This window comes from Rissa tridactyla, chromosome 19 (genome assembly GCF_028500815.1).
Source record: "Rissa tridactyla isolate bRisTri1 chromosome 19, bRisTri1.patW.cur.20221130, whole genome shotgun sequence".
Taxonomy (NCBI): Eukaryota; Metazoa; Chordata; class Aves; order Charadriiformes; family Laridae; genus Rissa; species Rissa tridactyla.
Genome location: NC_071484.1, coordinates 6,461,224 through 6,594,831, shown reverse-complemented (window position 1 = coordinate 6,594,831; position 133,608 = coordinate 6,461,224). Strand labels below are relative to the sequence as shown.

The 133,608-nt window shown below is 57.2% G+C and overlaps 12 protein-coding genes across 24 annotated transcripts; 8 read left to right on the top strand and 4 right to left on the bottom strand.

Annotated features, from left to right (window-relative positions):
• Positions 1–1,487: 1,487 nt before the first annotated feature.
• Positions 1,488–6,679, top strand: PPP1R1B (protein phosphatase 1 regulatory inhibitor subunit 1B). Of its 3 annotated transcripts, none has more exons than XM_054224521.1 (9): positions 1,488–1,788; positions 2,302–2,407; positions 3,451–3,511; positions 4,059–4,081; positions 4,582–4,657; positions 4,834–4,962; positions 5,842–5,910; positions 6,179–6,328; positions 6,427–6,679. In XM_054224521.1, exons 2-9 carry the CDS (start codon positions 2,327–2,329, stop codon positions 6,513–6,515), a joined length of 678 nt encoding a protein of 225 aa, XP_054080496.1. In that variant the 5' UTR covers positions 1,488–1,788; positions 2,302–2,326; the 3' UTR covers positions 6,516–6,679. The 3 variants fall into 3 exon arrangements, with proteins under 3 accessions (XP_054080496.1, XP_054080495.1, XP_054080497.1); XM_054224520.1 differs by having other exon boundaries at positions 5,839–5,910; XM_054224522.1 differs by lacking the exon at positions 1,488–1,788 and having other exon boundaries at positions 2,309–2,407; positions 3,357–3,511; positions 5,839–5,910.
• Positions 6,680–7,470: 791 nt separating this feature from the next.
• Positions 7,471–27,978, top strand: STARD3 (StAR related lipid transfer domain containing 3). Of its 2 annotated transcripts, XM_054224593.1 has the most exons (16): positions 9,344–9,648; positions 9,997–10,167; positions 12,979–13,258; positions 16,106–16,183; positions 16,470–16,547; positions 16,638–16,691; positions 16,794–16,911; positions 18,036–18,134; positions 18,886–18,941; positions 19,737–19,829; positions 21,245–21,307; positions 22,353–22,448; positions 23,012–23,091; positions 23,520–23,624; positions 24,975–25,068; positions 26,913–27,978. In XM_054224593.1, the coding sequence occupies exons 3-16, from the start codon at positions 13,043–13,045 to the stop codon at positions 27,015–27,017; spliced, it is 1,335 nt and encodes a 444-aa protein (XP_054080568.1). In that variant the 5' UTR covers positions 9,344–9,648; positions 9,997–10,167; positions 12,979–13,042; the 3' UTR covers positions 27,018–27,978. The 2 variants fall into 2 exon arrangements, with proteins under 2 accessions (XP_054080570.1, XP_054080568.1); XM_054224595.1 differs by lacking the exons at positions 9,344–9,648; positions 9,997–10,167 and adding an exon at positions 7,471–7,567.
• An 899-nt stretch (positions 27,979–28,877) lies between these two features.
• On the top strand, positions 28,878–30,398 carry TCAP (titin-cap). Its single transcript, XM_054224559.1, has 2 exons — positions 28,878–29,051; positions 29,708–30,398. Exons 1-2 carry the CDS (start codon positions 28,903–28,905, stop codon positions 29,961–29,963), a joined length of 405 nt encoding a protein of 134 aa, XP_054080534.1. The 5' UTR covers positions 28,878–28,902; the 3' UTR covers positions 29,964–30,398.
• A 1,079-nt stretch (positions 30,399–31,477) lies between these two features.
• Positions 31,478–34,419, top strand: PNMT (phenylethanolamine N-methyltransferase). The gene is made up of 3 exons (XM_054224526.1): positions 31,478–31,638; positions 31,933–32,140; positions 33,984–34,419. The coding sequence occupies exons 1-3, from the start codon at positions 31,485–31,487 to the stop codon at positions 34,417–34,419; spliced, it is 798 nt and encodes a 265-aa protein (XP_054080501.1). The 5' UTR covers positions 31,478–31,484.
• A 908-nt stretch (positions 34,420–35,327) lies between these two features.
• PGAP3 (post-GPI attachment to proteins phospholipase 3) lies at positions 35,328–39,214 on the bottom strand. 4 transcript variants are annotated; one of them, XM_054224694.1, is made up of 8 exons: positions 39,006–39,214; positions 38,018–38,115; positions 37,792–37,944; positions 37,288–37,350; positions 37,061–37,122; positions 36,822–36,916; positions 36,493–36,697; positions 35,330–35,793 (listed from the first exon to the last, which is right to left on the bottom strand). In XM_054224694.1, the coding sequence occupies exons 1-8, from the start codon at positions 39,202–39,204 to the stop codon at positions 35,730–35,732; spliced, it is 939 nt and encodes a 312-aa protein (XP_054080669.1). In that variant the 5' UTR covers positions 39,205–39,214; the 3' UTR covers positions 35,330–35,729. The 4 variants fall into 4 exon arrangements, with proteins under 4 accessions (XP_054080672.1, XP_054080669.1, XP_054080668.1 ...); XM_054224693.1 differs by having other exon boundaries at positions 35,332–35,793; positions 36,822–36,958; XM_054224696.1 differs by lacking the exon at positions 39,006–39,214 and adding an exon at positions 38,225–38,868 and having other exon boundaries at positions 35,332–35,793; positions 36,822–36,958.
• Positions 39,215–40,882: 1,668 nt separating this feature from the next.
• On the top strand, positions 40,883–51,661 carry ERBB2 (erb-b2 receptor tyrosine kinase 2). Its single transcript, XM_054224596.1, has 27 exons — positions 40,883–41,079; positions 43,841–43,992; positions 44,083–44,269; positions 44,687–44,824; positions 44,945–45,013; positions 45,557–45,669; positions 45,761–45,902; positions 45,996–46,112; positions 46,285–46,411; positions 46,497–46,570; positions 46,659–46,749; positions 46,873–47,072; positions 47,172–47,304; positions 47,444–47,534; positions 47,624–47,784; positions 47,890–47,937; positions 48,061–48,199; positions 48,301–48,423; positions 48,504–48,602; positions 48,689–48,874; positions 48,954–49,109; positions 49,219–49,294; positions 49,389–49,535; positions 49,635–49,732; positions 49,809–49,979; positions 50,385–50,658; positions 50,764–51,661. The coding sequence occupies exons 1-27, from the start codon at positions 40,992–40,994 to the stop codon at positions 51,105–51,107; spliced, it is 3,744 nt and encodes a 1,247-aa protein (XP_054080571.1). The 5' UTR covers positions 40,883–40,991; the 3' UTR covers positions 51,108–51,661.
• A 60-nt stretch (positions 51,662–51,721) lies between these two features.
• Positions 51,722–54,743, bottom strand: MIEN1 (migration and invasion enhancer 1). The gene is made up of 4 exons (XM_054224599.1): positions 54,609–54,743; positions 53,892–53,989; positions 53,327–53,403; positions 51,722–52,888 (listed from the first exon to the last, which is right to left on the bottom strand). Exons 1-4 carry the CDS (start codon positions 54,689–54,691, stop codon positions 52,805–52,807), a joined length of 342 nt encoding a protein of 113 aa, XP_054080574.1. The 5' UTR covers positions 54,692–54,743; the 3' UTR covers positions 51,722–52,804.
• A 4,423-nt stretch (positions 54,744–59,166) lies between these two features.
• On the top strand, positions 59,167–63,347 carry GRB7 (growth factor receptor bound protein 7). The gene is made up of 14 exons (XM_054224597.1): positions 59,167–59,312; positions 59,454–59,598; positions 59,717–59,873; positions 59,968–60,089; positions 60,203–60,280; positions 60,617–60,754; positions 60,832–60,942; positions 61,061–61,159; positions 61,910–61,990; positions 62,077–62,193; positions 62,300–62,360; positions 62,498–62,585; positions 62,991–63,084; positions 63,162–63,347. The coding sequence occupies exons 1-14, from the start codon at positions 59,167–59,169 to the stop codon at positions 63,306–63,308; spliced, it is 1,584 nt and encodes a 527-aa protein (XP_054080572.1). The 3' UTR covers positions 63,309–63,347.
• A 791-nt stretch (positions 63,348–64,138) lies between these two features.
• LOC128919323 (retinol dehydrogenase 8-like) lies at positions 64,139–66,820 on the top strand. Its single transcript, XM_054224577.1, has 6 exons — positions 64,139–64,235; positions 64,348–64,509; positions 65,133–65,312; positions 65,409–65,502; positions 65,608–65,791; positions 66,581–66,820. The coding sequence occupies exons 1-6, from the start codon at positions 64,139–64,141 to the stop codon at positions 66,818–66,820; spliced, it is 957 nt and encodes a 318-aa protein (XP_054080552.1).
• Positions 66,821–71,972: 5,152 nt separating this feature from the next.
• On the bottom strand, positions 71,973–123,923 carry IKZF3 (IKAROS family zinc finger 3). Of its 7 annotated transcripts, none has more exons than XM_054224587.1 (8): positions 123,807–123,923; positions 103,697–103,750; positions 102,344–102,454; positions 89,299–89,559; positions 88,431–88,598; positions 86,602–86,718; positions 80,198–80,314; positions 71,973–75,091 (listed from the first exon to the last, which is right to left on the bottom strand). In XM_054224587.1, exons 2-8 carry the CDS (start codon positions 103,734–103,736, stop codon positions 74,388–74,390), a joined length of 1,518 nt encoding a protein of 505 aa, XP_054080562.1. In that variant the 5' UTR covers positions 103,737–103,750; positions 123,807–123,923; the 3' UTR covers positions 71,973–74,387. The 7 variants fall into 7 exon arrangements, with proteins under 7 accessions (XP_054080562.1, XP_054080561.1, XP_054080560.1 ...); XM_054224586.1 differs by lacking the exon at positions 123,807–123,923 and adding an exon at positions 108,915–109,029; XM_054224585.1 differs by lacking the exon at positions 123,807–123,923 and adding an exon at positions 106,913–107,442.
• ZPBP2 (zona pellucida binding protein 2) lies at positions 114,917–121,381 on the top strand. Its single transcript, XM_054224592.1, has 8 exons — positions 114,917–115,019; positions 115,735–115,815; positions 116,316–116,441; positions 116,999–117,160; positions 118,033–118,251; positions 119,436–119,521; positions 120,082–120,259; positions 120,800–121,381. The coding sequence occupies exons 1-8, from the start codon at positions 114,917–114,919 to the stop codon at positions 120,895–120,897; spliced, it is 1,053 nt and encodes a 350-aa protein (XP_054080567.1). The 3' UTR covers positions 120,898–121,381.
• A 4,211-nt stretch (positions 123,924–128,134) lies between the features above and the next one.
• On the bottom strand, positions 128,135–132,691 carry LRRC3C (leucine rich repeat containing 3C). Its single transcript, XM_054224755.1, has 2 exons — positions 132,608–132,691; positions 128,135–130,606 (listed from the first exon to the last, which is right to left on the bottom strand). The coding sequence occupies exon 2, from the start codon at positions 130,526–130,528 to the stop codon at positions 129,746–129,748; it is 783 nt and encodes a 260-aa protein (XP_054080730.1). The 5' UTR covers positions 130,529–130,606; positions 132,608–132,691; the 3' UTR covers positions 128,135–129,745.
• Positions 132,692–133,608: the final 917 nt, after the last annotated feature.

The following is a 133,608-nucleotide window of genomic DNA, read 5'->3' as shown; positions in this document are numbered from 1 at the left end:
CTGTCCCCACTATGTCCCCTCCCCAAGGTGCCCCAGCCGCGGAGCCCCCGTCCCCCCATTGCAGCCCCATCCACCTCGACGCCCCAGCCCCACGGCACCCTGTCTCTCCGGCCCCGTGTCCGGCCCGGTGTCCCCGCCGTCGCTCTGCCAGCGGGCAAAGGCTCCTGCTCCTCGCCGGTGCCCGCTGGCGGGGGACGAGGAGGCGAGTGCTGCTTCCCCGAAACCAGCTGCTATATTTACTCTCTCTGCAGGAGGATTCACTGCTGCGCAGAGCTGCAGCCCCCGCCACACGGCACGGCACGGCACGGCACGGCATGGCATGGCATGGCACAAGCATCGGTGGCTCTGCCCTTGCCCGCCACGGCACATCCTGAGTGCCCACAGTGCCAGGATGGGGCTGGCACGGTGAGGAGAGGGGCCATGTGGGGCACACATGCCCGGAGCCACGTGGCACGGAGGGGGCTCGGGCACCGTGTCCCCTCCCCAGCACGGTGCTGAGTGCTGGGCCTGGTGCGGTACCCCCCTGCGCTGAGTTGCGGGTGCCACCGGCGGGCGCAGGCTGCGTGGGTGCGGGCGCGGGCGGCGCGTGCCAATCCCGGGGGGCTGCGGGTGCTGCCGCTGCCGCAGCGCGGGGAGGGGAGGGGACCCGGCCACCCCCTCGCACGGCGCCTTCGCGGGTGGGAGGAACAGGAACGGCAGCGGGAAGGAGCCCGGGAACCTGTTGCCATAACGACGGGGGTCCTGGGCTGGGATGGGGATGCTCAGAGCCCGCCATGGGCACCCCCAGCACGGGGCCAGCCTGGGGTGACCGAGGGACCCCTCGGCCCCTTCCAGTCCCCTCTGTGGGGACGCAGGCTCTGCTGGTGGCCGTCCCTGGGCTGTTCCCACTGTGGGCAGTGCCACGTGGGGCTGCGCTGTGCCACCGGGCCAAGCTTGCCCACCCAGAGCCCGGCTTTGCCAGGCTTTGCCACATTTTGCCAGGCTTTGCCACGCTTTGTCGCGCAGAGCCGGGCTTCGCCGTGCTTTGCCGCGCGGGGCCGGGCGGGCGGGAGGCTGGTCCATGGCACGGTGCCACTCGGGTAAATATTTTGCTGGAGCGATGGCTGCTGGCCCGCGGCCACCCGCAGCCGTTGGAGCACCGGGAGATCCGGGGGCCGGAGCCAGCTCCCGGCTCCCCCTTCCTCAGTTCTCCTCAGAGGCGGCTTCCTCAGCGCCAACGCCACCGCCCCGGCCCTGTCCCCCGGCCAGGACACCCCGTGAGGGGACGGGTGCCACTGTGGGGGCTATCGGTGACACCGCCGCCCCCCTGAACAGGGACCCCCCCGTCTGTCCCCCTCCGGAGAGGTGCCCTCCGTGCCCGGGTCCCTCCTGGCAGGGCCACGGCAGAGCCTGGCATGTGCAGCGCCAGGCACCGGTGCCAAGCAGTGCCCAGGCAGAAGGTTGCACCCCGGGGGAGGGGGGCGAGCTCCCACTTTCCCTGGGGGAAACTTTGGATTTGGTGGAATTTTCCAGCAGGAAATCCACCGAGAGCTGGGGCAGAGCCAGGGCAGCCGGGCACGGTCCCCGGCGAGGGCACAGTCCCCTGCCTCTGGCACACCCTGGTGTCCCCAGGGCTGCGGCTGGTGGCCGTGCGGGAGCCCTGGCACACGGGCGATGGGACATTTTGGGGGGTCCTGTGTCCCCTGGATGCCACCCCTGCAGGAGCAGTGTCCCTGTCCCCTGGGGTGGGAGCAGGGCATCCGTGGGGCACGGAGCAGCTGAGGGGATTTTCCTGCTGCCCCTCTGAGGGTGAGTGCCCCTGTCCCTGTCCCTGTCCCTGTCCCTGTCCCTGCCTGCGGCTCTGCAGGGAAACTGAGGCACGAGGGATGGGGACTCCCGTGGAGGCACCCTTTCCCTTCTCGTCCCCGTCCCGTCCCACCTGGCCACTGCAATCAGGGGACACCCTCCCCACCCCCCCCGGCAGGGAAGGGGTTAAGGGCCCCCCCACGGCTTGGCTGAACCCCCTCGGGGGCTCCCCAAGGGCTCATTACCGCGGCCTCAGCCCCCCTGCCCGTGGGGGGGGGGGGGGGGGGGGGGGGGGGATGAATAATTCAGCGCCTGGTAGGAGACGTGTCCTCCCTCCCTCTCCTTCCTCCTCCTCCTCCTCCTCCTCACCGGCTCTGCCTTCCCCACCTCCCGCCGCTCTCAGTCCTCACCGTACCGAGCCCCGGGTGCTACCGAACTCCGCTCGGCACCGGTGGCAGGGACCCCCCACGACCCCCCCAACAGCCCCCACCCCCCACCCGTCTCCGTCTCCGGCAGCGGCGGTGACAGCGCGGTCAAGGCCATGGACCCCAAGGACCGCAAGAAGATCCAGTTCTCGGTGCCGGCCCCCCCCAGCCAGCTGGACCCCCGCGCCGTCGAGATGGTGAGGGTGGACATCGGGGTACGGAGGTCACGTCGGGGGGGGGTCCCTCGGGGCGACGAGGGACCCCCCCGGCGTGACCTGGAGGGATAGAGGGGGACGGGAGAGCCCCAAAGGTGCCGGTGTGAGCTGTGTCCTGCGGGAGGGACGGGGACAGATGGGACGGGATGGGGACAGAGTGGGACGGGAGGGATGGGATGGGAGCGGGAGAGCAGGACGAGGGGGATCGGAGGGGACAGGAGGGAGGGGATGGGACAGAGGGGATGGGACAAGGGGGATCAGAGGGGACAGAAGGGATAGGAGGGAGGGGGTGGGAGCGGGAGAGCAGGGCAAGGGGGATCGGAGGGGACAGAGGGGACAGGGAGTGGGACGGGAGGGACAGAGGGGACAGGACTGGATGGGGGACGCAGGATGGGACAGGGGAGAGACGGGGACGGGACGAGAGAGCTCCAAAGTCCCTGCGTGAGCCGCGGTCCCGTGGAGGAGGGTCGTACAGGGGGCAGGACAGTGACAGGGACGGGACAGGAGGGATCAGGGATGGGACAGAAGGGAAGGGATGGGACAGAGGGGACAGGATGAGGACAGGGATGGGACAGAGGGGACAGGACACGCTGGGGGACGGCGCAGCCACCCCCAGCGCGTTGTCCCCAGCCTGAGTGGATGTCCCCAGTGCACATCGGACCCAGAGTCCCCGCAGAGGGGCTCTCGTGGGGCTGGGAGAGACTGGGGACACCGTGGGGACCCCAGGATGGGGCTGTGATCCCTCTGTGGGGCACTGTGCCATTCAGTGGGGCTGGCTCAGCAGGGACCCCTGCCCCGGCCGGAGCCGGGTGCCCCCGTCCCCTGCTCCCCGCTGGCAGCCCTGGGCTGGGTGCCCCCCGCTCCGTGCCGGGTGGGTGCACGGCCCTGCACCCGCGCTCACACACACACACGCGCGCTCACACGTGTGCAGGCATGTGCATGGGGTCTCGGTCCTGGGGCGCAGGGCAGGGGACAGGGGACCCCGGGTGTCCCCAGCTGGCCGGTGACACCCCGCTGTGCCCCAGATCCGCCGGCGGAGGCCCACGCCGGCCATGCTCTTCCAGCTCTCCGAGCACTCCTCCCCAGGTGAGCGGGGCAGGGATGGGCACCCGCCGGGGGTGGGACACGGGGCAGGGATGGACGTGGTGGCAGGGGACATCTGGTCCAGGGACGGGAGGTGGTGGCAGGGATGGGACGTGGTGTCACCGATAGGATGGGGTGGCAGGGAGGGGACGTCGTGGCAGGGATGGGATGTGGCGGCAGGGATGGGGTGTGGGGTCATGCATGGCATGGGATGTCTGGGATGGGACATGGTGGCGGGGAGGGGACATAATGGTGGGAAGGGGACATGGTGGCGGGATGGGATGCGGTGTCACTTATGGTATGGGATGTCAGGGAGGGGACATGGTGGCAGGGAGGGGATGGGGTGTGACATAAGGGATGGGGTGGCAGGATGGGATGCGATGGCAGGGACGGGACACGGTGGCAGGATGGGACGCAGCGGTAGGTCCCTGGTGGGCAGGGTAACCCCCTGGAGCGGGGGTCCGGGGGTGGGCAGGGACCTGCCCGGCTCCGCTGGGGGCCAGCAGCCCCTGTCCCGCTCACCCCTCTCTCCCTGGCGCTGCCGACCCAGAGGACGAGTCCCTGCCCTACCAGGTGAGTGGGCGCCAGGGCCCCCGGGGTGGCGCTGGGACCCCCAGGGTGGCGCTGGGACCCCCGGGGCAGCCCCGCTCCCCCGTCCCGCGGGCACCGGGGGGTTATCGGGGCCCAGCCCTGGCACCTGCCGCCCCGTCCCGACCTGGCCCCGGCGCTTATCGGTCCCGGGGACGCCACGGGCACACGGCGCCAGCGCTGCGGGGACAGGGACACAGAGCCAAGCCAGGCTGTGGCGCTTGGCCGTGGTGCAAACCGTCTCGTGACCATCACGGGGACGCCACCCCAGGGTCCCCAACGCCACATCCCCACGACGGGGTCCCCAGCGTGATGTCCCCAATGCAGGATCCCCATTGCAGGGTCCTCATCCCTGGGAGGTCGAGGGCGGGGGGGGGGTCAGCCTTGGGTCCCCTTTGCGAGACCCCTGTCACAGCACCCGGGGGGGGTGCCAGGCTCCCCTGGGGACATCGGGACCCTGGCCCCAACTCTGCTCCCTCCCACAGCGCGCCTCAGGCGAGGGCTGCCTGCTAAAACCAAAGAGGACCAACCCGTGTGCCTACACACCGCCCTCGCTCAAAGGTACCGGCTGAACGGGGAAACTGAGGCACGGGGGCTGTGCGGGGTGGGCTGGGGGCACCCGGGTACGCTGGACCACCCCACGCCTCTCCCGGTGCCACGTGGCTCCACGGGGAGACCCCAGTGCTCCCAGTGCTCCCAGTGCCCGCAGTGGGGTCCTGACGCCGGTGCCTCCCCAGCGGTGCAGCGCATCGTGCAGTCCCACCTGGAGAGTGGCCTGGGCGGGGGCGATAGCTCCGACGGGGAACCCGATGACGGGGAGCACGAGCTGGCCCGCGCCTGCGACCCCGACAGTGCCCTGGAGCCTGGTGAGGGGGACACAGGACGGGGGACGGGGCTGCTGGAGCCCGGGGGGGAGCATGGGGACAGGGATGCAGGAGCCCAGGGGACATGGGGAGGGGGCTGCTGGAGCCTGGGGGACATCAGGACACAGGGATGGGGCTGCTGGAGCCCGGGGGGGACATGGGGACGGGGTTGCAGGAGCTCAGGGGACATGGGGACAGGGCTACTGGAGCCAGAGGGGGAGATAGGGATGGGGATGCTGGAACCTGGGGGACATGAGGAAGGGGCTGCCAGAGCCTGGAGGATGTGGGGACATGGGGACGGGGCTGCCGGAGCTCGGGAGACATGGGGACAGGATTGTTGGAGCCTGGGGGACACAGGGACAGGGCTGCTGGAGCCAGGGGGGGGACACGAGGATGGGGCTGCTTGGGCCTGGGGGATGTGGGGACATGGAGATGGGGCTGCTGGAGCCCAGGGGAGACGGGGACAGGGCTGCCGGAGGCCAAGGGACATGGGGACAGGATTGCTGGAGCCTGGGATACACGGGGAGACGGGGACGGGGTTGCTGGAGCCCAGGGGACATGGGGACAAGGCTGCCGGAGCCATGGGGATGGGGCTGCCAGAGCCCTGGCGCGCCACCGTCCCCTGCCACCCTCGGGGACAGGGCGGGTGCCCGGGGGGACACAGGCTGCTGCTGCCCAGACCTGCTACACGCTCGCCCCGAGCTAAGCGGGTCCCGCGGGGCCCACCACGTCCCCCCGCCGAGGAAGCGTCACCGTCCCCCGCCGGGGCGGCGCTGACACCAGCCGGACCCCCGGCCGCTGGGCTGCCATGGCGGTGGCCGGCTCCGGCGGTGCCACGCGTGCCGTCCCCTGCCCTCGGCTCATCGCCGCCCGCCCCAGCAGCCCCAGGGAGCCAGGCCAGAGCCGAGCGGAGCTACTTCCCCGCCGGCCCCAAGGCGCACAAGCGGAAAGGTAACAGGATGGGGATGGCGGGGGGGGACAGGGGACGGCGAGGGGATGGGGATGGCGAGTGGATGGGGACGGCGAGTGGATGGGGACAGCGGGGGGACATGGCTGCCCACCCGCCCGCCGCAGCCCCCCATCCCGGGGATGCTGGGTGATGCCGGGGCTCAGGGTGCCGTGCCCCCCCCCCCCCCGGCGCTGCCCGGACCTGGGCGGTGGCAGCGGGGTCACCCCGGAGCTGGGGGTCCCCGGGGGCCACCGTCCTCGTTGCCCGCAGGCGGGCAGAAGGTGTCCTTCGCCGGCGGCATAGAGGAGCGCGGGGAGGACCTGAAGTCACTGACGGTGTCGGAGATCCCCGAGGACCCCGAGGGAGCGGAGGGTGACGAGGAGGAGCCGGGACGGGAGCAGGAGGACGGCGGCACCGGGGGTACGCGGGGTGTCACCCTCCGCCCCCCACCCCATCCCTGGTGGCCCCGGTGCCGGTGGCCCCCGCGCCTGACCCCGTTGCCGCCTTTCCCTCCCCAGAGCGGCGACACGTCGGCTTCGCCGAGGTGCCCTCGCGCCCCATCGGCACCGAGCGCCATTCGCCCACCTTCCCGCTGGGCAACAGTTAGCCACCACCGGGCCACCGGGCCCCCGGCCCGCAGCAGCTTCGCCCGCGCCCCCCGCCTCGCCCCGGCTGCCCCCCATGGCTGCTGCCTGCCCTGCCTGCGCTTCCTCCGCCATGCCCGGCCACCCAGGCCACGCTTGGGTGCCGGGGGTCCCGGCGAGGCCTCGCGTCCCCCCCCCCCACCCGCAACCCCGGCTGCCGGGACCCCCGGGGGCGGCGGGGCCTGGGCCCCCCCCCGGCTGCTGCCCCCCGGCCCCCGTGGAGCTGAGCCCCCCCCCTGCCCGCAATAAACGGCTGTACAGAGAGGCTGGAGGCTGCTTTTTGGGGGGGCGCTGGGCCCCGTGTTGTTGGGGGGGGACAGCCGGGGGTGTGGGGCAGCGGATGGGGGGTGGGGGGGGGAGAGAAGGGAGCTATGGGGCAGAGCTATGGGGTCGGGCCCGTGCCCCGCGGACCCCCCCCCCCCCACCACCACCACGGGGAATGGGCTCTCACTGCCCCACTGACCCCCCCTCCCGTGGGGAATGGGCCCTCCCAGACCCACCGACCCCCCCCCCCCCCCCCTCCCGCCATGGGGAATGGGCTCTCCCAGCCCCACTGACCAACCCCCCCCCGGCTGGGAATGGACCCTCCCAGCCCCACTGACGCCCCCTCCCGTAGGGAATGGGCTCTTCCAGCCCCACTGACGTTCCCCCCTCCCCCCCCCGAGGAATGGTCCCTCCCTCACCCCACTGACCTCCCCCCCTGTGGGGAATGGGCTCTCCCAGCCCCACTGACCACCCCCCCCCGGCGGGGAATGGACCCTCCCTCACGCCACTGACCCGCCCCCCCTCCCGTGGGGAATGGTCCCTCCCAGCCCCACTGATTCCCCCGCCGGTGGGGAATGGTCTCTCCCGCCCCCTCCCCAAGTCGGGACTGCCCCCCCCGCAGCCGGCGATGGTCGGCGCCGGCGCAGCCTCGCTCTGGCTTTTCCCTTCCGGGGTCAGAGGTGGCGGCGGTGCCGGAAGCGGCTCGCGCCGGGGTCTGCTTCCGGCGGGGACCGGCACCGGGCGGCGGCAGGTACCGCGGGCGGCGGCAGCAGGGGGGGCTCGGCCCTGCGCGGCCCCGGCCGGCCCCGGTCGCTCGGCCCGGGCGGGGTGCGGCGTTCCGGAGGGGACAGGGCCGGCGGGGGCCTCGGTACCGTCCCCAGGAGTGCGGCCGCCGGGGAGGGGGCTGTCCCTGGCGGGACGCGGTGTTCAGTCCTGGGGGTCTCGTCAGCGGCTCCCCGCAGGCTTTGGGCCCGGGGAGCGCCGGGCGGCCCGCGATGCGGCTCCCCCGAGGCCACCTTCCCCAGGGGAGCCCCGGCTGGGCCGGGGTCCCCGTTGTGCCTTTTGTATCCCCCGCCCCGGCTTCACCCTCGGGTCCGAGGCACCGGCTGCCCCCGGGAGCCCTCCCCGCAGCTGCGGCCTCGCCCCGAATCTCGCTCGGGCTCGTTGGGAGGTCGGAGGGGCTGCCAGGGGGGCGGCAGAGGCGCTGTTGGAGGGACTGTCGGGGCAGCGGAGGGGCTTGACGGGGGCCGGAGGAGCTGCCGGGGGGGAGCAAAGGGGCCTGTTGGGGGTCGGGGGGGCTGTCGGAGGGGCTTGGGCGTTCGGAGGAGCTTGTCGAGGAGTCGGAGGGGCTGCCGGGGGGACAGAGGGGCTGCCGGGGGTGCTGGCACTACCCTCACAGTCCCCTGGCAAATGCCAACCTGGACGACTCCATCCGGAATACCCTGCGGTGATCCCGGTGCTCCCGAACCGGGGTAATTTGCATCCCAGGATGGCTCGAGGGCTGCCAGGCTGCTCTGGGAGGTCTATGCCAGTGGTTGGCTCATGCCGTTAATCACAGATAGGTCTGGGGGCTCCACAGAGACACCCCCCCCCCAGCTTTATGCCTCCCCTGTGAGGGACCCATTGCCTGGCACGCTGGAGCTGAGCCGTGGGGAAGGCCGGTGCTCTGTGGGGCTGGTGGCCATCCCTGCCCTCCACCAGCCCTCGGAGCCCCTTCTCTCCCCGCTCTGCTCCGCAGCATGTCACGAAACCGGCTGTGCAGGACCGGGCAAGACGTGGCAGGGGTTTTGGTCACAGCACAGGGACACCAGATGCTGCTGTGGGGTCCTGGGGGAGGAGCCCCCCTGAACGTTCAGGCAGGCTGTGCCTCTCGCTGCCTTCTCGAGCTGGACCCCCCCCCCAGCTCGAGAAGGCAGCTGGTGCCAGCTGGGGGTTCAGGCAACCATGTTGCCACCAAAGCCTTCTGACAATTAAGTGTGATGGTGCGAAGCGCTAACGAGGAGGGTGCGCGGGGTGGAGGGGATGTGGACTGTGGGGGGGCTGCGGCCCCACGTTGGGTGTAGAGGGAACTATGGGCCAGCAACGGGGAGCCACGGGCCAGTGGCTGGCATGTCTTTGCCTGTGCGGAGAGGCAGTTCCTGGCCCCGGGGCTGGCTCAGCCCTCGGCGGGCAGCGGCTCAACTGAACGGACACGCAGAGCTGGGGGAAATACGGGTCACTGTGGGGTTTCACGGTGCTTCCCGAGGTGGTTGTGGGCTGTTTCCCTGACACGTGGTGCAGGAGCAAGAGAGCGGCTCGGAGAAGCGATGGCTGAACACTGCCTGCCCCCCTGGGCTGAGCCGCTCTGGCCCTTGGCACAGCAGGCACCGAGGGGCTGCCACGCCAGGAGCCCCCTTCCTCGTGCTCCCCAGGTCCGGGCTCACAGGGGAGGGGACTGGGGCAAGGGGATTGCAAGCGAAAACAGCTGAGGGCTGCGCTGGCTCTGGGGAAACACACTTTTCACGCAGCCCTCCGAGTTTCTCTGTTTCTGCCTGCCGTGCCAGGGAGGGGACGGGCTCCCCAGGGGTCTCTGAGCCCGCACCTCGTGCCTGCTCGGACGCTGAACTCGGGTAGCGGAAGTTCCCGGCCTTTTACAGGAGCGGCTGTTTGCAGACAGACCGAAGCACGGCCCCGATCCCCCTCGTCGCTCTGCTTTACCGCGGCCGTTGCCTGTCAGTCTGCTGCTCTGCTCGCTGTCACTTGTGCCACTGGTGCTGCTGGGAGCCGGCACGTTAACGTGCCCGCCGGGTGACCTTTCTGAGCGCAGGCACAGGCTCGGATTAGCCCTGGAAGGTACTTTAGGGAAAGCGACAAACTGGTGCAGGGACAACACGCTGCGGAGTTCCGCGCTGTGCCCTTGCTGCGGGATCTCGGCGGCATCTGGGGGTGCTCAAAAGCAAACGGCCTTGGCCCCGCAGGGTCCTGGCCGTGAACATGATGGGGCCTGTCCAGTGGCTTGCTGAAGACATTGGATCACTCCATGGTTTTTTTGGAGTGAGTTTGGGTGTCTGATTTACTTTAATATTGACCTTTTTGTTTTAAAGGCATCTCTCCCTGCTAGGAAGCTCGGACGCCTGTTAGCGTCTGGTAAAACACCCGCAGTTGGTGTCTCTAAAAGGCCCCGTCCCTCTCGTTCTCCAGGAATTTTCTCTCCTGGCGCAGCGTTTGGTGCAAAGGCTGTAACTCTCAGAAGAGGTGACATGGGAATTAGCTGTTGAAGTCGTCATGTGAGCTGAGAAGACACATTAATAGGAAGTCGGGGGCGCAGGAGGAAAGGAGAAGCAATGTCACAAGATGGAAAGGCTTCTTACTGTAAGACATGTCATTAACATGCAAACGTGTGCTAATGAGAAGCTTGTGATTTGAATCTAATAGATTAAAAAGCTAAAGAGTGGAAAGGAGTGACACTAGGGAGGGGGTGACAGTGAGGAGGGGTGACGCTGGGGCTTCGCAGGGGTGGCTCTGGCCTTTGCCAAGGGTGGAACACATCTCTCGGCACTTGTTTTGGTGCCCGGCGTCCCGTTGGCGCTGGGCTGGGATGCTGGTGTTTGGCACACAGACCTCTGTGGCAGCGCTCGCTGGGTATGGACGTTGTCCCAGGATTTCACCGGCCGCCTGCCCTCCTGCACGTTTGCTTCCCACTGGGATTTATGGGGCTCGCTGCTGGTGGTGGCATCACCTTTTGTCCCTGCAGCCCCTCTCGCCTCCCGCTTTGTCCTCAAAACAGGAGAGCTCACCAGCAAAAAGACACCAAATCTTTCCACAGAGTCTCCAGAGTCCTTTTTTTTTTTTTTTTTTTTTTTAATCAGAAAAGCCCTGAGGGGTCCCTGGTGCAGGTGCCCCTTCGCGCTCTGTTACTGTCACCCGGGGTGTCCCGCTGGGCAGCGTGTGCCACTCACACTTCCCCGGCCTGTCGTGTCGGCTCTCGGAGCTGCGCTGCTCGAGAGCCCCCGAAAGCGGCTCGGCAGCCGGCGCGGGCTGCGGAGGATGTCTGAATGCATAATACAACACCGGGGCGCTCAATAATTTATCTGTCACCCAGAAAAAGGCACGTTTATACACGCTCACATCCAGCCCCTGCTCTTTCTGCTCTGAGCTTTCTCCTGCCTGAGGGAGCAGTCCCAGCTGGGGGAGGGGGGGGGGCTCATCTGGGCTTAAAATATTTCTGCCAAACCCTGCTTTATCCCATGTTGCTCTGAAGGTAAAGCGCTTGTCGCCGGTTCTTCCCCAGAAGTCGGTTGTTGCCGGTAGGTTTGGGATGCAGGCGCTTCTGAAGCGGTGTTAAACCTCCCCGGGCAGGCGGGGATTTAGTGACCGGTGGCTTTAGGTTGGCTGAGCTGCACGAGGGCTCTGCCGTGTCCCCGGGCTCTGCCGTGTCCCGGCACCGCGGCGTGGCCTCGGCTCTGCCTCGTCGTCAGGGGAGTGGGGCCGGCGAGTCTCGGCGGGTGATTTTAAAGCGCTGTGAAAGTTGCGGGGGGCTGCCTAAGTGCAAAGTGGTGTTTGAGGGAAGGAGGCGGCGACACCCTGCCGTAGAGGAGGAGGCAGCCCGTGCATGAGGTGATGTATTATTTAGCGCTCACAGATGTCTTTAACTTTTCTCAGTTTGAGATGGGCCCCTCGCTCGGAGCAGCGAAGGGCCGTGATCGTTGCGGCTGATCCAAAGTGACAAGTCTTCCAGCTCCTTCCGAATCGCCTCCGAGAGAGACTAACGGGGACTTGACAGGAGTCCAGCTTTGTTCCCTTTCCAGCCCCAGCTCTCCCCAGGGGCTGGGATGCAGAAGCCGCTGGTGCAAAGACCCAAAATTGCCCCAAATCAGGCTGTGCTCAGCTCTCGGAGTTGCTCCATCATAAGGTGGGGCTCGGCAGCACTTGGGCTTTGTGTGCCCCATGGATTGCCCCTTCCCACAGGTCTGGGCACAATCCCGGGGCTTTTTTCCTCAGACGTTGCGTGGCTGCAGCCGCCTGGTTGTTGCGAGCGAGATCTGTTGTAAACAAACAAACCTCGCTCAGATCCCGGAGGATGCAGGACTGCTGGGGCAGCGGCGAGCGCAGCAAAGATTCTGGTATATTTGGAGGCGAACCGTCCTTGAGCAGGAGTATTTTGCGGAGGAGGAGTTTGTCGCGGTGCCTTTACCGTGGGTGACTCGGAGGTGGCAGAGCCAGGGACTGACAGATCCCTGGCCTGACCTGTTTTGGCATCCTCATTCCTTGTTTGTCTCCAGCGTGTGCTTAGTTGCGCGGTCCATTAACATAGTGGCCTCCTTGTGCCGTGCTGACGGAGAGGAAAAATTTTAATACAATGGTTGGCACGGGCTGCGTGAAAACAGCCTCCAGACCTTAACACCTCGCTCGCGCCGGGGTTGTGTGCCCGGCACTGCCAGCCGCCGGGCCGGCACAGAGGCCGGCGCTTTACCCTGCTGCCTTCCTGCCGCTCCGCTGGGATGGAGTTGGGCATGAAACTCAGCGTCCCGTTCCCGAAGCGAGCGAGCTCCTTTCTGGGCCATGCGGGGATGGGATCCAACGGGATGACCAGCTCCCGAGGCTTTGCGGTTTGCCCTCGAGCGAAAGCATTGAGCCCCTGGGAGCTTCGCATCCCTCCCTGCGGAGGTGGCTCCGGGATCCTGGGGACTGCTCCCTTTTGGATCACGGGCCTCCACGGAAACACCCTGCGGCCCCTTTTCCTGCTGCCGCGGCATCTCCACGGGGTTTGCCATCTGCTGTTCTGGCCGCTGGCGGTGGCCGCCAGCTTGGCTCGCCGTGCCGCGAGCCTGTTCTGGGTGGCTGCCTCTGGGTCCCAGTGACACTTGCTGGTGACTCCGCGGACTCCCTGCGCCTCTGAGCCTTTCGCAGCCAATTCCTCCTTCCCTGCGGTGAGCGAGAGGGAAGGAAGGTCCCTGCTTGAGCTGCTGAATGTGGGGTGCCGGGGTGAGATGGGGCAGCCCTGGGTGTCATTGCTTTGGAGAGGGAAGCTCTTTGGCAGCCCAAAAAGCCAATATTAGCCTTTTCCCTCGGGAACTGTATAAAACAGGATCTGATTTCCTAATAGGAATATTTGCCCCTAGAAGCGGGAAGAGGAGAAGGGGTATCCAGAGACCTGAGGGTCCCCATTGTGTCTCCCCACAGGTGACGCGCTGGCTTGGCAGATGTTGCCCTGATTGATGTAGGACCCAAGTTGCTTGGGCCGAGGATGAGCAAGCCCACAGACCTGCAGCACGACCTGGAACGAAGCCTCCCAGCCATAGCGTCCATCAGCACCTCGTTCTCCCAGAGCCAGGGCTTCTCCCCGTATTGCTACTTCTCTCCGGAGAAGAGGAAAGCCATCTCAGATGTGAGGAGGACCTTCTGCCTCTTCGTCACCTTCGACCTGCTCTTCATCTCTTTGTTGTGGATAATTGAATTGAATGTGAGTTGGGGGAAGCAAATCCATGGAGTCTTTACCCTGTTGAGTTGTGCTTTTTAAATTCAGTTCCCTCCACCTTAATTGCTGTGTTTCAGAAGTCTTGGGCCAAGTCTTTGTTTGTTCTTCCCAGCGCTCTGATTTGTGCTGGCTGAGGAACCGCTGTGCAGTTAGTGTAAGCTAAAGTCCAGCTCGTTTCCTGCGGCCGGGCTCTGTTGTGGCTGTCCAGGGTCGTTAACACCGCGGCGTGTAGCGCTCTGGGTTGCAGTGTAACAAGATCTGGGGCGCGTGGAATCGCCAGGTTGAGCGGTTGGCCAAATTTCTCTCCTGCCCCCCTTGCCTTACGTGAAGCTGCTCGCTGTGTTTGCCAAGCAGCTGCCAGCTCTGCTGCAGCGTCTCGGAGGAGGATGTGCAGACCCTCCTCTCGCCCGCCCAGCTGTTGGGCAGAGACAAAAGGGGCTTTGAGCTTTGGTCCCACCACGCTGCTCGCAATCTCAAGCTTCTGAGCCACCGCACAAGGGACTGGCGAAGGGGAACATGAGGGTTTCGGTCCCCTCAGAAGCGGCTGCACTGTTGCAATGACCAGGGAAATGCAGTTTATTTACCTCTAGTCCCATCAGGTCGAAGTTACTCCCTGAGCTGTATTTTGTTTATTTTTCCTGAACTGGTCCCAACTGGTTTCAGCCGTGCCGGGGGTGGGTTTCAGGTACTACATGTCCTCCTGCGGAACAACCTGAGCAGAGAGGCAAGATGAACAGATAGACCCCAGCGCTTCTGCGTGCGGCCCTGCCCGTGTCTGGCCTTTATTTATCAGCGCTGGATCCTGCGCTCACTTAACGACTCTTATCTTTGCCCTGTTTATCTCCTGGGTGTCTGCACTTAACAGATTGTCTCGGCCAGCAGCTCCCTCACCCTGCCCACTGCAGCCGGCCGTGCGGTGTCGAGAGCCTGAAGAGACCCTTGCTCCCCCCCTGACTAGGAAAAAGCATCTCTCGGCCAGCATTCCAGCGATGCCGATGGTGTCCTGGACGCCCGGCTTGGACCCCGGCCTCCTGCTCTTGTCCCTGTTCTCTGGGTTCTCTGGAGAAGTGCTGTCCACAAATCAAAACATCCAGCCTCGGGGAGTTAATCTGCCAGCGCGGTCACCAGGGTGATTCTGAGCATAGGTCTTGCAGGTAGCCATTAATGAGTGACTAACTGCTGATATTTGGGCCCTGAGCTGAGATGCTGCATATTTAAAGCTATTAGGACAGCTTATTTTCCTAGTTATGAAGAGCAATGATTTTATATCATGACTAATGCTTTTTTTATCAAACGGTTTCCTTCGCTGCAAGATAAGCAGAGCAAATTGGCCCTCGTTAAATGTCTGTTGCCTGCAAACTGTAATTCTGCAGGCTTGCCGCTCCCAGAGACAGAGAGGTGCCTCAGACGGTTCTTCTTCCTTGTTCATGGCAGTGGCCTGTATTTAAACTGAAAACACCTCCCAGAAATCATAATCCAAAGCTTTCCTTGCGTCTCCTTCCTCCGGTGGCATCTCGTAGCGGAGTCCCGGTGTGGGGAAGAGGCTTTCAGAGGCAGCTCAGCAAAAGCTGGCTGGCAGGAGTCCTGTAGCCGCAGATCAGATAAAGCAATAGTGCAGAACCGCTTTGCCTCCCCCCTCCCTGAATATTAAGCACCAGCTCTGACCTAGAGGGACCGCTTCCCGATGGCTGCCTCTTCTGTCCTTGGACTGTCTGACAAGAGGGTGCCAGGACATCGGGCTGCCAAGAACTGGCCTGAGATCCACCAACTTGTTTCTCACAGATCATCAAACAGCTGTCAGCCTATACCAGCTTCCAGGCCAGCTGGGCTGCGTTCAAACCAATAGCCTAAAGGTGAAGCATTTGTTCCAGTTACCTGAGCCATCCGCTTTCTCATAAACAGCGATTCCAGGCTCCCGAGAACAGGATTTATGGTGTCAAAAGTACGAGGGCTGTCGGACCCCAGATTGTCTCGGGGTGAGGCAAGAGAGCTCTTCTGTGAGCTTTTTCCATACAATATCCCAGAGAGCGGTGTTGCCTTTTCCAAATTTCCTTGCAGTCTCTCCGTGTCTGCGTGTCCCTCGTCCTCCTCTCCTCCCTCTTCCCCTTTGCCAGTAGGTTTGAACCTGCTGGTTGCCTTCCTCTGTCGGATTTCCTGGAGGGCAGCTCAGCACCGCTGCGAGCCGCGGGAAGCCAGCTGGCCTGGAAGAAAGGAGAGGGGACCCCTCGGTGCTTTGCGCGGCGAGAACGATCGCAGCTTAAATTCCACCAGGTTGCTGCGTGACCCCCGAGAGCCCCTTTTGATTGCCCGGCTGTGGGAGGCGCTTTGCTCAGTGTGTTGCTGAAGGTGCTAAAGGAGCAGTTTCCTGTGGTTTTTTAATTTTTTTTCCGCGTCTCCTCCTGTACAGCTGAAGTCTGTCACCTGAAGCCACACGTCTAAGCGGTGGGCACGAGTGGGAGGTGGTGTCCGACCGAGGGCTTTAGGCTGTCAGGCTCGTGGTCGGTAGCGCTGGATGTGCTGAGCCGAAGGAGCGTCTTTTCAGCGTTAGAAAACCTCCGCGTAGAAGTGTTTAATGTACCCACGCGCTGCTCCAGCTCTGGCTGCCCGACTCGCGCTCCTCGGTGTGAAACCGAGGGTGAAATGGGCTGTTGGATCCTCCCGTGGTCCTGCCTTGGCAGATGAGCTGGCGTCGTGCATGCGGCAGGCGTTTGTATGCCTGATGCATAACCTGACCTGGCGGTAACCTCTGGTCACCGCTTGGCCGGGTTATTTCTGCCATTAGTTTCTTATCAGTGCACTTAATAGCTCTCTGCTTTCCTGTCTCCCCTTCAGACCAAGGATGGCATTCAGAAGAACCTGAAGAATGAAATCATCAAGTACAATTTTAAGACCTCTTTCTTTGATATATTTGTGAGTATCGCAGAGCGCTGCAGGTGAGGAAAAGGCTTTGGAGCTCAGGGTGGTGCGGCCGAAGGCTACGCAGGGAGGGGCTGCGTGCCGGGGGGCTGGGGGCTCCCCGCAGCCTTGCCCCTCGCCCGGCTCAGCGAAATTGGGCAGGTCGCAGCCCGTCCTGTTGCCTTGACCCCATCTGTCTAGGTGGCAAGGTCCTCGGGAGCTGGCGCGCGTCTGTGTCCTCCCAGCACCTGGCAGAGGGACAAGGGCAGTGATTAGTGTCGATGGCTTTTTGTTTTTAAAGGTCTTGGCTTTCTTTCGGTTTTTTGTGTTGCTGCTGGCCTATGCAATCGTAAAGCTGCGCCACTGGTGGGTCATAGCGGTAAGAAGGCAATTTTTGCTTTCCTGTTTTTAGTTTTCTCTCTCCGCCTGGAGTTTGCAGGGATCTGAGCTACGTAAATTTATTTTTCAGGTCACTACATTGGTATCCAGTGCCTTCCTGATTGTGAAGGTCATCCTCTCCGAGGTTGGTTTCCTTGGGCTCACAGGGGATTGCTTTGCGATTACTCGATGCTGCCGTTTTCCCGTTTGTGTAAACTCCCTGTGGTTTCTCCTTTCTTCCACGCAGCTTCTGACCAAAGGGGCTTTCGGCTATTTACTTCCTATCGTCTCGTTCGTCATTGCTTGGCTAGAGACTTGGTTCCTGGATTTTAAAGTCCTAACTCAGGAAGCAGAAGAGGAACGATGTGAGTATTTTGCTCCTCTCTGGTAGGAGTTGGCAAATTCGACTACCAGGCCTGGGGTTTCTGCTGCTTTGGCAGCACCTTGACAGATATGACATTTATGGAGAAGTGGTCTCCAGGCTGGCTGTGACGGCAAGTGCCTGACTCAATTCTGTTATAGTATATAAGTCCCTTCAGGGGAAGAAAATACCAGATTATAAAAAGCATCTTTTAATTGAGTGGAGAAAAACGTGCCAAATTCCCCAATGTCTGGATCCTGGAAGCCAGACACGTTGGAAACGGAGCTCACCTCCGCATCGGAGGAAATGTTTTGAAACAGTGGGACAGCTGCCAGGCGGACTGTTGGACTCTCCGTCTCTGGATATCTGTCTTTGGATCTGGGCTGGGGACCTTTCGGAGAGGATTGCTTCAGTCGCAAACACGTCGCAGGGGCGCAGCGTGGGTTACGGTGTGTGAAATCTTACAGCCTCTGGTGGCTGAGGTCAGACTAAATGGAGATCGGGCCTGACCTAATGCTTTACGAATTCCCCTGCGGTGCTGGGCACCTCTAACTTCCAGGGGTCCTGCCAGGGAGCGGGTGCTCAGCCTTGACTGGTGTCCCCCCCCGCTTCCTAAAGCAGCAAAAGGAGTTTGTCGCTCTCCCAGGCTTCGCTGACGTAAGAGGACTTGGGAAATGGCATGTCGATGAAGGAGCATTTGTCAAGCGGGGCTCGATCAGAAACGCGCTGACTGACTGGAAAACACCAGAGGATGTTTTGGGTCTTGCAAGGAGGCTTTAAGATGAAAAATGATCAAGTGTTTAATGCCTCTATTGGATTAGGCTCAGGTTCCAAATTGCTTCCAGGGGAAGCTCTTATTTAATTAGATGCTTAATCGCCTTTGGATTTGACAGGCAAAAGAGCCCATTGATCTCCATGCAGATAAAATGTCTCAAACAAAAGATGAGGCAATAGGAGCTGAAAAGCTTGTGGGCTGGCTGGTGTCAGTGCGAAAAGACCGGCTGCGTCTGGAAGAAAGTGGCTGGGAGGGTGGTTGAGTCGGGGTGGACGTGGTGGAGGGGCCCCAGCACCCCTCGGTGTTGAAGCGTTGGACTCCGTGTGTGTAAAACCTCCTGCTTTGGTTCGCAGGGTACCTGGCAGCCCAGGCTGCAGCCTCTCGCGGCCCCCTGCTCTACCCCAGAGCCCTTTCCGAGGGGCAGTTCTACTCCCCGCCGGAGTCCTTCGCAGGTAAGACGTGCTCTCCTCCTCTTCTGCCGTCGTCACCTTGCTGGCAGCCGGGCCGCCTCATTTCCCGACCTCGTTCCCTTCGCAGAATTCCTCCTGGGTCTCCTCACCTCTATAATCGCCTCCTCCTCGAGCTCTTGTCTCGTTATCCCGGCCCTTGGCAGCAGCGGGTGGCGGGGCCTCCAAGAACTGACACTGCAAAACGGGCTCCCTTCTCCTCGCGCTGCGCCTGGGCTGGGGGGGGACACGGCCATGCTGTCTCCGTGCCATCTGCAGAGCGGAGTCGGGCTCGGCCCCGCGTGCCTGGCTTCAGCCCTGTGGGAAACTGGAGCCTTTTGTGGTCTTGGGATTAAATGCTGTGGCTAAAGTACTTGAAAAATGCTGCCCTCGGCATGAGGGCACAGGGGCGAGTTGCCACAAGCAGGTGAGGATAAGAGCTGGCAGCGCGCCACTGCCCTGTGACACCGCTTCGTGCCGGCTCCGGAGACCTCCCCTGCTCGGGAGCAAGGAGATGTCAGCCGGAGCAGTTGTTGTCTCGGTGTAGCTGACACCCAGTTCGTGCTCAGCCTTCGGGAGAGCAGGGCAGCGCCTGCCAGCTGGCTGCGGAGCGGGGACTGGGGCTGTGTCGGGGTCGTCCCCGCTGGCAGCCCTTCCCGTCGGATAGGGCGCGGGCATCGGACGCTGTCTGTCGGAGGGAGATTGTACAAGTGGGGTCTTCATCAACTGTGTGTTAATTGTGTGCTTCCACCCCTAGGGTCGGACAACGAGTCGGACGAGGAAGGTGCGGGGAGGAAGGCGTTGACAGCTCAGGTAAACAGAGGCAGCGTGGCCTGAGGCCGGCCGTCCCTGTGTCTGCGTCAGGCTGATCCGGGCTTGTGGGAGGCTCTGACAATCCTGCGGCCCCATCAGAGCACCAGAGGCTGCTGCGCCTCGTTTCGCAGCCGTCTGTTCTGGGGGCGTTTGGCTGAGGAGCTCTGCCTGCCCCTCGGCACCAGGCTGCTCCTCGTATGCCCTGGGGCCGCTGGCATCGTGGCCGCCGCAGGAGGAGCTCCTCGGGGTAACACCCGACGTGAACCCACTTCCCCGCAGGGATGGGATCCTGGCTCCGCCACCTGCCTGTCCCTCTCTCCCCTTCCCTCTTCGGTCCCTGGTTACATGGTCACGTACCGAGAGGGCCATCGCCTCCACCATCCCCACTGAACTGTGGCTCGCGGGGCGGCCCTTCGCCTCCCCGAAGCCTGGCTGGGCACAGGCTGCCTTCTGCTCTTTTCCGAGTGGTTCTGCTGCCGTTCAGCCCCGGTTCTGGCACCTCCGCAGAAGGAAGGTCTGGGCATCTCGTAGCCCTTTGCCTGCTGGAAACCTTTACGTTAAGGCGGGAGGCTCGCTGGTAGACGCAGCTGGTGTGTGGATACGAGCCAGGGTGGGGAGCGTGACTTTGAGCTCCAAAATGAGGCCTCTGTAACTCAAATTAAGAGATTTCTGCGGTGCGGTGATGGGAGATACCCCCTTTCCCTCTGCCAGCCCTAGGAGGGGGGTAGCAAGCCTCGCACGCGCTCTTCAGGCTTTCTGCACACCCGGCTGATGAAATGCTCCCTTCTCTCCTAGGAAAAAGAGTATGTCCGACAAGGCAAAGATGCGATGGAGGTTGTGGACCAAATCCTCGCCCAGGAGGAGAACTGGAAGTTCGAGAAAAACAATGCAAGTGTCGTGTCCCCCCCACCCCACCTGCCGGGCAGCGCTGCCGGCAGAAAGCACGGATGGCTTAGCAAAAACGGGAGGACAAATGAGGCTTTTGAAACCTCCTTGCGACATGAAAAATTAACAAGCGTTACAATTACCTGATTGAATTAGGAATCTATTCCAGTTCAGTTAAATGTAAAATCCCCCTCTTATTTAATTAGACGTTTAATTGCCTTCCCGTTTGACAGGAGAGAGCCCATCACTCCTCCCTCTAGACGCAGGCGGGCAGGGGCTGACAGCTCACCTTTGGTGGGCGTTGGGTTGCGGAGCCCGGTGCGGGAAGGAGTTGGGGACGTGCCGGCCCCACGGTGCTGCCGGAGGGCCCCGTGGCGGCAGGTTCTGCCCTTGCTCCGCCACAAGGTGCCTTTGAGCATCCCGGGGAGAGCCAGCCAAGCTGGGGGCTGGCCTTTCTGCCCGGCTTTGGCCCAGGAGAGTGTGGGGCACAGACTGCGCCTCCCACCCCCCAAGCTGTTTGTGTCCCCACTTCCCCAGGATGGGGACCTTGTGGGTGCTGGAGTGTAAATCGGGGATGTGTCATCTTTCCACTGTGGCTTTGCCAAAGGGATCTGCAAGTCGCGCCTCTTGCTTTTTGGCACACAAAGCAACGCGGGCCCTGTCCTGCCTCTCTCCTCACTGCGCTGGTTCATTCCCTGAGCTACAGCAGAGTTTCCGGGGGTACCCAGAGCTCCCCAAAGGGTGGAGAGAAAGGGGCAGTGCCTCTGCCCCCTAAACCCAGCCTTGCTTTCCGCTTGTGGGTTCGCAACACGGTTGAGGTGAGAGTCTCGCGAACTGCAGTCTCATCTGGTGTTTAAAATTCCCCTGTCAAGTGATCCATTGTCTGATGCCAAACTAGCTGGGCAGATTGTTTTCTTTATCCAAAGGGGGATGGATTTAAATAGACTAATCGGAGTTTAACACAGGGCTAATGATGAAAGGTTATCATCTGTCCATCCCTAACCCCTCCAGGGAGTCTCTTCTCAGATGTAGGTAACAACAGCGGTGTTGGCAAACTAACCCCTTTCCCTTACCCTGGCGTTGGTAGCTCGCTACAAAGAGAATTTGACCTTGACGTGGAGTTTGCAGGCTGGCGTGGGGCGGATTCTTTTTCTGTCTCACCGCTGCCGCCGCTCTGGATATTGTTTTGTTTATGGAAATTCATGCACGTGCGTCTGAAATGTGCTCGGTGCGGTTCCCATGCTGGGGTCGCTGCCTGCGGGGGGGACAGACAGGGGCCAGTTGAGGGCTGGAGAGGGTCCCTCAGAACGTCACGCGAGGCGGGACGGCTCCTGCAGCCCCGGCGTTTGCAGCCTTTACCCCAGATGGAAGCGATTTATTTTGCTAACGTAAATGTAACTTTCCTGTTTCTTGCACAGGACTTTGGTGATGTTGTTTACACTTTTGAAATACCGTTCCATGGCAAGACCTTTATTTTAAAGGTAAGAACCTTCCTGGATCACTTTCTTAGTTCTGTGTGGTACAGGCAAAGAGCGACTGCTCTGCTCAGGGCCACGGCTCCGCTTTCACGCTCTCTCCTGGCCCTGGCAGGACAGGTCAGGCTGCAGAGCGCTCTCTCTTTGCTTGAGACAGATGAACCGCGCTGCACGCTCTAGGGAATCTCTCCAGGAAAGCCCCTTGGCCGGCAGACAAACTCCCCAGCAAATATGCTGGGCCCCGGTCTCTGCTGGTAGAAGTGGGAGCAGGTGACTGCAAGACTCGCTTCCAACCCCAGCGTCTAGGACTAATCTGACCAAGGAGGCTAATTGCAACTAATTGCCAGCAAGACCAGGGCTGAGCGTGCGTCTGCTGCTGCCTGGCATTGGGAAGAGCTGCTCGGAAGTGCCTTGCTCTGTGCCCTCTCGCTGGAGTGGCTTGGCTGTAAACCACGCTTTAATGAAGCATTGGTGCTGCGGTGGCTTTTCTTTGTTCCAGTGCATATGTTGCCTCGCTGGCAGGAGCTGCCAATGGAGCAGCTCTGTATTCGCGAGGAAAAAGCTTGGATGGTCCCACTTTACTGCATTAACCGTTTGCCTCCAAAGATCCCCTGTCCCCCGGGGAAGCGGAGAAATGAACGTTGTCTGTGCTGGAGCTCAGAATAGCTTTTTCAGCGACTTCCCGCAGCAGAACTGCTGAGAAAGTGGGGTGAGGGGGGGGAGAGGAGCCAGCCCCAAGGTCCCTCCGTCTGGCCATGTCACGGACTGACACTTGCCCTCTCTTACAGCAGCAGGGACCTTGGCAGGCAGCAGTTCAACAGCCGAGGTCTGCTCTGTCCTCCCTGGCTCCACGTGTCCTTCCAGGCCCCTGGGGACGAGAGCGCTGTGGCAGAGGGGTGACAGCCTTGGCTTCGCGTGTGCCTGAGCCAGGCCAACCTCGCCGCTCCCCTCCTGTGTTATCCCAGTTGTTCTTTGTGATCTGCCTCGCGTTCCTTAAAAATGATCTTACTAACTAACTGCTAATGGCTAACTGCTCTGGCTCTGTCCTCAGGCTTTCCTGCAGTGCTCTGCTGAAACAGTTTACCAGGAGGTTATTCTCCAGCCTGAGAAGATGATCCTGTGGAACAGAACAGTGGCAGCTTGCCAGGTGAGCGTGCCGGACAAAGATGGCTTAATCACAGGAGCTCCTTGGAGCGGAGAGTTGGAGCTTCCCAATCCAACACCGGCTGTCGGCGGTGCCCAGGCCCTACTGGAGCTTAGCTGGATCCGAGTCACTGAGGCGTTAAATCTCCGTCGCTCATCCGTACGATCCGAATGCTCTGCGGTAGCCAGCTGCATGCGTGTGCCCATCCAAAAGCCCATGAGGTGGGCAGGGAGACGGGCCAGCGGCGGAGCCGAGCCTGCTTTTGCTTGGTAGGGTTTGGGCGTTTTGCGCCGTTGGTGTGGCGGGGGTCCGGAGGCAACGCCTGTGTGTCCCCCCCCACCCCAAAAAAGGTGGAGGGACCAGTCCCAGGGCAGGAGACAAACCTGTGCACACACTGCCAAAGAGCTCATCCCCCTCGGCCTCAGATCAGCTGCTAAAGACACTCCAGTTGCTGTGAATCCTGCTGCTGTTTTAGGGGGGCGTCCGTATCAGCCAGCTGTTGGCACCTGCAGGCACAGTCTTGAGGAAATCTCTCTTCTTTTTTTCTCTCCCCCCCCCCACCCCAGATCTTGCAACGAGTTGAAGACAACACGATTGTCTCATATGATGTGGCAGCTGGGGCCGCAGGCGGTGTCGTTTCCCCAAGGTCAGTTTATTCCACTGTCTGTTTTGTACTGAGCCCCTAAACACCCTCCAAAAATATGGAGAGAAGCGTCTGACGGTAGTGAGAGGGCTCTGCCCCGGCTCTGCCGCTCTTCGCTGGCCGGGAGCTCCCGGTGTCACCGAGGCAGGGCTGGCTGGCTCTGCGGCTAACGCTCCCAAAGGCAAAGAGCCCCTGAATTCTCCTCCAGACGTTCCTGGCAGGAGTCTCGGAGCTCAAAATCTGTCTCGGTCGGTCGGTCGGTCTCCCTGATAACGGTGCAGCGCTGTGCTTTGTCCGTGTGTTGACATACCTCTGCCACAGCTTTTCCCAGCAATCCGGAGAGCAGGATCTGCTCCTTCAAAGTCCCGTTGCACATTTTTAAAGCCGTCCGTGCCCTTTGTGGGTTTTTGTTGTTTGTTTTTTTTGCTTAGGGATTTTGTGAACGTGCGCCGGATCGAGAGAAGAAGAGACAGGTACATTTCCTCAGGGATGTCGACCACGCACAACCTGAAGCCTCCGCTCTCCAAGTATGTCAGGTAAGAGGCAGGTTCTATTTTTTTTATTTTTTTTATTTTTTTTTTCCCCCCCCCGCTGGTATCTGACACGCGCGCTTTGCTTAAGCTTAGGGCGAGGAGCCACTTAAATGAAAACCCTGCTGTCTTTCTGGCAGCGCTTGCAGGAAACTAATCTATTTGTGGAACTAAACCTCGCTTCCCTTGTTCTTCTTCCTTTGTTGAAGAAACTCGCCGTGCTGTTCGGTGTTGCTCGGGCGTTTCCCACCTCTCTGCTCAGGGGAGTGGAGGTGCCGACCAGGAACAGCACAAACCCCAACCCAGTCCGCATCCTGTTTGTGTGACAGTTAATTCCCAAACAGGGCCGGCTGCCATTTCTGAGGGGCAGTAAACAGCTGACCGTGGCTCGCTTTGAGCCTCTCGGATGCCTTTTGCTTCTCGTAAGCCAGTCACTTACTGACTTTAAAGGCTGCGGACGCTGAGAGATGGTCCCGTGGGTGAAACGAGCTGCGTCAGGATGGACTGGCTCCCAAAGCGGTGGCAGGTCTCTGGCCTCTCCCCTTCCAAAGGGACAGCTTTGCCCGGCTGGTGATGGATCTCGGCGGGGTTAGTCTCATCAAACAAGGACTCCTTGTTACTGTCTGCTCCGGTGCCTGGGGCCCAGCTGTGCCACTTCGCGCACTGACTTTGTTTTTCCTAATAATCTGGTTAAAGTAATTGACATTTTAACTCAGAGCCGTTATAGCTGCCTCAGTCTATTTAAGAGCTGGGGATTTCAGGGCCTAGAAAAATCTTTTTACAAATGTATGCAGCAAAAATAGCGTGTTTCTGAACAGAGGAGTGAAATCTGTATTTGGGCTGCGTGTGTGAGCACAGCTCTTGTCTCTGAGACGGATCAGATGGTGCGAGGATGGATCTGGGGGCTGTAGTGACAAGGCTCCCCGCACCGAGCCTGTCCTGACCGCGCAGGGCTTCCCTGGGACCTGCTTGTTTGCACCCATTTCCGCAGGATTATGCCTCAGAAACCTCCCGGCGGCGAAGGGCCGGCGTCGGCTGGGCTGGCGGAGTTCGGAGGCAGAGGCTGCTTCTCAGCTCGCGGCCCTGCGGCAGCCCTGGCACCGCCGCTGCCAAGGCACCTGTGGGAAACCTGCCTTGCCGTGCTCGCTCGTGTGCCTGCAGCCAAAGCAGACGCCTTCCCGGGCACTCTGCGCATCTGCTCTTACCCCCCTGGGCTCTAATCCTGGCTGCCAGGCAGAGGGGGTGGCTGCTGCTGCAGGAGCTGGCGCAGCGTTGGCGTCGGTGCACCCCAGAGCGTTAGAAAATGGCTTTTCAACCGGCCCCGGCTCTGACTGTGTGCTCTTGGTTCCCCCGCAGGGGCGAGAACGGGCCGGGAGGATTCATCGTACTGAAGTGTCCCAGCAACCCCAGGGTGTGCACGTTCATCTGGATTCTCAACACGGACCTGAAGGTAAAGGCAGGTCTTGGCTGATGCGGGAGCGCTGCGGCCGCATCCCGTCTCCAGCAGAGATCGCCAGCAGGCTCCGGCATCGCCTGCGTTGTGTCACCGCGTGCTGGGGACCCGCTCTCCGTTCCCGGTGGCTGCCGTCCTGCCAGCCGCTTCCGAAAGCGGCTCAGTATCAAAGGCTCCCTAAAGGGACTCGAGTTTTGCTGGTGGAGGTTAAACACTACCTGAAAATCGCCCTCTTTCCCCCTGGAGTTGCCCCAGGGTGAAGGGGGGAAGCTCTCCCTTACCTGGCAGAGATCTTGCTTTAGGGGTTTCACATCTCTGCGTGCAGGACTGGGGGGAGAGGAGATTTTTATCCTCTTGGGGGACCAAAAATAGTTGGGGGTGTGAAGTGTTGTCTGGCTGCTCGCTGCTCCCAGGGACCCGCTGCAGGGGGGTCTCACTTGCCCCTGCTCCCGGCCACCCCGGGACAAACACGGTCATCCCGGGCTGTGTCCGCACCCGGGGCAAGGCGCTTTGGCCGCGCGAGATGCCCCAGGTCTGGAGCTGTTTCCCTGGGTCCAGTCCTTGCTGGTGGCCCAGACAAAAGGCAGCCGGGGTCGGGCGGATGGCGGGGAGCGGAGCTGGCCCGTTTTCTTCCTCCGCTGAAGGTTGACGTGGTAACGGCGCTGCAGCAGCGAGCACAAAGGCTCCATTCATCAGCGCTTTGCTGCAAAGCTGCGCGGCCCCCTCCCCTCCCACGTCCCTCCCTCCCCACAAAGTACATCAGCTCCGGCTTGGGAAACGCTTTGGAAAGGGATTGCAGCGGCTCTTGCCTGGGCAGGGTGAGCAGGGGCAGAGCAGAGCGCGGCCTCCTGCCCTTTTTGCTCTGGATCCGTGTTTTCTTTCCATCGCGGATCTGGCTCCGCTGCCTCCTCCGCCCCTCCGTAACGCGTGGGTTTGGAAGGATAACGAACCCACTCGCTTGTGCAAGATGGGGCTCAGAAAGGAAAGACGTTCCTTGTGTTTCCCAGGCCGGAGAGCGCTCGCCCACTGCCTGCCTCCGCTGCTGGAAGAAATGCCGGAGCGGCCGAGCTATTAATAACCCTCCTGTCAACTGCTTCCACCATCTTCCTGAAGGGCCCTGCTGGTGCCCAGACCCCTCTTCTCTGCTGCCTTGCTATTTCCTTTGGCCCTGGAGAAGTATTTATAGCACATGGCTCATCCCTTCCTGCGTCGAAGGGTGAGAATTACACACACGTGTGTGTGTGTTTGTGCCTGTGACGGAGCTTCTCCCCGGAGCTCCTTTCAGGGAGGTGGCTGAAACGGTCCCTGGACCAACGGTCCCACAATCTCCTGCCCCCGTGGGGCAGAGAAAACCCGCTCCGGGGAAAAGCCTGTGCCTCCTGCCCTGCTGAAACACCTCAATCCGCGGTGGGGGGGGGTTCTCCCCTGCCTACCTGAACCCCCAGGGCAGCCAGCCAGCCCTCCCTGCCTGCACTCGCGACCCTGCGCGAGCCCCCGCCGCTGCTCCCAGCTCCCTTCCCCCGCAGAGCCAAGGATTTTATATATATATATATATTTTTTTTTTTTTTTTTTATGCCTCTCACATAATAGAGCGCGGGCCGAGGCGGTTGGGGTTGAGTCGTGCAGGGCTTTTTTAGAGAAATCAAAACGCGTTTCAGTTCCTCCCCCGGAGCAAACTCCTTGAAAGCGGCAGCTCCCCGCTGCGGCGCTCCTGCGTCCCTCAGCCCGGCCTGGCACCCCCGGGTGGGGACAGGGGGGCAGCCCCGGGGTGTCGCCGGGTAGGGGGGGCTGCCCCCCCCTCCCCGTGAGCAGAGGCTCACGGCTCCTCTGCTTTCCCCCAGGGTCGCCTGCCCCGCTACCTGATCCACCAGAGCCTGGCTGCCACCATGTTCGAGTTCGCCTTCCACCTCCGCCAGCGGGTCAGCGAGCTTTCCGGCAAGCCCTGAGCAGCGGGGGACGTCCCCTCGCCGGACATTCCTCTGCCCTCTCCCCTCTGTGGCCGGGGGGACAGCCGGGAGAGGCCCCTGCAGCCCCCCAGGAGAGGATGCCCCGTACTAACAGCGCTGAGATGAGGCCGGGGGGTGCTCAGCCCCCCTCCCACCACGGTTCCCACCACGGTTCCCCCTAACCGGGGCCCTGAAACCACTGACTGTTGCGTGCCAAACCCCTGCCCTGCCCTCCTCTGGGTCCCCCCCCGCCCCTGCCCCTCACCCAGGGCTTGGGGGCTCATCTGTGACCCCCCAGACTCCCGTTCTTCTGCCCCAGTTCCATCAGAAAGAAGGACCGGGGGAGAAGGCCACGTTCGGGTGAGGACAGGGGTCCGTCCCCTCTCGCTGTCTCTCCGGCCGAAGCCCGGTGCCAGGCTCTGCCCCTCCGCACGTGGGGGCGAAGGCGCAGCTCGTGTCCGGTTCCTGGCCCTTGTCCCAAGGGCTGTGCCCCCGACCTGGCTCCCTGCAGGAGGGGAGGGGGGGGGGGGGGGTCTGTCCAGGGGACCCCTCCGGGGCTGTGCCCTGGTGCTCCGGGCTGCCCAGACCTCCCCACGCTGCCCCGGTGGGGCTCGGCTGAGCTCCTGTCCCGTCCCCCCCACACCTCGGCGCAGGCAGAGCGTGATTTGCCTTAACCAGAGACTTTTATCCTTTTTGGGGGGTTGTGGGGGCGACTGCGGTTTCTTTCTACCTGCGAGCGCCGGTGCCGTGTTCTGCGCTATAAAGGGAAACAGCACGGAGCCGCCCGCACGCGGGGGCAGACACCGGCAGCAGCGCTGCGGGGAGGGGGAAGCGCCCACGCCGGGCCCCCCCAGGCTCTCTGTGTCCCCCCCACCCCATCCTGGGGGTCCGGCCCCCCACCCCGTGATGCCTCTGGCCGGCACGTGCCAGAATTAAAAACCTTGCACTGTTTGCAGCCCGTTGTCTTCCTCGTGCCCTTTGGAACCCGAGCGAATAAAAGCGGGGAGGAAGGCTGGGGCAGGAGCAGCCGCGGGGCTGGGGGCAGCTCAGAGCCCCCCAGGCTCGAAGGACGCGTCCTCCAGGCTCCTTTGGCCACTGGCCGTGGGTGTCACTGTCCCCCATCCCGTGGTGGCACTGGCAGCTCCCGGGCATCAACGTGGAGCATCCGTGTCTGCGCTGGTCACCCCGGGCAAAGGTTTCCCCGGACATCCCTGGGGTTGTTTTCCTCGGCTAGGGACCACCGTGGGATGGTGGCCCAAGGGGCTGGAGGCCTGCGGCCATCCCGGCAGCAGCCGTGGCCACGTGAGCCCCAGCCACTGGCACCCGGCGAGCGCCCGTCTGTTCACAGCCCCCATCTGTTGGCCCTACAAATAGCCCGGCTGGGGGGGGCCCGTGGCCAGCACCCCCCTGCTCCCTCCCCTGGCACAGCCTGTCCCTGGGGGGACGTGCCGGGATGGGACCCCGATGGCCCTTTGAGGGTGGCACGGCCACCGCGTTGGCAGCGGGCGCCGGCAAAGCCGTTAACACCTCCAGGGGCCATCGTGTTCGCTGGTGCCGGGGGCCAGTGCCAGGGCCCTGGGGGGGGGGCCAGGGGGTCCTGCCGGTGGGGTCTGCCCCACGTCCCCACGGGGGGGACACGATCCGTGGGTGCCACCACGGGATGGTAAATCACCAGCGGGCACATGGGGCTGAGCGTGGCCGGACACACACACGGGGTGACACACGTGTCCCCGGTGCCACCCCCACCCACCCCCCCCCAGCCTTGCTTGCCCCGAGGGGGCCCTTGGCACCCTCCTGTCCCCGCGGTGCCAGCCACACGTCCCAAAATAGCCTCGGCGGGGCCATATAAGCGTGGCGGGCGGGCGGGGGGGGGGGCAGCGGCAGGATGCTGGGGCCGAGCGCGGTGGTGCGCAGCGGGGGGCTGCTCTCGGCCGCCCGCCTGGGCTGCCACGTGCGGGAGGAGGACGTGGGGCGACGCGAGACCTTCAGCGCCGAGTGGCTGGACCTGGAGCTCAGCACCCGGCCCGAGGAGGGGTGAGGGGCACCCCACCACGGTGGAGGGAGGGGGGGGGGGGTGTATCCTTTGGGTGCTGGGGGGCAGTGGGTGTGTGAGGGTCCCCGAGGGCTGGGGGGGTTCCCGTAGGGTCTTGGGGCTGGTGGGTGCCTCTAAGGGTCCCCGTGGGGCCATGGGGGATGGGGGGGGGGGGGTTTGCAGGGGTCTCTGGGGTCCCCAAAGGGCTGTGGGGGGGGCCCTGGGATCATGGGAGCTCCAGGGAAGTGGTGGAGGGGGGGGTGTCTTGGTGGTTGCTGTGGGGAGATGGGGGTCTTCATGGGGCTGGGGGAGGCTGGGCATCTACGTGGGGCCATGAGGGATGTGGGGGTCTCCACGGGGTCCCCATGGGGTGGGTGGGGGGGGGGTCTCCATGCAGCTGCGCATGTCCTAGAGGGTCCTCAAGGGTCCCCATGGGGTTGATGAGGCCGTAGTGGGGAGGGTCTCCAAAGTGCCGGTGGGGACACAGGGACCTCCAAGGGGTGGGGGCTCCCCATGGGGTGCTGTGGGACATTGGGGGTCCCCAGCGCTGCCCGCGGGGTTGGGTGTCCTCAGTGGGGCAGAGCAGGACGCGGGGGTCCCCGTGGGGGGCTGGGACCCCCGCCACCGCTGCCACCCCCCATGAGCGCCCCGTGCCCAGGTGGTGCCGGCGGGAGGTGGACGAGCAGCACCGGGAGACGCTGGAGCATCGCGGGGAGACGCGGGTGCTGCAGCAGCGCTCGCCCTGGGGGCTGCTGCGGGTGGGGTGCCTGGGGCAGCCCCTGGCCCAGCACCTCCTGCCCTACGCCCGCACCCTGCCCCTGCCCCTCTTCGCCCCCCCGGATCTCCGCGGCGCCAAGGCGGGGGTCCCCCGCACCCTCTCCCGCTCCCTCTCCCACGAGGCCCAGAGGGGCTGAGGGTGACGGTGGGGCTGGGGCGGGGGGGTGGCAGGGATGGCGGGGTTGGGGGGCAGGAGGCTGATGCTGGGGGGTGACGGGGGGACCCGGCCGCCTGGGTCCTCTCGGCCACCCCGAAGAGCAGCGCAGGAGGGTGGGGGCAAGTGGGGGGTGGGCTCCCGCTCGCCCGGGACCCCCACCCCGCAGCGGGTGTCGTGGAGGCCGGCGGGGACGGGGCGCCCGTGGTTCAGGGGACTCCCAGCAGCACCGGGCGCGACTCAGTTTCCCTGGCAAAGAGAAGGGGGTGCAAGGATGGGGAGCGCTGAACCTTCTTCCTCCTCCCCCCCCCGGAGCCATTGGGGGGGCTGTGGAGGGGCGGGGGGGGGCTGCGGCAAGTCGCTCCATGGGGTTGTACAAACAATGGTCTTTGTATGGCAATAAAATGCCCGGCCTGGACCGGTGGTGTCATTTCAGGGGGATGGGGGGGTTGGGGGGGGAGGGGGAGGTGGGTACGAGGCCCCCATGAGCCAGTGTGGGGGGGGACGACAAGATTTCGGGGGAGACAGACCCTGCTCGGGAATGGGGGAAACTGAGGCACGGCGCTTTGCCGGCAGCTGGAGGGACACGGGCGTCCTGCAGGGGCTCAGGGTTTTTCTGGGGGGGGCTGTAACCTTCTGCTTATATAACTGCACACACCCCCCCACACCCCCCCCCCCCTCCATCGCCAGCCCGGCCGGTGCCAGGGTCCGTCCCGGACCCAGCGCCAGCGCCCAGATTAGCTGTTCCCGCCCGGCCAGATCCCGCTGTCCCTGGGCCACCGCCAGCCCCTGTCCCCTCCCTGTCCCTTCCTCCCCATGAGCCGCCTGCCCCCACCACCTTTGTCCACTTACAGCTTCGGCATAGGTGGGATTCGGGAATCTTTAAAACACCCCCGCCGCCCCCCCACAACCCCCAAATCCCTCTCCCCTTCCCTGTAAGTTCCAGGGTTCCATCCTGCCCCTTATCCCGGGGTTCTGGGAGCACTGCGAGCTGCCAGGGTCTGGGCTGAGGCCCGGCACACTCAGCTCACTGATGACGGAGGCATCAGGGAGAGCTCAGACAGCCCCCCCCCGCCATCCCAACCCCTTCCCATCTCCATCCCCACCCTGTGGGACATTCCCGTGGGATGCTCATGGGGGTGGGGGGGGTGGGGGGGGGTAGTCACCGCTGGGACACCCACATCTTGGCGGGGGGGTTTAAAAGCTTCAGGCCCCAGGGACTGGAGCCAGGAGTCCTGGATCCTGCCCCCCCCACACACACCCCCACCATTCCCAGTCGGAGGAGTTTTATCGCTCAGCACAAGGCCGGATCCGGCAGCGCCAACCGCAGCACCCCCCGCCCCCCCCCCCGGCCCTGGGGCGCTGGCGCTAACCTGGTTAGCCACGATGGATGGCCACCATGGCCATGGCTCGCTCCCCCCCCCCCTCCAACCACCACGAAGCCCGGCCGGGGATATAAAGCGAGTGCGGGGGCGGGCGAACGCGGCCGCCGCAGCCCCTCGCCATGAGCAGCCTGGCCGCCCTCCGGGAGGGCTACGAGCGCTTCGACCCCCGCGCCTACCTGCGGAACAACTACCTGCCCCCCCGGGCCGACTTCTCCTCCGAGGAGTTCGTGGTGCCCTGGAAGCTGCGATGCCTGGCCGAGACCTTCGCCAGCGGTGAGGGGCGTCAGGGAAGCAACCCCCCCCCCCCCCCCAGCCCCGAGCTGGGCTGGGGAAACTGAGGCAGGGGGGTGGGTGGGGTGGGAGAGCACCTCAGCAGCCACCCTCCCTGCCCCCCCACCCGCCTCCCTGCTCCACAGACCCTTCCCAGGGTGGGCCCCACACCCCCCACACACCCCCCCGGTTCTCCTGTCCCCGCCCCCCCCCACCAGTGCCTGGCTCAGTGTGGGGATCCCCCCCGCCCACACACACACAATGTCCTTCCCCCCCCCTCTCCTCCCCTCCGGCCAGGTGAGATCCGCGGGCGCACGCTGATCGACGTGGGCTCGGGCCCCACCATCTACCAGCTGCTGAGCGCCTGCGACCACTTCGAGGAGATCGTGGCCACCGACTACCTGGCGGTGAACCGGGAGGAGCTGGGGCGCTGGGCGCGGGGGGAGCCCGGCACCTTCGACTGGAGCCCCTTCATCCGCCACGTCTGCAAGATCGAGGGACGCGGGTAGGACCTGGGGGGGAGGGGGGACACGGATGTGGGGGGACCCCGGGGTGGGGGGGTGACCCAGCGACAGTGGGATCCCGGCGGCATGATCCATGGGATCACAGCTCCCCATCCCTGCGGAGACTGGGCTGATCCCTGCAGCATCGTGTCCCCAAATCCCATGGGATCACAGCCCCACATCCCTGCGGAGACTGGGCTGATCCCTGCAGCATCGTGTCCCCAAATTCCATGGCATCACAGTTGCACATCCCTGCAGGTGATGGGCTGATTCCTTTAGGACTGTGTCCCCAAATCCTATGGGATCACACTTCCACATCCCTGCGGGCGATGGGCTGATCCCTGCAGCATCGTGTCCCAAAATTCCATGGGATCACAGCCCCCCCATCCCTGCAGAGATTGGGCTGATCCCTGCAGCATCATGTCCCCAAATCCCATGGGATCACAGCCCCACATCCCTGCGGATGCTGGACTAATCCCTGGAGGATCATATCCCCCAAATCCCCATGGGGTCGCGGCGCCGTGTTCCCACAAATGCCGGGCTGGTTCCCGTAGGATTGTGTCCCCAAATCCCATGGGATCACAGCCCCACACCCCTGTGGACTCTGAGCCGATCCCTGCAGGATTGTGTGCCCAGGTTTCCGCAGGATCACTTTCCCGCATCCCTGCGGATGCTGGGCTAATCCCTGGAGGATCATATCCCCCAAATCCCCATGGGGTCGCAGCGCCGTGTTCCCACAAATGCCGGGCTGGTTCCTGTAGGATTGTGTCCCTGAATCCCATGGGATCACAGCCCCACATCCCTGTGGACTCTGAGCTGATCCCTGCAGGATTGTGTGCCCAGGTTTCCGCAGGATCACTTTCCCGCATCCCTGCTGATGCTGGACTGATCCCTGCAGGATTATGCTTCCACACCCCTTACAGACACCAGTCTGATCCCCATGGGATCCTGTCCCCTTGTCCCTGCAGACACCCAGCTGATCCCTGCAGGATCCTGACCCCTTGTCCCTATGGATGCTGGGCTAATCCCTGCAAGATCTCATCCCCATGGTCCTGTCTGTGCTGGGTTAATCCCTGTGGGTTCCTCTCCCCGTGTCCCTGCAGAGCCTGGGTTGGTCCCTGCAAGATCCCATCCCTGTGTCCCTGTGGATGCTGGGTTTGTCCCTGCAGAATCCCGGCCCTATGTCCCTGTAGATGTTGGGTCGATCTCTGTGGGATCCTGTTCCCACATTGCTGCAGATGCCGGGCTGATCCCTGCAAGATCCCATCCCTGTGGATGCTGGGTTGATCCCTGCCCCATGTCCCTGTAGGCGTCAGGTTGATCCCTGCAGATGGTGGGTTGATCCCTGCAGGATCCCGTCTCCATGGATGGTGGGTTGACCCCTGCAGGATCCCATCCCCATGTCCCTGTGGCTGCTGGGTTGATCCCTGCAGGATCCCATCCCCATGTCCCTGCAGATTGGGGGGTTGATGCCTGCAGGATCCCGTCCCCATGTCCCTGTGGATGGTGGGCTGATCCCTGCAAGATCTCATCCCCACATCCCCGTGGGTGCTGGGTCGATCCCTGCAGGATCCCATCCCCACATCCCCACGGTTGCCGGGCTGATCCCTGTGGGTGTTTGGTTGATCCCTGCAGGATCCCGTCCCCACATCCCTGCAGATTGGGGGGTTGATCCCTGCAGGATCCCATCCCCATGTCCCTGTGGATGGTGGGTTGATCCCTGCAAGATCTCATCCCCACATCCCTGCGGTTGCCGGGCTGATCCCCAGGGGATCCCCCCCCACAATCCCCGGGGAATCGGGTCCCGGCTGACGCCCCCCCCCCCACCTCTTGCCCCCCTCGCAGGGAGCCCTGGCAGGAGAAGGAGCGTCGGCTGCGGGGGCGGCTGCGGCGCATCCTGCCCATCGACGTGCACCGTCCGCACCCGCTGGGCGCCCCGCTGCGCCCGCCGGCCGACGCGCTGCTCTCCGCCTTCTGCCTGGAGGCCGTCAGCCCCGACCGCGACGCCTTCGCCCGGGCGCTGGCCCACGTGGGCTCGCTGCTGCGGCCGGGGGGCCACGCGCTGCTGCTGGGGGCCCTGGGGGAGTCCTTCTACCTGGCGGGGGCCGCCCGCCTGCCCGTGGTGCCGCTGGCGGAGGACGACGTCCGCTCGGCCTTGGCCGGCGCCGGCTTCGCCCTCCGCGACTTCCGCTCCTACGCCATGCCGCCCGCCCTGCGCACCGGCGTGGACGACGTCGACGGCGTCTTCTTCGCCCACGCGCAGAAGCCGCTGGAGGCCTGAAGGACGCCCCACCCCCCCCACGCACCACCCCAGGGGGGGGAACCTGGCCCCTGTCACCCCAAAAACCAGATTTGGTGGCCCCGATCCCGCCCCCCCCCCCAGCTCCAGCCCCGCGACACCCCCAATAAAGCCCGAGCTGCACGGCACGGCCTGGCATCGCCTGGGATGTGGGGAGGGGGGTGTCCCTGGGGAGGGGGTAACCATGGATCCTGGGGGGGGGCTCAGGGAGCCGAGGGTGGCGGGGGGGGGACAGAGGGGAGGCTGCGGTGGGGGCTCAGGAGAGGGTGAAGATCGGGGGGGTGCAATGGGAAGGGTGTGGGGTGGGCGGCAGGGGGATGTGGGGCACGGAGAGGGGGGTTTGGGGCAGACTGCGGGGGGGGGGGGGGGCGGGGCATGGGGCACACGGGGGAAAGGATGGGGGGGGGGGGGGCACACAGGGGGAGCCTGGGGGTAAAAGCCGGGTGGGAAATGGGGTGCCCCACGGGGGTGACAATAAGGGGAATGGGGCACAAGGCTGGGGAGGGGGGTGGCAGGGATGGCACGGCAGACACAGGACGGGGAGGGGGGGGCACACAGTGGGTCTGGGGGGGTGTCACAGAGCAGGGGACAGCATGGCCAGGCAGAGGGTGCCCATGGGGCAGGGAGGGGGCGCGGGGGGGTGACGGCCAGGCAGGGCCCAGGTTGAACTCAGCTTTATTCACATCCCACAGCACACTCAGGCGAGGCCGGGGGGGGGGGACACACGGCCCCGGGGGGGGCACAGCCCCTCTGGCAGAGGGCGGGGCGGGTGGGGGGGCACCCCCAACCCCAAGGCACCGCTCCAGCCCCACACATTACACCCACCCCCCCCGCCCTGCAAAAGCCAGCCAGCAGCCCCCAGCAAGGTCCCCCCCAGCCCCCCCACCATGCACACAGAGCCCCCCCCCCCCCCAAGCCACCCACGTGTGTGTGTGGGCCCCCCCCGGCAGTGTGGCCCCAGCAGCCATTGCCACCTCGCGGCTGTCGCGCTCCACGGCAGGGAGGGCCCCTGGCTCAGCACCGGCAGCCGGTGGCGGGGGGGGTGGGGGGGGCGCTAATGGGGGGGTTCAGCTGCCCTCAGCCCCTGTGCAACCGGCAGTGGGGGTGCCCGGCCCCCCCTGCACCCCGGGGAGGGGAGATGGGGGAGGCGGGGGGGCATGGAGAGAAAAGCAAACCTCAGAAGGCAACCGAGGGAAGGAGCCCGTGGCCAGGGGGGGCCGGGGGTTCACTTGGCACAGGGCAGGGCAGGACCCCGGGGGGGGGCGAAGGGCCGCGCTCCCCCCCCGGCAGCTCTAGTCCGCTTTGAAGAGGTCGGAGTTGGCCTTCAGGAGGTAGAGGCTGTCGTCCACCAGGAAACTGCGGAGAGGGAGGGGGAAAAGGTGGGGGCTGGGGGGGGGGGCTGGGGGGGCCGCAGCACCCCAGCCCCGCGGCCTTGGGTGCTTCTGGTTGTCGGTGCTGGGTGGGAAGGGGTGGGGGGGGGAGCCCTAAACCCCCCACTGAGCACAGCCAGACCCTGGGGAGCAGCAGCAGCAGGGTCCCCCCAGCACCCCACGGGCAAGACGGGGGCCCCCAGCATCCCGATTTCAAGAGGGGGGCACGGCGCACCCCACGGACCAAAGCGGGGGGCCTTTAGCACCCCAATTCCAAAAGGGGGGGCACCCAGCACAGCATGGGCAAGAAGGGGGCAGCCAGCACCCCGTGGGTGACAGCAGGGTCCCCTGGCACCCCAGTCCCAAGGGTGGGACCCCCCAGCACCACAGGGAAAACAGAGGGGAGCACTGAGCACCCCATGGACCAAAGCGGGGGCCCTTTAGCACCCCAACTCCAAGAGGGGGGGCACCCAGCACCCTGTGGGTGACAGCGGGGTCTCCTGGCACCCCAGTTCCGAGGGTGGGACCCCCAACACCCCACGGGAAAGAGAGAGACACCCCCCCACCACCAAACCCTGGGTTCAAGAGGGGGGCACCCAGCACCCTGTGGGCAAGACTGGGGTGCGCAGCACCCCTGTTTTAAGGGCTGGGGGGGTGTCGGGGTGGGGGGGGGGACGACACCGACCTGTAGAAGAGGACGTTGAGGGGGATGGTGCCGATGTGCCAGAGCGCGTGGGCGTCCAGCACCCAGAAGAGGGGGGGGAAGTCGAGGAGCTCCAGCAGCGCCAGCGCCTGCAGCAGCAGCACCACGGCCGCGCACTTCCAGACGTGGGGCAGGCGCGGGCGGTTCCGCAGGCACCACCGCAGCCACCACGCCAGGTTGAGGAGCCCTGGGGAGACAGGGGAAGGGGGGCAGGGGGGGTAGGGGGAGAGGGGGAGCGCCCACCCGTAGGGCACGGCCCCCCCTCCACCTGCCTCCAGCCTCTTCCCCCCCTCCCCAGGTGCCGGCCTCACCGATCGCCGCGTTCGCAGCCATGTTGTAGCCGTAGTCGAAGCGGACGAGGGTCAAGTAGGAGATGTGGCAGGCGAGGAAGAGAAGGAGGAAGGCCCTGAAGATGCTGATTAAGGCTGGCCGCTGCAGCCCCAGCGTCCTGGGAGTGGGGGGGGGGGGGTGGGGGGGTGAGGAGGAGGAAGGGGTCGCTCACGGCCCTGGGGGCTCCTGTGTCCCCAGCGCCCTGCCCCACGGGGCTCACCTGACGCAGCACAGGTACACGGAGTGCAGGACGACGGCCGAAGCGCAGAAATAATCCAGTTTCTGTGGGATCGGGGCCGGGTGAGCCGCACCAGGGGGGGCCAGGGCACACAGCGTCCCCCCGTCTCCCCCCACCGCCTCGAGCAGAGCTGGGTGACAGGACCCCAGCCCAGGTTTGGGGACAGAGGGTCACAGCATGGTCACGGCATCTCCGGGGGTGCCACTCACCTCTGTCACAGCCGTGTCCCTCGTGTGGAAAACGGTGGACCAGAACCAGGCGTTTAAGGAGACCTGCGGGAGAGGCGGAAACCCGGAGTTGGCGGGGGGGGGGGGGGAAGATGTTAAGCGGCCCCCGCTGCCAGCTAAGTGCCAGCTCCCTGGCTGGGTCACGTTCCCCCTCGGCAGCTCGTCAGCCTCATTAGGGGAGACGAGTGCCCTGCAAATTGGATGCGGAGGCGCCGAGGGGCCGGAGCTGTGCGGGGTTTGCTGAGCAGCTGGTTACCGAAACTCCCCCCGGGAGCCCGGCGCTGGCAGAGGAAGCCCGGGAAGCGCTGCCGGCCCCGTGCGGCTCCGCCAGCACACGCTGTACCCACCCCCCTAGAAACCCTCGTCACCCTGGAGGGGGGTCCCTGCAATGAGAGGAGACCTCGGGGGCTGCAAGAAGACCCTCAGATAGAGCAAACGAGGAGGTGGGGTGCAGCACAGCCCCCCCGGGGAGGGGGGGACACTCACCCAGGCGAAGGCGACGCAGGTTGGGTACATGGGGGAGGCCGGGGGGACGGCGGCTTTGTAGCGCAGCAGCATGATGAAGCTGGCCAGGCCGTTGAGGAAGGAGGCGAAGGCGGAGGCCGGCTCCTGGAAGAACAGGAACCGGGAGAAGGGCCACTGCAAGGGAGAAGAGCGGCGTCAGCAGGCAGAGGGGGACCCCGGCCCCCCCCCCCGGCCCCCCACTGCTCACCTTTCCATGGAACTGGGGCACCCTGTGGCCGCCCTGGACATAGAGGCGCACCGTCAGCCACATGCACTCGTACTTGCAGTCGTCGCGGCAGGTCCAGCCTGGGAGATAAAGCGGCGGGAGGGGGCGGCCAGCGCAGCCCCCGCCCTGGTCGCTGAGTCCCCCCCACCCCGGTCACTGAGTCCCCCCCCAGTCCCTCCCAGTACAGACCGTCAGGCTGCATGGTCAAACCACGATGGGTGCTGGGAGTGCCAAGATCCAGCCGGGGTGCAGGGGAGCCGTGTGGGGTTCACCACGGCCGGGAGACCCCCGCCCCGTGCTGGGCGCAGCACGGCACCCTGGGCCTTCCCTGCGTGGCTCCCAGTACCACGGCCCAGCAACCCCCCGTATGTCCCAGCGTCCCCCCAGATGGTCCAGTGACCACCAAACCAGCACAACAGAGGCCAGCACCTCCCCCAGCAAAGCCCAGTGGGCCCCCAGTGTGGCTCAGCGTCCCCCTAGAATGGCCCAGCATGGCCCAGCACAGCCCAGTAGCCCGCTACACAGCCCCAGTGCCTCCCAGCATGACCCCAGAATGGCCCAATAGCCACTAGCATGGCCCGGTGCGCCCCAGCACGGCCTAACGCCCACCGGCATAGTCCAAGGCACGGCCCAGTGACCCCCCAGTACAGAACCAGTGTGGCCCAGTGCCTCCCAGTACAGCCCAGCACTCCCCAGTGCCTCCTGCCTGGCCCCTGTACGGCCCAGCAACTCCCAGACAGGCCTCGGGACACCCTAGTGCTCCCCAGTCCATCCCAGTGCCTCCCAGTCCATCCCAGTCCGGCCCCGCCCGCCCAGCAACCCGACGGGGGGCGTGGCCTCTGCGGAGGCGTGGCCTCTGCTGAGGCGTGGCCTCCGGGAGGGCGTGGTCTTCACCGAGGGGCGGGGCCTGCGTGGCATATGTGGGCGGGTCCCGGCCCGCCAGCCAATGGGCGCGGGAGGGGGGCGGTACCTGTCAGGCCCATGTAGAGCGGCTGGCGGGCGCGGAAGTGCCGTAGCGCCGCCCCCGAGCAGTTCTGCCGCTCGCAGCGGCCCAGGCACTCCCGGTACAGCGGCTCCCGGTCCCCCTGCGAGCCCCGGGCCGGGCCCGGCGCCGCCGCTGCCCCCAGCAGCAGCAGCAGCGCGGCCCGTGCCGCGCCGCCGGCCGCCATCGCCGCCCGGCCCGGCCCCGCCACTTCCGGCCCACCCCGGAAACGGGGGCGGCGCGGGGCACCATGGGATATAACGCCTCCGGGGGGATGATGGGATACATTCCCCGGAGCGGGGAGGCTCATGGGATATATCCACCCCCCCGGGCGCCCTCCGTAGAGGCTCATGGGATATATCCCCCCCGCACGGTGTGTCCCGGGGGGTGTCAGCCCCGGGGGGTTGCGGGGACACCGGGGGGCTGCGGGGCCCGGGGCCGGGCCTGGGGCAGCGCGGCCCGGGCTGGCCCCGCCTCGGGGGGGGCTGTGCAGGCCTCAGCCATGCGGGATCCCAGGCGGGGGCTATCGGGCGAGGACCCCCAGGCAGGGTGCAGTGGCTGGGGATGGGGGGGATGTGCTGCCCCCCCTGGGACTGGGCTTGGGGTGGCGGTGACGCCTGGCTCCCTGCTCCCGTCCCCACGGAGCTGTCACCCCTGGGCAGACGGGGCTCCCGGCCCCCTGGCACTGGGGTCCCTTCTCCGGCCTAGCCGGGAGCCCTCGGGGGCTGCGGGTGGCCACGGTGGCACGTGTGGTGGCCGATGGGGACATGGTGGGGAGAACCAGCCCCACGTGGGGGTCCTGGCCTGGCCACCCCCCTCCACTCTGCCCAGCCAGGGGTCCCTGTTGCGGGCTGCGATGCTCTGGGGGACCCCACGTCCCAGTGTCCTCCCCCCTACACCCGGGGCAGGGGGTGAAGGTGCCCCAGTGGCTTGTACCCAGGGTGGGGGACAAACGCCAGCCCTGGGCCACCTCACTGGAGACCCATCGGATCCTGCTGGACTGTCCCCACACCCCAGGACGGTCCCCAGGCCCTGGGGTGTCCCAGTACCCCAGCCCAGTGCCTCCCAGTATGACCCCAGAACGGCCCAGTGCCCACCAGCATGGCCCAGTGCCCACCAGTACAGCTCGAGTGGCCCCCAGCACAGCCCCAGCGTGGCCTAATGCCCGACAGCACAGCCCAGTGACACCCCCCCCCCCCCAGTACAGAACCAGCACAGCCCAGTGACAAACCCCCCCCCCCGCCCCGGGGACTGTCCCCCTGTCCCCATACCCCAGGACTGTCCCCATGCCCTGGACTGTCCCTGCACCCCAGGACTGTCCCCCTCTCCTTGTACCCCAGAATTGTCCCCATACCCCAGGACCACCCCTGGGTGCCAGGCTTGACTCCCCCCACACCCACAGGACTGTCCCCCTCACCCCGGACCCAGACCCGGGAGCAGCATCACCGCCCTCCCTCCCCCTGTGACAATCACAGCCCCAGCAGGGCAGGTGAGGGGACAGGGACGGGGGGTCATCCCCCCCATTTATGTGCCACCCCCCCCCCGCTTCCCTGCAGCCCCCCCGGGGTGCAGGACCCCGGGACAGGGCAGCACTTGGAGGGGGGGGGGAAGCACCGGGGGGAACGTGCGCTGCAACCGGGGCAGCCCCCAGCTCCGGAGCCGGGGGAGCCGGGGCGGGGGAGGTCCCCGGTGTTTCCAGGGGATGCGGGTTCCCCGGTTCTCCCGGTGTATGGAGAATCCCCGGTGCTCCCGGGGGATGGAGGTGTCCCCGGTGCTCCGGGAGGGTTCGGGGGCGGCGGGAGCGGAGGGAAGGGGGGGGTTTGGGGAGGGGGGGGCGCGCCCTCGCCCGGGGCCGGGATGGCGGCGCGGCCCCGCGAGGCGGAGCCCGGGAGCGGCGGGAGGCGGCGGCTCCGCACCGCAAACTTTCCCGGAGCGGCCGGCGGGGGCCGTGGGCCGCGGCCCGGGCTCAGCACCATGATCCCCGCCGGGGGCTGCCTCTGCGCGGGGCTACTGCTCGCCGCCCTCCTGCTCGCCGCCTTCTGCCCCGTCGCCGCCGCTGAAGGTGGGTCCCGACGGACCGGGACGGCGGGGACAGCCCGGGGCGGGAGGGGGGAGAGGGGGGGGAGACGCAGCGGGGACCGGGGGGACAGCGGGGACAGCGGGCCGCGGGAGCGTCCTCTCGGCGGCGGGACTTTGCGCAAAGTTTTGCACGGGAGCGACCAGCACCGGGAGCACCGGGAGTGGACCGGGGAGCACCGGGAGTGGACCGGGGAGCACCGGGAAGGCAGCGGGAGAGGACCGGGGGACAGCGGGAGGGGACCGGGAGCACCGGGGAGCACAGGGAAGGCACCGGGAGAGGACCGGGGAGCACCGGGAGACAGCGGGAGGACACCGGGAGGGGACGGGGGGCAGCGGGAGGGGACCGGGGGGCACCGGGGAGGACCGGGAGGGGAGCGGGGGGCACCGGGCTGCGGGGTCCGGCGTGCCCGCGGGCTGCTCGGTTGCAAGCGACGGGACCGTACCCCCCCCACTCCCTCCCTGATCGCCCCTCCCCCCGGTGCCCCCTCGGTTCCCCCGGTTCTCCGGGCAGCGCGTCCCCGCAGGGGCTGGACTGGGAGGCGCTGGGTCGGACGGGGGGCTGCCCGTCCCGCTGCCTCCCGGCCCCCCCCCGAGCGGGACCGGCCCCGGGAGGAGTTTGGGGGGACCCGTTGCTGCCCCGAGTGGGGACACCCCCCCCCCGCGCCAGCTGCAGCCGTTCCCAGGGCTCCCGTAACACCCGGGGACGGGGGGGGGGGGACGGGACACAGGACGACCCCCAACTTCGCGGGGTTCCCGGGGCCGCGGGGAGGTTTTGGGGCGCGGGGCAGGCGCGGTGCCCCACGGAGCGGGTGGGTGGGTGGGTGGGTGGGTGGTGGGTGCGTCCCCGTCGCTCCCATCCACATTCTCGACGTGCCGCACCCTGCCCAGCCCGGGAGAGCGGCCGGGGAGGGAGCGGGAGCAGCCCGGGCAGGAGCCATGCCTGTCCCCAGGCCTCGGCCGGGCAAGCGGGGACGAGGACAGGGCTGGTGGTCCATCAGCAGCCCCAAAAAGCCACCGGCAGGGTTTGACCCCGCTGCCTGCTCCGGGGCTGCTGCCTCCGGTGCAACCCCGTGTCGGGGGGGCAGGTCTGGCACTGGGGAGTTTGGGAAGTAAACACCCAGTGAGGCCGAGCCGGCGTGGGGGCGTGGGGCAGGGACGTGGGGACACGCTGGGTCCCCTCCGCTCCTGGCACCCCACGGCTCGCCCCGCTCTGTGCCGGGGAAGCTCCAGGCTGGGGACCCACCGGTGTGTCCCCACAGCCCCAAACCCGTCCCTGGGGCCGGATCCGTGTGCTGGCCGGGGGGGGGGGGTGACCGGTAGCCCTGGCTGGGGGAGCTGCGGGGCAGCCCCGTGGGCATGTGGCCGATGGGCTTTGCCGGACACCTCAGTGGCTCCCTGCGGGCAGACGGGGTGACCCGTGCTGGCACTGCCCTCCAGAGCGCGCCAGGCAGGACGGGTCATTGACTGTCCTTCCCGGCGCCCGGCCGGGGACCCGGAGGAGCTGGCAGGGACGGAGCCCATGGGACGGAGCAAGGATCCCCCAGGATCTGTCCCTGCCGCCATTCCCCGTCCCGCCTGCCCTTCGCCTCTGCCCGCGCCATGGGGCAGGCGGAGGGCAGACCTTGAGCTTTGGCCGCTCGCCATGGTTTCCTCCCGTGGGGACCCTCCGCTCCGCAGCTGAGGCCATTGCGGTGGGGTGAGAGCTGAACCCCAAATTTGGGGGGCTTCCCCCACCCCGGCTGCGCCCGCGGAGGTATCCCTGGCTCAGTGGCCCTGGAGCAGGCAGAGGAGGTGGCTGCCAGCCTGGTCCCCCAGCCATGAGGCCGTGCAGGCAGCTGCCGGCACCGGGGGCTGTCACTCAGCTGCGGCACGGCCAGCAGCCCCCTCCAGCCAGGGACCGGGACACCAAACCCCTGCCTGACCCCCACGTGCCTCGGTGCCCCCCTGCCCCATGCTGGGGACGGTGGCGGCTCAGGGCTGGTGGCACTGGGGCGGTGGCAGGGTGGGTGCCGGAGCTGTGCTGGGGTGGGTGCCGGAGCCGTGCCGGGGTCGGGTGTAGGGGATGGTCCCGGGGGGGTGGTGGGGCGCCGGGGGCCGCGGGCGCGCCGGGGCTGGGCCGTGCCCGCCAGCCCTGCGTCACCGCTGCTCCCCAAACACGCCCGACCTGAAAAGGCGGTTCCTGCTGGGAGCGGGCGGCCGGGGGCCCCGTGCCACCCGCCGCCGTGACTCACCTGCCCGGCCTGAGGGCCCCCACCCCGCACCCCCCACCCGCCCCGGTGCCCCAGGGGTGGTCCCCTGGCCAGCAGCCCCCCGCGGGATGGGGCCGGCTGGGCTCCGGCAGCCGTCGCCGCTCAACAATCGGGTCTTGTCTCGGCGTGGCTCCCCCGCCGGCGTGGGCAGAGCATTCCTGCCCGCAGCCCCCGCTCCGGCCCCCCCGGCACGGCCGTGGGTCCCAGCAGCACCCGACGCCCACCGTGGGCACAGGGCGACGTCGGCCCCCGGCTGTCCCTCGTGTGGGGCCGGGTGCCAGAGCGGGAGCAGCTTTGCCGCGTGCCGGGGCAGCGGCCATCCAGGAAGCCCATCGGAAGCTGTTGGGAGCAGCCCCGGAGATAAACGGCCGCTGCCGGATCCCTGGCGTTTCCTGCGGAGGCCGGTGGCCGCTGCCGGGCTCGGTTTGCCGCGGGGGCGAGAACGGAGGGGCTGGGCGAGGGGGACCCGCTGAGCTCCCGCTCCGTCCCCCGCAGTCTGCACGGGGACCGACATGAAGCTGCTGCGTCCCTCCAGCCCCGAGAGCCACTACGAGACCCTGCGGCACCTCTACCAGGGCTGCCAGGTGGTGCAGGGCAACCTGGAGCTCACCTACCTGCCCCCCGACGCCGACACCGCCTTCCTCAAGGTGTGCAGGGGGAAAAACACACTGGGTTGGGGTGGGGGGGCTCATGGCGGGGGTCCGGTTGGCCCCTCACCTGCGTCCCCTCGTCCCCAGGACATCAAGGAGGTGCAGGGGTACGTGCTGATCGCGGAGAACCAAGTGAGCCAGCTGGAGCTGCAGAGCCTGCGCATCATCCGGGGGACGCAGCTCTTCCAGGAGCGTTACGCCCTGGCCGTGGTGGGCAACGCCGGTCCCACCGGCGCCCCAGGGCTGCGCCAGCTCGGCATGCGGCACCTCACAGGTCGGGGACCCCTCCCTGGGACCGGGGTGGTCACTCCCGACACGGGGCGCTGGGGGCTGCGGGTTGGTGCTGCCGGGGCTGGGAGATGACAGGTCCTGCCTGGGGTGGGTCCACGGGGGCTACTGGCCCTGCCTGGTCCCTGCTCAGGGCTGCTGGTCCCACCTGGAGCTGCTGGTCCCCAGCAGTCCCTCCCTGGAGCTGTAGGTCCCTGCCTGGGGCTGGATCCTCCCCATGGGGTGGCAGGTCCCCATGCAGGACTCGGAGTCCCCATGGGGGCTGCAGGTACCACCCCCCCGTCCAGGGCTGGGTGTCCCCATGGGGTGGGAGGTCCCTGCCCAGGGCTGGGTGTCCCCATGGGGCTGCAGGTCCCCCCCCCCAACGTCCCCATGCTGACCCCCGCCACCTGTCCCCATGCAGAGATCCTGAAGGGGGGGGTGCGCATCGAGAGGAACCCCCAGCTCTGCTTCCAGGAGACCATCCTCTGGTCCGACATCTTCCACCGGCACAACGAGCTCCGCGGGGAGACCCAGGTGGAGAGCACCCGCAGCCGCAGCTGTGAGCACCGGCACCTCGGCTCGGGTGGGGTGGGGGGGTGGGTTATACCCAGGGAGGGGGTTCAGGGGTTGCCAGCCGGCCCCCCCTGGCATCGCCCGCTGATGGCTTCCCCCGGCGCAGGTCCCGACTGCCGGGCGCTGTGTGCCGAGGGGCACTGCTGGGGCGAGGGGCCGCAGGACTGCCAGACGCGTGAGTATGGGGCTCTGACCCCCCCCCCCCCGAGAGACCCCCAAAGCCCCTGCCCCACAGGCTCCTCCAAAATCCCTGGGAACGCCCCCCTCCCTTCGCATGTCCCTGCCCCATTGACCCCTACTTGCCACCTAAATCCTGGCCCCAGAGACCTCCTGGACCTTCTGCTTGTCCCCCCCCAGCAACTCCCCCTGGGCTCCCCAGAATCCCTGCTCTGGAGACCCCCGCTTGTCCCCCCAAATCCCTGTCCCATTGACCCCTACTTGGCACCCACATCCCTGCCCCAGAGACACTCCCCCCCCCCAAATCCTTGCCTTGGGGATCCCCACTTGCCCCCCCCCCCCCAGATCCCTGCCCCACTGCCCCCACTTGGCACCTAAATCCCCACCACAGGGACCGCCCCCCCCCAATCCCTGCCCTGGCAACCCACCTACCCCCCAGCTCCTCATCCTGGGGACCCCCATGTCCCCTGCGGTCCCTGTCCCCACCATGTCCCTCTCATTGTCATCCCCCCCCCCCCCCCCCCCCCCCCGGCCCCCGCAGTGACCAACAGCATCTGCCATGGCTGCCCGCGCTGCAAGGGCACGAAGCCGACCGACTGCTGCCACGAGCAGTGCGCCGCCGGCTGCACCGGCCCCAAACACTCCGACTGCCTGGTACGCCCCGGGGACTCGGGGGGGTGGTGGTGGGAGTCCCGGGGAGGGGATGGTGGGGTCTCACACCAGCCGGTCCCCCCCCCAACCCCAGGCGTGCCTGAACTTCAACCGGAGCGGGATCTGCGAGCTGCACTGCCCCCCCCTCGTCATCTACAACTCGGACACCTTCGAGTCGGTGCCCAACCCCGACGGGCGCTACACCTTCGGTGCCAGCTGCGTCAGCCAGTGTCCCTGTGAGCACCCGCGACGGGGATGGGGGGTGGGTGGGGTGGGGTGTCTGGTGCCGAGCCGCCATGGCCCTGACCCCCCCCTCCCCGCACCCCCAGATAACTACCTGGCGACAGAGGTGGGGTCCTGCACCCTGGTGTGCCCCCAGAACAGCCAGGAGGTCACCGTCAGCAACGTCCAGAAGTGCGAGAAGTGCAGCAAGCCCTGCCCGGAGGGTGAGCATCGCCCCCGCCTCCGCCGCCTTGGGGGGGGGCTCTGGGTACCCCAGGGGTGCTGGTGATGCCCTGGGGTGGGGGGGATCCCTTCAGGGCTGGTGGGGCGGGAGCAGTGAGGTTTGGGGGTCGCGGCGGACCACCCCAGCCCTGCTGTGTCCCCCCCCCCCCGCAGTGTGCTACGGGCTGGGAGTGGATTTCCTCAAGGGCGTCCGCGCCGTCAACGCCTCCAACATCCAGCACTTCGCCGGCTGCACCAAGATCTTCGGCAGCCTGGCTTTCCTGCCCGAGACCTTCGCCGGGTAAGCGCCCTGCTCCCCCCTCCACGAGCCCACGGGTGGCCACCGGGACCCCCAGCCCCTCCAACCTCCCTCCCGTCCCCGACAGCGACCCCAGCACCAACACGCCGCCCCTGGACCCCAAACTGCTACGGATCTTCGAGAGCCTGGAGGAGCTGACGGGTGAGAGCGGGGGGAGCCGGGGGGTGGGGGCTGCGGATGGCGGGGGCTGGGGGGGACACACGGGGTGGTGACGCTCGGCTCCCCGCAGGCTTCCTCTACATCGCCGCCTGGCCACCCAGCCTGCAGGACCTGGGCGTCTTCCAAAACCTGCGGGTCATCCGGGGCCGCGTGCTGCACAAGTGAGCGGGGACGGGGACGCAGTGGCGGGGGGACGGGACGGGATGTGGGGACACGGTGGCGGGGCTGGGGGGGTGGGGGGGGGTGGAGACACCGTGCGCGCTCACCCGGCGGTGTCTCGGCAGCGGCGCCTACTCGCTGACGCTGCGGGACCTGGCGGTGCGGGCGCTGGGGCTCCGCGCCCTGCAGGAGATCAGCAGCGGGATGGTGCTCGTCCACCACAACCCCCAGCTCTGCTTCCTCCAGAAGGTGCCCTGGGACAGCATCTTCCGCAACCCCCGCCAGCGCCTCTTCCAGACCCACAACAAGCCCCCCGAGCAGTGTGGTAAGCAGCATCCGTGGGGGGACAGGGTTGGGGGAGCCGGCGGAACCCCCCTGCTCCCCGTTTCTCACGGTGTCCCGTTCCCCCCCCCCCAACCCGCAGAGAGCGAGGGGCTGGTCTGCTTCCACCTCTGCGCCCACGGGCACTGCTGGGGTCCCGGCCCAACCCAGTGCGTCGCCTGCGAGCGGTTCCTGCGTGGCCAGGAGTGCGTCGCCTCCTGCAACCTCCTGGACGGGTGAGTGGGGAGTCCCGGGGATGGTGGGCAGCGACACACACACCCCCCCGGCCCCGCAGAGGAGGGAGGGGTCCGAGACCCCCCATCCCTGCGTCCACCCCATCCCTGTGCCCGCCCCACGGTCCCCTTCGCCCCGCAGAGCCGTCCGGGAGCACGCCAATGGGACGCGGTGCCTGCCCTGCCACCCCGAGTGCCAGCCCCAGAACGGCACGGAGACCTGCTTCGGCTCGGTGAGGATGGGGTGGGGGACATGGCGGGTGGCGGTGGGGGGTGGCCTCGGACCCCTGGGTCCCTCAAACCCCCCCTTCCTGTCCTGCAGGAGGCGGACCAGTGCGTGGCGTGTGCCCACTACAAGGACGCGCAGCAGTGCGTGCGGCGCTGCCCCAGCGGGGTGAAGGCGGACGCCTCCTTCGTGCCCGTCTGGAAGTACCCGGACGAAGACGGCGTCTGCCAGCTCTGCCCCACCAACTGCACCCACTCGTGAGTCCAGGGCTGGGGGGCCAGGGGGGGTCCAGCCGGGCACGGGCAGGGGGTCACGGGGGAATTGCTGCTGACGGGGGGGCTGCTGCACACTGTGTCCCCCAGGTGCACGATCCGGGACGAGGACGGCTGTCCCGTGGACCAGAAGCCAAGGTAGGAGCGCGGGTGCCCTGTGCCACCCTGACTCCCCCACCCTGGGTGCTGGGGGGCTCTTCCAGCTGGGACCCCCCCACCCCGTCACCATCTCCCCCACCCCGGTCACCTCCTGTCCCGCAGCCAGGTGACATCCATCATCGCCGGCGTGGTGGGGGCTCTGCTGGTCGTCGTCCTCCTGCTCATCACCGTCTTCTGCGTCAAGCGCCGGCGGCAGCAGGAACGGAAACACACCATGCGGCGCCTGCTGCAGGAGACCGAGGTGGGGACACTGGGACCCCTGGTTCTCCCCACAGGGGGATGGACCCCCGGTGCCGGCGGGTGCCAGGAGCCCAGCCCCCCCTCATCCGTCTGTCCCCGCAGCTGGTGGAGCCGCTGACGCCCAGCGGAGCCCTCCCCAACCAGGCCCAGATGCGGATCCTCAAGGAGACGGAGCTCAAGAAAGTGAAAGTCTTGGGCTCCGGCGCTTTCGGCACCGTCTATAAGGTGAGGGTTGAGGGGGGACGCTGCCAGCGGGCTGGGACCCTCCCCACTCCGCGCCCCCTCACCCGCCTTCCCCCTCCCAGGGCATCTGGATCCCCGACGGGGAGAGCGTGAAGATCCCGGTGGCCATCAAGGTCTTGCGGGAGAACACGTCGCCCAAAGCCAACAAGGAGATCCTGGACGTGAGTGTGCCAGCGGTGCCGGCGGGTGAGCGGTGCCGGCAGCGGCCCCCGCCCAGCCTGACACCCCCCCCTCCCCGTGCCCGCAGGAGGCCTACGTGATGGCAGGGGTGGGCAGCCCCTACGTGTCCCGGCTGCTGGGCATCTGCCTGACCTCCACGGTGCAGCTGGTGACGCAGCTGATGCCCTACGGCTGCCTCCTGGACTACGTGCGGGAGAACAAGGACCGCATCGGCTCCCAGGACCTGCTCAACTGGTGTGTGCAGATCGCCAAGGTAGGACGAGGGGGGTCCAGGGCGATCTAGGGGGGGACCCGGGGGGGCCAGGGGCCAGCCTGACACCCACCGTCCCCAGGGGATGAGTTACCTGGAGGAGGTGCGGCTGGTGCACCGGGACTTGGCCGCTCGCAACGTCCTCGTCAAGAGCCCCAACCACGTCAAGATCACCGACTTCGGGCTGGCCCGGCTGCTCGACATCGATGAGACCGAGTACCACGCTGACGGCGGCAAGGTGGGGCTTGGGGACGCGGGGACAGCGTGATGGGCACCATGATGCTTCCCCTCGGGGACAGCCAGACACCCCCCAAGTCCTGCTCACCTCTCTGTCCTCCCTGTCCCAGGTCCCCATCAAGTGGATGGCGCTGGAGTCCATCCTCCGCCGGCGCTTCACGCACCAGAGCGATGTCTGGAGCTACGGTACGTCGGGGCGGCCCCATCCCCGGGCTTGGTGCCAGGAGAGATGCACAGGGGGTACCTGGGGCACCGCTCACCCCCGTCCTTGTCCCCCCAGGCGTCACCGTGTGGGAGCTGATGACCTTTGGGGCGAAGCCCTACGATGGGATCCCTGCGCGGGAGATCCCCGACCTGCTGGAGAAGGGCGAGAGGCTGCCGCAGCCGCCCGTCTGCACCATCGACGTCTACATGATCATGGTGAAATGTACGGTGGCGGGGGGGTGGGGGGGACGACAGGGACACATCCCGGGGCGCCATGGTGGCACCTCGTTCCCAGCCCTGACGGCGCCTGTCTCTGCCCCAGGCTGGATGATCGACTCCGAGTGCCGGCCCAAGTTTCGGGAGCTGGTCACCGAGTTCTCCCGCATGGCTCGGGACCCCCAGCGCTTCGTGGTCATCCAGGTACGGGGGTCCCCGGGGGTCCTGTCCCCCCCGCCAGCACCTTGGTGTGGACACTGACCGCTGTCCTCGTCCCCAGAACGACATGGTCGGGCTGCCCGGCTCCATCGACAGCACCTTCTACCGGGCCCTGCTCGAGGAGGAGGACATGGACGACCTGGTGGACGCCGAGGAGTACCTGGTCCCTCACCAGGGATTCTTCAGCGCCGAGACCTCCACCACCTACCGCAGCCGCATCTCCTCCACACGGGTAGGTCGGCTTGGCGGGGGGAGCAGGTGGGAGCCCCCCTTTTCCTGGCAGAGGTGTGGGGTGACCCAGTGCCCAGGGTAAGGCTGCCCCCCGGCCCTGCGCTACCCAGGGACCTTGTCCCACACCGGGGGGAGGGCGCTGCAAGCTCCCAACTTAGACTAGATACAGGGCAGAATTTTTTTTACGCTGAGGGTGGTGAGCCCCTGGCCCAGGTTGCCCAGAGGGGTGGGAGATGCCCCATCCCTGGAAACATCCCAGGCCAGGTTGGACGGGGCTCTGAGCGACCTGGTCTGGTTGGAGATGTCCCAGCTCATGGCAAGGGGATGGGACTCGATGGCCTTTAAAGGTCCCTTCCCACCCAAACCATCTGTGATTCTATGACTCCATGCCCTCTCCCGCACCCAGAGCACAGCGGAGACCCCGGCTGATGTGGAGGAGGGAGAGGGCTTGGCCGCCTTCCCCTTCCCCCCGCAGGGACTGGCGGAGGGGCCGGAGGGCCCCGTGCCGGAGGCGCCGGAGGGGGACGGCGGTGCCAAGGCGGCCCTGCAGAGCCCGTCGGCGCGGGAGCCCAGCACCCTGCCGCGGTACAGCGAGGATCCCACCGTGCTGGCAGCTGAGGACAGCGAGGGCCTAGACCCCGAAGGCTTCGCCGCCCCGGCCCCCCGCACCGCCATGCCAGGTAGGGAGGGGGTGGTCGGCTGAGCGTGCACCCTCCCCGGCTGCCCGCTCACCCCATCGTCCAGCCCGGCCACGGTGGGCCCTAACACCTCCCTCGTCCCCGCAGAGTACGTGAATCAGGCTGGGGAACAGCGGTCACCGCCCCGGCACCCCCACGCACCCCCGTCCCCACCGGACAAGCCCAAGGGCCACCAGGGTAAGAACGGGCTCATCAAGGAAACCAAGCACCCCTTCCCAGGGCCCTTCGGCCACGCCGTGGAGAACCCCGAGTACCTGGCACCCCTCAGCCCGCCCGCCCCCGGCCCCTTCAGCCAAGCCTTCGACAACCCCTACTACTGGAACCAGGACCCCCCCAAGGCCAGCGGCTCCGACGGTGGCCCCGGCATGACACCCACAGCCGAGAACCCCGAGTACCTCGGCCTGGCCGGCCCCGACGACGTGGCCGTGTAGGGCCGGACCATGGAGACCCTCCCCTACTTCGCCGAGGCAGCTTAGGGAGGGACGGCACGGCAAGGCAAGGCACGGACACGGGGCTGTCCCCTCTGCCTGGTGGCGGCCATGCTAACGCCGCAGGGTGACACCAGCCGCAGAGGGCTGGGAGAGCCCAGGACGCTGTGGGACAGCACGGCAGCACATGTGGGGACAGAGAGGGGTCACCCTTCGTGCCAGGTGTTGCTCTGGGCCCCCCCCCAGGGCTGGGCACCGGCAGGGGTGACCCACAAGCCATGCTGAGCCGGACGGTGCTCAGACTGCGACCGGGAGCAGCCCGGAGAAGGACAGCCCGCTCTCGTCACCCCAAAAGCTCCTCCGCCACCATCCACCTCTCCGGGGCTGTCCCGGTCCGGCTCGCCCCATGAACCTCGCCACCGCCCTCCCCCCCGGCGCCCCAGTCGCGCCGGGACACACGGACTTGCACTGAGAGCAGGTGGACACCGGGCCCCCGTCCCGGCTCCTCCTGGATTCTTTTGAAGCCGACTGTATCGCACCGAGATGTATATTTGATAATTGTACATTGTTTTTTTTTTTTTTTTTTTTTTTTCTACTCTGCTTGTCTGCGTGGTTCCCTCTTTTCCACGGGCAGCTGGCACGGGAAGCCAGCTCCGTCTCCTGGGGACCATTGTGTCCCTTCCCTCCTGGCCTCAGCTGCCGCCACCTGAGGAGGTGGCGAAGGGCAGGACCCGCTTACCTGGAGGGTAAAAGTCCTGATCCCGCCTGGCCGCCGGCCAAGGGCAGGGCAGGCTGGAGACGGGACCTGATTTAACCCCAGCTTTCGCGCCTCGATGCCCATGTCCCACACCCATTCTCGAGGGACACGAGAGGGGCCACGTTCTCCTCTGTCCTTTATTCAGCACCGGGCCGTTGGGTTTATACACAGTATAGAATAAATAGGGGGCCCCTCTGCTGGCTCAGCCGCCCCGTGGCCAAGGGCAGAGTCATTACAGGCAGAAAGCGAGAGCCGAGAGCCTGAGAACGGGGAGGACGGGGAAGCTCGCGGCCGTTAAATAAACCTCTTGGCCGTGGGGACGGAGCCAAGCCGGGGTTCCCATGCCCGGCCGGGGCAGCCGGTCCCTGCTGCCCTCGCACCGGTTTAAACAGTGACAGGAGAGACTTTAATCATTAACGAATCACGCTAAAGTTTACGGTGAGTGTTTTTGTCTCTGCATTAACCTGCTGGGAGAGCTACAAAGTCTCCTCCAACGCCCAGCCTGGCTCCCCCCAGGGCTGGGCAGAGCGTTCGCGGGGGGCCCCCAAGCCCCCCGTGGCTGAGGGAGGGGAGAGACACTGCCCCCCCCCGCCCACTGCTGGGCATGGGGGGAGGCAAGCGCAGAGGAAGGGGGAAGGCAAAGGCAGGCAGAGGATCCACCGCACGCCACAGCTACCCGCCACCGCACATCAGGCACAGCGGGGACACGACCCGAAGGGATGGGCCAGAACGGCCCCCCCAGCACGGCCAGCCCAGTGACACCAGTACCACAGCTCTGCCCATCCCAGCTCTCACCCCCAGTGCCACGGTGGCATTCCCCGGGAGGCTCCTTACGCTCTCGCATTCCCTGGATATCCCCGGTCGTACAGGAAGCTAATGAAGGCGGCGAGGAGCAAAGCAGGGGGACGCCGAGGGGGCCGGGAGATCCCAGCTGGGCGCCGGGCTACAGGATGACACAGGGGGGGCGGCTGTTGGTGATTTTCTCCAGCGGTTCCCCATTCCTCGCTCTGCGAATTGCTTCAATAAGCTGAGGAGACAGAGAGGAGGGAGTCATGCTCCGGGCTCGCCTCGCTGCGAGGTCTGGCAGGGGAGAGAGCACCCAGAGGGAGGGGAACGCAGCGGTTGGGAGCACTTGGACGCAACACGTGGAGGCCAGGCAGCGCCGCAGGCCCAAATCACGGCCACACTGGGGCAGGAGCTCCAGGAACCATCCCCGCTCTCCCCACAGAGCGGCGGCTCAGGCTCACACCATACTGCGGCAGGACCTGGAGTGGGTCCCGGCAGGGTGGCAGGAAGGGGAAAAACACCCGATGGGATTGTGAAGCGTCGCTGGAGCTCGGGCAGAGCTAGCAGGTGATCATATGGAGACATCAAGGGCAAAAACCAGTCACAGGGGAGCTTCCTGCAAAAACAAATCTCCCCACAGCCTGGCTGAGACAAGGACCCTGCGGGGCCGAGTACTTACATCCTTCTCGTACGGAAAGCCTCCATTCTCCAGTTTGGAGAAGACCAGCTGCCCGTTGATCTCAATCTCGAAGGCACCTTAAACGCACACAGAGCCAAGCTGTAAGCTATGCTTCTGCCCCATGTGGTGCTGCCAACCCCCAGGCCCGACCTGCAGCCGTTCCTGCCACACCAACCCCTTGTGCAAGTGTCCAGGAGGCAGAAATGTCACAGTGGTACCCCCAGACCCGCCAGGCCATACCCCCAGCAGCAGAGCTGGGCTGGTAGAGCACACAGTGCACCCCTGGAGAGCCTGGGGGGCTCCTGCCCTGCTCCTCACAGGCCCCCAGGCTCCAGAGTCTCTGCACCCCCCAAGACCTCGGTGAGGGGCAGCCCCTGCAATACGCAGCGCTCAGGCAAGCGAGGCACATCCCCTCCAGCCTCACAGCAAGGTTTGCACCAGCTCATCCCTCCCCAAAGACAGGGCTGGCACCCAGCACCGCAGCGGGGACAGGCTGGGGTCACCCCAACCGCAGCACACCCCCAGCAGCGACCCCTACACGGCGCCGAACGCTGCAGGCCCTTACCTGTGCCCCCCAGCCTGGACTCGATCTCGATGTCGGGGTACTCCTCCTTCACGGCGCTCGCCAGCTCCTGGTACGTGGGCTCGAAGCCGCAGGGCTCGCTGGGGGCGGGGAGAAGCGGGTGAGAGCTGGGGCTTCACCGCAGGGAGCCCCTGACAGCACCCCGTGCCCACACACCCCCCGTCCAACCTTAAGGAGCCCTAAGGCCCCAAACTAAGGAGCCTCCCCACACCTGTTTCCCCTGCTACTGCCGGTACCCCCACCCCCTCCACAATAAGCCCCACGCCCCCCAAACCCTCCTACCCCTCTGCACCCCCCCACTGCTCCCCACCAGCTCCTACACTACCCAGCTCCCTACACCTCTCGGCACCCCAGAACTCATTCCCCTTAGGCTCATGCACTCCCGTGCAGCTCCCTCCCCCTCCCCCGCAGAATCCCCAGCTCCCCCGCCGAGCCCTCCAACAGCCCACACCCCCCCAGACTCCCCCCCGGCCTGAAAGCCCCGTCCCAGTTCCCCCAGTTGCTGCCCCCAGCACCCCAGTATCCCCTTCCCCAGACCCCTCCGGGTCCCTCCCGCCCCTGAAGGCCCCTCGGTCCCGCCATTTCCGCCGGTTCTTCGCCCCCGGCGCCGCCGGCACCCCCTCGTAGACGGCAGAGCAGCACCGGGGGGAAGGAAGCCGGCACCGGGGGGAAGGAAGCCGGCACCGGCGCGGCGCTCACCAATACTCCACCACGATGCGGACCCGCCGCTCGGCCTCAGCTCCGGCCGCGGCCGCCACCGCCTCCTCGGCTCCGCCGCTCATCGCCGCCGGTCCCGCCGCTCGCTCGCTCGCCCGCCGCTTCCGGGTGGCGCCACGTGACGCGGCGCTTCCGGCCGCGCGGCGCCGCTCCTCTTGTCTGCTCCGGGCGGGCAGCGCAGCGCCACCTGCTGGCGGGAGGAGCGCACAGCGGCGGGGCCGCCCCCGCCCGCCGGGTCCCCACCGACCCGCACTGGGACCCGCACCCACCCCCGCCGCAGCTCTATACCACCGTGGGGATCCCCCACAGAACCATGGGACCCCCCAACTGACCCCCTCTGGGGAGCCCTACGGGGCCTCGGGACCCGCGCAGGGGGTCACCCACGGACCCATGGGACCCCCAGCATCCCCCACAGGGACCCCCCTGAGCCCCCCATGGGGACGCCTCTGGGGACTCTGTGTCCCCATGGGACACCCAGAACCCCATGGGGAGACGCCCCCCGCTCATGGGGACAACACCCCCCACCCACACCCCTTATTGGGCCACCCACAGACCCCACGGGGCCACCCACGGGGCTGCCACCGCCCCACAGATGCTCCCACAGCACCCAGGGGGACACCCCATGGGTCGCTCCCCATGAGGACACCCACAGCTCCCATGGGCACCCCCCCCGGCACCCATGGAGACCCTCAAGGGACCCCACCCTCTGTCCTCCGGGACCCCCCAAATCCCCTAAGGGACCCCCACATCTCCCACTGCTTCCCCCCATTCCATACCCCCCCCTCCACGGGGTCCCCACATCCCTCCAAGCCCCAGGGGACCCTGCCACGTGCATGAGACCCCCGTGACACCCCCATGAGACCCCCCCCCCCCACCTGCCCATGCTGTCCTCACTTGCCCCAGTCCCTGGGCTGACACTGTGGGACCCCCCCCCCACCCCATGGGGCCCTTCCAGCCCCATGTGTGGGGTCTTTGGCGTCCCACAACCCAAATCCCACAGCCTGGGATCAGGGACCCCCGGGGGGGGCGCGGGGTTGGACCATGCCGGACCCGCACCCCAGGACACTGGGGGTGTCCCGTCCCCCCCCCCCCGGCTCAACCACTCCTGGGGTCACCCCAGTGCATTGTGGGAAACTCCCCATCACCACCGCAGGGTGGTGGGATGCGGCTTGGGGGGTGGGACCCCCCCTCCCCCTGTGCTGGCACGGGGCCAGGCTGGGTGCCCCCATCCCGGGGCTGGGGAGGGGGGTGTCGGGGGGCACCCTTGGGTGGTGGTGGTGGTGGGGTGCCGGGTGCTGGGCGGCCAGCCCGCGGAGGCATGATGTCAGGCGGGGGCGGGAGCTGGCGCAGGTAGATAAAGCCGGGGAGAACAGGAATCCCCGGTCCGGCGGGAGGGTGGCGGGACGCGGCGGGCGCCTGCAGGTAGGAGCCAGGCCGGGGTGGGGGGCCCCACCGCGCTGTGGGGCCACTGGCCGTCCCAGGATGGTGGCCTCGTCCCACCGGCATGACCCCGGACCCCCCGTTGCGCCCCCGTGCCTTCCCTCCCACCTTCCTTCCGAATCTTCCTCCTCCTCTGCCGTCCCGGCACGGCCTCGCCGCCGCCCCGCACTCCCGGTCCCGCAGCCCCCGTGGCCCCAGGGAACCCCGTCTCACCGCCCCGGCACCCACCAGCAGCCCTGCCCACAGCTGGGGGCCCTGGGACCCCCTCCCATAGCCCTGGTAGCCCTGGGACCCCATCCCTTAACCCTGGTGGCCCTGGGAACCCTGCCCTATAACCCTGGTGGCCCTGGGACCCTATCCCTTAGCCCTGGTGGCCCCAAAACCCCATCTCTTAGCCCTGGTGGCCCTGGTTCCCCTGTTCTATAGCCCTGGTGGCCCTGGGACCCCATCCCTTAGCCCTGGTGGCCCTGAGACCCCATCTCTTAGCCCTGGTGGCCCCAGTCCCCCTGTTCTATAGCCCTGGTGGCCCCGAGTCCCCATCCCATAGCCCTGGTGGCCCTGGTTCCCCTGCCCTATAGCCCTGGTGGCCCTGGGACCCCATCCCATAACCTCAGCATCCCCCAGTCCCCCTGCCCCACAGTACTGCTGGCCCTGGGATCCCATCCCTTACTGTTGGTGGCCCTGGGTCCCCGTCCCTTAAACTTGGTTGCCCTGGGACCCTGTCACTTAATGTTGGTGGCCCTGGTCCCCCTGCTCCATAACTCTGATGGCCCTGGGGCCCAGCCCTATACTTCTGACACCCTCCAGTCCCCCACCCCATAACCATGGTGGCCCTGCTCCCCTTGTCCCACAGCCCCAAGGCCCTGGTCCCCCTGTTTACCCCAGACCCCAGGGACACCCCGTGTCCCCCCCTGCCACCATCACCACTCCATCAGAGCCCCATCACGGCCACTAGGACAGGGCTGGCATCGAGGTGACCTGAGGCCACAATGATGGGCTGGCGGGTTGGTGGCAGGGCTGTGCCACCGTCCCAGAGCCCCATGGGGTCCCCATCCATCACATCCCCTGTCAGTCCCTCCGGTGCCCCCTGCGTGGCTTGGCGTGGCCCTGCCACCATGTCCCACCGTGGGCAGCATCACCCCACGTGACCCCTGGCTGTCCCCCGTGTCCCCGGGTCACCCCAGGGCCCAGACAGGCAGGGAGACCCCGGCCCGGGCAGGGAGCGGGGCTGGAGCAGAGGGTCCATGCTGGTGGGATGGCCGGGGCAGGGACGGGGACGTGGCAGGGACGGGGATCAGATGGGGATGGTGGTGGCAACCATGTGATGGCATCAGTCCTGCCTGGCCGTGGACTTGGACCCTGAGGTGGCCAGGAGTCAGGGGACGGGGACAGGGACGGGGATGGGCAGCGAGCGAATGATTAACCCGGCCCCGCGCGGCATCCCGGGAATGGCGAGGCCCGGCGTGAGCGTGCCCGTGGCTACCGAATGCTGCCGGTGCGGCCGTGGGCACCACGCGTGTGTTACGTGTGCCACGTGCCGGATGGTCCCGCACCGCCACAGCCGGGCTATGCCGGCGCCTGCCTGGCCAGGGCGACCAGGGCCGGCTGTGCCGAGCCGTGCCGAGCCGTGCCGAGCTGTGCCGAGCCGTGCCATGCCACGGCAGGGCTGTCCCAGCGCCGTACACATCCCGCAGCCCCATTGAGAATCATTTTGGGGCCGAAACCGGAGCGCCGGCCAGTGTCCCCGCGTCCCCCGAGCACGGCGGCACCGCGTGGGCGCTGGCACCGGGCACCGTCGGCCTGACGTGGGTGAGGGGTGACGCCGCGGCGTGGGGGGCCGTGCCGGCGGGCCGGCTCGGGGCAGTTCCCACGGCGGGCGCGGGCGCCGGCTCCCTCGCCCCCGGCCTGCCGGTGTGGCCGCCCCGGCCCGGATGCCAGCGCGGTGAGGTGGAGCTGGGAGCGGCCGCCAGAACTGGTTTGGCCGGACCCGAGGAGGTGTCTGGGCTGGGCCGCCGCCACGCTCCGCTTCCTGCTCCTGCCGGCGCCGCGCTCGCCCGCCACGGCTCAGCCTGGCACGGCTCAGCCCGGCATGGTTCAGCCTGGCACAGTTCAGCCTGGCAAATCTCAGCCCGGCAAAGCTCAGCCCAGCACGGCTCAGCCTGACATAGTTCATCCCGGCAAAGCTCAGCCTGGCACGGCTCAGCCCGGCATGGCTCAACCCGGCATGGATCAACCTGGCATGGCTCAGCCTGGCACAGTTCGGCCTGGCAAAGCTCAGCCTGGCATGGTTCAGCCTGGCACGGCTCAGTCCGGCACGGCTCAGCCTGACATGGCTCAGCCCGACATGGCTCAGCTCGGCATGGTTCAGCCTGACAAAGCTCAGCCTGGCACGGCTCAGCCTGGCACGGTTTAGCCCAGCAAAGCTCAGCCTGGCATGGTTCAGCCCAGCGTGGCTCAGCTCGGCATGGTTCATCCTGGCACGGCTCAGCCCGGCACAGCTTGGCACAGCACAACCCACCTCACTTTGCCCCGTTCAGCTCAGCCCATCTCGTCCCCAGCCTGGCTCAGCCGGTGTCTCCCAGTGCCACCAGGCTCTCAGGGGTGACGTGGAGGCACCGGAGAGGGTCCCGCGTGGGGCACGGAGGGGCTGGGGGATTCTCGGTTGTCTCGTAGGGGGCTGTGCTCACCCTCTTGGCCCCCAGCTCCTGCGTCGGGACAGGGACACCCCGAGCCTTGGCAGCAGCGTGGGGCTGGGCTGGACCCCCCGTGGGGCTCGGCAGGACCCCCGTGGGGCACGGGGGGCCGGGGGCAGTCGGGGCGGTGCTGAGCGCTGCCGCCGCACGCTGACTCACCGCTTGTCTGGGCGCTGGCAAAACACCATCAGGGCGGGTGCTGAGGTTGGGGGGCAGCCCCTGGCAGCGCCGTGGCACCCACTGCCTGCGGTGGCAGCGGCGGCTGGCGGCGTGAGGCCTGTGTGGACTCTGCTGTGGCATCCCGTGGGGGCTGCCCACGCGTGGCCACGGACCCCCGGCCCTGCTGGGGACGAGGACCTGGAGCCTCGTGAGGTGCAGGACCCGCTCTCTCCCCCCCAGATAATGCCATGGAGGGGGGGGCTCAGCAGAGCAGCCTCCAGGAGCCCCCCGGGCCAGGCGGCGCGGAGCAGGAGGGGGTCCCCGGCGAACGGGATGGGGGCGAGGGGCCGCCCGAGCTCAAGCGCTCCCAGCCCCTCTTCATCCACGGCAGCAGGTGGGTGGGGGGCCCGGACCCCAGGGCTCTCCCGCGGAGGTTGAGGGGGGGCGTAGCAGATTGAGGGCGGGGGGGCACAAGCGTTGGGGATGGGGGCGCAGGACTCGGCGCTGGGGGAGCTCAGCCCCTCTCTGCCCGCAGCCGGCAGCTACCGGAGGAGGAACCGCGCGCCTCGTCGTTGCCCAGCATCCCCAACCCCTTCCCCGAGCTCTGCAGCCCCTCCAACTCGCCCATCCTCAGCAGCCCGACCCTGGGGCAGGGACCCCCCCGCGAAGGCGCCTCCCACGTGAGTCGGGGGGCAGAGGGCTGGGGAAGGTGGTGGTGGTGGTGGGGGGGCTCAACCCCCAAGGACGCGGGGTCTCCTTCCGCCGGGGGTGCCCTGACGCCCGCGCTGGTGCCGGCAGGTGGTGAAGGTGTTCGGCGAGGACGGCGCGTGCCGCTCGCTGGAGGCGTCGGCGGGGACGACGGCGCGGCAGCTCTGCGAGACGCTGGTGCGGAGGACGCGGGCGCTGCAGGACCACAGCTGGGCCCTGGTCGAGCTGCACCAGCACCTGGCCCTGGGTGAGGCGCCGGCACGACGCGGCACGGCGTGGCACTGGGACACCCCCCACCCCCCACCACTACTGCCCCGCTGAGCCCCGTGTCCCCCCCGCAGAGCGGTGCCTGGAGGACCACGAGTCGGTGGTGGAGGTGCAGAGCTCCTGGCCCCCCGGCGCCGACAGCCGCTTCGTCTTCCGCAAGAACTTCGCCAAGTACGAGCTCTTCAAGAGCAACGCGGTACGTGGCCGGAGCAAAGCCCGCGGGGATCCGGGTGTCCCCGCAGGGACCTGGATGCCTTATGGGGACCTTGAGCACCCCACGGGTAGCCCCTGACCCCCCTGTCCCTCCAGCAGTCCCTCTTCCCTGAGGTGATGGTGTCCAGCTGCCTGGAGGCGAACAAGAGCATGGCACACTCCGAGCTCATCCAGGTACCATGCCCGGCCGTGCCGTGGGGGCCCAGATGTGCCACGGGGACCCTGCTGTGCTGTGGGGACCCTGCTGTGCCATGGGGACGTCCCTGTGCCACGGGGTCCCTTGCTGTGCCATGGGGTCCCTGCTGTGCTGTGGGGACCCCACTGTGCCATCCATGGGAACCCTCCTGTGCCATCGGGACCTCCCTGTGCCATGTGGTCCCTTACTGTGGCATGGGGTCCCTGCCATGCCGTGGGGACCCCGCCATGCCGTGGGGACCCTACTCTGCCCCGGGGACCCCGCTGTGCTGTGGGGACCCCGCCGTGTCCCTCAGGCCTCGTTTGCCCCCCCAGAATTTCCTCAACTCTGGGAGCTGCCCCGAGGTCCAGGGCTTCCTGCAGCTGCGGGAGGCCGGGCGCAAGGTCTGGAAGCGTTTCTACTTCTCCCTGCGCCGCTCGGGGCTCTACTACTCCACCAAGGGCACCTCCAAGGTGAGGGGGCGGGCGGGGGCACGGCCGGGGGGGTGCAGCAGGGCCAGCCCTGACGTGTCCGCCCCCGACCGCCCCAGGACCCCCGGCATCTCCAGTACTTCGCTGACCTCACCGAGTCCAACATCTACTACGTGACGCAGGGCAAGAAGCTCTACGGGACACCCACCGAGTTCGGCTTCTGCATCAAGGTGGGGATGTCGCTGCCTGGGGTTGGGGGTCTTCCGTGTGCCTTCCCCTGCCAAGGGGTCTCTGCCCCCCGAGAGCCGGCCGGGGCTGCCCCGTGACGGCTCCGATCTCTCCCCGCAGCCCCACAAGGTGCGGAGCGGCGTGAAGGGCCTGAAGCTGCTCTGCAGCGAGGACGAGCAGAGCCGGAGCTGCTGGATGGCGGCTTTCCGCCTCTTCAAGGTGGGCCCGGCACCGCCGAGGTGTTACCGGTCCCGTGCCGTGCTGGGGGGATGCCAGGGGGATGCTGGGGAGATGTTGGGAGATGCTGGGAGATGCTGGGGGACGCTGGAGGATGCTGAAGGGATGCTGGGGGATGCTGGAGAGATGCTGGGGGGATACTGGGGGGATGCTGGGGGGTTGCCGGGGGGGTACTTGGGGGTGCTGGGGGATGCTGAAGGCATGCTGGGGGATGCTGGGGGGATGCTGGGGGATGCTGGGGGATGCTGGGGGGGATACTGGGGGATGCTCACATCCCTGTGCTGGGGGATGCTGGGGGGATGCTGGGGGATGCTGGGGGATGCTGGGGGATGCTGGGGGGGATACTGGGGGATGCTCACATCCCTGTGCTGGGGGATGCTGGGGGGATGCTGGGGGGGATACTGAGGGATGCTCACGTCCCTGTGCTGGGGGATGCTGGGGGGGATACTGGGGGATGCTCACATCCCTGTGCTGGGGGATGCTGGGGGATGCTGGGGGGGATACTGGGGGATGCTCACGTCCCTGTGCTGGGGGATGCTGGAGGGGTGTCCCCATCCCCGTGCTGGAAAAGGTGCAGGATGGGTGTCCCCATCCCCACACTGGGCAGATGTAGCCATCCCCATCCCCACGCGGGGTGGACGCGGAGGTCCCCATCCCCGTGCCAGGCGGGGGCTCCCCCATCCCCCACAGGACCCCCCCCCCCAGCTCAAGGGGCTGTTCCCCCCCCCCCAGTACGGCATGCAGCTCTACCGCAACTACCAGCAGGCGCAGGCGCGGCTGAGCCAACCCTCCTGGATCGGCCCCACGCCCCTGGTGAGTGCCACCCCCTCTGAAGCCCCCCTCCAGTGGGGAGCCCCCACCCCCCGGTGACCCCCCCCACTCTCGCCGTCCCCCCGCAGCGGAGCGTCTCGGACAACGCGCTGGTGGCCATGGACTTCTCGGGGTGCACGGGCCGGGTGATCGAGAACCCCAGCGAGGTGCTGACGGTGGCCCTGGAGGAGGCGCAGGCCTGGAGGGTGAGTTAGGGTGCAGGGGGGGGTGTGTGTGTGTGTGGGGGGGGGATGCTCCCCCCCAATCCCGAGCCCACCACCCTGACGCCCGCTCCTTGCTTTGCACGGCCAGAAGAAGACGACGCACCGGTACAGCCTGCCGGCAGCCTGCCAGAGCTCCCCACTCAGCGCCGGTGAGCAGCGCCCAGCCACCGGCTCCCACCGGGGTTGTGCCAACAGTTGGCCGGGGGGGTGTCCCGGGGAGGGGGGGGGGTGTCCCTGCCCCGGGCGGGGGTTCCCACCCCCGCGCCTGACGCCCAATTCCCCGCAGCCATCCACCGCACCCAGCCCTGGTTCCACGGGCGCATCTCCCGGGAGGACACCCAGCAGCTCATCGGCCGTCAGGGCTTGGTGGACGGGTACGGGGGCGCCGGGGGGGTTGGGGTCCCTGGGGTTCATGGCGGTGGAGGGGGGGGGATGCAGGACCCCTGGGGGGTACATGACCCCAGGGGTTATAGGGCCCTGTGGTCCACGGAGTGATACAGGACCCCTGGGAGATGGGGGGAGACTTGCCGGGGGGGACACAGATCCCAGGGGAGTTGGGACCCCCCCCAGGGTTTGCAGGGGATCTGCAGCCCCCAGGGATACAGGAGCCTGGGGCTGGCTGGGGGAGACACGACAGGCCCCCGGGGCTCGCAGGGGGATACAGGGCTCCTGGGGCTACAGGACCCCAGGGCTTGGGGAGGACCTGGGACCCCGGGGGGGACACGGGGGTGGCAGAGGGGGCCCAGGGCTGGCAGTGACACCCCCCCCGTGTCTCGCAGCGTCTTCCTGGTGCGGGAGAGCCAGCGCAACCCCAAGGGCTTCGTCCTGTCCCTGTGCCACCTGCAGAGAGTCAAACACTATCTCATCCTGCCCGTGAGTGCCGGCGGCGGGGGGCTTGGGGGGCGCCGGGGGTGCGAGGGCCTGACCCAAGACCCTCCCTCCCCCGGCAGAGCGAGGAGGAGGGACGGCTCTACTTCACCATGGACGACGGGCAGACCCGCTTCGCCGACCTCATCCAGCTCGTGGAGTTTCACCAGATCAACCGCGGCATCCTGCCCTGCAAGCTGCGGCACTACTGCACCTGCGTGGCCCTCTGAGCCCGGCACCACCCCCGCCCAGTGGCATGACCGGCACGGCAGGGCTCGGCACAGCCTGGCATGACCGGCACAGCACGGCTTGGCACAGCCCGGCACCGCTGGCACAGCCCGGCACAGCCCGGCACGGGGTGGCAGGACTGAGGCCATCTCGGTGCAGCGAGCACGGGGTCAAGGACGGCTCCTCCGCCACCAGCCGCCCACCCTGCGCCCCAGTGCCGGCTTCGCCCGCGGGGTCCTGGGGTGCTGGCGGAGCCGGGGCCCCCCCCACACTCAAGCACTTTCTTCCCCTCCGTCCCCCCTCCACAGCACCGGCCCCGAGTGTCCCCACGGGCTCCCGGCACTCCGCACCCTTGGGCCAGGCAGGTTGGGGTCCCCCAGCCTCAGGAGAGGGGTCCTGGGGGGCGGGGGGGGGGGGTAGGGGGGGCACCCACCACCGCGTCCCCCATGTCCCCGCGAGGCCAGTCGAACTGTGACATGTTTTATACCAGTGAGAATAAAGGTTATTTTTGCAGAGCTCCCGCCTCGCCCCCTCTAAAGGAAAAGATGGGGGCACTGGGGTGGGGGCTGCCCCCAGAGCCCCCCGCTGCCAGCGGGCGCATGGCTGGCAGCGTCCCCACATCCCGCCGTGTCCCCACGGTGCCCCGCATCCCGCACAAAGGCCCCTCTGTGCACCCCGGGCACCACGTGCGGCTCAGCCACGCGGCCGCCGGCAAATCCCGCTGGGATTAGCTCTGGAGGGGGGGGATTAAGAGCCTGGATTTGGGGGGGCCGGGGCCGGGCCAGCTGCTATTAAAGGCATGGGGGCCGGTGAGCGGGGCCGCGGCCGTGCCATGGCTCCCAAGACGGTGCTGATCACCGGCTGCTCCTCCGGCATTGGGCTGGCGCTGGCCGTCCGGCTGGCGCGGGACAAGCAGCGCCGCTTCCGAGGTGAGCAGGGTGGGGGTGATCCCCCCCCACCCGCCATTCCATTCCCGGGGGCCGGGGGAGGGAGGGGAGGGGATGGTGACCCCGCTCGGGGCTGAGCCACCTCTGCCCCCAGTCATCGCCACCATGAGGAACGTGGGCAGGAGCGGGGCGCTGGCGGCGGCGGCGGGGCCGGCGCTGGGCCGGACGCTGGAGATCAAACAGTTGGACGTCTGCGACGAGGGCTCCATCCGCGCCTGCCTCGACAGCATCCCCGGGCGCCACATCGACGTCCTGGGTGAGCCCCGGGATCCCCCTCCCACCGCGTCCCCCTGGTCCCGTGGAGCATCCCCCGTGCTGGGGACCCTCTGTGCTGGGGACAACTCCTGCACCAGGGACCCTCCATGCTGCAGGCACCCCCTGCACCAGGGACACCCGGCACCAGGGACCCTCCATGCCAAGCATGCCCCATGCTGGGGACCCCCCCTGCACCAGGGACACCGTGCGCCAGGGACCCTCCATGCCCTGGGGACCCTCCACGCCAAGCATGCCCCATGCTGGGGACCCTCCATGTCAGGGGCACCCAGTGCACCACGGATCCCCAGCCCCCATGCACTGGGGACCCTCTGAGCCGGTGACACCCCGAGCAGCAGGGACGGTCCATGCACTGGGGGACCCTCTGTGACAGGGACACACTGAACACCAGGGTCCCCTGACCCCATGCACTGGGGACCCCCCCCGTGCCAGTGACATCCTGCACCAGGGACCCTCTGTGCGCTGGGGACCCCCTGTGCTGGGGACCCCCCCCCTGCACCAGGGACCCTCTGCGCGCAGGGGACCCTCCATGCACCGGGGCCCCTCTGGGCATGGGAGCCCCCCCAGCAGAGGGGACGCCCCGCTGACCTCCCTGTGCCCCCGCAGTCAGCAACGCCGGGGTGGGCATGGCGGGTCCCCTGGAATGCCAGAGCCTGGCGGCCATGCAGAGCCTCATGGACACCAACTTCTTCGGCCTCGTCCGCCTGGTCAAGGAGGTGCTGCCCGACATGAAGAGGCGCCGCGGGGGCCACATCGTGGTCATCAGCAGCATCATGGGCCTGCAGGGTAAGGGGAGGGGGTGGGGGGGGGGACGGGGTGCCCCCGTGGGACCAAATCCACCCCCCCCAACCCCAGCCCTGACCGGGACCCCCCCCCATCCAGGCATCGTCTTCAACGACATCTACGCGGCCTCCAAGTTCGCGGTGGAAGGTTTCTGCGAGAGCCTGGTGGTGCAGGCGCTGCGCTTCAACGTGGCGTGAGTGCCGGGGGCTGGCGGCCAGAGCGGCCACCGCCCCCCCGCCACCGGGGCTGGGGGGGGTCTGGGGGGTGCCGGGGTCCCCAGCGCCCCATCCCCGGGCAGGATCAGCCTGGTGGAGCCGGGGCCGGTGACGACGGAGTTCGAGGCGAAGGTGTACGAGGAAGCCGAACGCGCCGACTACTCGCGGACCGACCCCGAGACAGCCGACATCTTCACCAACCTCTACCTGAGGAACTCCAAGGACGTCTTCGCCAGCCTGGGCCAGACCCCCGAGGACATCGCGGAGGTGACGGGCGGGTGGGCAGGTGGCCCCACCAGGCTGGGGGCTGCCCGCTTCCCACCCCGAGCCTGGCAGCCCCCGGCTGGGCCGGGCTGGGCTTTCTAGAGAAGCCTCAATTAGCCCTAACGAGGAGTAGCGGCCCCCAGCTGGCAGCGGGACAGGGGTCCTGCCCTGAGAACTCCTTCCCCCAGCCCCAGGGTCCATCCTGATGGGGCTGAGCCTGGCTGGGAACAGGGATGGGGATGGGGATGGAATGGAATGGAATAGAATAGGAATGAGGATGGGAAGGGGGTGCAGGTGGGAACAGGATGGGACGGGGTTAAGGGTGCAATGGGGTGGGATGGGGATGGGAAGGGTTTGGGATGGGGACGGGAATGCAATAAAGATGGGAATGGGATGAGAATGGGAATGGGGATGGGAAAAGGGTGGGGATGGGGACAGGATGGGATGGGGTTAAGGATGCGATGGGGTGGGATGGGGATGGGATGAGAATGGGAATGGGGATGGGAAGAGGGTGGGGATGGGGACAGGATGGGATGGGGTTAAGGATGCGATGGGGTGGGATGGGGATGGGAAGGGGATGGGATGGGGATGGGAATAGGATGGGAATGGGGCTGGAGATGGGGATGGGAAAGGAATGGGATGGGGATGGGAATGCAACAAAGATGGGAATGGGATGGGAATGGGGATGGGGATGCACTGAAAACAGGAATGGGATGGGAATGGGGATGCAGACGGGATGGGGACGAGGAGGGGACGGGGACAGGAAGGGGACAGTAACGTCCCCACATGCAGCACACGCTGCGGGTGATCGAGGCAGCCCGGCCGCCCTTCCGGCACCAGACCAACGCGGCGTACACGCCGATGGCCGCGCTGAAGCACGCCGACCCCAGCGGCGCCCTCATGACCGACGCCTTCTACAAGCTGGTCTTCAAGTACGACGCGGTGCTGCGGCTCAGCCTGCGCGCCATCCGCCTGCTCCGCTGGAAGGCCCAGAAGGTGAAGGAGGGCGCCCGCCTGCTGGGCTTCAAATAGCCCCCGCGGCCCCCCGGCAGCCCAGGGCACCGCGTCGGCACAGCCGCCCGGCTCATCCCGCTGGGGGGCTGCTCGGAGGCCGGGGTGGGGGTTGAGGGGGGGGAGGCAGGGGGAAGCCACCCTGCGCAGGGTTTCAGGGTTTCGCTTCCTGCTCCCGGCCCCAAATAGCGCCCGCCGCCGCTGTATTAAAATCGGGAGTGGTATTTTTAACCAGCGCCGGGTGAAAAAGCAGAGCGGCTTCCTCCGAGAGCGCAGCGGCCGTGACGGGGCTGGGAAGGGCTGGCGGCAGCTGCCCTCCCCCCCACGCCCCCCCCAAGCCTGCCTCCCGCTCCCCCGTCCCCGTCCCCGTCCCCCCCATCCCAGCCCCTACGTGTGGCACCCGCTGGCATGTGGCACGCCAAAGCTCTAGCCTGTTTGCCCCACACGGCCACCAGCGACGGCTGCGTCCTCCCCCTTGGGCTCCCCAGCGGGGTTAGCAATGTCCTCTGTGTGTGTGGGGGGGGGGTCCCGTACAATGGATGGTGTCACCCCCACACACACACTTCGGCACCGAGCCCCGCGGCACTGGGGCAGCACCGGGGGGGCTGCAGGGCACGGCGGGGGCAGCTCGGCTGCGGCGGAGGGTGCAGGAGGTGGCGCGGGGACGGGAGCAGCGGGGGGGCGCAGAGGGTGCACGGGGGGGGGTGCAAAGGGGCTGGCGCAGCGTCGTGTGGGTCACACAGTGAAGGCTGGGTGCGGGGCGGGGGGGGGGGGGGTGCATGCCAGGCACCGGGAGCCGAGGGGACCCCATGGGGGGGTCCTCTCCAGCTCAGGGGGGTGATGGCGGGAGGTGTGGGGGGGGGGGGGGTGCAGCCTGTGCCACCCCCCGGGCTGGGCGCAGGGTGCTCGCGTGTGGGCGCTTGGCGTGACTGCGCCGGGAGGTGAGAGCAGGGGGAAACCGCAGGGAGGCCCGGCATGATTCAACCCCGTCGGGCCGTTTCTCAGAAACCTTCCTGGCTCCCACCGCGCTTCCCGGGCCGGCTGCACCGGAGCCCGGGACACCCCGTGACCTCGCCGGTGCCCGGGATGGAGGGCGCGGGGATGCAGGTGCGGCACGGATGCAGGGTCCCCGGTGCAGCCCACCCCCCCCCCCCCCAGCCACACACACCAAAAGCCCTGCCAGGACCCCCCAGCCTCGGGTGCGAGGGGCTGGATGGCGGCACCGTGCACCCTGCAGCGCGCACCAGCCCGTGCCGCGCACGTGGTCCCCCCCAGGCCCGACGGGCTCCGGGCACCTTGGGGACAGGATGGCGAAGCTGGGGGTGGGGGGGAGAGGAAATATTTTTGCATTATCCCCCACTTCTTGCACAAGTTAATGGCAAAGCGGCGGTGGGGAGGGCGGCCCCGGGGCTATGGCAACGGCGCAGCACCTGCGGGACATGCAGGGGTGACATCAAAGTGGCGGCGCAGACGCAGTCTCCCCCCGCCCCCCCTCACCCCCCGCTGCGGTTTCTGCAGATTTGACTAACTTTCTCCGCTCTGGGGGGCAGGGACGGGGGGGGGCTGCGCCTAGCCCCGGGGAGCAGCAAGGAGGGGGGCCCGGCTGCGGCTCGGCCCCCTCCGCCCCCCCTGGACTCAGAGCCACAGCCATGGGAAACGGGGCCAAGGGAGGTCAGGATCCCCCAGACACCCCCAGCTCCACGGTGCCCCCCGGTCCCCAGGGAAGCAGCAATGGGGCTGAAACAGTGGGGGGGGAGCAGGATTGTCCCCAGCGCCCCTCGGGGGCAGCGGGTGTCCGGGGGCAGCAGCGCTGCGATGGCTTCAGCCCGCTCGCAGCCCGTCTCGCCAACGCTCGCGGTGGGAAGGGGGTCCCGGGCAAAGCGGTGGGAGAACAGGGGGCTCTGCCGTGGCCTGGACTGGGTCGGGGGCTCCTCCATCGGTGGGGGGCACCTGGGCCGTGCTGAGGAGCATCATCTCCAGCCTGGGAGCACCTTCCCTGGTCATGGAGCACCAGTGCAGGGCCCGGGAGCGTCACCCCTGGCCGAGGAGCGTCGTCCCCATCCCACCCTTCACTGTGTCCCTGCCGGGTGCCGGTGGGGGGGAAGAGGCTCTGCCCGAGGGGCCGAAGCCGCTCGGGTGGGAAGCAGGTTCTTCTAAAAACAATCGTCTGCCGGGACTTTCCTCGCGCCGCCGAGCCTGCGTGTGACAATTGGCAGCCGCTCCCCGCGCTCTCGCTCCCCCGAGGATTTCGCCGGCCGCCCAGGTGCGCCGGTTGGCCGCGATGCAAATGCGGCGCCAGATATAACCCCGCCGAGGGAATGGCGCGGGAGCACGCGGCTCCCCGGGGGCTTCACTTCCCTCCTGGCCAAGCGAGGGGGGGGCATCAGGCGTGACGTGAACCCGCTGCCCCCGCCACGGTGCCGCCGGTGACGCCCCATGTCCCGCAGGGCGTGCAGCTGGGAGCCGCGGGGCTACCAACTCCCCCTTGGTTGCCCCAGCACTCAGCCCCCCGAGGGAAGGGGGCACAGAGGTGGCCCCGTGTCCCCCTCATGCCCTGCCCCCCAACTTTTGGGGGGTGCAGGAGCCCGGCAGAGCCGCCCAGCCCACGCGGAGAGCTGCCGAAGGCCGGCAGGGTCCTCGGCGGGATGGCGGGGAGGAGCATGACTCAGTGAAAGGCTGGAGAATTGGGACGAGGAGGAGGTGGCGGCGGTGACGGTGACTCAGTCCTCCCTCACCCGCTCTCCCCTCCCCGCGCTCCCCGTCTTCGGGTGCCCGACGGGTCCCCGAGGGGGAGCAGGAGCCGGCCGGGATGCTCGGAGGATGCAGTTCAGCGCCCCGCAGAGTTTTATGGGATTTTTTTTCACGCCATACGAAGCGTGTTTCAACACGACGGGGGAAACGAGTTCCTCCCTGCGCTACCGTAATTACGGCGTATCAGCAGATAAGGATCTCTCTGTCATAACACCAGCCCAACGTTTTTATCCCCCTGGTGCTTTAAAGGGGGTTTGGTTCCAGGCAGAAAAGGGCTGAGGGGCGTTTTAGCACCAAAACAGCTCTTGTTCAGGGAAAAGGCAGGGGATGAGCTGCGGGACTCACTGTCCCTTGTCCCCTGGGCTGCGGGCGCTGGCACCGTTTCACCCCGTCCTTCAGAGTCACCTGGCAGCGTCACAGCGAGGGGAAAATAACTCTTGGCGCTTGCGTTTCACCCAGGCTGGGAAGGAAGTGAGGGTAAGAGAAAAAAAAAAAAAAAAAAAAAAGGATCCTCTGACTTGCTTTTTTTGTTTCGTGTCGGTGGTTCGAGCCTGTCCAGCCTCCGGTGGTAGAAGGTGTCAGGAGAGTATGAAATAAGCGTGAACAATGTCAACCTGCTCAAACAGGTGCTAAAAAAAGGGCTGTGGGAGGGTTGGCGTGAGCCCTCGCCCGCCGGGATGTTTCCGTCTGACTGATGTGCTCCAGCAGGGGTGGGCGCAGCCCCCGGCGCCCCACGGAAACCCTGAGCCCACCCCACACCCGCTGCGGCCCCCGTGCTTCAGGCGGGTCCTGGAGCGGGTGCAGGCACGTGGGGTTGAGTGTCGCCTTTGCCCCACGCAGACGTGTCCCCGTGCAGATCACGGCGGGGGGGACACCAGTGATGGCTGCCGGCCTTGCCGGGAGGAGTGGTGAGAGCGCGGCTGCACGGGGAGGAATTTGAGGAGCCCGTGGCCCTTCCACTGTCCCCCTTCCCCAACGCTGGCTGTGAGGGGGACGCCCTGCGTGACAGGGGGAGGGCGGTGTCCCCCCACTCGCCCGGTGTCACCTGCAGATCGCCTGGGATCCCCGGCGCAAACCTGGATGCAAGCATTTGCCAGCGCCGCGGCTCAGCAGCCAGCCGAGGCCACCACTGCGCCTCGGGGCTCCTCCGCGCTTCTGCCGGAGCCCCGTTTCGCTATGACTGCGCTCGGTAACACCAGGGCGAGGAGGACGGTGCTCGGTGACACATCACGTCGTGGCAGCGAGCGAGTCCCCAGGCTGGCAGCATCTCCCTGCCCCAGGGCATCCCGCGGGAATCAATTCTGCTGGACCCGGGCACATTTGGGCCGTTCCCCTCCCTGGAACACGTGCCCTGGGAGACAAGGAAAGCCGGGGCAGCCCCAGCTCGGAGAAGGACAGGTTTCCCTGGACCCTATCGCTCATCCATTAACCAAAACTAAAGACCGACACCATTTTTCAGCAGCTAGAGGAGCAGACGCCCTTATCTCTAAATCTCGGGGTGTATCGGCGCTGCGCTGAGTAACCGGTTGGTGTTCTAACCACAGCCCTCGCCAGCAGCCCGGCAGCCCCGGTGGGAAGCGACGCGCTGGGCACGGGTTTCCTCACACCTTCGGGATCTGCAGATCCCAGAGGCGACAGGCGCAAGCGGCCGCAGCCCTGGCCCCGCTCCCCTCACTCCGGCTCACCCAGAGCCTGCGCTTCGCCGCTTACGTCCCGGCTCCGAGCGCTGGGATCCCCTCTGCTTTCGTGGCTGTAGGGAAGGAGCTCCGGTGTGGGAGGGCAGTGAAGCACCCGGGTCCCTTCAGCTATGACATACATGAGAGTTTATTGGAATTTTTAAAAAATTCAATAAACGTTTAAGCACAAGAGGCTCATTTCTTTATGCTAAAAGCCCGTTTCCTGGTCCTCCTCCCTGCTGCCCGCTGGTTACGTACAATTCAGCAGTAAATAAAGAACCCAAGCGAGACAGACGGAGCAGCTGGAGCGCGTTCAAAGAGAACGGCCCAAACACAAATTTGTTTCGTACCAAAATAACCAAACCGGGAGCAGAATAAATCAGGCTCACAACAAATACTGGCATTTTCCCCCCCTCTGTTTTCCCAGATGAGGTGATTTGCAAAGCTCCTCCGAGCTCAGCGACCTGCCCGAGCCCTTCGACCTATGGGCAGGGCCCAAGGGGCTTCCTTGGCACGGCCGGGGCTCGGCCCCCAAGGGAGGGTGCCCGGGGAGGTCCCCCGAGGCAAGGGGAGGCACAGGGAGGGGACTGACCCTGGCACCGCACGGGGCTGGCTCTCCAGCTTTCCAGCCCTGCTCCCGGGACACAGCCAAGGCCGGCTCCGGCGCCAGTTCAGGGAGTCGCAGGCACCTGCTTGGGGAGCATCACACAGCAGATAAACAGCACTCCAAAATATATTCTTTGGTTTTTTTTAATAAATGACTGGGTTGAAATTCCATAACATGTGATTTTTCAACAGCAGTGCTGTAACGAGGTGATCGCTCCTCAACTCCAGACAGAGCAGGGAGCTTCTTTTGGTTCAGCCCATCTTGAAATCCGGGCTCTGCCCGAGCAGCGGTGGGAAAACGGCGCTGTCTGGGCCAGACACTGCGAAAACCTCCCTCCTTCCTTCCAAAAACCGGGCAGTGTTGCTCAGAGGCGCAGCGGGTGATTGCTCACCTCGCCTGTGCAGCAGGGGTAGACGGCTGAAGCCCTGCCTGGCGGGAAGTGCAGAGGGACAGTAATCTGAAGAGTGCTTTCAAGGATCGGGTCGCGGCGTGAGAAAGGCACCGGCGGTGCTGCCTGACACACATTCGGCAATCTGGGGAGCTTCCTGTGCAAACAACAAGTTACGTTTTACTGTGCGCAACCTTATTCATTTCTGGCGAAGCGTGAGGAGCGTTTTCATCAGCCACGATGTGCGTGTAACTCAGGCGAGTTCTCCCCCAGGAGAAGGCAGCGGGAGAGATGGAGTTACCGAAGGATTTACGGTAACCGAGGCAGGGAATCAGCTGAAGCCTCCCCAAGGCCAGGCAGCCCTCGGACAACCGGGTTAAGCCCTTGGTGGAACCGCAGCATCACCAGCAGAAGGATCGTTGGTCACGCCATGACAACGGGTATTCGTCAGGGAAGAACCAACATCCACCCGCTCACTGTGTGTTCTTCACGGTGGGGAAACTGGCTATTGGAAAAAACTTATTTTATAACCACACACGTAACGTCACACAAGGTAGCAAAAGAGTTCTCCTTCCCCCCAAGGATCAGCAGGATCTAGCACTTCTACAGCACTTTAGATACTCGAGCACTCCACAGACTAATTTATCCTCCTTCAGATGTACCCTTATCGGGGAAAAATGAATACCATTTTCTTTTTTGTACCATAACATTCAGGGAGGGAAAAAGTATTTGAGCCAAAAGAGTGAGCCCAGGTCAGAGGGAGGAATGAAATTCAGTATTTCTGAACCCTCAGCACACTCCCTGTGTCTCTGTGCCCCGGCCTTCCCTCACGGAAACGGATGGATGCCCACGGATAGTGGCACGGCAGCATTGAAAAAGTACAAAAGCAACAGAGATATCAAACCATACAATGGATGCAAAAAGTCCATCAGAACACACTTAACTCTACATTATACAAAAATACTTTGCAAAGAATAAACATTCACTCAGCAAAACTGTTATCAAATTCATATCTTCAGCACAGTGACTAATAATACAGCTGCAGAGCAATGATTAGATTAAAAGAACTATTTTAAAAACCAGCTTCAAAGTAATGGTAAATACTCATTTTGCAAAACAGCACATTTCACTCCGAGGGATATCCCCACGTAAAACCAGACAGCGTGATTGAGCCGTCAGCTCCCACACACTCCTGTATGCAGATTCTCACGCTGTCTGCTGTCAGGACGGGGTGACTCCCGCTCCGTGCCCAACGCTGCCCGCCCTCCGCAGGGACGCTGCGTGCCAGGGCTGGCCACCCACTGGATGGCACGGCCACCGCTTCTGCCGCAGGGGCTGAGCAGGAGCAGGGCGGGGGCACAACACCCAGCACAGTTTTGTCCTCCTTCTTGGCGTCCATCAGAAAGGAGGACTTTCCATCAGTGAAAAGCTGGATTTCCCCCAGACTGCATGGATGAGCCAAGCAGTGATCTCACGGGGTATCCCAAAAATGCGTACTGTTAAAAAACCCCAGCCCCAAAATAGGGCTCATTTCTTATTTTGCTATTACCGAGTAAGATGCATGTGGGAGTGACTTTAAAGAAGGCGAACAGAGGGGTAAGAAAAATGAAAGTGTGGTTGGGCCACATGCTCTATAATATTTAGGGGAAAACCTTTAAAGAGGAATTAATAATCCCTCCCAGACGCGTGTTTTCCTTGTTTCGGTGATCAGCCGTTTGAAGACCATTGGGATTGTAACAGCTCGAGAAAGCTCCTCCTACGCGCTTCTGACTCTACATCTGACCAAGCAGGGAACCCGGCAGCACAGCATAAAAACCTTTTGCGCTGAGTTAAAGCACATATTATAAAAAACAAACACACGTTAAAAAATAAAAACATCCTAAATGGCTCTTAATTTTCACAAAAATAAAGTTCATATAAAAATCGGGTCTCTGCTCCTGGTATTCTGTACAGGTACCGCTCACCACAGCAGCTAGGCACAGATGCTACAGAACACTGAATTATTTGTAAAAAAAATTTAAAAAGGTGTCACCTTCCTGTGAAACTTATTTTAAAACCTGGCATAGAAAAATATTCAAGAAATTTCTTTATACTAATTAACAAACAAACAAGCAAGCCTCCCCTCCGATCTAAACCAAAGCCTTTGACCTTGGAAAACCAGTCCTTTTATTTGAGTACTACTCTGTGCTCTCCTCGTGCTATGTGCGAGGAGAACTCGTATCGGTCGTGGCTTCTGTACCCGCAGACGTTGCACTCAAAGGGATCGCGGAACCCGTGGCAGCCCATGTGGATGGTGAACATCACGTAATCCAAAAAGAGCACGCGGCAATGGTCGCACCGGTAGACCCCGATGGCTTCCCCTTCCTTGTTGATGACCTTAAAGGCATCGCGGGGGCATATGGCGGGTGGCTTGATTATGTCATACGGCCTTGGGAAATCCTTCAAGGACTGGAGGCCGTTGCGGGCCTGAGCGGGGATCACCTGGCTCTGATGGAAGGTGGGATTCTGCCGCTCCTCGTGGTTGCTGTCAGTGTCTGTGGAGTCTTGGCCACTGTTGTTTGGGGAAAGACCTCTGTCGGAGGACAGGCTTTTGTCCCTGAGGTGGCCATGGCTCTTCTCCGCATCCTGCGAGCTGCCGTTCGGCAGGTCGGGGCGGGTCAGCGGAATGGGGTACAGACTGCTTATGACAGGGACCATTTCGGAGGTGGGAGCTGGTGGGGTCTGCACGAGAGGGCGCAGGGCTTCAGCCCCAAGGTAGGTGATGGCATTGTTTATGGCCTGGTCCATCATGCGTCCTTGCATTATGTCGCTTTCCTTTTCGTACATGAAACTTGAATTATAATTAACATCAAAACTATGTCGTTTCTCACCTGCAAGAGAGGAGAGGTATTAAATTACCCGGGTGGGTAGACAAGTATTTAAACTCTGTGATGCCCTTTCTAAATGGCAGTAGTCTATGGAAAGTACAGAGGCATGAAATGTTCTCTGCTGAAAGAGGCCGTTCATATATAAGTAGCTTTTGGGTGGGGTTTTCGGAGGGCTTGTTATTTTTTTAAAGCCCAGGCTTGAAAGCAAAAGAATCTAATAGAGGAGGTGGTGAGGATGCTTCCTGGACAAATCATCATTAATTTTTTTTAATTAATCTGGGACTTAAGGGGAAGAATATTATCAAAGCTACCATAGACTAACTACTCTCATCTTTTTTCTGGAAAAAGGCACATAATCATAAATGAAAATACCTGTAAAAGAGCTAATGGACAATGAACCAAATTATTCCATTTTCGGTACCCCTCTCTAACAGAAACAGTGCAGACATGGGCCGGCTGAGATCTGATGCACTTTTCACTACTTTTACCCATCTCACAGAGTCTTCTTTTATCTGTCCTCGGACACTGAAGTCAATTTTCCCCACTGTCCTCTGACAACTACAGCTTCCTCTGCACTACGCCTGGTTTCTTTGACCTCAGCACAGGTTTTCAGACAATCTAACCCTGTCAGCTACGCACATATGTATAGAACAACAGATTTAGGGTCACTTGATACGGGGCTAGCGGAAGAGGAGTGAAACGCATTCCCCTCTGGGTGCACTGCAGCTTTGAAAACTCTAGACTAGACAGAAAGGGAGGAGAGCCAAGAGACGGTACCTGAAATTCCGCTCACGCCTCTTCTAGGACTAAGGCAGGGGAGGGTGGGCTGGGCAGCACACTGCAACTTGTTTTCTCTGTGCCAGGTGCAGGGAGGAAATAAAACTGCACCCCAAAAGGACTAAAGTCACTTTTTTGATGAATGTCTAACAATAAGTAACCGAATTCTGTGGTTACATAAAACGTAAAATTGTTTATAGCTCTAAAAAAAAAAAAAAATGGACCAGACCAAATGTTTCACGTGCAAGTGACTTGCAAACATCAGATCCACTAATCTTTTAGTTACGGTAACTGGAGTAGTGCAGATGTTTATCAGTCACCTGTCAACACCATGACTCAATGTATATGAAACTCATTAGGTTTCACTGCAGAGGCAGAAAACCAGGAGCTCACGTTTCTCTTATAAAACACTCAAAAAGGTTAGTGAACCACAAGAGTGTAACTGCTTCCAACCCTCAACAAAAACTTGCTATCCAACTTTACACAGAAGGAAACAAAACGATATAGCACATTTGTATGACTCATAAAACCAGCTCCAGGCAAGTGAAAGATGTGAACAAATTTGAAATTTAAAAAAAAAAAAAAAGGGGGAAACAAAAGCAAAAATAGACAGGACTCCCTGTAAATTTTGGGTTAGGATTGACTGTCATAAGGTAAGACACAAAAAAGGCAACGTATTACCACTCAGGCTCTCACAGTATTCTGTTACTCCACTATCCTGGTGGCTTTTTAAAGTCCCCACAGTATCCCAGCCCGTCTCACTAAAATTACCAGTTATATCAAATGAAATGCAAATACCCAAATGCTCTTCTGACATACGCTAACATGTCACCTTGCTGTACATTTTTAAAAGGCCACGGCACATCAGATGCGGACTCCTTACATGAGAGGTCAAGAAATGAGGCTGCAACCAGACCGTGACATTTCTAATGTACTTTGGGAGGAAAAGCATTACATAAAGAATGGCTTCTCTCTCTCTCTCCCCTCACTGTCTCAGCAGACGCCCCAAGGCAAGCATGCGTCTGACTTTGATATCTGAGTAAGAAGCCTATATTTAGGTAGGCTGAATCTGTATGAAAGTGCCACAGAAAGTGCTAATCGTACATCCAGAACGACAAGCTATGGCACCGCATCGCAATCAAGCGGACGGTGAAATACAGCAAACCTTTCCATGGAGAGAGACAAAAGCCAGAGCAGTGCTTCACTCCAAACCGACAGCAATCAGTCAGGATTTGAAAAGGGGAAAGGAGTATATGGGGACTGAGGGGTGAGTAAAATGGACCGTGCCAAAAGCAGTTGATGTTTTATCTCTGGAGCCGGCAGGACAATGTAATAGATTATTCTGAGTTAAGCTGCTATCTGCACCAGGCAAAGTGCCACAAAGTTACTGAAAAAACACTACATTAAAAATGAAATTACAGGTTCTCTAACGTTCATTTACAAAGCAGCCACTGGTTAGCACATCTTTCCTTTTTTTTTTTGTGTCTCAGTGCAATGCAAAAGCTTTCCCCTTCAAAATTCACACATGAGCCATAGCATATGACACATGCTCATGTGCTGCTCAGTGATGCTTCGCTTACTCTAAAATGTAAGTAGATTTTTGTAACCCGATGAGGTGTGGACACTGGGAACAGGGAGTGAACCTGCTTCTGGCTGCTGTGCTAACCAAAGCAGGCGATTTCTCATTAAACTTCGCACACTGAGGGGTCATGGTGGCTGTTACTGTGTCAGAACTGCACTAGCACTTTTACCACCATCAGAAATAGATTTTTACTCCCGATCTCAGGGTGAACTTGTTTTTAAAAAGGAAGAAATAGAATTCTGTGGGTCAAGATGCTCAGCTGATGTAAACTGGCAGAAATGCATTGACTGCACCGGTTACTTCACCTTGCGTCAACCGAAGATGCAGCCCCATGCGTGTTTTATACAGCAGCAAAGTACCACCAGCACGGGTATCTGCTCTGCTGGACTATTTTCATTTGTTGGGTTTTTTTTTAAAAAAATCTGTTCATTAATCAAACCAGGAAGTACAAAAAGACAGGGTTTGTAGATTTGGTCTATACGCATGCAAAATAGAAATCCACAGCAAAATAGGAAACACGAAGTCATAAACTTCCATTCAAAGCCTTGTTCTCTCGTAACTAAAGGAAAAGCTGAGGACAAAATCTTTGCAGGAGAAGCCTTTGAAGGAGGGCTTAGAGGTGAAGAGGCAAGTATACGGTCTGCTGATCTGTGTCCCTGTTTGAGACCTATATTTGTGCACATGAAGTAGCTACTGAAGATGAAAATGTGAAAAAATGAAGTGGGCAAGACTCCTGGTGCTTGTACGAATCTCTGTAGAGCCCTCAAATAATAATAAAGGGTTGGGTTTTTTTTCCAATCAATAGACTTCATTCACAGAAATGAGCCAAACAAAGATGCCTTGTGAGTATACATCTCTATCCCTTCTTCCTGACAAAATGAAAAATCAGCAGCAGTTCTGAGAACGCCGTTTCCCAAGAAATCACAAAGCTGTCCCGGCAGATTTGCACTCCTACACATGCAGTTCAGAAAGTCACAGAAGTCAAATCAAGGTCGGACAGACCGCTCCTGTAAACATGTTTCCCAGGGATAAAAGGGACCAAGCAAGTAAGTTTTTCCACACGTTACCTAACAAGAACATGCCAATCACATAGGTTCTAGAAAAATCGTAAGTTTCAGAAATGGGCTATTTTGTTCCTTTAGGTGCACTGCCCTGGGTCCTCCAACTTCTCCACAAAAACCCGTGCATGACGCGGTATCAGTTCATGCCATCTGCAGACCACGTTGAGCACAATCACAAGTCAAAAAAGGATCTAATCCATACGGTAACTAGTATGCTGGTAAAACAAATCAGAAAAACACTAGTGCTTAACTCTAAGCATATGCTGAGTGGTTGCGTCCTGCTGCAGGATGTGTTTAATAAAATACACAAAGATTGAATTGGTAGCAGTTGTAAAACAAGAAAGGGTGAAGCTGATCTCAGTGCTAAAAAAAAGGTAGCTAAAGATTTTGAAAAACATTTGCATTAGTATTACTGTTTGAATCACAGCATGACATGTAAGGTCTAAATCACATAGTCAACAGTTTCAATATTAAGTACCCAAAGGCACTCAGATGGAGCATGCTGGTGTTACTTCACTCCTGTATAAAAAGGTGACCTTTTTAAAGCCATAATAAGATGTCTAAATAAAAGTTATCGGTTTTCATAGATGAAAGTCCCTTGCTACACACTAAATCCAGTACGAGCTACGTTACCTTCAAAAATCAGGTTGCTTTTATGGCTTTAGCAGCATACCTTTACCTAGGTTTGGCCCTTAGCCCCAGACGTTCGAGCCAGGTCCTGAGAAGGTCCCTCTGCCAGGTGGGTCTGTGTGACAGCGGCTGGTCCCTCCCTGCACACTCAGCCCCACGCTTCTCCCCTCCCCAGTCATGTGTGACAACACCAGCCCCCACACAGGCCCCCATTCTGAAGGTAAAGTTTAGAGTAAGAAAAATAAGCGCTCAGTACCTTATATAACCATACGGAATATAACATTAGGCATTATTAGTACTAATATTACAGAACTGCTGACTAAGTCAGGTCTTTGCCCAGGACACAAGAGTTGCATTTTATTTTCTTAAAAGGCAAGTTAATGAAATAAGACTAGCCAAGAGGATCAGGCGTTCACTGAAACACAAAACCTGCCAAACTAGTATTTAAGATCCCCAGCATGCAAAACTCTGATCATATAAAATTAAATGCAAAGAAAATGCTATGGAAACATCTTGTTGCTTAAATTACCACAAGAAAGGATTTGATATTTTTTTAATCATATTCAAATTCAGAAGGATGACTAACAAAATCCAATACTTTTCTGTCTTTAGGCCTTATTCCACACATGCATCCTGCAAGTATCTTCAACTCCTGCTGACTAGAAAGAGCTCTCAGCTCTTAACAGCATTAAGCCTTCCTGTTCTTTTCCTGTAAAGAACCTAGCAGAGAACATTTCAAATGCACAGGTACAGAAAACAACACACGCAAGCTCACAAAATATATTTGTACATTGCCTGCACAAATGGACACAAAGCACAACAGCAGCTCCCATCCAGTTTAAGTATCTAACAGAATATATTCTGTTACTTTAATCAAAACCTTACAACAAATCCCTAAAAGCATATCAGAACAATCAAAGTTACTTTATTTATATTCTTTTGTTTTAGACTAGATTATAAACTTGAGAGGGATATTTAAAGTAAGCAGAGGCATTGTACCATAGGTTACCAACTTGCACATATTTAACTGTTGCAGATGAAAAGGTTTTTTGTTCTTACCAATAAATTTCTGAGGCATTGAGCTTTTTCGCTTTGCCACGTTGCTTGCTAGCCTGTCCAGCACAAGGGCTCTTTCACTCCCCATCTCTGCCTTGATGTGCCTTGCCTCCACGCTTGCTAGTTTGGAAAATGTGAAAAGAGAAAAAAAAAAAAACAACAAAAAACAACACGTAGGTGAAAAGGAAAAAAAAGCAAAAAAAAAAGAAAAAAAAAAAAGGAAGAGATGAATGGTTTAATCTCCGGAGTTTGCCACACTAACTGGAAGGAAACAGTTTGGAGATCTGATGTAAACTTGTTTTGCTTTTTCTGTCGTTCTTGCTCTTTGCGTCTTGGGCACCAGTTGCGGTCAGTGGAAGCAAGCACAGAAACAGACACTAATCTTGCAGTCCTGAGCTCATGCAAGGAGAGCATAAACCATACAAACCCAATATCTTCATTAGCAAGAGGAAGTGTAAAATAAACTGGCTGGAAGGGTTGGTTACAAAATGTAGATATAACCTCTGTCAGCCTTTCTTTTTTATTCTGAGTAAGACTGTGTGACACCTGCAGACAGGCACAGTGCTTCAAAACTTCAATATAAGATATTCAGTGCTCTTGCTACACTTTTTAGATATCAGTCATACCTAGATGTCTTCCTAACTAATCACTAAGAAACTTGTATAAAGCATATCAACATCAACACATCAATATAGTCTTTCAATATTCACTTCTAACTCTTGTTTTTCAGGTGTCATTATCACTGAATGCTGCAGCTAAAACTCATTAAGAATGTTTTCTCTCTGGCACACTTGTAAGCATTAGCATTAGGTGTTTTAAAGCTCATTGTGACCTCCAGAATTTCTAATTTTAGGAAAAGTACACATGCCCTATGACCGCTCCCTTGAGCCTGGGCCACTGGCTGTTTTAAGGATCATCCCATTTTCCAGAGTTCTCCTTCAGTGCCTGCCAGTGCCCATCATTTCACGGAAATTACTGCTCGCTCTCACCTCATGGAGGCTGCGCAGGCTTTTGAGCTGGATCAGCCAAGCTGAAGGACTGCCACCTCATATCACTACTGCCAGACTAATATTGAATATAACTGCTGCGGCTTCCCCCCAGAAAGCTTGCTCTTGCCTGAAGAACAAAGTACCGGTAGTGGTACTTTTATATTAAAAAGTAGCACTAGGAGTTTCAGAATTAGGGACCACTGTGGTGAAAACTAGACCCATTTTAAGAGACTGACCATGCCTTTAAGAGTTAGTACCCAAGTAGAGGAAAACTGAAGACAAGGAAGGGTGATCTACTCTCCCAAGGTAATACAAAAGGTCAGATCTCACCATGAAAGAATCCTGGCTGCTGTTATTGTGCTATTGCACTAGCATACCTAAATATATGAAGCGTAATCTACATAAGAGGAAAATGCCAGAGGAAAATGATACAAGCACTTTGGTATCACTTTAGTCCTGCTAAATGCAGTTTTATTAAGTATTGGACTTAAATTGCAATTTGCTAAGTACAGCAAGTGATAAAAATGCCGTATCATCCTTCCATAGCCTAGTGTGCAGCACTTCCCTACACATTTCAAAGTCAGACACTCCTTACCTGTTTATTATTGCTGTTATTGATATCATATGAGCTTCAGTCAGCACAAACCATGACTCACCAAACCTCAGCCAGAACCATTTGTTAATGTTTGTTCAGCATTTTGAAAATGTAAAGTGCTTCATAAGTACTCGATGCCACAAACTCTAGCTACAAATATGACTCAGGATGAATGGGATAACAGGGCTCAACTCAGCCCTACCTGAGTCCTGTTTCATCAGGCTGTAACCCCATGATATACATGATAACCAGACCACAGAGGGCATGCATGCACAATGCCTTAGAGGTAATAACACACTACTTTTCTAGTCTGGTTTTTATTCCAAATTACTCTAGTATGTTTAGAGACTTACATAAATACGTTCATCAACTGCTAAAACACACCTGCTTCCAGCATGAAATACCAAGACGCTACGTAAGAGTTTACATGAAGTGAGACAAAACATCAGATTAAGTTGAAACTCTAAGGGAAAGTTAGGTAGGCAGAGCATAATCATCCGTTTGGATTTTGGCCAGAAGCTCTAGTTAATTCTTGAGAATAATGTCATGGGATTTTTAATTTCAGAACTTCTGTTTAACTCTCATGCTGCAAAAACCAGAATATGCTTTCTGAGCTCTTTATATTATCTTTAGATAACTAAAGTTCAAGGTTTGAACTATCCCCAACCTAGAAAGCTCGTAATCTTGACAGGATCATTGCACAAGTCATTAATAATAGTAATTTAACAGCCCAACAGCCCACAACTACCCTGAACAAGGTAATAATACAAACAGTGCTGTATATTCAAAAATTTACATTGTAAAGAAAAAAAGAAAGAAGGAAAACACAATTCATTCATGTCAGAAAAGCAGGTCCCTGGTCTCTACCGTTTCTTCGTTTTTCTTACTCTTCTAGTTCCTCTTTTTCTCAATCTTTAATTTCATGAGTTGTACTCATGTTCTTTTAAAGCTTTAATTTCACATTTTCAGAACCTTTTTCCCTGTCTTCCGACAGAACTCAAAGAGTGAAATTTCTGTACGTCCTTTAGCCAGCCCTACAGACACACTGGAAGCTCCACGCAGCGTATCAGTGACTACTTGTCTTGTCAACGTTATTTATGTGCCACCAAGGGAACTTTATTAAATTAGTGTCAAGAGGGCAGACAAGCGGCTTCCTGCAGAGGTAACAATAGTCTTTACTCAGACAAGATTGCTGAAAAGACAGTAACTATTGACCTACATAATATGTTCTGGGACATCTGCAAGTATCAATCTTCCATCTTGATGTCTGTCTGCCATTTTATTTTAACGCTGAGGTTCTTTTCTTTCACATTTAGATTTTCTACTCCTTGCTAATGGCCATTTTTTCCTAAAGAAAAAAAAAATCTCTATTTATGGGCCACAAAAAGTCTTTGACAACGTCTTCATAATACAGCCTTCGGGACACAGTATCTGCTGCCACTGAGACACAGGTGGTTACACGGGTTCTCTCTCACAACACTGCTCTCTCTACCCAAAAGCTAACTTAAAATTATCTCACCCACCTCTCCCTTCTGGACCACTTATTAAACAAGTCAAGAATAATATTTAGTATTTAGGAAACATTTTTTTTAATCACTCAAAATTCTCTAAAGACTTCTTGACAGAGAGAAATAATCATGCCCTGTCTCCCTCTTCAATTACCTTACCCACTGGGTGATTCCACTGCACGTCGTGACATTAGTTTAAAGAACTAATTATCTAACTATAACATGTATCTAAAAATAAATTTCAGGCTGGATTGACAGAAATGGTCAAGTGCTTTGCTCAAAGTTACACTGAGAAAGAATAATAGTTATAAGGAAAATCTAGACTTCCAAAGCACTTAACCTATTTCAGCTTGAGATCTTGCAATGTGCTGCAAGTTGAATACTCCTGATGGTTCACCTGCATGGCCAGAGAACAGCTGAAACTCTAAGGATACTGAAAGAAACTCTGCAGAACAAATAACTCATCCTCTTCGCTCCACTTCAGATCTCTGATCACTGTCTCGCGTGTGCCTCTGGAATTACATGGAAAGTAAAGCTCCCAAACTTTGTGTTTTAACACAGTAGTGGGATGGGGTTTAGCTCCAATGTCATGACCACTTTTAAGCCTGGGTCACCATGTCCTGCTCAGCCAACACTAGCGACGGACTACAGCCTTCCCTCCTCACCACCTGAGGTGTCTCTGTGGTGCTTCTGAGGGCTGTTGCCTTCCTCAGTGGTGTGTACGCTTCAGTTGTGATTTCATGTTTATAAAACACTTCCAGAAGAAAATTTTTGTACAAATGTGATTTATCTATTATGAATGGCTACTTATGTTTTCTTGGAATCACTGGCTGATGAGCCGCCTCTCTACAACAGTGCTGTCACCTGGCCATCATATCATTCAGTAGAGGTACAGAGAGCGGATACTCTTCTCCCAGCCCAGAGTACAAACACACGATCATTTAGCCTGTACTGAATTGTTTCCATAATGTGGTTTCTGTCACACCATCAATGTAAGTATAATTTTTAGAACATGCGGGCATCGTTAACAAAACCCTAAAGTACTAAGCAGAGCTCAAATTAGAGGCATTGCTTCCTGTAGCATCTCTATGTGGTCACTAAATAATGGAGAGTGGAACAGAGAGGTGGGTTATTGTGCAATGAGAACAATGTGACCAGAGATTGTTATCAGGGACTGAGCAACACTCTAGCAATATGGTTACATAAACCCTTTCTTTTAGAAATATTTCCACACTGCTACATTTGGAAGATGCAAACCTCATACTAAAAAGTAACCAGAATGGTTTTCAATATTTTAATTAATTAGTGGATGATGGCATGGAGAGCGTACTTGCGTTTAAAGATGGCTCCATATGAGAAGGTTGCAAGGACTTCAGAAAAGTACCAAAATTCAAAGTGATGCGGATAAGTAGGAAAATGGTCAGAAATCAAAAAATGATGTTCACTAAACACAAGTGCAAAATGCTACACTTAGGGGAATAAACAAGTCAAACACAGTAAATGAGCTCCTGAGGTCCTTTCCAGCCTTCCCTCTCGCTGATTCTGTCATCTAACATAGTGCTGATACCAGAGAATTGAATGGAAATGCCTCAGCAAGACTGGAGTTCCTGTTTTTCATAAAACTTACTACTCCACTAAAAACACTGCAATATTTTTAAAAGTGTGAAGGTCTTAAAGGCATAGGGTGCAGCCACATCATGTTGTACTGGAAATTTACATTTCCTCTGTGACCAATTTAAGGCATACTGTACTACTGCTGTAAGAACTACATAGCAGATTCTGGATAAATGAATTGCTGCTATTCTGAAATGAATGTAAACCATGAGAATCATTTAAAAGCAGAAATCTATAGTAGGTATCATGTTTTCCATTTTCACGTGGTGGACATCTCGGAGTGATTGCCATCATGGGAGTACGTACTGTAACATAAAACCACAGTTACAATATGTATGGGTTCTCATGAAAACCAAAACTTGCTGACGTTCTGATAACCATTTACTTTTACTAATGCTCTAAAAACATGTCATTTGCTGAAAAGAAGATAGCCCACGAAAAACTATAAAACTCTAACTTTGTTAAATCTTTGTTTCCTTATGGCGGTTTTTGTGTGTGCATGTGTCATAAAGGCTGATACACCAACCTACTCACTCTGCACAGAGTAAGAACTCTTGTACCCACATAGTTGTCATCATGTATCAATGGCTTGTGATGATGCCTGCAGAATCCTTCCTTGATAACCATATGCTAAATAATTATATATTTTTTAATTACTAAAGGGCCTTGTCATCTAAGTATATTTTTACATTTTAGTTTTCTTCTCTGAAAACTCAGTCTAACCTTTTCCTTGTAAAGAAAATTCTATTTGAAATTCACAATCAAAACTAGGAAGCTGAAGCCCTTAAAGTTATTGTTTGGTTGTTTTTTTTAAGGCTGCATGGCAATAGAATGGGAACCTGAATTCTGAAATTGTAGCCTCAGCTCTGCTACAGATCAGTCGTATAATCTTTTGGGAGGCCACAACCACTCCCTGACTCTGAATGAGAAAAGTAATTCTTTCCTGACTTACTGGCATCTTGTGGGACTTAAATCACAAAAGTTCATTTTAGGATTTGAAATATTCAGGTGAAGTAGGCTCAAAGATTATGGCAGTTATTTTTCACCAAAGTCTTTTCAGAACTGCAGCATTGAGACTGTGAAAAGGAAAATAAGAAAAACTGTGTTTTGATACATTTTACCTTCAGCCTTTTTCAAAGACAGCTCTGTACTTAAAGAAGTCCTTTACCTCTCACTGCCTCCTAAGCTGACCTATCAGTGATCTCCACGGTAGCACCCCATTTCCATGCCCTAGATCCACGCCACTAAAACTTCTGCAAATTCTAACCGATTCTGACCAACAGATCTTATCCTAAAGAAAAGGAAGCATCAAGTACTGAGACATGTAAACAACTGTTGTCAACAACCATGGGCATCAACTCATCCAATCAAATAAGCCACATAATGGCATTAATGTAGGAATAATTTAACTTACTGTGAGTGTCACCTACAGAAATCCTGTGTACAAGGTATTTTAGAGGTTTTATTCAAAGTAACTGTGAAATAAAAAAGTGATTAAAATAAAAGCATTCTTTAACTAGTTGCCTGAGGGATGCATTAAACCAGACCCTTTTATAAAATGTTACAGCCCCTTAGGTTATTGAAAATGATTGTAGTAAAAACTGTTCTCAGGCTGTGAGTTAACAGCTCACCAGATGCCCTTTTTTTCAGAACTGTGACGTACCAAAAAAACCCAAAACCACTGTAATGTTATGAACTCACCAGCCTCGCACATGCCAGCATTCTGCAAATAAGTACGGCACCGCTCCTTGTGCTCCTCTAATGAGCTCCTCTGCTTGTAGCTCCTTCCGCAAAACTCACATTTGTACGGCTTCTCCACTAGAAAAATAAGAGAGCAGCATAAAATAACCACAAGAGACTACTAAAACACTGTCTCCCTGCCATTCAAGTATACAGCTACTGATAGCACATGTTCAGCTCATGGAGAATGCTTTAAATTTCTGTTAAGTTTATGAGCACTGTCATCACCACAAAATTAGGGCTACAAAAGGGTGAAACTCCTTGGACAGGTAGAGTTCTCTCTTCAGTGCCCAAGCTCAGCATCAGAAAAGGACTCGCAATTAGACACTGTCCACAGGAGCTCAGGTTCCTACAGCCCGCCTTTAGCTGGCAACTTCTTTTGGTGTAACTTCCCTAGGGAAGACCAACTGTACAGCTGCTAAACCAGGACTGCAACTGTCCCAACTGCCTGATCTATGTCCTGCCTAGGCAGGATTTTTCAAGGATTTCATGAAACTGATACACTTAAACCAAACCAAAACCACACGTGAGGTTCATTTCATTTCCAAAGACATTTATTGTAAAGCAAATAATGTTCCTGATTCATTTAAACTAAAGCAAACCTGTTTGAAACTCAAGATAGCCACACAGCCTTCCCCAGTGCCTCATACACAAGGACTGGAAGCACTTCCTAAATTATCTCATTACTGTTTTGTGAGCAGACATCCTCTAACACACCCAGGCAAAATATCATCCTTGTACAGCACAAATATAACTAGCGTTGCATTGTATACTGTGCAAAAAGACCATACTCCCTACTGCTAATGCAATTGTTCACTTATAATGTGATTCACTTGAAAAGATTTTCTTTATGCTGTTTAATAAGCCAGCTCTTAAAAACTTCAGTCACAATAACCACACAATGTGTTTGAAGCATGATGTTTTTAGCATTGTGCTGGTGGGGGACAGTCACCACCACGGTGCTGGGTCTTGATTAAATCAGAATCTCATTTATCCATGTCAGATAATCTCATTTTTAACTTTGATTCTTTGTGAGGTTGAACTTTTTTTTTCTGTACAGTGCAGTGCAGAGATAACATCTATCATTTAGAATAAATGTTTTTTTTCATAGGCCCCTGTCTAACACAGGATATACATAAATCAAAGAGTAAGCACAACCTGGCTCTTGCAGAACTGGGGAAACTAAGATCAATTTATACCTGGCTTGTTATTCAAGTCACCTCAGCTCTGTGCCTCCGTTTCTCTCATCTGTAAAATGGATGGAACACCCTACCAGTCTTGAGAAAAACCACTGACATTTGTTGAGCATGTTAAGACCTTCAGATGAAAGGCACTACACAACAGCAAGGCATTAAATGGCAATAGTTGTGCTGTCCTGGATTGTGCACCTACAGCTATCCCAACAGCTCAGGATAGAAACGGAAGGAAGTCCCCGCAAAGCATGTCTTCACGCTACTCCTCACATTCAGAGCCTGATGGCATAGCTCGCTCCACTCACTGGAAAATACCCAGGAATTATTTTGTGCAAGCAGGTATCGAGGCTGGCCATTTCTCACAGCACACAGCTGTGACAGCGGGTTTCCCTGTGCCCTCCTTCAGCATCAAGACTGGAGCCGAGTCCTGAGACAGTTCCACCAACACAGCAGGCAGAGTGAGTGGTCACTGCTATTTGTCGACTCTTCAAAACTAGAGCGGCTGAGCAAACTTTGCTGACTGACTCTTTGTTTTCCATGCCTAGTGTCCTACTGACACACATGTAAAACACATGAAGTGTCTTTGAAGTCACTTACCAGAATGTGTCCTTAAGTGACCTGTTAGCGCATCCCTCCTTTGGCAGGCATAACTGCAAAGATGACATTTAAAAGGTTTTTCCCCTGTATGTAGTTTAATGTGGCGGAGGAGGTTACCCTTCTGAGTAAAGGAAGCTCCGCACTGATTACACTGGAATGGCCGTTCACCTTAAAATGACATACAAAAAAGGACATTTAATGGTTACGTGGGTATCATGCTATCCTCATACCCTTTCCTTTTTGGAAGAGGAAAGAATGAAGTACTGGATCAATCTCTTTCTATAGAAACACACACAGCCCTTCCGTTGACTTCAGTGGGAGTTACATGCAGCTCTGGTGTCAGAGCTTCTGGTAACATACATATAACTATTGAAAACACTGTACAGTTTTTCCATGGAAATAAGTGTTCTGGAGGAGGCTGATTCCAACAAGCTAGCAATTTTTAGACGAAAAAAATATTTAAAAAAATCTTATCTTACTGCAGGTCAAAACCTAAGATGCTCATTTATTTGTTTGTTGCCAAAGTATAGCACAAAGACAAATGCACATATAGACTGGAAATGGCAGCACAAAACCAATCTAACTTGTGTTTTGTGCCTGAAATACTTAAATGACATAGTGCCTTTCATCCAAAATTCTTAAAATGCCTCACAAACATGCTTTTACTAACATTCAATCCTGATAAGAAGAGAGGTGGGTAAAGTGAGGCACAGAAAAGTGAGTAACTTGCTAGGGATCACATGTGGCCATCAAGGACTGAATATGGAAATCTGGATTTTGGTATTCTTTTTTAAAATAAGTAGTCTAAATTACAAATTATTATCCTTTCAGTATTCAGTTCTTACAAGAATAATATAGGGATATTTACCAGTGTGGCTACGCTTATGAACCATCAAGACATTGAGGCTAATGCAGGCTAATCCACAGATATCACAATTCATTTTTCCACTAGCTGGCCTGACGTTGTCATATGAACCAGAGTGTCTTTCCAGTTTAATGCTTTCATATTCGTTATATTCTCTGGGATAGGTATAAGGCATTTCAGATTCTTCTGGGTTTTCCATAGGCTCTGAATTTAAAGCACTCTCCTCTCTTTCACTGTATTCACCTTTCACTTTAACCACATCATCTGCAGGCAAAAAAAAGCACAAAAGTGAAAAAATGCTCATCTTAGCCATAATGAAGTATCTTAGGAAAAAACTCACCAAAAATTACATAAAATTACATTATCAATCTTCCTTAAAGTTTTACTTAAACACCCAAAGATGAAGAAATGCAGTTGAGACATGAATCTTCATGGATCATGTACTCTTAATGACACTCACAGTGAGAAAACCTTTAAAAATATTGACCTGCCTGTTAATTACCTTTGATGGATAATTTTGTTCTACAGATTATAAAAGTATAACACAGTACGAACTTCTCCTGCAATTACAGGGGACTATTCAGAATTCAAAAGAAAATACTTGTTCCCACAACTCACAATTAGCATATAGAAATTAGTGTCTCAGGCTGTTCCTGTGAATTGGAAATACAGAAAGACACAAATTAAAAAAGGATACTTATATCTTCCTGTAGAACCTCGGGCGCTTGAAACATGCCTAAGAAATATTTCTGATCCAGTATAAGACTTCCAGTGCTCCCATGGTATAGATTCTCATCAGTTAATCCTAATCAATAAACCTATTTTTCACTTGGAAATTACAATTTTTATCCAAAGATCTCAAATGTGGAGTAGCATCCAATAATCTTGATACCTGTATCATAAGGTTACTATGTGAGTAAAACTAGCAAAGGCAGGGTAAAGACTTCCTGGTAAATAAATGTAACCCAGAAACGTGAAAAGATTTGTCCAAAGTCATATTGGGAGTGTGTGGCAAAGAACCCAAAGACTCACGAAGATCAGCATCCATGGCCTTTGAATAGGTTCCTGGACCTGGAGCCACGTCCAGAGAAAACCAAAGACATTGCCTTAAATGAATGCAATTTCATGACAAAAGGAGAAAGTAACAAGTAGCTAATAATTTACTAACAATAGTGCTCCCATGTAAAAATATAAGCAAATTGGTCACACTATATAAACAGCTGATGATTCCCAACTTACGTTGCAGAATTTCCTTTCCACTATTAACTCCAGCATTACCAGCACTCGCATTCAAACCCTTACTAATTGACAGGACAGCTTTTTTCTTCTTAAATCTGACTTTTCCACCTAGACATGAGCCAGACTATGGCTGAAACTTGAGTTATGCCTCAAGCTACCAAGCAAAGAAAAGCACTAAGAGATAAAATACATAGTTTCCTGTTTGAAAGTATTGTTCTCGTGGACACCTGCTCCTCTCTCAAACTGAGGGTTAGACAGTTAAATATGGCACTTAATCACTTGTCCTTTCTCCAAAGTACAGAACATGGACTGCTGAATATGTATTAGCTCTGGTTCTGAGTAATAAACCACATCAAATGCCAAGAACAAACAATGGGTGACAGCGAAAATGAGGTAGCAACATAAAATCAGCACTGAAAAATAAAGATGTGGCAACCCATACTTTCATGAAATCAAAATTTTCATCTATATTTTAGTGATAAAATCACTCCTCTATCCTGAATGTTTGCACTAAACCCAGACAATCTAGCTCGCTTTGGGTTGAGGTGAGGGGGAAGAAACACGTGGGTCATAATTTCTTCATCCTATGCAAGAATCCATGCTAGCGTGGAAAACTCAGAGGTTCCTCATGGTGCTCTCCCTAGATGATGATATCCACAGAAGGTTGGCTTTTTTCCCCCATATTGTGTGTTTTTATCCCCCTAGCCTAGATGTTTTTTAGAGTTTGGTACTGGGACTGACTGCCCTGGTCCAGAAGAGCTCACGCAGGTTTGGGTCTTTGCCGTCACAGGGAGGTCTGGATTTGCCTCCAAATGGGCCATTTTTTTCTGCACTTTCTTCAGAACCACCTCTGCTTTCCATCCCAGGGATTCCTGCTTCCACTGAAACAGGGTTTCCTCTGCAAGTACCTTCTGCTCCCAGCTTCACGTCTGAGAGTACGAGGGTGATCCTGCTATCAAGACTCCTTCAAAATTAGTTTATCCATCCATTTCCATCACTCTAAGGAAAAAAATTGCCAGTTGCTGAAAGCAGCTTTCAACAGAATCTCTTTTCCCCCAAAAAAATATTTTTTTGGCAGGTTTGTTGGTTTTTTTCCCTCTCAAAAGGAGGCAGTTCCAAAATAATTTGCTACATCCTGCACAGCATAGTAAAAGGAAGTACACATTGCAGCTGCACCTTGTTGGTACTTTCAGAAACAATTTCAATTCCCACTTTCTACTTAACGTCTCACCTTTCGTCTGCATCAAATGCACTTGCTTAGCAGTGGAGGTCTAGTTGTAACCTCCAACTGAGACGACTTCTCTACCGTTTTCTACTGTTTCTCACCACAAGTTCATGGCTCACAGCTTTTCACTCTTTTACGGAGTTATGCCAGTGTAGCATAGCATGAACGCCGGTTTGAGTTCCCCATGGCAAGCACTTGCTGACTGGCCCAAACTGGGCAAGCCATCCTATGGTTCCACTGAGGAAAATAATACCTCTGCATTTTCCACATTGCACGCTGACTGCTTGCAATAGTCGCAGAGAAGGACACACCTGAGTTCTGATCACGGCTTTTCCACCACTGCCTCCCCCCAGTAAACACCATCGCTCCAGCTGTCAGTGACATTCCACCAAAGCCCGAGTGCTTTTCCGTTTGCATGTGGGCATTTGAGAAACCTCAACGGAAAAATTCACCTTCTGATGACTGAGAACCACAGACAGCAGAAAGGAAGAGTCTCTTTTTAACCAAACAAATGTTAGAAGGGTTGGAATTTTTCTGTCCTAACACACCTGTTATTGTTCATAGAGTCTACTCTGCCTTCCTGACAGCAATACAGAAGCAGTCAGAGGAAAAGACAGCTCAGTACAGGCCAGCCAAAAATTAACCAAGTGGTTGCAGAGGGCTGAAGCAACCAAATTTCTTTTCCAGCCCTGACTTTTGCTCTGTGTACTGGCACGCACAGGGAATACCGTGAGATCAGGAGATCGGCAGCTGTGTGGAAAGGTTTGTATCTGTCACTTCGAAATCATATCAACTTATTTTAATGAGATTAGGGAGTTTCCAGGCTGGTCCAACGTAACCAAGAGGAAGGTGGCTGTAACTTCAAGTAGAAAAGGGAAATTTAGCTGAGGAAAAACACAATTATCCCTAACGATACTAACAAAGTTCTCCCAGTTAAAAAAAAAGAAGTGCTTAGGAAAGCAGAGAGGTTGTAAGACTGAAAAAACATTCATGGTGTCCAAGCCAGGGAACTATTTTTCTTGAGGCAGTTCATGAAGGTAATGTACACTGCAGAAAAAAATGTAGATTTTACACAACAAAGTACCAGTGTGATGCGTTAAGGCTGATGCACATGGTTTCATTTCCTGGGGAGATGATTACAAGATGAAAGACATACTCCAGAGTAATATTTTTGTTTCACCTGAAACACTGTAAAAACAATGGGTTCTGGAAAAAATCCAAAATAAAGCTGTGGTGGCAACTTCAGACTGAGTCACCACATGAACAGTGTTTGTATATGTTCTATAAAATGCATGAATAAAAAAAAGAAGTCAATAGCAGCAAATAATTAGGGCAAGCTAGAGTATTATCTTAGCTATTCTCTCTAGGAGGAAGTCTCTGAAGGAAAACCCCCCGATTACTATATTTAATCCAAGACCTTGGCATCAAATATAGAGAAAAGAACGTAAGTTTTGTACTGTTGTTAAGCAAAGTTTGCCAGCAGTGTTATGAAAAGCACAAAGAATGAAAAACAGAAGCTATTAAAGACAACGGCACAAAAGGGTGATGTTGCTCAAGTGTTTTACAAGGAGTGGGGTCATAATCATGAAATCCTCAGCACATGCAAAAAGTCAACTGGATAACAAAGAAACTTAATCATCTTAATGTGGCATTTTAATGATGCTGCTGATTTGCTATGCCAATTCAGAGATAATGAGCCCCTAATGCTACAGATGTTCAGCCAGACTAAAGGAAAAAAAGAAAAAAGAAAAGCTTTCCTTGTATGCCATTTCCTAACTATCCAATTAAACAAATTGTGAAAGCATATAAATAGTTTACCAGGTTTTGACAGCTGTTAATAGGATTCAGATGCCGAAGAACAAGAAGGGAGTCTACACATGTGCATATCGAAGGATTCTTGTGACTACCTGGATTTGACAGGTATTAACTGATGATTCATCACCGTTATCTCCACACAAAGTGTCCCCAGAAATAGCAGTATAAAACCAAAATCTAGTGTACACATACCAGAGTTGGTCCCCTCCCAGAATGCGAGATTCCTTTACCTAAATCAGCTTGAAACAGAACAGGCGCACACGGTGAAACTGAAAAAGTCATCGGAGTTTCCAAATTAAAGTCAGAATCCTGCATGTTTATGAAAAACACCTCTACAATGGAATTCACGCACTGTAGGGAAAGATACGTCATGAAGCAAACACACCCCTATTCCTGAATGAATATAGAGAGGTTTGCAGTACATCCCATCAAAATTGTAAACTGAAAAAAAAATCAATGCTATATCTAAGCTTTTTTTCCTTAAATAACAAGAAGAAAATAATTACACGTGACATAAATGTATATATTGAAAATTTGGAGACTATAAGTAAGGGGGAATTATAAAACGTGAAGCAATAGTAACATGAGATTATTTTTTTTCGTAGAGGCAACACAGTCAGACATAAAGCAACTTTTCTCCATGTCTGTCTTCTACACCACTGCAGATATCAATTCTAGGGAAGGGAAAGGAGTTCAAGCCTTTTGGGCCCATTTGGCTTTGTTTCTTCCACTGACTCCAGTGATAAGCTCACTTTTTTACAGCAGCAGTGATGCTTTTGTGAGATCGTTGTTTGACAACAAAGGAAGAAGCAATCACCTAGCAGCAGCTCAGCCTTCAGCTAGACAGCAGCGGCAACACCAGTAACGAAGACACAGTGGCAATAAAGGAGTGCTCCCTCATACAGTGTGTACGCCGCTGGACTCGTCCCACTCAGGCATCCCCGCAGCTGAGATCCCTTTTTTGTGTCACTACAGGCCAAAGCACATTCTTCTGCACTAAAAATCCCAAGGGCTGCGTTCAGGACTTTCATTCTACAATGCACTGGAAAACCATAGATTTCACTTCCTTTACTTACTAAAAATTATTACTTGGACATATTGGCTTTGATTTTCTTTTATCTTTGTGCCTCCCAGTATTTTTGTAGTACTGTTGCTCGCTATCCGTTTTTTTACAAAACCCAAGCATCTATTTTGTTCCGATACTCTATAAAGCATACTCGAGCGGTAATTCCTAAATGAACCAGTGCAGTATGCACCTGGTGGAAATTTCATTTCTAAAAATAGGAGAGAGTTTCACAATTCCCCTTTGTGGAGTGTATGCTCTATGGTAATGAGTTTCCTTGTTTTTATTGTGACTTGAAACAAAAATAGAAACAAATCAAATTGAAATGCAGCAATGAGAATTGGAAAGAAAAAAAAACCCAAACCAGACATCATTTTCCAAGCGCTCGGATGTGTATTTTCTACTTCATTAATACCAATGTCTTTCTATCATTAAAACACAGTATAATTTATCCAGTTGTACAATTAATTACAGAAACAACAACAACAACAAAAATCAAACACCACACATCATTTTTAGGACTTCCATTCAAAAGGTTCCCAAAATTTGTTAAAGTTATACTAACAGAAATAGCAATAAAACTGAGTACTGCCAAAGCTGGAGTTAAACAGGACAACGGCACAGCAACACCGGGCAGCACTAGGCCATGGTTTTGGGAAGGAAATGAAAAATAATGCATTTAACTGACACTACAAACAGAATTTGGGGAAGCAGAATGTTATTACCTGAGACAACGTGACTGGGAGCTAGAAAACTATGGCTAGTACTATGTTAAAACTATCACAGGATTTGTTGGGGTTTTTTTAATTAAAAAAACTGTCAATAGCTTTCTGCTTTTCCTCTACTGCCGATAGCCCCAGCGCTGCACAGGAGCACAGAGGATCAGAGGGAACGCCATCCCACAGCCCTGGGCCTACAGTGCCCAGATTTTCCAAAGCCTGTCCCAGATGAATTTTGTTTCATTTATGACACCTGTTAACATTATCCTTTCAAATCTTAATATCTTTAAAGTCTCCCTCTTAAAAAAAAAGAAAAAAAAAAAACGGAAAAAGAAACTGTACGAGTTCTTCCCTTCTGTTACAGTGAAGATAACATCACTCATAGAAAACATCTCTAAAATTACAATTCCTAAAGTCCAGAAAGCCAGATACAATCACAACCGTTAAATCAGACTTCAATTAGACAGTTAATCAGAGAACATCTGGACCTAACAGTCAGACTGAAAAAGGCCACATGTTAAATTCAGATAATCGCCTTCATTAGTTATATCAAGGGACCTATTACTAATACGACCACTCAGGCATGATTGTCTCTGGTCAACTGCTTTTTCAAATGAACTTCAAATCTGAGAAGTTGAAAGTGTAGTTTCATTTAGCCTTTTTTTAATTCCTCTCCCAAAAGTCTTTCTTACAATGCAATATGCTTTTGTGTTTTACACTAGAAAAATATAATATGAAGAGAAAATATAATATAATATGAAGAACAGGGAAATATATGTGGAAACATCAGTGGAATTTTAACACCTATAAACCGAAGACAGAAGCTTGGTTAAGACATTGCTCAAAATCCTCGAACACCATAATCTTCACAAAACTAAGCGTATTGATTTGATTCAACTATAAAAAAAAAAATCCAGTAGTAAGTAATCTAGATTCCGGTAATTGAATTTCAGATTACAAGTCCATTCTCTCCAAATTGAGGTTTTTATAATTAAATACTTGTGTTTGACTTTTAGCCTGGTCTTCTATAGAAGCATATCTATCCACTCTGTGTTCCCTTAGTGACATTCAGATCTGTACACCAAACCCAGTCCTATCTGGCAGAGGGGAAAGTCTTCTCCCAATCACTCAATTCTGACAGCTGGCTGTTCCCCAGATGGCCCAGGGGTACCTGCATCTCCCCGAACCGCTCCTGGAGGTGGTGCTCCTGCATCAGGAGAAACAGTCGTGGTGCCTGGCACACTGGGCAAGTGAGATGCAGCAACAGACTGTTCAACAAGGATCTATGGAATTGAGCTCTACATTACACGAAGTTCATAACAGATCCTGCAGAGCAGCAAGAGGAACAAAATAGGAACAAGACCTGGAGCACTAGAATGCAGTGTGATGGGAGACGGTGTTGAGAATAGGGCAAGGCTAGCCTGAGGTACCAGAAGTAAAACACCACGCAAACTTTGCATAATTCCATTAAAAGTCATCCAGCAACAAGACACAACCCCACTGGAAACCAAGCTTCATCAATTCCAGCGCTCATGGAACTATTTGCTGCGTTTTAGCAAAGTTTCTACTCTTGTGGATTTATTTCTGCTTTCCGATACCTTTCCAGCAGCACAAACAGTAGTAAACCTGCCCCTTAAACTCACACATTTTGTGCCAAATGAACAGCCTAGTTTGGGGGCAAAACATGAGTCATCTGAATTAACTGATTGCCTTTCCACCAACCCATATTTCTAAAAATGGATTATTTTCTACAATGATATGTGATTTGAATTCCTAGGGCCATTTTCTTCATTTTCACTTATTTCTTGCTGGGGGGGTGGGGAAGGAACATATGGCAACTCATCTGCCCTGGACTAGATTTTCTTTCAATGCCAAAGGAGTAAGTATTTCTCCCACCTTTAGTTTCAAGGATTTCTTTTGAGTGAATCCCAGATGCCTACTGTAGAAAATGAAGTTTTAAAAGTTATGGAAAGGAGCCCATCATCTATTGAATAATGCTGTGCATCCATTCTCCTTCCAGAACTTGTCTGATAGCTTAGACCAACAGTCAGGATACCTCAAAAGCAAATTCTTTTTTCTGCTAACTATAATGGATTAATTAGAGTAAGAAATCGCTGCACTTTTCTGATTATTTCAAGGCAACCGGAATACCCGAGTTTCTGTGTCAGCCCTGGGCTACCCATCGTGCAAGATAGTCAGAGCTGATGTCAATCATTCACAGGCTGTGGTGACACAACTGGCTGCGTTGATGTCACCGAACGTGCTTGGCAGCATTCCTGCCGCTGACAGTACAGTACTGTAGAGCTAAAACAAAGTCAAGAGGATCTTTTGTTGATAACACTCAGATGCAACTTTCAGTTCATGCGTAGCCACTAAAGCAGAGAGACCTGACACAGTTAAGCAGTACAGACTCCTTGCCTGGTTTTAACACTTACAGAAATCCCCTGTTAAGTGAACTTCTGCAGCACGGTGCTGCTGATGTTGTGAGATAACCCCTGAGTCCCATGAGCGGCAGGGCTCGATCTGGGCTTGGGAGATGTAATATTCTGATAAAAAACGGCACTTCCTTTTCGAGCAGATAAGTGCGTGTGCTAGCAGCACCACTGGAACCTCAGTACGCGCCTAAGCGAGGGTTTGTCATCCTCTCCTGTCTCACTCCAGCCTTTTAACCGCCCCCTTTCGCACACCTAAATGCAGCAGCAATTAGCATCCATAAACCACAAATGTGGCTTCTATTTCTTTTTATTTCACAACCATGAAAGCTAGCTAACATTCATAACACCCAAAAAGTTGTCTGCCTCAACAGAGGAGGGAATTAAGACATAATTAAACACTTGCGCTTCACTGTGACTCCCATAGGAGAGAACGTGGGTTTTTTTATTTAATTTTTACGTTAAGGACACTTCAACTTTGGCCACCAAAAGTAACAGTGTCAGGGGCACATAAAGAAACAAGGGAAATAAAGTGCCTCCTCCCCTATCTGCCTCATTGCTTGTCTCTTTTCAGACTAGATACAGGAAGCACCATGGGAACAGCGTATTTTTATGGTTGCAGACAAGCGTACACCATGTGCACCACAGCGTGCAGCCTCCATTCCCTTGAGGCAAAAAAAGGTTTTTTCATTCTTTTTGTTTTTTTTTCTTGTTCTCCATCAAGCTTTTAATTATCATATCACTATAGCCTTCTGCCTGATTGCTTGCCCTATACTTAGCAATCATCATAGTTGAAGCCCTTTTAAAAGGGGTGTATAATAGGACATGAATTGTTTTCATTGAGTGGCATCTCACCTCTGTCGGTTATGACACGGACAGAATGAACAACACATCCAGCAGTGTGTCTGCATGTGCTCAGAGAAGTACAAATATGGAATTGTTTGGTGAAAAAGTGAATTTTCTTATACTAAAAGAGCACCAGTTGTGATGACTTTTCAGCCCTATACACTAGTTTATTTAGTGCCTTTATGAAGCTTCTGTAGCCTTTTGAAAGGGTCACAGTACCACTTTCTGCAGACCGAGCATAAACGCCTCCACCAAACTAGAGTTAGACAGCATCTAGATTGGACCAGGCTCCTACTTCTGCCTAAAGTCTCAGAAGAAGTCCCCACAATGTATTTAGAGTGTCACCCATTAAGAATGCAAGAGTCACAAAAAATGTATAGTCCAAGAAACTGGAAGGTTACTACTTACTATGAATGCTTGACGAAACACGGAAAAACCAGACATAATTGTACCGAAGAAAAACACACTGTAGACATATTAAGGCAGTGGAAATCAGGCTATCAAATGTTTGATCTCACTCTGAGAGTCAGTGGCCTCATGTTCTTATGAAGGCCTCCATCAGATGGAACAAACCCTGTGGGCATGGATCATGCAGGGCTTCGGGATTAAAAAAAGGAGAGATTTCTGTGACGCAGACTATCACCAACAACAAATTGTGAAGATGCTGAAGTGGAATTGCTGACTGACAAAAGAGGTAGATCACAAATACCACGATTAACATTTATGAGAACCACACAAAGGTTTTTCATTATTTCTCTTTAAATTTAATATGCAATGAACATATTAGAGATCACACCTGGGAAAGTACCAAATACAGGTGTTTTTTTGTTTTTTCTTTAAACAGACTGACTTTTCAGGTGTAGGCCGGACATAATCCATTTCCGAAGAGCCATCACCGATACTGACAGCATTTCTATTCTCTGATTCTGGAGAATACTATATATTCATTTTTACCAGGGTTAGTGATCCCTGTACGATAATACTCCCACCAAGGCAGCACTGTCAGAATGTGGTTTCGCTTATCTAGAAGACAGACAGATAGTTACTGACCCACAAGGACTGCTCAGTGACTAACGTAGCTGCTACTGTTGATCTGCAATTTATGTAGTAGGCATGATATGAAAGCTAAGATTATTTCTGAATTTTAGTATCCAACAACAACTGAACTGGCGTTGTTAGGAAGAAATTTAAATGCACCTACTGATATTGGCACAGCCTAAAGTTCTAGCACAGCGTGCTTAAATATTTAAGATTTATTGTGCTTCCGGTATCAGAATGACTGTAGAGAAATTTATGTGAAGCAGTAAAGTAAACACAATGTATATATTTTATTTTGTGCCATTTTACACTGAGATACTGTAGCTATGTTTTTTGTACATTTAAAACAGCTTTCTCCTAACAATCATCTCTTTATTCCTGTAGTGAAAATCAAAGAATAGAGTGCTGCGGTACTGAGTAGGTTCATACTCACTTTATAATGAATGAACGCTCTAATGGTAAGGCAGTCTATCAGAGAGTGACCTGACGTTTTCTTGATAGTTATAGCATTATCTTTGAGGTGTGAATTCTCAGAGGTTGCATTCCAGAACAAATTATAAAGAGACTTTACGAGATCAGCAGCAATATAAAAAAAAAGAATGGTATACAAGAGCAATATCAATATAAACGTTCTCCCACAAGTGCTTAAGTTGCACCTGATATAAATGTATGGAAAAGAACCTGAAGCTGAAGGGCATAGGACAGTCAAGGAACGGAAAAAAAGACTTGCTTGACGCCATGACACTGTGCATGCCAGCAGAATAGACAGGGCTTCTGGTGGGGAGAAGACCGTACCTCTTGTATGGTCAATGTTGAGGGGTTTGTGAAAGAAACCCTGTCCTGGCTTCCTGTATCCACAGCTTAGTGACGAGGAGGAGCAGAGGGCACGGCCACTCGGAAAGCAGAGGAAGTGAGCTAGCGCAAAAGGAAATGCCATAAGGGATGGACAAAGAGCTGGAATATGGCTGTGAATATTTTATGGGCTGTGGAATCTGAAAGAGAGATCAGATGCCTTGGATGTAGAAAAGGCTCAAGTCTTCCATGTTCTGTGGATAAAAACATCAAGCTTCTCTTTTTAGGGTAAGCACAGCAGAACTCACCTGCAAAAGCTAGATTCTACACCACAGGCATCTATACTAAGCTACTCTCCACTATAAATGGAGTTTTGCTGAGAAGCAGCTACTCTGGGGACATGAGGCATTTCATCCTAAATCAGACACCCAAATTTGGTCAGAAAATCTGCGTGCTCTCTCTCCATCAACTGTCAAGAAAGGTCAGAGACCATGACAGTTCTAGACACCAGTGCTGTAGACCTAAGTGAGATTAATTTCACCCTCCTCATGGACTCCTTTGCTAGCGCAGCACCCCCTTGAGTGTTTTATCTTGTTTTGTACTTTGTAAATAAATAGAAAAAGTTTAATCTTTAATAATGCAAAAGTTTAACCTCTGAACATTTCATTTTAGTCCAAAATAAAGTAATCACATTTATGTTACAGAGAACAACCTGTTACTTGGGCAACCAAACCAGAGACAATTCTTTAGTGATTTACTTGATTCATGTGATATGTAAACGCTACCTCAAAACTACTAACCAAAGCCACAGAAAAAAATTGTCTTGACACTGCTGTACTGCCATGGACATGCAGTACTTGAAAGGCAACGTGAAACTGGTAAAATACTGTATGTCTTTTCCCCAGTATATGTATACCACATCCTTTACCAGGCAGCATTTTTCACTGTTTGTGGTTGAGAACTGGCATAAATGAACATGCTCAGCTCACTGGCAGGAATGGTTATTAATGCTGTGATTTCAGTTTATGAGCTTCTACATCAAGGAGGAAATTCAAAGTCTCTTGCTCTGAATCTATGTCATATACACATAGACAAGTCCTGAGCTCTGAAGGCCTGTAAGATTGCTGAGTCCAGGAGCTGTGTTTTTTTTAATCTTTTTTCTATTAAGTGAAGAGGGCCTACTAGTTTTTAAAGATACACATAAATACCCATTTATGTAGGAACTCTTAAATAAAAAATAGTACATATCGGTTTAATATTTTATTCATACCTGTGTCTTCTGTCAGAGTTGTATAGGAAGCAATTACTGTTCAAATTAAACCATAAACATGGTAAACTGTCCAACCTTCTGTTCACCCACAGTTTAAAGCACAGGATTGCTGCTACAGTTTTAAATTTTACAGGGCGGAGCTGCCCTCTGAATTCAAGGTAACTTGTCTTTTCTTTCAAAAAAAAAATATTGCCAAGTTTTTTTTTTCAGATATCAGAGTAGGTGAACAACATCAATAAAAAGTGCAATCCTAACACACACATTTGTCATATGCAAACTACTTTTAAGAATTTGTATGCTACAACACAAACACACATTAAAAGAGCTCACCATATGTACATGCTTTTTTATCTTGCTATCCATATTTCATAGATCCTGTAAAAGTGGCCTTAATAAAATGCACACGAGGTTCTCTGATGGAAAACACTTGCTCCTCCTTTAGAGCATGTTGAAATGCTCTAAACTAGTTGTATTGTTATTCCTTTTACAGTGATGCAGGAAAACTAGTGCCATGATGCAGAATAAACTTTCTAATCACTCTCATAGCATAATCAGATGAATAAAAAGACAAAATAACTATTATTTTTCAGAATTCAGTCTCCACTTTACCTCCTGCTTCTTCATTAGACTGATTGTGTTCCTTCATATCTTCCGCATTATCCATACTTTCCATTTCCTGGGATTTGTTCAGATTACAGTCTGTCAAAACCTCCTGTCCTTCTGAAAAAAACAACAAACAACCCAATAATTAACTCTTTATGCTTCAAGAATATTTCCAGGCAATTACCTCCAAGCATCTGCAAACTCCCAGTGTTGCTCAGGATGCCACAGTTGTTCCTATAGACGTATTAGTTGCAATTTGGTTGAACGGATTTGCTTCCCAAAGTCCTATACAAACTCTCACACAGAGTACACACCTTTAACTAAGTCTGAAATCTGAGAAAAAGCTTAACTCTTCTTTAAATTGTTCTAAAGGACAACAAAACAGGAATAAAATCCAGTATATGTAACCCTCTACATCATACGTACTCTGACAACTGCTGCTAGCAGGTAAGCAAGCAAGCTCTTCAGAGCATGGAAAAGGAATCACAGCTCTACTTTATTCATTTGGGCAAAATATTAATCATTCTGGCCCCAGGCCAGGAAACAGCTCAGGCACGTTTCATCAGAAACCTCTTTGAACCCAGTTGCACTTCTCTGCTTATTCCATATATATCTTTTTAAACATCAACATTATCAGAAAGTTTTCTGCTGCTCACCATGGCAGCAGTACATCCCAGAAATCCCAGCCTCTCTTCTCTGAAATAAAGCCAAATTTTTAACTATAGTGAAGTTTATTTGGGTGAAGTTTTTCAAATAAAGACACTTTCATAAAATCCATGATACAGACTAACTCAATATTATGCATATTTCTGTAAATTTCAGATCAGTATTTTCTTTAAGAAACTGACAGTGTTTTCTTTCAACAATCCTGTGAAATTGCTACTAAAAATTGTTTAACTTATTAACAGTTGGATAGTAAAAAACCCAATCCTTCTCAAGCTAAATATAACATTGGATCTGAAAAAAAGTTTTAGTTTTTGATTAACAAGGAAGTAAAACAATTGCCCGACTCAGATGAGAGGTTTCTTTTCATATTTTCAGAAAAGTAGCCAATCGAAGGAATCACATTAGTCTTGCTTCCCTAATCAAATCTTCCAGCTTTCTCCTGAAAACATTTCCCTTCCTACTACACAGTCTTTTTTTCCCCTTTAGTATTGTTTTCCAATATTATATTGAACTTCCACAGTTTTATTTCAATTCTAGAATTTACTTTTTGCCTTCAATGCCCATCTTTATATTTGTGACGGTGCTAGTCAGTGTGCTGGGAATCTAAACAAGCTGCAATACATATATTTTTCTCAATTTAAATATAAAATTTTCTAGAGAGGGTGAAAGAACATAATTTGAAGAGCACGGTACCTGCAGCCATGGGCTGTTCCTGAGAATTACTTAGGTCCATACCTGCCTGTGAATCTGCAAAAGACACAAAAAGCAGTCTGAGTTGCTTAATATTTGGAACCATTCGTGACAGATTTCTTATAATCTTATAAATTCCTGCTTTCTTGACTGAAAGCAAAACGGAAAAATGCTCAAAGAAATAAATACCAAATAATCATTATGTTTCATTGTACAACTTCTTTATATCTTCAGCACTGGCATGTGCACAGAAAAGGCATTAAGTATTTTCTATCTTATAAAAATTATAGAACGGGATAACTTACACTTTTGATTTAACATCTCATTTTGCACCCTGTGAGCACAGCATAGCGGCAGTAACTCTATATGAAGTGAATTTCTATAAAGCACAAAGTACAAGGTATTTTTACATTCCTTTTCCAATACAAAGGGAAAACCCTATTATCTTCCCAAGACCTACTTGGTTTGCATGGCAATGCAAGTGTAATTCCCATTTAGAAATTCTGATAAGGATCATACATCTGGAATTTTAAAAATATTTTAGCAGATGACATGTGGCCTGGTTTGCAAAAGTGCTGAGCACTCGGCAGACCGCTCCGAAGACAATAAAAGCTGCAGGTATTTACATCTCCCACTCTCCCAATTTAGGCTGGCGAGTTTAACTGGAGGCACAGATCTGACCTGTACAGTTAACTCTTTACTCCACGCCCTGCTGTCTTGAGATTTCATTGATATGAGTGCTCAGTGTCACAGCTACCTGCTTCCTTCCTCCTTTCTTTCCTCCTGCCTTTTTTTTTCCCCTCTTCTTTTTTCCATACCAGAAAATCTTTTATCATCTTTGAACATAAAAAAGAATAGCTCCAGGACTCGTAAAATTCATTCCTGGCAGTTACATAACAGAAATACACATGCAGTGGCCATGAGGTGTTAACCACGAGTGACATTTACCCCATAATTATCTATCTTTACCACCACTGCATATGGAACATTTTTGTGGTCTCTGCAACGTCAAAATGTAAAGCTCTGTTAACTCTACAGCAAAGAAGCCCGGTATCAGATGAAGCTATCCAAAAAAACTGCACGAATAGAGATCCTGATGCATCCAACAAAATAAAGGCAAACTCAGAGAAGAAAAAAAAAACAACAATAGAACTATCCAGGAAATCTTTTTAAAATGTTTGGGTTTGTTGTCTACTAAATGAAAGCATCCAGCTCCCAATTCTCAATAATGGGTCTGAGAGTTACATTATGCATGTAGATCCCATTACTCTTAACTAGCTATTACCAAAGAGCAGCAAAAAAACCCAACGCATTTAAGGATGAACTTATTAATGATTCAAGCCATCCAGCAGTGGCCTGAGCTCTTCAGGGTGTAACTCCTGACTGAAGACAAGTTGTTAAGCTATTAGCACTTATGAAATGTATCCTAAAATTAAATCAGAGCTCCTACCCTTTCATGCAAATTTAGCACGAATGCAAGCTTTTCATTAAGTGTAATTTAATAGAGGTAAAAATGTTGCCTGGTGTCATAAACAGTCGCAGAATTAAATAACAAAAAGTTCAAATATTTACTAAATCTGGGTTTTTTTAAATAAATAACATCAAGGAAATCCATAGTTACGGTTCTTAATTTGTCTTTGTTTCATTTTATCATACCAGGAAAAGTGAGGTACAGAGAAGTAAACAGACCAATTTATACTGCAAATAATGATGGGGAAACATCAGTAAATACAGGGTACATGAACAAAATTCTCTCTAGTATTGATTTTAATTTTACATTGCAATAATAAATTACACAAACCCTTGTAATTGTGCAAATAATTGAGCTTTGGGCAAGACAATGAAATCCCCATTATTCTGTAATACTTGAATTCGACTTTAATTGCATTCAGAAATCCTGTGCTGTTGCCCCATTTGGGCGATAAAGCACTGAACTGGTCAAAGGCCCAGCATTAAGGAAAAAGGGTGCCTGCTGGGTGGGTGGAGAGGTGTGGCTTGGAATCTCTGCAGCAATACTGCATTTTTCGGGGTTGCCAGGAGGTCTTGAAACAAAGAGTTAGAGCCCTTACATGGCTGCTTCAAATCAGATAATTGTGCATATATTCTGGTATAAATATATTGTTTTAGAAACCAGGACATCCCCCGAGCACAGAGTCACTCCACTAAGGATGCGTACATTGCTCTAGCTTATTGGGTAAATGGCATCAGCGCAAGCTTCTGTGTACAGGGTTCAGTGCAACACCCCGAGCAGCCGATGAACTGCTCTGAGCAGCTCCGAACCGCAGCTCCAGGACAACTTGCTGGAGAACAGTACTGCCTGAGCTGTGCGACAGCCCAGCAGGACCCGTTCAGCCAGTCCTCCGACACTCATCTGTTTAATTTTGAGATCATCTCTGCATATTTATTTACATTTTGTTGAGCAAAACAGGTTCCTGTCTGTGATGAGCTGCTGGGCACTACAATCCTTCTAAGGAGATAAGAACAACGACAGACCATATAACGTTTCTCTTTTCTGTTGAGAAATATCCCAGTCTTTGTATCACTTTCAAGCCTCCAACATCCACGCATCAGTACCTGGTTTCTTTATGATATTAGTTTCAAGCAGCTTCTTACAGCCTTAGTGGTCTCTTAATATTTAACCTCCTATCTCTTTCCCGAGTATTTTAAGCCAGATCCTTCACTGTGCCCCGTAAGTGCGCTAGAAGGAGAAAGTCTAGGAAACTTCCGTCCCCGATTCTGTACAAATAAGACCATATTTCTACCTAACATTCAGAAAAGCACAATGCAGGAAATCACTTACAGAACACGTTAGTCTTCCCAAGCTTCAGAGAGATCCACTGACTAGGGTGCATGGAAGGGAGACGCTCGTCCTGTGTGTGTTGCAGCTGACGCACAATTTTCATTTACAAAGCAGAAGTAAAATTCATGTGCTTTTGAAACCAATCCTTAGCCATCCTGTGTTCTACGCCAATAGCCAAAGTGAGCAAAAATATTCAAATAGCTTGCTAAAAAAGTGCTCTGGCATTTTAAAGCATAACTGTATTAATAGTTTATCCCGGTATTTGACCAGTTAATAGAAGCAACAAAAGAGCCTACCTGTATTTTAACCCCGCTAAAATGGGTGTTTTTCAAATAAATGATAACACTAATACCCTTCTATCATCAATACAGCTGTAGGCAACAGCACAGGAGCTACATCTTGAATTATTATAATCTTACCTGTTTGCATCCAAAGTGAAAACCAGAATGTTGCCTTTTTACCGCCAGCTGCACTTTTCAACCCAACAGCACTGCACAGGGGACATCTTTTTAAATCCCCTATACCCTTAGTCCCTCTATCACGGCATATGGAGCAAACACAGCTTGTTTCCTTGTCTTTGTGCCAACTTGAGAGGCACAAAGAAGCCAAAGTTAAACACCAATCTTGGCCACCGCCCTGCAGGTAGACTCCCACAGCCTTATCCCTAAATGCTCACAGCGGAGCCAGTGCCTTTGCTATGTATAGCAGTCAGCCTCTGTCACCCCAGCACGCTCTTCACCTTCAGCCTGCACTGTACTATTAAAGAGAGAAAGCCTATCTAATTTCCCCACTGAATGGCCGCTTTCAGCATTTACAGTCTCAACGGCTTTCTGAAGAAGGTACCTGGACCAAATAAACTCTTTGCACTTTTAATAATAGCATCTCTAACACTTTGCTGCTCTTAAGTGCCATGTAATATTTGAAACGACATGGGCATTTTAAGTGCACACGTCATTTTGGGAAGAAATCCTGATCAGCAACATGTAACTTAGGGTGACATTTAGGATGAGACTTAGTCTCATCCTGAAACCAGCAGAATATCTCCTGGTAATTCAACCTGTTCATCCCAGTACAGCAAATGGAAATGAGAGCATGAGGTCAGTTCTTGTGATCGTTGCAAAAATAAACCAGTCATGAAGAGATACAACCCAGTAAATTGCAGATTTGGGCTTCCTAGACTGAGGTCTCAAACTCCTACTCTTGACAGTGCCTGTCTCCCGGTCAGTGACCGTACTGAGCCTCCTTGCACTGAGCACAGAAACTCAAGGACAGAAGTGTTACCCCTTTGTCCTCAATGGCAAATTTCACATCAACTCCAGTGGAACTGAGATTTTCTCAAGACCCATGGAAACAGAAACACTTGGCAGTTACTGTATCCGGAGATAATAGAGTGTATCACCATCTTTTACATTAACTCCATCCCAAACATAATAAACTCAGGCACATTAACTGATCCTCATAATCCCCACTACATGACTAAAATCTGAAGGATTATTTGTATGTTAACTTTAAGTGTACAAGAAATAGGAACATAAAAAAGAGGCTTCTCAAATAAGCTCAGTTGTAGTGGCAGAAACATGACTATTTTCTAATCAGAGACTAAAATTACTGACATACCTAAAGAGTTTTCTTCTCTCACAAGAGATATACAGTGGTCCCGACCTGACCAAGACAATGAGGCTGCATTTTTAAGTACCAAACCGCCACCAGACCCATTCTTTCAAAACACTAGTTACTCTCTCAAGCACCGATAGTCTCAATTAAGTCAGATTCTATGAGAGTAAATATTTAAATACAAACATTTTAAGAACCTTTAGCAAAGGAGAACATATTTTTAAATAGACAACCGCATCTAACTTAAAATAACCAAAAACCTCAAGTCATTGAGACACAGTGGAATCTAAACTCAAGCCCTTAAAACGATGAGTTCAAATAAGAATATCCACTTCTGGAATAACAAATCAAGTGATGCTTTGCACAGCTTCTTTGCCAGGCTTGTTAAAAAGACCATTAATTTTGCTTTTCTGCAAAAGCAAATTACGCCGTAGCCGATGACTGACTCGCAACTCTTTTTCTGCTGGCTCAGAAAGTTACACACATGTTTTACAAGCAAAAAGAAACAAACGCCCTTTAATTCGTTAAAACCTAGAATACGAACAGGAGGTAAAGCCGGCTCTAAAGCCTAACTTTATCATACATACTGTGCTGCTTCTGAAATTAAACAGAGAGGGGGGGAAAAGCCCCGTTCGTTTCCTGCTTAATTGCAACACGCGATTAGAGTGTGCGGCTCCGGCGGCTGCAGAACAGACCGCGCCGGGCAGTGAACGGGAGGTGGAGCGGGGGGTCGGCGGGGAGGACGGGGGAGCGGCAGCGCCTCCATCCCCCTCCCGGGGACGGGGAAAGAGCGGGGTCGTTTCTCACCTTCCATGTTCCGGCCGCGGCTCCCGGCTCCACCTGCCCGCTCGGGCCCGGGGACTGTCAGCGGAGCTCACCGGCCCGGCCTCGCCTCCCCCGGGCACCGCCGCATCCGGCCCGGCGCTCGGCGGGCGGAGAGCGGCGCCGGGCGGCCACCGGCGGAGCCGACCCGCTCCCGGCCTGGGCGGCTCGCCCGCCTTGGAGTTCGCCGCCGGGGCTAAGGGGGGTGCTGCTCGGCGGGGACACCCGTGCCAGCGGCGGCCGAGGGTGTGTGTTTTGGGGGGCTGAGGGAGGCCCCAGCCATTCTCCTAGGACAAATGATATCAGACTGTGAAGAGCATTTCCAGCCCGGTCAGCACATGTTCATGAAGGGCAGGTCCTATTCGACTGTCCTGGCCTCCTTCTGTGACAAGGTGACCCGCTTGGTGGACAAGGGAACGGCTGTGGCTGTTGCCTACCTGCACTTCAGTAAAGCCTTCAACACTTGTTTCCCACATCATTCTCCTGGAGAAGCTGGCTGCTCATGGCTTGGATGGGTGTACCCTTTTCTGGATGAAAAACCATCTGGATAGCCTGGCCTAAAGAGTGGTGGTGAATGGAGATAAATCCAGTTGGCAGCCCCGGTTCCCCAGGGCTCAGTACTGGGGCTGGTTCTGTTTAACGTCTTTATCGATGATCTGGACAAGGGGATGGAGTGCACCCTCCGTCAGTTTGCAGAGGACACCAAGTGTTGATCTGCTTGAGGGCAGGATGGCTCCACAGAGGGTCTGGACAGGCTGGATGGGTGGGCCAAGGCCAAGTGCTGGGTCCTGCACTTGGGTCACAACCCCATGAATGCCACAGCCTGGGGCAGGTGCCCAGGGGGAGGGTGCCCAGCAGAAAAGGACCTGGAGGTGTTGGTCAACAGCTGGCTGAATATGAGCCTGCAGTGTGCCCAGGTGGACAAGAAGCCAACAGCATCCTGGCCTGTATCAGCACTAGTGTGGCCAGCAGGACTGGGACAGTGATTGTCCCCCTGTACTTGGCACTGGTGAGGCCCCACCTCGAGCGCTGTGTCCAGTTTTGGGCCCCTCACAACAAGAAAGACATTGAGGTGCTGGAGCGTGTCCAGAGATGGGCAACGGAGCTGGTGAGGGGTCTGGAGCCCAAGCCTTGTGAGGAACAGCTGAAGGAGCTGAAGTTGTTAAGCCTGGAGAAAAGGAGGCTGAGGGGAGACCTTCTCGCCCTTACCTGAAAGGAAGTTGTAGTGAGGTGGGTGTTGGTCTCTCCTCCCAAGTGACAAGCGATAGGAAGAGAGGAAACAGCCTCAATTTGCACCAGGGAAGGTTTAGGATGGATATGAGGAAGAATTTCTTCATCAAAAGGGTTGTCAAGCACTGGAACAGGCTTGAACAACCGCAAGGAAGTGGTTGTCACCATCCCTGTAGATGTGGTGCTCAGGAACCTGGTTTAGAGGTGGTGTTAGGTTAACTGTTGGGCTTGATCATCTTAAAGGTCTTTTCCAACCTAAACGATTCTAGGATTCTATGGGAGATAAGCTCTTTCCCCACGATCAGAGGTGGCTCCACAGTTAAAGAAGCCATGACAGGTCCTTAGGGAGGAATACTGTCAGGAGTGGGACCAAGGGGAACAGCTCCAGGAGCGATAAACCAACGTAGCAGGAGTAACCCTACCCTCAGGGCTTAGACACACTCCCATGCTCAGGGCTGAGGCAGCTGGGTGATGACATGGATCCCCAGCTGCCCACTACAGCTCAAGCTAGGTCAGCTGTCCCCTACAACCCATGTCTCCACTTGCAAGCATTATCCGACAAGCAACGTGCCCCATCTCCTCCCAGCTCCCTCGGCACTGCCAGCTGGGATGCCATCTGACAGCCTGTCCTGCAGAAGGGTCACCAGCAAAACAAACGGATCCACCACCCATTATGGACATCAGTTAAAAATGCTACTTGGTGTCTTAGGGAGCCCTTCGTCTTTAAAGCAAGCACCCAAAATAGCGCGGGAAAGCTGTCTGTGATGACTTGGGTTAGGTCACTCAAGGGACAATAGCTATTCATACGGAGAGTTCAGCAGGGCGACACGGAGCTATTTTGCGTTGGCAGGCTTCTGACTCACTTTATGTTACAGTGCAGAGCCAGGCAGTGTAAGCCTTTATTAGAACTGGTGTGGCGATTGTGCGCTGTGATGCCCACACACATGAAAGAGCAGCTTCTTTTCTACATACTTCATTTCCTTTGTGTGCCATTCGTCCTGGCTCTGTTTACACATCATGTAAACATGGTAAGGCAGCCTCAACTGCTAAACGAACGCTGCTTTCTTTGCATTATTTGTTAATAGATCACACACCTTGGACTGTACATTAAAGTTAAATGACTGATATAAGGGTAAAATAGAATTTATGTTCAGTTAGCTGTTTTTCTTAATAGCATTGCTACTTAGAAGAAAATCAAGTTACAAAATATTTTAATAAATTAAAGCCAAGATTAATTTCACTCATAGTACTTGGGGGATTGTTAAATGACAACTTTTGTACATTTAAGACAGAAGTCTGAAAATAGGCTCCCTCTACACAACGCTCGGATGGGGCTCTGAGCACCCTGCCCTAGTACAGGATGTCCCTGCCCACGGCAGGGGGTGGCACCAGATGACCTTTGCGGGTCCCTTTTGACCCAAACCCTTCTACGACTCATGAGGAAGCAGAAGCTGTGCCAGACCAACGCAACCTCCACTTCATCTGCAAGCTAAGCACTACTCATGGCATTTTGCTTTACCCAAAGCCCACAGCTATTTACCAAGAAAAGGCCTAAAAAGATAATAGCTGGCCTAGATCTCAGATCAGCAGAGAACATCAGTGCAGAACAGGCTGTACCTGGCATGCTTCGACAACACCACACTTCGTGTTTGCAGCTTTGAACTCTGATGAGCCAGAGAGAGAAAAAGTAAAACAACCACCCCACGACGCTGTAGATGGAAGGCTCGCTGATCATCTTCAGCATGACCAGGGCAGCTGCACTTTGGGACTCTTGGGGTTATTGCTGCGTCTGTTTATTACAGTTTTACACTTATTTCATCACATTGTGCTTTTGAGTTGGGGTTTTTTCTTGGCCCTTTAAATCAGCTGTATTTTAAAACTGAGAAATCAATGTTTTGGGGTAAGACGACTGATGGAGGCTTAATGGATTTTTGTTCCTTTACCACATGTTTTCCACAAAGGGGTCCAGAAATCAGTAACAATGTGACTTGAGAATCTAGAAATTAACAAAGTGGCAAATTAAACTGTGATCTAACCTGATCACTTGGACATAAAACCAGGGAGCAAGTGCGAATTACCATAGCTCAGGAACAACATGGAAACATGATTCTCCTACTTACTTTCTGTGTTGTGTCAATGACTCCTGCTTAAATTGACGTTTTTCCGTCACTTTTCCATTGCTTGGAAAAAGAATCTGGAAATAAAATGATAAAATAAAAAAAGATGTCTGGGATAATCAAGACCAATTCTCTGCTATTCCAGACAATCCCGTATTCCCTTTCCAGAACCACTTAATAATTAGGAAGGTTTCTTGCTCCTATGAACTTTAAGGAAGCTCTGAACCTACTGTGTGATGATCAGAAACCTCTTTCTGTTTTCCATCCCAGGATTATTCATGGACATGTTCTCTACTGCCAGACTTGTTCTCCAATTTAAATCTTTACTTTCCCTCTCATTTACCATCAGATATTCAATCATCTCTTCTCTCTGCTTTTATATCAAGGGCAGAAATCAACCGAGCCTGGGTCTGCCAGCATATACAAAGTACCACGATCCTCATCGTGGCCCTCCTTTGCATTATCCCCGCTTTAGGTCATCCACCTTAAAGATTAGAGACAAAACTTGAGTTCGGCATCCCAGATAAGACACAGATTCACACGACCCTGTACTCCTGGTAATATCTCTACTTATTTCCTAGGATAAAATATTTGCCTTTTTAATGATGAAATATCTGTGCACACCACGATCAACAAGTTTACAGTAGATTTTTTTCCTCTTCTATCATTTCCTACTGACCAAGTTTCTAGCCGTTAGCAAAAGCACTTAGTAATTCATAAATACGTGACTTCTGTGAGTCTGTGACTTCACATTTTGTCCTATCAAATCCCCACCACCATATTACCCTATTCTTAAAGATAACCAGCTTTTCCCCCAGCCCCCGAGTTTACAAATCTGTAGCAACAATTTATCAGTCTGTAACTTAGAAATATCACAGACCAGAAAAGGAATAAGTCATTCGACTAAAGACACAGACCAGCAGCCTAAGTTTATAAAGATTCAAAACTGCAGACAAAGCTTTATATAAAGGTACTATTTTATAATAATTACCAAGCTGGGGACTGATGGGCTGTGCAGGACAGTTACATGACAATAGGCTACAAACATCCTTAGGAAGAGAGGATGTTCAGACTGAAATATGACTAGTTTGTAGCAGACACGTTAAAAACTGAATCATTTTGCCTATACAGCGTAAGCGTGAAATGTTAACTTTGAGTAAAACTGAAAACATTCAACACATGGGAACGCTGGATCTTTTGAGGTGGTCCTAATTGCAAACCGTGCAGCAGCCCAAGGAAATTAAAAATGAAAACCCTGACATAATTCTTATACCTTAACCGACCACTTGAGAGTTAATATCTTGGTCTAAGGAAGCAGAAAGTGCAGCCGCTTCCCTGCAAAGAGAGAGAAGTGCGATAATGAGGCAACGCACATTTAGTAGAGCAATGAGTTTTGCAAGACATGAAATGAGAGGGACACTACTTTAAAATGCCACCAGGCCTGAGTGAAAGTATTTTCTGTCAATAATTTGATAGCTTCATTTTCACGCTTTTTGTTGGTATGCTTTATTAAAGAAAACTTGTAACTTCAGTGCTTTTTTTTTTGCATGGAAGCACTGAATTAAAACTTTTACAGCTATCTACAAAAATAACTATCATTCCTGTGTTGGCTGCTTCCCTATTTGTTATGCAAATACTATTCTATCAATTTTGGACACTGGCGTGGCCTGAGGCTGCACATTAAATATGATTTAGCTAATTACCAGAGGCTTGGCCACAGTTCCTGCTCTTGAGTGTCTCACCATGTGCGGTGTGGTCAAATGCAAGCTCCCTCCTCTCCCTGTTCAGCTGAGTTTCCTGAGTATTTTTATGACACCCACTGTAGAAACAAAATATTTCTACTTTTAAGCGTTTATAAGTCATAAGCAAGTCTTACAAAACATGTAACTGACTTAAAAACCACTGAGTACTTCAAGTAAGAATGTGGCACTCAGCTCTGTTTTTGAGCCAACAGGATATGCCCAACTCTTATTTTCAGTCTTTCTCATAGCAAGCGGCAGGAATGGTTTTTTTTGTTGTTTTTAAGCTGAAAGTACGTGTCCCACAACTACTTGCTCCAGAAACCTGCAGCTGAAGAACACCCCGGTGTGCAGAGCCTGCCATTACCTCAAAACCTGGAGCTGGGGGCGCCAACCCGGCCTTCCCTGCGGTTATGGGGCAAACAGACCACAGCCCATGCCTGAACCCATTCTCTCCTGCCCCTGGAGTTTCCTACCCTTGCCCACAACAGTGGAAACACTTCATAAGAGTCAAAAATAAATTTCGCTATGCACTGTGGAAGAGCGACCTGGTAGTTTCTCAAGCCTGGCGGTGAGGCGTGACAGCGCCGGAGCCCAGGGGGGCGGCTGGCACCTGCCGCCCTTCACAGCCCTGTGAGACACACACGCCCCCCTCCCCTCCCCCCCCCCCCCCCCAAAAAAAAAAAAAATAAAGGAATGTTTAAAAGGCAGGGGGTGGGGTGAGGAAGAAAAGGGTGAGGAGCCGGGGACGCCCTTTCCCGCCCGAAGCGCCGCACTGAGGCGATGGCCCGCCCGCCCCCGCCGCTGAGGGGAGGAAAAGGGCGGGAAGCGGCGGGCGCGCGCAGGGCGGTTGCCGGCGCGCGGCGGCCGTTGGGGCGGAGGGCGGGGGGGCGGCGGCGGCATGGCGGGGGGCGGCGGGAGGCCGCGCTCCCCGCCGCGGGCGCTGCTGGGGATGGCGGCGGCGGTGGCCGCCGTGATGGCGGGCTGGGGCGGTCCCGGCGCAGGTACGGAGGGAGGGAGCGGCAGGGGGGCGGCCTCCCCCCGGTGCCGGCTCCTCAGGAGGCTGCTGAGGGCCGGGGCGGGGGGCAGCCCTCAGCTGTGGGGACACCTCTCTGAGGGGAGCGGTTGTGCTCTGCAGCACCGTCCTTCAGCCATAAAATGCCTTTTAAGTGGGAAGGTGCGGGTCCCAGCAGCACCTTCTCCCTCACACCCGAGTCCTGGATGGCAGCGGTTGCACAGGGCCATCCTAGTCATCCACCATGGCCCAAAAAAGCACAAATCATCACAATTTTCACCTCTCCTGGGGGCTCTCATAACAGAAACCCTCACGCCTGGACATCTGCCCACCACTTCCCAAAGGCAAAAGCTCACAGGTGCTTCAAAACTCAATATCATGCTCAATATCACCACATTGCACCCGTCCTGGTTCTCCCTGGGGTCGCTGCGAAGAGCCTTAGCTTTCTAGTTAGATTTTATAGCTATTTTACTGGCTTTTTGTAAAGAGAAAGGCTCAGCTTGGTTAGAACCTGCTGTATAAAGTCAGGTTTGCAACCTGGGCACTGAAGCAACAAAACCAGGCAAGTCAGAGCTCACGTTTTTAAGAAAAGGACATGAGGAGAAAGGAAAAATAAGGCAAGAAACTCACTAGGACAAAATAAAAGATTAGCAATCGCACATTGAGATTTCTCTCCATAACATTCTAAGTCCTTTTCCCTACAGTGAGAGCTGTACCTATGGAAGAGCGACATTCTGTTGGTTTAGTAGAAAAGAATTATGTTTATGGCGATATCAAACATGAAGGTAAACTTGTCTTTTTTATCTTTTTTTTTTTTTTGAGGTCTTACTAGGCTTTTAAAACGGAGTTTTAATACAGTGATCACAGAGACAACCCTACACACGGACGCAACAGCTAAACACAATGCTGGAGACTCCAGACTCAGGGTTGGGTTTAGAAATACATTTGCCCCGTGGTGCTGCTCTAAAGCCCCTTCTGAAAATTTAAGGTCTACATGAGGGTCCCACTCAGCAACAGTCTCAAAATCTGGTGATTTTGGTGACCCTGCAACGCGATTTGTGGGGGACCGACGCGTCTCCTCCGCCCAGTCAGCACCAACCACGCCGTGGACAGTTCCGTGATTTATTAATAACAGCAAACGGAGATAAAGAAAATTAACCTTATACTTCTCAAGTCCAAACATGAAAAGTAAATTTTGCATGACATCAAATTAGTATTTTTTTCTTAAACGCGTGTTTTGGTGCTTTCATGCCATATAAGCATTTCTTCTTCTCTTGTATTCCAGTTAGCGTTTACGTTAAGGTGTTTGCAAACAGCCCGTTTCTAGTATGTATGGATTTGGCTCGTTCTCAAGAAGAACTAATAGATCCCAAGTATTTGTGGATTGGTCCAGATGGAAAAAAATTAGAAGGTTAGTCACTTTGTTCGGACTACAAAGGATTTCCAGCCTGCCTGCCTTAGCCATTTTTTCCCCAGTCACTAATAGAACAGGCTTCGTACGGTACTTTTTCACAAACTTAGTAACAGCCTCTGCCTTGAGGGGCGGGGAGGCCATCAGGAAAGTATGCTGAGATAGAGAAATAGTTTCTGTTTTCTATTTACAAGGGAAAAAGTCGACCACAAATGGCTAAGTAGATTACTGTACCTGAAATCACATATTTTCCTTCTTTCTACTGATGCCACCCTACAATAGGACGGTGGGTCCAAACAGTCACTTGGTCCTTTGTCAATTTTTTCCACAAGGTCTGACATCAGACTACATTTCTCCCCCTAAAATTTTCAAATGCTTGAGATAGGAGGAAACTTGCAATAAGTCCTAAAGGTCATAAATTTTAGACTGTTGCAGAGTAGCACGAATCAAGTCTCATTATGTACTAGAAAAAGATCTCATCTTCAAATGTTCTAAATGAGCTGAACATCAGAAACCAAACATTTCCAGTAATCAAGTGTTTCCTGTTTCTATTCTAGGGCGAAGGTATGTGAATCTTACAGAAACAGGAAAGCTGATGGTGATGGGTTTTAAGGAGTCTATGTCTGGAGCCTATACTTGCACTCTTTCTCACAAAATCATAGAAACTACAACACAAGAAGAAAGAGAAATGTTTGAGGCATATCAATTTATGGTATATGGTAAGATTGCTAACTTACTACTAAGCTAATGCACATAGCCTTTGTGAAGTGCATGTTTATTGCAAGGCTTGATTAAAAGAAACAATTAGTTAACATTTTCTCCCAGAATAGAAAATAAATTGTTTATATTTATACACACACACCCCCCCTCACAGTTTTGGAAAAAGTTTTAAATAACTGCTACGAAGGATACACGGCCACTCAAAGAATGACATAATCTCTGCCCTTAATAAGAACAAAGTGAACCACAGTAATTGCAGTGATATCCAAGATCTGAAAAGGAAGCTCGTGTCTGAGCGCCGTCTCCTGCGAGAGATTACCAAACCGACCATACGCTGGTGCAGAATGAGCCCTCTGCCCCCACCGCGCCAGCTGCACTCGAGCCTTCTTCCACTGTTCGTAACCACCGGTCACCAATATCACCTCCCCACCCACAAAATAACATTTCCAAAAATGCTGGAGAAACACTAACTTTTAAAATAATTTTAAAAACATTCACTCCTACACCATAATTGCATAGAATGTTTTTGGGTAATCCCAGTCCATTTCCATTACACAACTTTGTAGACATGCTAGTTCTGTGTTATTTTACTGTTCGCCTCCCTTTTTATTTTAATAGTTGGGAGCAGAGCCTGGTAACATAAATACATAAATTCCTGTAAATTTTTAACTAAAAGGTGTCTTACTATTTGAGTCAGCTATGACAGGGATAAATTTGTTCTGGTTAATGAGTAAGCTTTATTTATTTGTTTACTTTTGAACAAGAGCCTGTGTTTCAGATACAAAGTACACTGATGCAGATGATAAGGTTCTGTATAAGATTCAACTTGCAACTTCACCGCAGAACTCACACACAAACTGTTTTCTTTAAGCCTACAGAGAAGCTGACCATGCGTATCAGGCATTTGTTCGCTTTACTACAAGGGAATGCGAGCTGGCAGCTAACAGCCTGTTCTTTGAGGAACTAAAGAAAATCTTAAACAACATCATCTCTGATCTGACGTGTCACATCATAGACTCATCCTGCAAATGCCATTCTGTCAAGCTACCAAAACAAGGCCTCCTGCACGAACTATTTGTTAGCTTTCAAGGTAACAGATTTCAATGTTTGTTTGGCAGGGAACATCTATTTATGAACAACCCGAGAGTACTATAAACATCATCTGAAATACATTGAAGTCGAGTATAGCTTCAGAAGCTGTTTCCCTGCTTTCTTTTGGAGCCCCTGTATTTTTTCTTAATAGCCCACAGATGGAGCTAAAATGCAGTTTATACGTTGAATTTGTAGCATTGTACTTACAACCTTAGTGAGAAATGTTGCTTTCGAAGGTGTGCAGTTTGGAAGGACTGGTGAAAGGAGATAGCTGCTAAGATCCCATGATGTGATTTTTATTTTTTTTTAAAGAAAAACAGCCATATTTGGTTTTCATTATTTGATTTTTAATAAGTCTGTGACCTCTGTGGTTTTGCTTAATTCTAGGAAACTGCACAGAGGTTAAATGTAAGAGCCTCACAGTTCCCTTATGGTAATACCCATGTGGCTGTATTGCCTTGCAAAACAAGCTAAATCAACCCTGATGGCTGCCCTAATTTAGAGATGTTTTATCGCTGAGGAAAGGAAGTTATTCATTAATGCTTTGACCACATTCTCTCCTGTATCTGTTCTCGTCGTATGCCAAAAGGGACCATCCAACAGGTTATGGGATGGTTTTGTGATCATTTTCTCCTCAGTAAAGTCAAGACACGTTCAGAACAAACTTAAGACCTGAAGGTTTTAAGTTTACATAAAACTTCAGCCCTTTCTGTAACCTGGGGGTACTATGTGAGAATTTCATTCCATTCTGCCTGTCAGCTTAGCATATTTTTCCCCACATTATTTTACTGGTTGACCTCTGACTCTTACTGGAACAAAGTGATTTAAGTAACTGGATAGAAACCAACAGGACCAAAACTGTTTTTTCCCCTTTTATCGGTCACTCATTTTTTCAACATTCAAATACACCCAATACAAAAAAGAGCTGTTTCCAAAACATGACCTTGACTGCAGACGGGTGAAAGGAAAAAACCAAAATCACCATTCTCCACAAATTAGAGGCAAAATTAAGAGGGTACGATAGGGTGAAGCGAGAACCACAGGATGCTAAAAGCAGTAATGCATTTTATTTGTCGATGTTTTTTTGAAATGAACCTAAAGATACCTGCTTGAAGTATTTGAGTTCATTGTAATATATTCTTCACCACATGCACATGTATCTTTTTCCCCCCACCACCACAGTAAATCCTTTTGCACCAGGATGGGAAGCAGTTTGCCACCAGGTTCCTTACGACTGCGAAGCTGCAACAAACATGAGAGTTCAAGAGGTTCTGTGTCAGCCACCCTTCTGCCTCCTCCGCGTATTTAACACTAATTTCTGCCTTAGCATCTACAGATTTGACTGGCAGTAATCCAGCTTCACCCAGATTTTATGGGATTAATATCTTTGTAAATGACGATTCATGGATTTCAAATAAATCAGTTCAGGATGGAAAACTGTTTTTAAAGGTCAAATTGATCCAAACCGTTTAAAAAAAAAAAATTAAAAAAAAAAATCAGGCTTATTATTTCCTTTATATTTACCTCTAAGAATTATAAATATCTCTAAACTAATTATTTGATTTATCATTTGGTAAATGGAATACAGTTTAAAGTAAGTCTACTGTAGACGATGTCTAAAATCTGTTCTCTCTGGCTTCTGAACGTTAAACCATGCTGTCAGGTACTGGGTGTGATCCCAGGCCCTCTGAAGCCAAAGGAGGACTCCCAGTTAAGGTGACAGTTCAGTGTGGGGGGGAATCAGGACTATAAAGTATTTACTGGTATTTTAAAATAAAAAAACCCCAACTGACTCTTTGTTTATTCTTCCAATGTTTCAAAATTTTAGGCAAGAGATCGAATTGGAGAGTTTTTCCATAAGCAGACGTATGCTTTGAAGCACCGGTTTCAAACTGTTCCTATAATACACTATATGGACAACAGTTTCTCAGTTATTCGCATCGACAGCTGTCGACCAGGTTTTGGGAAAAACGATATCACCCACAAGAACTGCGCTAGCTGCTGCGGTAAATATAACACACATTGATTTAACTGTAGCTTATTAGCTCTGATTACAGGTTTCTCTGAAGAGTAGTTGGTAAATATCAGTGTCAAGAGCGATGATATTTCCATTCATCTTTTGAAAAGGTATTCACATCACAGATTTAAAAAGCCTGATAGGAACAGAAAACGAGCTGGCGGTGTTTGTTAGTGTGCTCGTAGGTGTAACTGTATTTCCGAATAGAGTAAGTGGAAGCAGTGAAGTGGGTTTTTTTCTTCCAGGTCACTGGTGAGTGACTATGCTCAGGTTATAGAGCAACTAAGAAACAATTACCTTAATGGTAGTGCTGCTAGAAAACACTTGGCTGTTTTAAGAGATCTTTTGCCAGAAGCACCTAGGGCTGGTTCTGGAGTTCGGGGTATTTAGCGAGGGGCAGGCTCAGGAGCTTGGGAAAGTCAAGATCCCATTGACCGCGTTGAGAAGGTGGGCGGTGGTGTGTGATGGTCCCAGCCCCAGCCGAGGCAGAGGGGAGCTGGCTGAAACACTGACTCTGTTCCCTCCACAGTGGTTTGTGGTCCTGGAACTTTCAGTCCTAACAACGAGGTGACCTGCCAGACTTGTACGAGGCCTCGAGTCAAAATGTACGGAGCAAGATCTTGCTAATAAACTGACGACAGAAATTGGAAACCTGAAGAGCAGCTGTGAAAGCATTCTTGGTTTTGTGATGTTCTTTTCATTTTTAGCTGCCAATTCTAGAATCCTACATGCCTTTTTGAACAATCACAAAACAGCATCATTCATGCACCCCTAGATTTTCTGTATTCAGGGACCACTTAGACTGCAGAAGTGATGCATAAAACGAGGTGTTCACGCAAGGTAAAGTAATTCAATGAAAAAAAAAAAAAAGGATGTTTGTCACATGGCTGTTAGTGCAAAGGGTCTGTTTCTCGGTGGTGACACCAGACACGCCACAGCTCTGTGCTGCAGTTTGCTCTGAGAGCATAAAGGAGCTATAAACAATTCAGGGAGAGATGGCAGATAGTTGTAGTGGAATTATGTACCATAATGATACATGCCAGAATCTCTGTGAGCAATTTCTAGCTGATATTAATAGAAATATTTAATCTTCGTGATTTAAAAGCATTAAACGTCCTTCCCTTTGTTTTTTCCCCCATTTCTTTCTCTGTGCTTGAAGTGTTACAGCCTGCCCCGGGCAGAGTCGTACAATGCAGCAGTTATTGGACACTGACGTGCTCAGGGCTTCCCGTGTCGCTGCCGCCAGTGGGAGCTCTGCTGATGAGCAGACACCGGGGAGTGGAACGTGAAATTGGGTCCCTGAGACAAGAGAGGGGGTTAATAAGAAATTCAACAGCCCAGAAGTCGGGAGAATTAAGGACCCAGCTTTTATGGTTCTCTCTTTGTCTGCTGCTCCCCAGAAAGAAGCGGGTATGTCCCAGGGAAGGGGAGAGGCTGCAGAGCCGCCTCTGCCTGCTTGCTGCTGCATGTTTTCCTTCAGCTGCATCAAATCCTCATGGCAGAGCTCTGCTGGCCCCAGGTGCTGTACGAGCAGATGATCCTCTCACACCAGCTGTAAATTCCTGTCAGGTTCACCGGATGAGTAACAAGTCAAGATACAAATTGCCAAAGCACTGAGATAATGGGAAAGTTTTCTTCCCAGAAAAGACTTACTCCGATCTGCTTTTGAAGGTTAGCTGCTGGATCTGCAGCAATTCATCATTTTGCTCATAAAGCACTGTTAGTAAAGATTATTGTACTACTCTCCAGAGCTTCACGAGTAACCCTGTGTTCTCACCAGCCCGGGACGTGAAGAGCACGGGCTGCGCGAGCCCGCTGGAGCAGGGTTCCCAGGCCACAGTGGAGCCACCAGAACAGTGGTTTTTAAAACTCGTTTTTAACCTTTGTAAACCGTTCCTTGCCAGGAGCTGCTGCCTTCCAGCCTCACTTTGTCAAGGGACACCAAAGAACTCTCACCCTCCTTTCCCTCGCGAAGCACAGCTGGCCAACGCGGCCCCTTTTGAAGCCACTTGTGCAACGGTGGCGTAACCCCCCACAATCCGGGCAAAGGGGACTCTGCGCGCACCCAGCTTGAAGAGCCATGCCTGGCTGCCCAGCACAGAGCCTTTCCTTTCTGTTTTTGCACTATGTAGGACTAAGTCAAGGAAAAGAGCACCTCCTACTCAATAACCGCAACTTCTTATGGCATCTAGAAATTCCTTGGTGGGTATTCATCCAAAAATCGAGCAGATTCAACCCAGTTTAACTTATCCATTTTGACAGGAGCACAGCAGGAGATGGTACGGGCGCAGACCACGCTCCGAGCTTTTCAGAATCATTACTTATTAAATACTGACGAATAAGATGTACTGTAACGAACATTTAAACTGCCTGTAGGCTGATTATCTTAGCTGCCAACTGGACACTGTGTGCACGGTGCAGGCTTATACAGATTAAGCAGACGGGCTCGGAGATTGCTGCTTGAGTCTCTTGGCCTATTTCACAACAGAGGAATGCCACATACATAAATTATGGGGGAAAAAAAGCAGTAAGTAGGTACTAAGTGCAACAGCAAGTGAGTCACAATAAACACTCCCTCCTCCTTCTAAAAACTGGGGGTATAGTTTATATATTTTTATATATTTTTATATATTAAAAATATATATATTTTTATAGAGGCACTCTTACAGTGCCTCAAGTTTTCCAGCGGGCCTTAAAAGTAGAAGAAATAGGTCAAATATTTCAGTATTGCCTCGCAGAGGAGTTTGTGTCATTAATTCTGTGGAGACTTTCATGAAAGACTGATGTGAAACGGCTTCACTCTGACCTTTCCTGTGTAAGTTCTCTCTCTCTGCCTTCACTGCCTGCGACAGCCCCGAACGCAGCCGAATCTTTTATTTATGCCGTGCCGTCCCTCGCAGCTCGCTCCCGTCCCTTCTCCCGAGCTGCTGAATCGCTCTCACACTTCAGATTTTACAAATCGCTGTAATCAGCTCTCACTTCACCTCACCTTTACTTTTTACGACCGCTCTCTACCTCCCCCAGCTGCAATAGCTCACGAGGAATTGCCAGAGCCTTCCTCCTGGCTTTAAATCCTCTTTTTTTTTTTTTTTTTCTTCTCTCTCCACTCTGCTCTGTTTTTAGACATCTTCCTCTTGGAAACACGGGCTGTAGCCGATGCTTTCGGCGCAGCGGGGGAACCCCTGGTCGCTCCTGCGAGGCTCAGCGCTGCTTTAACCCCAGCCAGGCAGCTCTAATCCCGCTTTCTGCGAAGGACGATCACAGCGCCTCAGGAGTAGCGATGAATTCTCACCAATAACACATTCAGAGCTTAAAGCTTCCTGTCCCCTTTTCCCCACAGGGCCTCCGGTAACTCAGCCCTCCCCACAGGCTCGGCACCGACAGCGCAGGAGTGCTTTTAAACATCCACGAATGACAAAAACAATCATCTGCCAACTGGAAGCCGCAGCCCATTGTTTTAACATCAGAGCTGCCTTTTCCCAGCCTGGAACAAACCACTTGAGAAACACTTAACAAGCAGATGTTAAAACACTCACTGCAGAGCCGCCGCACCGGTGTCACGTCTGCCGGGGTGACGGTGACACCTCCGCTCCGTGGGAATGTTGTCTGCTGACTCCCCGCAGCATCTCCGTTAGCCCACGAGCGAGCTGCTCCTCTGAATTTAAGTCGGCGGGAGTCAAACAAGGCACAGGGCTGCCCAAAACGCCAGCACAACGCACTGCAGCTCACCTCAAAGTGCTGAGGAACACCAGTCTGCCCAGCAGATAAGGAGAGGGGCTGTGGGGAGGGAGGATGGGGGGGGGGGAAGAGGTGCCCTGGGATCGTCACATCCCAGGAACTCATCACACCTGGGACAAGGGGCTGAGCCATGGGAACAGCAGGGGCAGCCCCCACTCAAGGAAAGGCCCCCCCCAGCCTTCCAGTACTTAAAGGGAAAGACGGGGACTGACTTTTTAGCAGGGTTTGTTGCGATAGAACAAGGGGTAATGGCTTTAAACGGAAAGAGGGGAGATTTAGCCTAGACCTAAGGAAGAAATGTTTTACGCTGAGGGTGGTGAGCCCCTGGCTGGGGTTGCCCAGGGAGGTGGGAGATGCCCCATCCCTGGAAACATCCCAGGCCAGGTTGGACGGGGCTCTGAGCGACCTGGTCTGGTTGGAGATGTCCCAGCTCATGGCAAGAGGCTGGATTCGATGACCTTTAAAAGTCCCGTCCCATCCATGATTTTAATCCATCCCCCAGGAATTCCCCCAGGGAGCTAGTCCAGGAGCCTGGACCAGCTGGTGGAAAGTGGCTTGAAAACGAAGCCTGGCCAAGAGTCGAGGGTATCATTTCTGTCCCCGGTAACCCCCCGGTGACACTGCAGGTGCTCTGGGCTGGCTGGCGGGGGGACATCCCGGGATGCAGCTCTGGGCCTCGGTGAGCACGGGTGTCACGAGAGATGAAATCCCACGTGCAGCCGTGCTCTTGTGGGGCTGGGAGCAGCGCTGGGACGTCACGCCGAAGGGAATCGGCTGTTCTGGGTCAAACCAGCGGCGGGAGCCGAGGGCTGGTGGCAAAGGCAAAGACGATTTAGGTGCAGCAGCCGCGGTGAATTCCTCGATGGGACCAATCCTTTATGTAAAATTACACCTATTTTCACGCGCTCTGCTGAACCGGGACCAGGGGAAAAAATGGAAAAAGGAGCTTGTGCTGCTTTCTGGCACCGAAATCCTGTCCTGGAGCAAGGCCGCAGGCAGGCAGTGGGTGCTGGGGTGGCAGTGGGATGGGGGTCACGGCACAGACACCAGCCCCAGCCCCAGCCCACGGGTGCTGACGGCCCCACATCCCCTGCCGGGGCAGGAAAAGTGCCTGGGAAGACAATGTTTCCTTCTGACATGGGAAGCTTTGCAGGTTCCCCTCTTTTATTACCAGGCACAACCTTGTCCTTAAAAAATGGCAATCAGAGAAATGATCCCTCTGCCCAGCGACGCCCGGCTTGGACGGCGGAGAGGAGGGAAAATGACCGGCGAGTCAGGAGGGGAGCGTGCTGCCAGCTTAAATGCTGAGCTCTTAACCACATGCACGGGAAGACTCGCTGTGATTTTTAGCTCTGCTTCAGTTTCCTATCCGCTGAAATTAAATTTCCTCCTGCCGAAGTCCAGTGACCGCGTTTTCTGCTCGGCACCGTTCCTATAACGAGCAACATCATCGGATTAGTGAGTCCTTTGCAGGCAGTGAATAAGTATGATTCATTATTGGCAGCAATGCCACTGTAAATGGATTTTTTTTGTGGTGAAAATAAATAAATAAGGCTACATAACTGAAGGGCTGTTGATGAAGTGTAGACCGGCTTTAATCACAGGGTAATTGCTGCCATCAGTCCTAATTATTTATAAATATTTTTATAATTGTGGAAATTAAACAATTAGACATCCTTCCTTCCCCCTTCTAAATCTAATCAGTTAAAAGTTCAGGATGCAGTCTGGGGCCGCGGCTGCTGAACGCGCTTCGTCCACGGGCTGAGGGAAACGTTGCTTTACCTTTCCTCTAAAACACACACCGCCCCGCAAAAGCAACCACGGCGCAGAGCCTCCGTCGCCGGGGCTGGAAGGACGGACCCGCAGCCGGGCTCCCACCAGCGACTCAATAAACCACCGAATTTCCAGCGGAGCCGGGTACGACGCAGCTCCCCGGGAACATCGCTCGGTCCCGGGGCATTCGGGGTCAGAAGAGGCGTCACTGCCAACAAGGACCCGGTTCTTAAATCTTGCCCCAGTAACACCTTTTCCTCCATCCCGCAGAGGAAGAACGGCCCTCCCCGGGGCAGCCCAGTTAATTACCCGCCTGGGTAATTACCTTCCAGGGTGGGCAGAGCACCCTGACGTTAATAACAGAGATTTACCAGCGTGCTGGAACCGTACAGAAGGAGGTCACGCCGCTAATTCTCCCGCTGCTGATCCCGGCAGATAAATCTACAGTACATCAGGAAACGAATCACTCGGAAACGCAGTATTAAAACGGGTGATTATATTTCCTCGCTTAAGGAGAAGCGTTGACTTTAACGCCGAGCTCCCCCCTACACCCGCCACCGCCGAGCGCCGGCTCCCAGCTCCCCGGCGGGAGTTTGCCCTCGGCTACTTGCGGCTGGAGAGTAAATAGTGATAGGGTAATAGAGACGAGAAAAAGCTCTCCTTGGGATGGGAGATGCCTGGCAGGCTGCCGGCCCCAGACCTCCTCCTGTGCTCGCCCAGACCCCCCCCGCCCCCGCCCCGAGACCCCCCCGACACCCCGGCTCGGCCACAGGCACCCCCTGGAAATATTCCCTTAATCCTGGTTTTCTGCTCTTCCCCATTCCCTGCAACACCTGATTAAATATCCGAGATTACTAACGGCATAAATCCAGTGCAATTCAGCCCGTCCCAGACCAAATTGTCTTCCCGAAGCTTTTTGCACTTTTTCATAAGGTTTTCGTATTTTTTTTTTTTATATTTTTATATTTTATTTCCCTGCCCAACCACGCAGGCCAGCGACTGTTCCACAACCAGCCGGCGGCTGCCACCGGAATCCACCTCCTCTCCCCTGTGCTCGTTAGTGTAGGCTGTAACGAGCCTGGTGGTTTCCATCCTGATAAGCCCTCGGGCAGGAGCCCCGGGGCTGGCCCCTGGGGGCTCGGTGTTATCCAGCCCCATGGGGGGACACCCGTGGGACCCCGGGGATGCGGTGGCAGCCGGGGACGCCCATCTCGCTGCATCCCCCGGCCCTCCCCAGCTGCTCCGGGGCCACGGGAGGAGGGTCCCCGAGGAGAGAAGCGGGGTGGGGGACGGCAGCCATCTGCTCGGGAGCCCGGGGTCTGCGGGCTGTGGTGGCCGCACCGTGCCACGCCGCGTCTGGAGACAGCCACGTGACAAACAAGGTTAATGTCCCGCGAGCGGGAGCTGTCGCTCCACGTTAGGTCCCGGGTTTCACCCTCCATGGCACCACGCTTTGGCACGCACCACCCAGGGCAAGGTGCCGGTGAACCAGCACTGGGCCACCGCGGGTGCCATGGCCCTCGTGGGGACCGGGGGGACCGCGGGCATCGGGAAGGGCTTGTCCTCCCTGGCCACCGTGGTCCCTCCTCGTGTGCCACGCAATGCCCGGGTCTGCTCTGGTGGGGACGGGAGGGCAGGGAGAGGGCAGGGCCCCCACAAATGGCCCCACAATGTCCCGGCGCGACGCGGCTCAGGGACCGGCACCGTGCCGGTGACATGAGCCGCGCTCCGGGAGCCGAGGCTCCGGGTGTTCATTTATTGAAGGGGAAGGCAGGGTTACCGCAGGGAGCGGGTATCGTGTTGCCGAAACACCCAGCAGAGCCGGAGGCGGCTCTGGGAAGACATGGGCTGTGGTGGGCGCCTGTCGCCCTTCCCCTGCGGCCAGGATGTCGCCAGGGACAGGGGTGGCCCTGGCACAGGGTGATGCCACCCGCCTCGGCCCAAAGCAGCACCCTGTGCCCCCCACAGACGCACACACGGCACACGCCGGGCACGGGCTCCAAAGTAAAAGCCAACTTTATTGTCGTATAAAGTAAGAACGTAAAAGGTCCCTTAAACAAAACACACATTGGGTCGGACGGTCCCGGGTGTCCCCTCACGCTGCGATGCCCGCGGGGGAGCAGCGCCCGGGGCCACGGTGCAGCCACTGTCGGTGGCTCGGTCCGGTCCCCCCCAGCCCCTTTTCTCTGGAGCCGGTTGTATGGGGCTGGGGGGAGCTGCCGTGGGGCTGTGGGGCCGGGGGACGCCTGGATGGGAGCTGGGGGCTGAGGCGTTTGTGCGTTGCAGAGCCCCTGGTCTGCGCTGGGAGACGAGGCACTTGTGGAAGGGCGCGGGCGCCGCTCCCCCGCCGGCTCCATCCCACGGCTCCCACAGGCACGCGGGCGCCGGGAGACGGGAGCAGCCGGAGCCGGAGCCCCCGCAGCACCGGGGCAGCCGGAGCCGTGTCTGGCCTGGCACGGAGGGTGTTCAAGCAGCTTTGGTTGGTGCTCTTGGTGAATTAAGGCAATTTCGCTTCAGTTGGTTTTAAAAAAAAGGGCGAAACTGGCAAAACCAGCTCTCTCAGGGGCCAGACGCTCGGTTGGAAGAGGCTGGGTCTGCTCTGGCTTCGCTCCGAGTTGCCGCTTGGACCCCGCACGCCCAAAGGTGGGCACTGACCCCCCTCACCCGCACCCGCCCCCGGCCTGGCCTCTACCCACCGCCCCCAGGAACCTGCAGCCCAATAACTGGAAGTGTCAAGAAGGGACTTTGGGGCATTTTAAGGGAGATTCAGGCTCCTGCCAGTGGTGTGGGAGTGGGGAGAGGGCGGAAGGGCCATGGCGGCTCCCTCCATCCCCGCTTCCCGTCACAGTGACCGGTCGGCAGCCTTGGGAGTCCTCGCGTGAGGGCTGGAGCTCTCGGTGGCGGCAGATGGGAGCAGGCTGCTGGGGGTGCTACCCGTCCGCAAACACCCACCCCCGGGGAGCACCAAGGGGAAACCCGCTCCCCCCGACATCCCGGCAGGGCCGGACCCACCGCCTGGACCCCCCGGTGTCCCCCCATCAGCACCCGCACCCCTTGGCGGCCCCGGAGGGCTCAGCCCCGGGGGAGCTCATTTCCCATTTGCTTCTTCTTCCCCGTTTGCTTCGTAGAGAAACTGGGCGCTGCGAGGGGGCAGGTGCTGGGGCTGCCCCCCAGCCACCCCGTCTCCGAGCAGGGACCCCCCCCTACACCCCTCGCTCCGCCGGGAAAGGCGCGGGGAGCAGCGGGGGCCGAGACGGGAGATGGGGTGGCACCGTCCGGCACGAGAGCCGGCGCGGGACAACCCCGGACCTGCCTCTTGCCTTTCCCAACCGATGCGTCCCCACCTCCCACCCCGTCCTTCGGTCCCACCGGGCTGCGGTCACAGCCCGTCACCTTCCCGGGGCCAGTGACCCATCAGGACACTGGCCTCGCGGCCGTACCGCTCCTCCCCATGGCCCAGCCTTCCCCGCTGCCTGGCCCGGCAGGGAGCCAGCACCGGCGCTGCCGGGAACATCCCTCGGGCAGCCCAGGGTGAGCCGGGGAGGGATTAAAACATCGATTCCGTTAATGCCCCAAGGGATCTCGGCAAAGGAAATATAAAAGTTTTAAATGAAGTCCGAATGTCCAGGTCGGTCGGAGAAAAAACCGCGTGCCGGGGGATGCTCGGGGTCTCTCCGGTCCTTCATAACGCAGAGGCAGCGGGCGGATGCTGCGGCCGCTCTGTGCTCGGCGCCGATAACCGCCCCCGACCGCGGCCACTTCGCCCCTCGCTGCGCCAGAGCCCGGCGCTCGCTGACCACAGCTCCTGCTGCCAGACGGCGCTTCCCCGGGGAGAAAAAACATCCGTGACTCTTGCTGTGCGACGACGGCGGCTCCCCGCAGCTCCTGCAGCCATGGCGAGCCTGCGGAGCGGCCGATCCCCAGCTCTTCCGTGCATCCCCGTGTCCTGCGGGATGCCGGTGCCTCACACCACGGTGCTGATGGTGGACGACTCCTCCGACCTTCGCTGCTTGCTGGGCAGGGACTTGAGATACTCCAGGTGACGCCGGGCATCCTCCTGGTTCTGCCGCACGTAGTAGACCAGGTAGGAGATCACCATGGCGAACCAGCCGAACATGGTGACCAGCATGGCGATGTCCGTCGTCTTTTTGTACACGTTGCAGAAGTCCGTGTCGGCGATGACCTGCAGGAAGGCTTTGCCGACGTGCTCCTCCTGCGCGGAGGAGTGGCACACGATGCCGCCCGAGGAGCCGGCCGCCAGGTCCACCGTGCGGATCAGCTCCTGCAGCCGGCAGTCACACAGCCAGGGGTTGTTGGAGAGGTTGACCTTGGCCTTCAGGTTGCTAAAGGCGTCTTTGCTGACCGACACCAGCCTGTTGGAAGACAAGTCCAGAGAGTGCAGGTGCTCGGCCAGGCCCCGGAAAGCCCCGCTCTCGACACTGGCGATGGCGTTGTGGGACAGGTCCAGCTCCAGCAGGAGCGGCAGGTCCCGGAAGGCGTCACGGGGCAGGAAGGGGATTCGGTTGGAGTCCAGGAAGAGCTTGTTGGTGTCGTTGGGTATGTCCCTGGGGACCTCGGTCAGCCGAGCGTTGCTGCAGCGGAAGGTCTTCAGCCCCTCCTCTTCCGAGGGGTAGCAGCCCTTGGGGAAGGCGGCGGCTGAGGGGAGGCAGGAGGCCAGGAGGAGGAGGCTCTGCAGGAGCAGCCACATGGTCACCGAGCGGAGGGGGACCCGCTCTGCCGCAGGCATGGTGCCGCGCTGGCCTTCTCACGCAGCCACTGGCCCAACGGCTCTCACCCGTGGTGGTTTCAGCTGGATTCGGTGCATCTGAGACAGAGACAGCAAAGGGACAGTGTCAGAAAGGGGATGCCAAGGGGCAGAACCGCTGCTGTGCCAGCTGCGAGCATCACTCCCTGTGCAGCCTGGCCGTGGGATGGGGATGGGGACAGGGACGGGGACGGGGACAGGGACAGCCGGCATGGCTCCCACTTTCCCCCATCCTCTACCCCGAGCGGCCTCGCTCAGGGCTCCTCCGCGGCAGGATCAGGCCCCAAGGGGCCGAGCGAAGGCACATCTCCTGCGTGCCGGCAGCTGGGCTATAACAAACGGAGACGGCTCGAGCTGAGACGGAGGCGGGGGTGAGCTCCCGCCCCGCCAAGGTCACCGGCAGTTTGGTCGCTCGCTCGCCGAAGACCAACCCATCCTGCAGCAGCAGCCGGCGGGACGCGCCGGTGGGCGAGCCCTGGCTCCAGGCAAGCAGCCGCTGCAGGCAGCCCCCGGGGAACGCGATGGAAAACATGTGTGGGCAGAGGCAGAGCAGGTTCCCGCTCCCCAGCAGCGCCCGGGGCACACGTAGACACACGTCAGGTTTTCCCCTTTCGAGGGGACGGGTACAGGCGGGTGATGAGACACCACTGTCCCCTGCCCGGTGCCACCCTGGGCGCGGGGCCCGGCTGCCCATACCACCCGGTAACCATGGTCCCCATCCAGCCCTTTATTCCGGAGGGGAAAAACGTCAGCAGGAAAGAAACGAAAACAGAAAAAGGAAATTCACTGGAGCTGAGCGTGTAGCGAGTTCCCAGGGTGGTGGCAGCAGATAAGGGCCACGTCCGAGCCCCGCGAGCGCGCTGCCCGGCTTTCCCAGATGTGGGTCCCGCCGCGTCCAGGGGCCCCCAACTGTCCGCAGCAGGGCCACGATGGCAGAGCCATTGAGCAGGATGCAAGAGCTCTCCCCACCATCCCAGGATTGAAGACACCGGCGTAAAAGGGCACCCCGTGGCACCCCGTCAGGCAAAGCTCCGTGCTGCGGAAAGCCCCGTGCTGTGCCACCCGGGCACCTCCTGGGCAAGCCTGCCTGCTGCTCCCACCACCCCCGGCTCCCTGGGCACCCTGCCACCAGCAAACCCGCTTCTGGGGGCTGACCGGGGCTCCCCAGCGAGGGGCAGAGGTGCCCACCCAAGGGTGGCCCTGACAGCACAGCCGGGACCCCCGCCCGGGCGAGCACCCCGACTGCTGGGCACCATAACGCAGCCCAACCGCACCAAAACACCCCAAGGTCGCGGCAGTGCAGAGCCGACCCCTGCGCTGCCGGCCCCCCGGGGTTCCCCATGGCCCCCGAGCGGGGACCAGGACTCAGAGCAGCTGAAGGACACCAGGAACCCCAGCGCCACACTGGCACTTCGGGGTACCGGCCCCCCGAGTCTGCCAGAAGTAACCTGGGGCAAACGCCGAACCCTTGGGACCAACCTCCCGCTGCCGGGGGCGAGCGCAGGGCCGGGCACCGCAGGAATCCCACCGGATTGAGCTGGGGGCCGATGGCCCGGGACAGAGGGTGCTTCGTCCGTGGGACCCGGGGGGCCGGGTCACCCCCGCGGGTGGGATGCGGCTCCCCAGGGCCCCCCGGTGGGCTCCGGTGGTCCCCAGCCCAGGGTGCTCCGGACCACGCACCGCAGCGAGGACGGGCACGACCAGCCCCCCCCCGCCACCAACGCCGGGGTCCCCAGCCCACAGCGGGGCACGGGGGTCCCCAGCCCGACCCCGGGGGTCGCCGCCAGCCCCGGGGAGGGCGGTTGAGGTGCCGAGGGGGGGACAGGACGGGCTGTGCGGGGCGGCAGGATCCGTCGTGCGCTCAGCGCGGCCGGGGATGCCCGGGGTTCCCCCCGGCCCCCGCTCGGCACCGGGGGGGGTGCGGGCGAGGGAAGCCCCGGTGCTTCCCCGGGGGAAGCTCAGCCCGGCGCGGCGCTGCCGGGGACCCCCCCCGCTCCCCTCCCCTGCTCCCGCCCTGCCCGGGGCCGGGGGCGGGGGTGGGGGGTCCCGGTGCGGACTCACCTGCCGTGCGCAGCCCCGCGGCGGCGGAGCGGCCCCGCGCCCCGGGCCGGAGCGGCCGCGCCCCGCGCAGCGCGGCGGGCCCGGAGCCGGCGGCGGCGGCGGGGCCGGTGGGCGGGATCCTCCGCCCGGGCCTCCCCGGGGCTCCCCGCCCCCGGCCCGCCCCGCCGGGGGGGGCCGTGCAGCGCCGAGCACCCCCGGCCCCGCACACGGGTCCTCTCCGGCCACCCGCCCTCGGGAGACGCTCTGCCCCGGGACCGCAGCCCGCGGGGGGGGAATCGGGAAGATCCGGCGAGGAGCTGCCGGGATCCCCGAGCCCGGGGAAGCCGGCGACAGTGGCTCCCGGGGGGCACCGCGCCCCCCCGACCCGCCGCGTCCCCCCGACCCCGCGTAGGGGTGCCCCCGCACCCCCCCGGTGCCCCCAGCCCGATCCCCCACCGGGCGCAGTGCACCCCCCGGCTCTGCCCCCGCCGACCCCCAGAGCCCCGGGACCCCCCGCCCCTCCCCGGCCCCGTGGGGAGAGCAGGTTCCCCCCCCTCCTCGGCGGGGCCACGGTGTCCCCTCCCGCCCGCCCCCGCCCCGCTCACCACCGGCATCGCTTACTCGGGGAAACCCGAGCCGCGGCGGGCAGCAGGCGGGCAGCAGCCTTCCCGCCCCCCCGTGGGGGACGGAGCAGGCCCCCAGCCCAGCCCCGAGCCACCCGGGCCGGGGGTCCCTGGGTTGGGCAGGGGCTCGGCGCTGCGCAGGGCTCCGCCGCCCCGGGGCACCGGCGGGGCCGGCTCAGGACCATGGAGAGCGGCCGCCGTTACCGGGCCGGGCCGGTCCCGGTGCGCCCGGGACCACCGCGAGGGGCGAGGGCTCCGCCTGCCCCGGCCCGACCCCCCGCTGCTCCCCGCTGGCACCGGCCGAGCCCCGGAGGGACACCGGGCACCGGAGCCGGGGGCCGTGCCCTTGCCGTGCCGCCGAAAGGATGGCGGTGGCCACAGGTGCCAGGTCCCCGGTTC

What these genes read in the sequence shown, in the direction of transcription:
- LRRC3C (XM_054224755.1), bottom strand. Translation starts at nt 130,528, where the DNA reads ATGCCTGCGGCAGAGCGGGTCCCCCTCCGCTCGGTGACCATGTGGCTG.
- TCAP (XM_054224559.1), top strand. Translation starts at nt 28,903, where the DNA reads ATGCTGGGGCCGAGCGCGGTGGTGCGCAGCGGGGGGCTGCTCTCGGCC. An exon ending in AGCACCCGGCCCGAGGAGGG is followed by an intron (nt 29,052 to 29,707) that starts GTGAGGGGCACC and finishes CCCCGTGCCCAG; the next exon opens with GTGGTGCCGGCGGGAGGTGG.
- STARD3 (XM_054224595.1), top strand. Translation starts at nt 13,043, where the DNA reads ATGAGCAAGCCCACAGACCTGCAGCACGACCTGGAACGAAGCCTCCCA. An exon ending in GGAAGTTCGAGAAAAACAAT is followed by an intron (nt 19,830 to 21,244) that starts GCAAGTGTCGTG and finishes TTTCTTGCACAG; the next exon opens with GACTTTGGTGATGTTGTTTA. An exon ending in TTCTCAACACGGACCTGAAG is followed by an intron (nt 25,069 to 26,912) that starts GTAAAGGCAGGT and finishes GCTTTCCCCCAG; the next exon opens with GGTCGCCTGCCCCGCTACCT.
- IKZF3 (XM_054224584.1), bottom strand. Translation starts at nt 106,596, where the DNA reads ATGAAAATTGTGCGTCAGCTGCAACACACACAGGACGAGCGTCTCCCT. An exon ending in GTCTAATGAAGAAGCAGGAG is followed by an intron (nt 89,560 to 102,343) that starts GTAAAGTGGAGA and finishes TTTTGCCTGCAG; the next exon opens with ATGATGTGGTTAAAGTGAAA. An exon ending in AATGCCTCAGAAATTTATTG is followed by an intron (nt 75,092 to 80,197) that starts GTAAGAACAAAA and finishes CCTCTCTTGCAG; the next exon opens with GTGAGAAACGACATAGTTTT.
- PGAP3 (XM_054224693.1), bottom strand. Translation starts at nt 39,204, where the DNA reads ATGGCGGCCGGCGGCGCGGCACGGGCCGCGCTGCTGCTGCTGCTGGGG. An exon ending in TGCCCCAGTTCCATGGAAAG is followed by an intron (nt 37,945 to 38,017) that starts GTGAGCAGTGGG and finishes TCTCCCTTGCAG; the next exon opens with TGGCCCTTCTCCCGGTTCCT. An exon ending in GGGACACGGCTGTGACAGAG is followed by an intron (nt 37,123 to 37,287) that starts GTGAGTGGCACC and finishes CCGATCCCACAG; the next exon opens with AAACTGGATTATTTCTGCGC.
- LOC128919323 (XM_054224577.1), top strand. Translation starts at nt 64,139, where the DNA reads ATGGCTCCCAAGACGGTGCTGATCACCGGCTGCTCCTCCGGCATTGGG. An exon ending in CAGCATCATGGGCCTGCAGG is followed by an intron (nt 65,313 to 65,408) that starts GTAAGGGGAGGG and finishes CCCCCCATCCAG; the next exon opens with GCATCGTCTTCAACGACATC. An exon ending in CCCCCGAGGACATCGCGGAG is followed by an intron (nt 65,792 to 66,580) that starts GTGACGGGCGGG and finishes CCCCACATGCAG; the next exon opens with CACACGCTGCGGGTGATCGA.
- PNMT (XM_054224526.1), top strand. Translation starts at nt 31,485, where the DNA reads ATGAGCAGCCTGGCCGCCCTCCGGGAGGGCTACGAGCGCTTCGACCCC. An exon ending in GGCCGAGACCTTCGCCAGCG is followed by an intron (nt 31,639 to 31,932) that starts GTGAGGGGCGTC and finishes CCCTCCGGCCAG; the next exon opens with GTGAGATCCGCGGGCGCACG. An exon ending in TGCAAGATCGAGGGACGCGG is followed by an intron (nt 32,141 to 33,983) that starts GTAGGACCTGGG and finishes CCCCCCTCGCAG; the next exon opens with GGAGCCCTGGCAGGAGAAGG.
- ERBB2 (XM_054224596.1), top strand. Translation starts at nt 40,992, where the DNA reads ATGATCCCCGCCGGGGGCTGCCTCTGCGCGGGGCTACTGCTCGCCGCC. An exon ending in CCAAACACTCCGACTGCCTG is followed by an intron (nt 45,670 to 45,760) that starts GTACGCCCCGGG and finishes CCCCAACCCCAG; the next exon opens with GCGTGCCTGAACTTCAACCG. An exon ending in CCCGTGGACCAGAAGCCAAG is followed by an intron (nt 47,938 to 48,060) that starts GTAGGAGCGCGG and finishes CCTGTCCCGCAG; the next exon opens with CCAGGTGACATCCATCATCG.
- MIEN1 (XM_054224599.1), bottom strand. Translation starts at nt 54,691, where the DNA reads ATGAGCGGCGGAGCCGAGGAGGCGGTGGCGGCCGCGGCCGGAGCTGAG. An exon ending in GTCCAGGCTGGGGGGCACAG is followed by an intron (nt 53,404 to 53,891) that starts GTAAGGGCCTGC and finishes TGTGCGTTTAAG; the next exon opens with GTGCCTTCGAGATTGAGATC. An exon ending in GCTTTCCGTACGAGAAGGAT is followed by an intron (nt 52,889 to 53,326) that starts GTAAGTACTCGG and finishes CTGTCTCCTCAG; the next exon opens with CTTATTGAAGCAATTCGCAG.
- PPP1R1B (XM_054224520.1), top strand. Translation starts at nt 2,327, where the DNA reads ATGGACCCCAAGGACCGCAAGAAGATCCAGTTCTCGGTGCCGGCCCCC. An exon ending in ACGAGTCCCTGCCCTACCAG is followed by an intron (nt 4,082 to 4,581) that starts GTGAGTGGGCGC and finishes TCCCTCCCACAG; the next exon opens with CGCGCCTCAGGCGAGGGCTG. An exon ending in CACACCGCCCTCGCTCAAAG is followed by an intron (nt 4,658 to 4,833) that starts GTACCGGCTGAA and finishes GTGCCTCCCCAG; the next exon opens with CGGTGCAGCGCATCGTGCAG.
- GRB7 (XM_054224597.1), top strand. Translation starts at nt 59,167, where the DNA reads ATGGAGGGGGGGGCTCAGCAGAGCAGCCTCCAGGAGCCCCCCGGGCCA. An exon ending in GCACCAGCACCTGGCCCTGG is followed by an intron (nt 59,874 to 59,967) that starts GTGAGGCGCCGG and finishes TCCCCCCCGCAG; the next exon opens with AGCGGTGCCTGGAGGACCAC. An exon ending in CCACCAAGGGCACCTCCAAG is followed by an intron (nt 60,755 to 60,831) that starts GTGAGGGGGCGG and finishes CGACCGCCCCAG; the next exon opens with GACCCCCGGCATCTCCAGTA.
- ZPBP2 (XM_054224592.1), top strand. Translation starts at nt 114,917, where the DNA reads ATGGCGGGGGGCGGCGGGAGGCCGCGCTCCCCGCCGCGGGCGCTGCTG. An exon ending in CTGGGGCGGTCCCGGCGCAG is followed by an intron (nt 115,020 to 115,734) that starts GTACGGAGGGAG and finishes TTTTCCCTACAG; the next exon opens with TGAGAGCTGTACCTATGGAA. An exon ending in CAAACATGAGAGTTCAAGAG is followed by an intron (nt 119,522 to 120,081) that starts GTTCTGTGTCAG and finishes TCAAAATTTTAG; the next exon opens with GCAAGAGATCGAATTGGAGA.